The sequence below is a fragment of the Furipterus horrens genome, unplaced genomic scaffold (assembly GCF_987537825.1).
Source record: "Furipterus horrens unplaced genomic scaffold, mFurHor1.1.pri manual_scaffold_7, whole genome shotgun sequence".
Lineage (NCBI taxonomy): Eukaryota > Metazoa > Chordata > Mammalia > Chiroptera > Furipteridae > Furipterus > Furipterus horrens.
Genome location: NW_028327177.1, coordinates 107,830,848 through 107,975,026, shown reverse-complemented (window position 1 = coordinate 107,975,026; position 144,179 = coordinate 107,830,848). Strand labels below are relative to the sequence as shown.

Genomic DNA, 144,179 nt, shown 5'->3' with positions numbered 1-144,179 from the left:
CCAGCACGACCTCAGGAGATGGGAAGAAGGAGGCCTGACCCTGCCCTGGTGGAACTCACATTCTAAGGGTGAGACAGATGACATATCAACCAAGAACCAAGATGATGTCAGAGGGAAGAGATGGGAGGACTAGAGAATGGGGAGCAGAAGGATCCCATTCTTGAGAATGATCATGGAAGGCCTCAGGGGGATGCTGATCTCTGAAAAATACATGAAAGACTGTGGGTGTTGGGGGATCTCTGGGTGGGGGACCTTCCTGCTGTCTCATCCTCAGAGCAGGAGCTTTTGAGCCCAATGAGCTGAGCTGAGGTCAGGAGCCATTGCACTGCTACTCTGCCCCAAGTTCTAGTTCAGTTTGCCTGTTTAGATGCGATATGTCTTCAGGATTCCTCATGTATTAGTACCCCCTGTGCACACACACGCACACTCAGAAACTCACACACACACACACACACACACACACACACCACCGAAGGTCTTTCCCTAACAGACATCCTGGGAGCCTCATGACCACTCCCAGGGCCAGTGCCCATTATAACCTAGCCCCGGCCCTCCCGTCCTTGGCACATTTTCCGAGGTTTGTCCTCTCTTCCCATGACGTGTTTCTGACGAAGGTACTTGCTGAAACAGTCCACTAACCACTTTTTATCTGTGAACAGAACATGTGGTGGGCACGGTACCCCACAGACCTGAGCCCTGCTGAGTCCCCATTTCACACTTTATCCACATCTCCACTTTCTGGATAAAAGCCTCCCCTCTTTTCTTTGCTTTTCTCTTCTATCACTTGTGTAAGCAACTGGCTTCTTTGGGGGCCACCTTTCACTAAAAAACAAGTATTTCATCACCGCTCGATGTTACAGCCAAAGTGGCAGCAGTTAGCAAGTAAAACAGTTACATAGCAATTGATTTGTGTCGGAGCGGCTGCACTCGCTCCCTAGGGCCTCACTCCTCTTGGCTGCAGCCTCTCAACAGGAGGCACATGTGCCTACAGGAGACCATGGGCATTACTTACTCCTCAGGTCTCCGACAAAGCAGAAATCTCCACTTTCCATCCAAAACACAAAGACTTTGGTCTACTCTTCCCTCTAGTTCTGGGGGCCTGGATCCCACTTCAGTCTGCCGATGTGTTTTCTGTTCCACATAATGTGTGTGTTTTTTAATAAATTGAACCTAACTCAGAAAAATCAAGTAACTTAATAAAAATATCCAGATATCTGACTTATCCTGAAAGATAGAGATGTGGTAAGACCGGGCCCACATTTCTTCACAGCGATGTTGGCCAAGTTGAACAGGGACAGCCCCCTAAGCAGAGGCCTCTGTCCTGTGGTCCAGCCCCAGGTCCACCCCTCTCAAAGCACCCGCATCGGACATCTCAGGTCCAGGCAGTCTCGTGGGCTTTAACTGCCTGGGTCTGGGTCCAGGCTTCTGAGATGGATTCTTTGGATTATAACTATAACGCACTTGAGAGGGTAGTAATACATACGCAAAAACTCCAACCAAGGGAGGTTTCTGGGGTGGAGGGTAGTCTGCTATTTCTGGACTTGACTTCAGCCTCAGACACTGGGGAGTTCACAGTCACCCAGGATCTCTGCACAGACCCCAGAGATAATGTCTATGTCTCTGGTTGGGCAGTCAACTCTTAGGAGTCAAGGACAAGAATCCTTGGGTCCTCTTCCTAATGAGCTGGATGATACGGTTAAACAAGTCTAGTTGCACATTAAAATCCCTTAAGGGAATTTGTAAAAAGCCCCAGTGCCCAGGCCCTTCCCCAGACCAATTAAATTTGGTCCTCTGGGGGTGGGGCCCAGGCCTTGGTAGTTTTTAAAGCTCCCCTGGGGATTCTAATGTGCAGCCCCAATGAATAAGGTGCTTAATTAAGACATCAGTGAAGACGCTATTGCTGTTAGTGAGAATATACATTCTAGGCCAGAGAAAGCAACCCCAACCCATTCAGCATTACCAGGGAAAGGGGGATTCTGAGTGGCAATGTCACCAATGTGATTTAAGTCTAAAGCCAGGGAGTCCTTCCTGCCTTCAGTGAGGCTGAGCTGGTTACTCTCCAGAGCTAGGGAGGTAGGACAGGCCACTTCTGCCCTGATGCTGCACAAGTCTTGACTAATTGATTCCTGCCTTACCTACCCCCTGACCCATGAGGCCTGAGATGTGTGGAGAATTTCCCGGAGAGCACTGTCATAATCAATCAGAATAACCTAGAGTAATCACAGAGCAGACCGCAAATAGTTTGGCCTTGAATATACCGTTTCGAATAGCAGTTGAGATAGTTAGATCTTACTACAAGAATGATTGGGTTCCCAGTATTTCCAAACCTTGCTTGCTTCCTTAAGCAAGAAGACACATTTGGCCAATAAAAATGATGCTTGCCCTGCTTCTCTGGTGTGTTTTGGGAGTAGATAAGCCAGTGACACGCCAACCCTAGCTTGATGACAGTGTCCTCACCTGTTTTGTCTGCCCAACAGATGGGGATCTTGAGCACCCAGCCCAGTTAGCAAATGTGGGAGGAGCAGGGTAAGTTATTTCCTATTCTCTCAACCAGCACAGAGGCCTCAGTAACACTGTCTCAGTGCCTGGGTGTTTTTCCATCTCAGGAAGAAAATACGCTGATGATTTCCTGCACAGGGATGGCCTTTGAAGGAAAGAGTTGCCTTTCAGTTGCAAAAGACCAAAACTTTAGTATATAAATAGATAAAAGCTAATTTGCTCCAAATGTGTGTGCTGGGGGCACTTTCTTCCCCCACCCTTGTACTTCTTCCATTTGAATATCAGATGCTAAGCATCCCAAACATCTACAAGGAGCCTTAGGCTACCATCAAAATGACATTCTTCCCAAAGTATAATCCAAGCGTGTAACAAGAAGCAGCAGGGCCAGTGCCTGGAACTAGCATTTTAAATGTTGCTGCAGGAGCTATAGCAGTTGCAAATGCTCCCACCACAGCCAATTTCAACTTCCAACATGATGCCACTAAAATGCAGAGTTGGGAAAAGGTGATCAATAGCCAACCACTGCAAAGTGTTTTCGCCATATAGATACAATAAATGGAAATCACCTGAAGAGCAGAGATGACAGTGAACTAATGTAAAAGTAATGGACTTTGAGTACCACCTTTGTTTTTAATATAGCTTATTTAATTACAAGTCAATATAAGATTTAATTTTTTCAAGTTTTATTGATTGATTGATTGATTTTTACTTTCCCAACAGCCTAGCTTGTGGGTTGAAAATTTATCTTTATGACATTGTAAAATGCCTTAGGTGTTTGAGTAGTTCCTGGTCTCTATGTTCTTTTCTTTCTTTATTTTTTTTTTAATGTATTGGTGTGACATTGGTTAATAGGATCATATAGGTTTCAAGTGTACATTTCTATGATGCCTGATCTGTATATTGCAGTGTGCCCACCACCCAATGTCAAATCATCTTCCAATTTAATTTTTAATAATGCTATCATCAATAACCAGCTTGCAAAATTTCTGAAATTTTAACCATCAGCTCTTGTAAGCCAGTATGAGCCAGCTCCAGGACCCCACCATGCTGCTGGGATTGGAATGAACCCAGTGTAATTCTGACCTCGTTTAGGCACTCCACCAGGTTTGAGTACATTTCACTTGACCTAAGATTTAAGTGGTCTCTTTCCTGAAGCGCCCCTAGCAGAGGGGCGAGGAAAAGCTGGTTTACAGCAGATGGAACTGAGGAAACCACACCTGGATGAAGCCTTCACAGCAATGACCTCAGAGTCTGACCCGGGTGCATTCAGGAATGTATTCATCTGTCAATTACTGAACACCCACCATGCACACATTTCCAGAGACACTACTCAAAAAATAGAGATGCTAAAATCTTAAAATTCCCCCAGGCTGGTGTGGCTCAGTTGGGTGGGCATTATCCTGCAAACCAAAAGGTCAGTAGCCAGTTCAACTCCCAGTCAGGGCACATGCCTCGGTTGCAGGTTCAGTCTCCAGACATGGTGGGTACAAAAGGCAGCCGATCAATGTTTCTTCCTCTCTCTCTAAAATTAAAAAAATAATTTTTACTCTTAAAATGCAAACTAAATCCAGGGGTATATAAAGAGACTTATCATGACCAAGGTGAGTTTTATTTCATGAGTACAAGGTTGGTTTAACAATTAAAAAGTTATGCAATTCATCATACTGACCAAATAAAAGAGAAAAAGCATTATCATCGTAATAAATGTAGAAAAGCATTCACTAAAACTCAACACTTGTCTATGGTTTTTTTTGAAAAAAACAATTCAGAAAACTAAGAAGAGAACTTTTTAAATCTAGTAAATGTAGCTATAACACACCTACAGCTAATATACTCATATTTAATAAAATATTGACTGCTTTCCTCTTGCCATGACAAACAAGGAAGGTTGCCCACTCTCACCACCTCTCTGCAACATTATATTAGAAATCCTAGGCAGTTCAGTAAGGCAAGAATGAGAAACTAAAAGGTATAAAAATTAGGAGGAAAGAAATAAACCCATCATTATTTGTAGATGACATCATTGCATAGAAAAGAATCTATAGAAAACTATGGGAATTAGTAAGAGAATTTAGAAAAGTCACTTGAATACAAGGTCAAAAATTGTGTGTCTACATATTAGCAACAAACAGAAAATGAAATTTAAAACAATGCCCTTTTATAAGAACAATAATAGGAAAAATCTAATGAAAGATACACAGGACCTCTACACTTAAAACTACAAAGCACTGTCAAGAGACATTAAAGAAGACCTAAATAAATGGCGAGATATACCATGTCAGTTAGAAGATTTAATATTGTAATGATGTCAGTTCTCCCCCACATGATCCATAGAGTTAATGCAATCACAATAAAAATACTTGAGTTTTGTTGTGGTTATTGACAAATTCTAAATTCACTTAGAAACATGAAAGAACTAAAAACAACTGTAACAATCTTAAAAAAGGAAAACAAAGAAGAAGGACTTACATTACCAGATACTGAGACTTACTATAAAAATATAACATCTAAGATAGTTTGATGTTTTGTAAGGATAAACAAATAAACCAAGGAATAGAATAGAGTCCAGAGACAGAGCCAGGCTTACATGGTCAATGAATTGTGTTACTGTATTCAATGGGAGAAAGGTGGTCTTTCTATAAGGGGTTCTGGGTCAATTGGCTGTCCATCTGTTTATGAAGCATCAGTCCTACCTCACATCACAGGAAAAAATTAAATTGAAAGTGACCATAGGACTAAACACGAAAGGTAAAACAACAACGAAGTTCTTCTAGAACAAAACATAGGCAAAAATGTTCATGTCCTTGGGGTAAGCAAGACTTCTTAAATAGAGCACATAATGCAGAAACCTTAAAGACAAAGGTAACCATATTGAACTTCATTAAAATGTATAACTCTTCTTCAGCAAAGGATATATTAAGAGAATGAAAAGGAAAGGCACAGTCTGGGAGAAGATAGTTGCAATACACATAACTAACCAGAGACAGCATTACTATTCCTAAGAGGCCCAAACCAGAAACAACCCAAATGTTCATCAACAGAAGAAAAAAGGAAAGTGTGGCATATTCATACAATGGAATACTATATAATAAGTGTGTTTTAAAGAAACAGACTACTAAACACAACATGGCTGGAACCCATGGCAATGCTGAATGAAAGATGCAAGACATAAAAGAACACATAATTCCATTTGGGTGAGTTCAAGGACAGGCAAAAGTGCTCTCTGACTGCAAAAGTCAGAAGAAGTGTTAGTTTGTAGGTGGTGGGGGTGCCATGCCATTGATTTTGGGAATAAGCATGAGGGAACTTTCTAGGGTCACAGAAAAGTTCCACATTTTTAGTTAGGCGATGGTTACATGAATACAGACATGTGTAAAAATTCATCAGACTCTATACTTAAGATTTGTGTACTTCATTCATGTACAGTATACATAAATTAGTTTTTAAAAAAGGAGGGAAGGAAAGACAGAAGGAAGAGGAGAGCAGAATCCACAAATTTCTGTTTCAAAAAGTTACTTCTTTCTCACTAGAAATGCTTTGAATTCAATGCAGTATTTCCCTTGGCAGCAACTAATACAGTTATTGCAACTGAGAAGAGAGATGGTTCTACAGCAGAAAAAGAAGAAGAAAAAGGCAAGCTAAGAGATGTGAAGGTTTTGAAGAACAAAGAATTCCAGTGTCTCACGAAAACATCTCTAGAGAGCTGATGTCCTAGAAGCACTCACGGGAGCACAACATCTGTTCATTGATTTCCCATATCAAGTGGCCTCCTTCAGCGAGTGCAGGTGCCCTGACAGCTGAATGCACACAGGGAATAGGTCCTAGAATTTCACATTTCCATCTAAAAACACACATTCCTTTCCTGGATAATAGTCATGTTACTCAATAGCCCTGGGGACTTTCACATAGAGCCTAATGGGATATCACTGCCCACTAGCTACAGAAAAATCAACTTTTTTTTTTTTTTTTTTGTAAACAAAGAAGATAAGACTTTTCTTTTTCCTTTTCTTAAGACAAATCTCTTTGCAAGTAACTCCCTTCTCTTTTATCAATGTATGGGCAGTTCCGCATTCTTTCCAAGCCCCAATAAGATTTTTAGAAGAAGTTTCCAGGCCTGGTTCTGAGTTATTAGAAATTTAAAAGAGACTGAAAATAATCCTTTTCCTATAGAAATACAAACAAATTTTCCAGATGAAATGGCAAGATGTTGGGGCTGGACGCACAGGGGGTGGGAAGGGACAGATAGATGAAACAAGTGAGTTGAAAAGTGTTGAAGCTGAGTCACAGGAACATGAGAGGTTATTATACTGTTCATTCCACTCCTATTGTTTAAAATTATCCATAATGATAAAACAGCACTAATTCTCTTCAGGTCAATTGATTTGGAAGGATGAACCTTTATGTCTGATCACACGAGTTAATAATCAGGGAGACTCTGCCTGTTGAAATCAACTTGCCATTTCTCATCAACTTTGAAAATGAAAATAAAATCCTCTGATTTGATCTCCAGATCACTAATAATTTTTTATCATACATCTGTTCTTCAGTGATTGGGATCTAAGCTTGGAATTTAATATCTTGTTATTTTCACCTTTGATCACTAATGAACATACTTGGGTTTTAATATGCTCTTTTTACCTGGGTTCTTCCATTCAGCATAGTTATTTCAAGATGCATCCATATTTTTGTTGTGTAGCCATAATCCATTCCTTTTTACTGCTGAGTAACATTCCATTGGATGGATACACCTCAACCTGTGTATCCATTTGCCACTGATGGACATTTGGGCTGCTTCTTGATGGGGGCATTACAAATAAAGCTGCTATAAATATTCATAGGTGGGCATATGCTTTCTCTTCTCTTGAGTAAAACCCAGGAGTGGAATGATGGATTGCATGGTAGTGTATATGTAACTTTTAAAGAAACTACCAAGTTGTTTTCCAAAGTGGTTGGGTCATTTTACATTTCCCGTATGTGAGAGTTCCAGTCCCTTCATGTCCCTGACAACATTTGCTATGCCAGCCTTTTTACGTTTAGGTCGTTTAGGTGTAAAGTGGTATTTCATCGAGGCCTTTTATTTACAGATCTCAGATTACTAATGATGTTGAGCATCTTTTCATGCACTTATTTACCATCTATATATCTTCTCTGCTGAAATATCTGTTCAAATCTTTTGTTCTCTTTTAATTGGCGTATCTTCATTATTAATTTTTGAAAGTTATTTACGTATTCTTGTTGCACATTCTTTATCAAATGTATGCTTTATATTCTCCCAGTGTGTAGATTGTCTTTTTATTCTCTTAGCAATGTCTTTAACTTCAATGAAGTCCAAATCATTAATTTGTTCTCTTAGAGACTGTGCTTTTAGTGTCTTGTTAAAGAAATCTTTGCTTTACCCAATATCACAAAAATTTTATTTTATGTTTTCTTCTAGAAGTTTTATAGTTTTAGATTTTTACATTTAGTTCTTTGATCCATTTTGAGCTAATTTATGTATATTGTGTAAGGCATTGATCAAATTATGCTATTTCATATAGATATCCAAATGTTACAGCACCGCTAGTTGAAAAGACAATTCTTTCTCCACTTAATTGCCTTTACATCTTTGTAAAAGCTTAGTTGTCCATATATGTGTGGTCTTTTTCTGGGCTTTTTATTCTGTTCCATTGATCTATTTGCCTATATAGATGCTAATACTACACTGTCCTCACTACTGTAGCTTCATAGTAAGTCTTGAAATCAGTTAGTCTTCCAACTTCGTTCTTTATCAAATTCATTTTGGTTATCCTAGTTCCTTTGTATTTCCATATAATTTCACAATCAGATTGCCAGTTTCTCCTGAAAAGAAAATTTGCTTCAATTTCAATAAAAATTGTATTTAATTTGTAGATCAATTTGGGGAGAATTGACATCTTAACAATACTGAGTCTTCCAACTCATGAAAAGCATAGATTTCTCCATTTATTTAGGTCTTCTTTAATTTATTGCAAAAGTGTTTAGTAGTTTTATTGGATAAGTTCTACATATATTTTGTGAGATTCACCTCTAAGTATTTAATATTTATTGATGCTGTTATAAATTTTTTAAAGTTTTTACTTTGGATCATTGGTTAGTATATAGAAACTCAGGTGTTTTTTGTACATAGGTCTTGTATCCTGCAACATTGCTACATTCACTCCAGTGTCTTTTTGTAGATTTCATCAGGTTTCTTTATAACAGATCATGCTGTCTACAAGTAAGGACAGCTCTATGTCTTCATTATCAACTGGATGCCTTTTTTTCCCTTGACTTATTGCGTTGGCTAGGCCCTCCAGTACAATGTTGAACAGAAGCAGTAAGAGCAGACGTTCTTGTTTTGTTACTGATCTTAAGGGCATAAGTAGTCAGTCTTCCATATTTAATTAAGATGTTAATTAATTAAGATGTCAGCCCTGATGGGTGTGGCTCAGTGGGTTGGGCATCTCCTGCAGACCAAAAGGTCACTGATTCAATTCCAGGTTAAGGCACATGCCTGGGTTGTAGGGCATGTGAGAGGCAATGATCAGTGTTACTCTCTCTCTCTTTCTCCCCTTCTTCCCTTATCTCTAAAAATAAATAAATAAAATGTTTAATAAAAGAGAGAGAGATATTAGTTATAGGTTTTTCATAAATGCCCTTTAACAAGTTGAGGAAGTTTCCTTTAGAAGAGTTGCTATTTACTGTAAGTTTTTATTTGGAGTAGATGTTTGTATTTTGTCAAATGTTTTTCTGCATGTATCAAGATGAGTATGGTTTTTATTTTTAATTTATTAACATACTGAATTGCATTAATCCAGTGATTTTCAACCACTGTGCCATGTTAGGCACACTGACGTGTCGCAAGAATTTTTAGAACATGCAATACTTGACTGTTTATTCAGGGGCACTGACCCCTTTTTCCTTAGATTGTGAAATAAAAACATGACAACAGCCATCTGGCGTGAAAAAATAATAGAAAGATGAGCATAGGGTATTGCCCCCTCAGTGCTTTGCTCAGACTGATTCTCAATAAATATCCACACACTTCTTTAATAGGGAGAGGGATAAAATACTATTATTGGCCATCACACATTTGAGTTAATGTGTTCTTCCTTCCAGAGGTTTCAGCATTTTAAACCTTATTGGTTGTTAGGAGATTGTAGACTTTGTCCCCAGGAGGCGGAGGTAGTGAACAACTATCTTTCTCACTATCTAGCCCCTTTGAACTGAGTTAGCGGGGTCTCTGCCTTTGTGGGTCAGCCCCCACCCCCCTAGAGAATGTAGGGGAAGGGGAGCTCTCTTTTCCAGCTTCCCTTGCAGTGAGAGACCAGCCTGAGCCCTGCTCTGCCAGTTGAACACCCCATGCCAGACTGTGGATCTGAAGCTCATGATGTATAAAGAATCAGCCCTGGGGGACCATTCAGTAAGGGTGGAGGCAGCAGGGGGTTTGGGCAGCAGTGTGCAAGGCCCACCACCAGCGATACCAGCAGGGCCCTGCAGTGCTTATGCCAGCTTTCCAGTGTGATCTGAGCATTATTCCTGACCGTGAAGACATCTTGCCTGGTTTTCAGTCTCACATGGACAGTCTGTGAACTATTTCATGTTCTCTAGACATTGCCACTCCAGGTGTGGTCCAGGGACCAGCAGCGCAGGCGTCACCGGGGAGCTTAATAGAAACGCAGACTCTCAGGCCCCACCCCAGACCTCCTGCATCACACCTCCTTGCATTTTAACAAGATCCTCCGAAGCCTGAATTTGCATTAAAGTTATGAAGCACTAACAAATTTCTCAACCATCATTTGTGACTGGACCCACTGATGAGGGTACACCGCTCTGCCTCTGTGCCACTGCCTTCAGCCCTGCATTGAGAAGGTTGGACTCAAGGATTTCTGAGGCCTCTTCCCACCCTGGCGTTTTGCAGTTCTTTGAATTTTAGAATTTAAAGAATACTATATGGTCATCATACTTATAGGTCCCACCATGATGCGACCTTTGCTTATGCCTCCAACATGTCCTAAAGCTTCTCACTCGCACTTCCAGCTGCACAGAGCTGCCGTGCTCCCCACCCTCCCTGGGAAACTCGACTGTTCCTCTCCTCTACAGCCAAGGCCACCCTGGCTCCTGAAGGTCTCCTCCCTCGCGATCTGGTGGAAGCTTGGATGCCTTTCAGAACCCTGCTTTCATAAAGGCACCCCTAGTATCCAAGGCTTAGAATTATTATCTCAGGGCTGGCTCAGACAGACTAATAAACACGGGGCCCCTTAGGTATTTCACAGCATTTGTACCCTGTATATTGGGTGGATATACTCCATGGGTATTTTTGATTTCTCCTCCAGTGTGGGGTGGGCCTCAACGGAAGCAGAACCACTGTGCATTTTGTCAAGTGTGGACATCTGAGTTACTGGCACCATGTTTTCAGTTTATTCCACTGATATCTAAGGATTGGCCCAGACCAACTGGCCTGCCCTTCCATATGGCTCTGCTGGCTGTGGTGGTTTTGCAAAGCCCAGAGAGTCCTTCAGTCAGGCACAGCTGTCCCAAACTTTTAATTCCCCAAGTACCACACATGCTTTGGTCGACTGTGGATTCCTTCTAGTCTTTCTCGAACCTGTCTGCATTCCAGCCTGTGCTACTCTCAGCCTGCATTTGGGGAAACAGGAGGCCCCACTCCCTGTTTTAAAGTTCCCATGAGAGTCTAGGCTTTGTCATAAGATCCTACAGCTTCTCTATAACTTCATACACTTAGTGAGTTTTTAAGGATGAAGAGGCACTTTTTATTGTCACTGCTCACTTAAAAATCAGTCCCTGCTATGTTCTAGCCTCTCAATACTAACTTCACTTGCTGCATAGGAGCCCCTTCTTTCTGTGCGCCTGTGCTAGGCACACAGGATTTAAATACATGCTCATGCTTGGGGTTGTGGCCCCACATTTCAGGCTTCCCTCCCATTTAAATTCAAAACTTTATTCACTCCAACCACTGAAACAGGTTTGCATTTGCTCCACAACACTCAAGAGCAAGAAACATAGCATTGCTTCCTTTGTTCCTAATTTAGGTTCAATCTCATTCTCAGTCCCCACTGACCAGGGCCATGAGATGCTCAACATCACTCATAACTGGGGACATCCTTTCTTCCCCAGGGTCACCCAAACAGCCAGTGGGATTTGCATAGTCCTGAAAACTTAGGGAAGCATCTCTGACCTTCGGTCCATCACGGCCACCAGTGAGAGGCTCATCACCCAGGTCGTCCATTTAAAATGGGTGATGTCACCTCCTCCTGCCTACCTTGGGCATGGTGTTTGTTCACTGCTGTTGCCCAAATGTCACATCCCTTAGGACCCAGCCCCCGACATCTGTGTGCCATCCCTCAGAGACCCTGACATGAAAGCGAGGTGTCATCATCACTTTGCACCTTCTTCCTCTCTATCCCCAGAAGTCACCTGAAGCCCCAAGTTCCAGCCTCCATCTTCTGCCTCAGGGATAACTGAGCTTAACACCCTCAGAGTAGGGGGGCTGTATTCTGGGGGTCAGGTATAGCAGTCACCTAATCCCAGGACTTGCCTTTCTGGGGAAGCCCACGGCATCGTCCCGAAAGCCCCTGAGACTCTGCCTGCGGACTTCTCCAGCTGCAGAGTGAAGGCTAGATGTGCCCAAAAGCAAATGCTCTGGGAGCCACGTCAACCAATGATGAACAGCACTTGGCTGATAAACGCACCAGCTCCAGGCCCCTGTGGGGGGCAACACAGAGCTGTGTTTCCCACAATCTCCCAGCCATCCAAGCAGCATGGGGTCCGGTGCTCGGCATGTGTAACCTACTCACCAGCACAGCTGCATTGGCTCCCTTTTCCTCCTGTTCCCACTTCTCCACTTTCCTACAGTGACTCCGGGGATCACCTCCCAGACTGTCCTCAAGTCCTTGTCTCAGGATCTACTTCTGGGCACCCAATGTAATACTCCTGGGAGCTTCTGTTCTGGGCTCTGAAGCCCCAAAGCTCTTAACATGCATGTCCAAAGGCAAAGGAGTCCAGACACAGTCTGCCCTCATCTACCGCCACAGAAAAACGACCTTTTCCTCCCCTGAGAGCTTCCTACTGCCAAGAGGAGACAAGAAGCGAACGACACAGCCCATGTTGCTGCCATAGAACAACTGCTTACTGAACACCTGCTGCACATCCCGTTTGGTCCACATCCATCAGGAGATAAAGGAAAAAAATGAGACGGTGCTGACAACCAGACCTCAGAGAAGAAAATCAACATTTACAGAGTGGGAATGAATGATTGGGGATCACGTAGTCTGTGCCATGTCTTCCTTCACAGCCTCGGGTATTTATTGGGGAAACTGGGGTTCAGAGGAATGCAGTAACCTGCTCAACTTGACGGTCACTAGGTCCAAACTTGGGGTGACCAGACATTTGCCAGCAAAGTTTATTGCGTTGCTATGGGGGCTCTGGGCAGCTAGGAGGGGACTGGGACAGTAGCAGGCCCCCATTTGATAGGACTAGGGCAAAGCTTCTCCGCCTTGTCTGAGCTTTGTAAAAACATGTACTCCAGCTCCACCTAGCCCTTCTAGGGAAGATGAAATGGGTAAACAACAGTGTGGGAAACACCTGACCCATTGCTCACCTGAATGCCCTCAGAGTTACAGGGTCATACATAGCAGAGGGAATATTGGTGGAAACTTCTCTGTGTTCAAGGTCAAAGTCTGTGAGTTTGGGGACCCAAAGGCCTCCCAGAGCCATGATTGGTGGCTGTCCCCTTACTCTAACCTCCTCACCTGTAGCTTATATCAGAGGGCCTGGTGGCATTGGAGATCATTACAGAGACAAAGTATAGGCTGTGTTTGGCTGCATGGCTTCGGTGTATGGAGAACTGGGAGAACAGCTAGGACTGAGACTGAGAGGGTCAGAGCTGGTACGCTGAGCCCCTTCTCAAAGACACAGTCTGTTTGCAGCTTGGTTTCCCTGGCTTTCCCCTTCTAAAGGCCAAGAGCTTGCAAACACTGCAATGTGAACTATGCATTAAACTTTTATACACTAATATATATTTTACTGAACTTTTTAATAACCCAAAGAGAAATGGCTTTAAATAATTCAATATGGTGTTGGCCTCGAGCTGAACTAGGCTACAAGTAACCATGTATAAAATATGACACTAATATTGCATACCTTTATTTAATAAATGTTTATCTGGATAATAAGCCATTTGAATTCTAGTAATATGGGAGTTACAGTTGCCATGGTATGGTCTTGTTAAGGTTTTAAATGAGACGTCAACAGCAACAGCGTCATAAATGCGCACATTCACATACTTGCTGTTTATAAATGAACCAACTGGACAGTGAATAGCTTATTCATCAATAAAAGTTTTAAATGCTATTTATGAAGCAATTGAATGACTGGAGGAAATGTGGTGCCAGTAATGTATGTTCTTTCTCAGAGCCAGCTTTGGGATTTTGCAGAAAGTCCAGCATGAGGAGGGAGGTCCCCCTCCCCACACAACAAGAAGGCCATTGTCCGAAGAAGGTGCCACTCATACATAGTATGTGCTTAGTAAATTCCTGTTGGCCAGATCTTTAACTGGCTGCCTTAAGAAAAATAATTTAAGCATCTGAGTGGTTTCCAAACCTGGCTATGTATCAAAACCACCTGGACATTGCACAAAAAATTCAGCTTTCTAAGCCCCTCGCAGATGCAGAGTCATGATCTCGTTTTGCAGCCCAGGAATCAAGTCTATGGTAAATTTGCCTTTCACTAAATTTCTATGAGATTTTTAGGCAGAGGACCTTAGAGCTGGAAAAAACCCTGGAGGTGATCTAATCCAACCCTTAAAATCACACAGCAAGTTTGCAGGAAAGCTAGGATCCAGTCCAGTCTTCTGACTCCCATGCCAAAGCTGTGGATTTCTTTCTGATAAGCTTGGGCCTCCAAAGCAGGGCATGTGACCACCAGTTGAATTAGTGAGAACTCTTTTGGTTACAAATGAAAGAAACCTAATGCTAACTAGTTTAACCAAAAAAATTTCATGGCTTCAAATAGAGCTAGATCCAGGAACTTACACGGCCCACTAGAACTTTTCCTCTTTCCACGGTTCAGTTCTGCTTTCCTTTGTATTGCTTTCTTCCCAAGGTAGCTTTTCTGTACTTCGTGGCCTCAAAGCTTATAGGCTGTTTCCTAGCAGTTTAACTATCCTAACTGAAAGAGACCTTCGGGACAGTCGGTCTAACATAAAAGCAGCAGAAGTTCTAGGGCTGATGCTCCTCAGTTTACCCTGGGCCTCGTGTTCACTCCTGAAGCAATCACTGTGTGCTGAGGAATGTACCTACGACATAGAGTAGAGTCTGACTGTGGACAAAGAAAGAGGCAGGTTAGTTTCCCTGAAAAGAAAACTGAGCCATCAGTACCAGAAGGTGATGTAAGCAGGGCAGGAAGAACAACAGAACAGCTGTCTCCTCACCAAGACTGGCGGCAGAGTGCCAAGTTACAGGGACACTCAGGCACCTGTCCGTGGCTCTTTTGTACTCACGGCAAGTAATGTAACACACAATGTCACGTTAAGACAAGCCCAGAATTAGAGTGCAAAATTCTCATGAATTTTTAAGATAAAACCAGCGATCTCAAAGAGCCCCTGAGGTTCTAGCAGGCGATCCAGGCACACTCCAGACTCCCAGGGGCCCCAGGTGGCAGCTCATGGACACGCTCGCTGGCAGAGTCTGGGAGGCCTGAGCCACCAGGTCTGGTCCTGAAATGATCTGCAGGTTTGAATTATTCAGTATGAAGTCTCACGACAAATCTCATATCTCCCCACCCTGGTTATAACTCCCCTTAGCAGGGCCTGTCCAGTATTCCTCCTTTGCTGAGGGGAGCAGGTTTTCTCTGCATAGAAAGGCCTGGAATACCCCCACTCCCACCTCAGCCTCAGGTACTTTGCCTAGAAGGGTCCCCCTGGAAGGCAGACGTGGGAGAGTTGAGGTGCTCTGAGCCCAAGTGGGAAGAGCTGTAGAGTGAAGCAAGCGTGGCCCTGGCCCCGTCGGCAGGCCTGCAGGTCAGCCAACGGATTCTCTCTTCCTTACTTTGGCAGTTGGGCTGGAAGACATGGAGGACCCATGTAAGACATGTGAGTCCACCCATTCATGCCACTGAGTGCCAGGCCCTGTTCCTGGAACACCAGAGTGTCAGAACCAAGTATGACAGTGAGGAAAGTCATAAAGTGGGAGGCTAACAGACACCTCTGCACACCTGACACTCGGTGCACATTACTAACGACAACAGGAAGAGACCTGCATTGGTTGCATCTCCGACAGGAAGTGGTCTTACCTAACTACCACGGCAGGAGGGAAGAAAAGACTCCTCTTTGCCCAGCAACAGCTCGGCCAATGGGAGCCAGCGGTAACTCAGCCAGTGAAAATTCACTACACTTGAACTTTCAGTTTCCTTCAATGGACCCTTCCTGTACAGCAAGTCCATAGACGAGTGTCACCTCTCCTTTGTTTCTCTGGACTTGTATGTGTTTTGTCAACAGACCGCACGTCCCCAATTACGGTTTATTTTTGTCCCTGAATAAATCCATTTTGCTGGAGAAATGTCTGGCTCCCTATTTGTTTAAGGTAAACAGCAGTGTCTTTGCCCTCAAGGTGCTCCCTTTCAGAGCAGAGTGGGCAGGAGTTGCAGCATCAGGACCGCCATACGTGGCTGTGCAGGTGGAGCACTGCACAAAGGCCTCCAGCTGAGCGTGAGTGGAGCTGAAATCCAGGCAGCTTGCTTATGTGTGAACCCTGGAGCAGGGCAGGGTTTGCCCTGAGGAGGAGGCGCCAAACCATCCTGTGGGCTGGTGGCCGCCCTGAGGGTGCCATGTTCCTGAGACCAGAGTTGGATCTGAGGAGGAAGCTGGGAAGCAGAACCGTGGAGGTCCGGGGTACTAGCCCCCAAACTGGGTCTCCAAATCCACCAGCAGTAAGAGGAGAAAGCAACTGTGTGTCAGTTAAAAGGCCAAGAAGCCTTAGTCAGAAGCCAGAAAGACTCTGGAAGCCAAGAAAGGCAATGAAAGTCAGAGGAAGCAGGCGAGTGGGGAAGGGCTTGGAGTAATCTGTCCTGGAGGGGCAGGTCAACCACCCACTTGCTCTCTGACCCATGCCCTGGCCTTCCGCTGCCCTGCTCTGTGGTGCAGGGGCTGCCTCGCCCAGGTCCTCCTGACCTGGCTGCTGGGTACCATCGTGTACAAACTCCCTCACTGCCATTCCAGCCCTGGCTGTTGCCTCTCGATTCTCCACCAGCCTAACTTCATCAGAATTCAGCCACAGCCTCCACTCCTCTAGGAAGTGTTTCCTGCCGCCCAGAGCAGGGAGCGCATCTCTCATCTGATCCCCAAGGCTCTGCACCATGACCAGTCAACAGGTCAGTTTCTCCCCAGGGCTCTGAACTCTCCAAGGGCGTGGTGTCCTCTCCCATCTCTACATCTCCAGCGCCTGGTCCAGGCTGCCAAGAAGAGGAGCCCAATGGTGTCTGTTGGATGCTCACTGCTTGGAAAGGGCCTTGCCGATCTACTCATTGAACAATCAAACAACCCCTGTGAGGGAAACAGTCATTCTCATTCTCGCTCCCCAGATGAGGCTAAGTGACTTACCCAAAGTCTCCCTCTTAATAAGTGGTTCTTGAACTCAAGTCCCCGCCCCACTTGCCTTCCTGGATGGCTTCTCCTGCTTGTTTTTCTAAGACTCTTTTAGAATAAGCACTAACCCACCCAGGATAGAGAACACACTGCTCACCTCAGTCTTGAGACCTATGAGTCAGATTGCTTGACGTCAGATCCCTGCTCTTCTCTGTGTGACCTAGGGCAAGTTGCTTGACCTTTTTTAACTTCAGCTTCTTCATCTGTGAAATGGGTTCAACTGAGTTCCTACCTTGTAAAGTTGTGTGAACATTAAATATGACAAGACATTAAAAGTCTTAGCACACAGCCTGGCTCATAGAAAGGATTTTGAAATGTCACAGTGTAATTGTAACAGCATAAGGTGATTTATCAGATCACGTATTCTAACTCACTGCTTCTCAAACTTTAATGTGCATGTGAATCATATGGGTTTTTTTTTTTTTTTTGGTTTTTTTTTAATGTAGATTCTCCCCTAGCTGGTGTGGCTCAGTTGGTTGGGCATCATTCCAAAAGCGAAAGGTCACCAGTTCAATTCCCAGTCAGGGCATGTACCTGGGTTGCAGGTTTGGTCCCTGGTTGGGGCGCATACGAGAGGAAACCAATCAATGTTTCTCTCTCATATTGATGTTTCTCTCCCACTATTTCTCCCTCTCTTCCCCACTCTCTAAAAATAAATAAATAAATAAACTTTTTTTAATGCAGATTCTGATGCAGGAGGTCTGAATGGAGCCCAAGATTCTGCATTTCCACTAAGCTGCTGGGTGGCACCTATGCCACTGACCCAAAAAGCACTGTTGGAGTAGCAAGGCTCTAGGTCAGTCAGGAGCAGGACCTTGAGCATCAGGGGTTTGGTGGGGCGTGATGGTACCTTCTTTTAGAATCGGGGCCATGTCCACGGTGGGAGGAATTTGGGCAGGGCCTGGGGTGGGCAGAAGGGGAGAAGTAGGAGGGGCTGGAGGGTACACTACAGACTGGCGTCCTCGATTCTGCACATGGGGGCAGAGGGGAAGGAGAGGAAGGGAGAAGGCTCAGTACCCCCTTCCTAGGGCCTGCCCTCCTGGCTGCAGACGGACAGTCCTTGCCTCACATGTGTATGTGTCTGGCTGACAACTGCTGCCTCTGTCTGGGCTCAGGAAGGGATGCTGGGGCTTCCCTGGCTGCTTTCTAGGACCTTCTTCCCAGGAGCTAGCCATTCTAAAACCCCCTGCCCTGCCATGTGGTGGGGGAACCCCTGTGTCCTGGATTCCATGTCTTCTTTCTTGGTTTGCCCCCTTGTTTGGGTAAATATAATACCCAGTTTTGCCATTTGCTGTTCAATTCAGGGGATGATGTTAAACACATTTAACCACCAACTATTCAAAAATTTTAACTACTTGACATCTTGTTACAAAGTCACATAAATATTCTGATATTTAAAAATCTTGCTTTTCTAAAATTAACATCAATGATATAATATGACTGAGGAAGTACTGCATTTGCAATTGCTTGAAAGCCAGCAAACAAGCGAGGGGTCCTCAGTAATCCATCCACAGCTGGGGACTCCCATCCTCTTCTCAAGATGCCTCCCATACCAGCAGGGATGCAGGACTATCTACCATATCAATCTGGATATTAAACATCAGGAGATGATTAGTTATTCTATTGTTATTTAGTTAAAAATTAAATGCAAATGAAAGTTGTAAAATTGTCTTCCTGCATTCCAGTGGATCATCTAACACAAACCCTGAGGTGCCCAGCTCCCACTTTGGGCATCACTGCTCTATTCAACAGCATTTGCTGCATGTCTCTTATGCTCCAGTCTCCTGTTCTCAGGTAGCTCTCTTTTAAAGGGAATACAGGCAAGAGAACAGACCATTACAGCCAAAGTGATCAGTGATGTGACAGAGAGAAGCATAAATAACTGTGGGAGCACTAAGAAGGGACTTCACCCAGAGGAAAGAATGCCTGAGCAATTGTTTATATGGATGTACAGACAAGTGGGTGGATGGATGAATGGCTGCACGCATAGATGGGTAGATAGATGAATGGATTTTTAGATGGATAGATATATAGGTAGACAGATGAATATGTGGGTGAATAGGTGGATGAATGGATAGGCCAGTAGATGGGAGGATGGGTAAGTGGATGAATGGGTGAACTGGTAAATGGGTCAAATAAATGGATGTATGGATAAGATAACATCACAGAAGGCAGTGGGGAATGAGAGCATCATCCTGATCAGGGCACTCATTCTTCCCCTAGAACACCTGAAACGTTGAAACGTGGGGACAATAAATGAGTCACCCCTGTATTCCAGTGCTTATCACTGGCCTGATACATGGTAGGCCTTCAAAAAATGTCAAGGATGTGAATCAACAAGAATTAATGAATACCACTAGTACAGAGAGTTCAGCCAAATCTTTCCCCTTCTGTGCCTCAGTTTCTGATACAAAAACACATGCCGCTGTTACAGAATGGGGATCTCCAAAACTCCCCAGAGCCTGCGGTTTGGGGGATGGGGAAAAGGAAACAGCTTTTAAGATGCCTTCACATGCCTGTGGCTAGTGGCTAGTGTCTTTGTTACACAAATGGCTTTGATACTTCCAAGGCCCCAAGATGATGGGAGGGGTTTTTGAACCATGGAATGGTACAGAGAGCACACAGAGCCTGCGCCAGGTGCTGTGAATGGTCAGAACTGGTTATCACACCCACTGTGTCAGAGAATGCAGTCAGGGGTTTAAAAATAAGCAGCAGACATTTTAGCTAGGTTCTCCATGTGGTTTTGAGAAGGAGTTCTCCATGCAGTTTTGAGAAGGGAGAATACCATGCGGCTTTGAAAGGGCAAAGGGAGAACCATTCGTGATCCAGTGCAACATGGCACATGTTTTCCTCGACTGTTATATGGAGGCTGATGACATCGTACCCCAGATCCTGAAGGAGACAGCCAACAGATAAGGGATGGGGAACTTCTGGGCATCGTTTTGGCTTCTAGTTTTTTGGGGAACAAGGGAAGTGCTGGGTCCCATGGGAGAACAGGGCTCTGAGCTGAAGTGCTCACTGTCCTCCCCCGGTTAGAATATTGTAAATAAAGACCTGTTTTCCTCAACACTAGTTGTTGGGTTTTACACCCAGGCGCCATGTGAAAGAACCCCCTTTCGCTCTGTAACAGTTTTGGGGACCCCAGATGGGACTAATGGAACCTGTAGCCAGGTTCACTCTGTAACACCACCAGAATTTATAATGCTGTAGGTGCTGCAGCAGGGAGACTACTTGGGCACATGTTTTAGAATTTATTATGTGACTGACCTCAGGTAACTAGCACCTTTCGCTTCACCCACTTTAGCACCCACATCTGTGTCCTCTCTGAAGCACTTCATGCACAACATCTTACTCAACATTGGGATGGGTATTATTATGATTATGTGCATTTAACAGATGGGGCTATTGAGGCTCAAAGAAGTCAGATCGATTGTGAAAACTTGGGCAAATTACTTCACCTCTCTGAACCTCTCCAAGATGCAAAGATTAAATGAAATAAAGCATGTAAAGTCTCTGGCATCAGGAGGTAATTAATGGTGGTTCTCTTTGTTGCTCAAGCCAGGAAGTTACAGAGGATGTTTTTTTTTTCTATCAACCATGCTGATGCCTTTAAGTTAATTAACAAAAAAGATTAAAGTTTTCCTTAGGCTTTGGTGCTTCAGTATCTATAAGAAAGATTTCAATAACACATTTTGAAACTTACATTTACAATAACTAAAATAATCAATGAGCTGCTCTGGCCTTCCCCAGCTGGAAAAAGTAATGGACCCCTAGTAATTTAAGGCTATGCCCCTTTTGGCCCTATGTGCCATTTCTTTTCCTCGCCTGTCCTCTGGTGGTGAATATGGGTACCACAGGCTCAGCATCCCATCAACACTCGTTCCTCCAGGGGAGCCGGGCTCCTGGTAGCCTTGGGGTGTCATCTAGTGACTGTTGTAAACACTGCAGAACTGGAAGGGAGGAGTATTGCTCAAGAAATGATTGACAATGCCTTACCTGGACCTCATTCGCCTGCTTCGTCCCTCTCTGGCTGTGCAGCTTTGGGAGCATCGTTTAACTTCCCTGATTGTTAATTTCTGCATTGGTAAAATGGTTAATGCGCCTACCTTAAAATGAAAAATTAATTAGCCTGATTAAATCATTACAAACTGGCTTATCAGTTTTATAGTGTAGTAAAGGGCCACAGAGCATGTCAGTTCTGAGGGCAGGGCAAGAAGGGCAAAGGGTATTGTTAGGACAATCCAGGGCTCAGGGCACAGAGTGTAGGTATGGAGTCAAGAAGACTTTCAAGATCTGGCTGATGACCTTGAGAGATGACCTCTGCTTGTGTTGTTAGGGCTCAGACATATGAAGGTCACAGGACACAGCACAGCAGGTGTTCCAGGAAGGACTATGGGCGAGGCCAGTCAAGGCAGGCTCCCTGGAGGAGGGGACGTGTAAGCTGGGGTAGGATCTGGAGAAAGTAAGGAAGAGCTCTTGGGGGTATTGCAGATCATGGAGGGGAAGAAAGGGAAGCACAAGCAAGGGGCCCAAGGGTTTTGTGAAGGAGACCAGCTAGAGAGAAGGAAGGAGCAGAAGTCAGGCCAGACCACCGTCCTACCAGGAGCTTCACCTCTGCATGGGAAGGAGCCTGCGAAAACGCTCACAGTGGATTGACAAGGACAGATGCTGTGCACGGCAGCTTCACTTGGCATCTCTGTGCAGGGTAGATGGGAAAAATGACTAGATTTGGTCGAATACAAAATTTCAAAGCAACAATCCCTGAAACTGCTATTGTTTAGGAAGAGCAAAGGGGCACATCTATCTGCTGGCACTTTTCAGCAGATTCTGCTAGGCCTGCTGCTGGATATAATTTTCCGTATTTGGCCACGGTTGCCCTGTCAGGGCCAACAGAGCAGCCCCTCCTTCCTACTGTACCAGGGAAGCGGCAGCTTTTATCCCTGAGAGGCAGTGGGGCTGTGGATCATCAGGACTTATGGGGACACCTGGGGAATCTGTGCTAAACTCCCCAGCTCCAGCCCAAAACAGCTGAGGCAGAATCTCTGGGATTTGGCCCTAGAATTAGAATTTTTAATCCCTCTGCAGGTGATGGAGATATTTATCCAGGCTTAGGACTGTTGGTGAGCAGGGAAAGAGCAGTGACTTGGAGTCAGACAGATCCAGAGCCAATCCCAGGCCCCGTTCCTTTTGAGCTGTGCTGCTCTGAACAAGTCACCTCACCTCTCTAAATGCTGGTTTCCCACCTATAAAACAGGCATAAACAACTCTCCCCAGGGGATGTTGGAAGCTCCCAGGACATAGCAGGAGCTTAATAGACAGAAAATTAAATCCCGAGATGCTGGGGGCCCCAACTGCCCTTGACCTACGCTCCACACCCACAGCCTGTGAGTTGATAATTATGTCTCCCCAAGAAGTGCCTAGAAATGACTGTGGGGCAAAAGAGGGAGGTCCCAAGGAAGGGACTGCTGCAGCTGATCCAAAAACCAAATGCTGAGTTCTAGCCATGATCTTCCCTTGCCTGTGACACCCTCCGGCTGGCTGGCCCTGGAAGAAATGGTGGGCAGACAAGCTTGTCCCTGGGATCGCATGTCCCTTCAGGGCTCTTCCTGCCCCGCTCCACCCCAGGCACCCTCTCTTCTCCTTCTCCCTTTTCGTCTCAGGCAAGTCAGGCCTGCTGCTGGCCTTCAGCAGCAGCTTCTGAGTCCCCTGAAATCCCAAGGGCTATGAGGGGCTGTGGGGTGAGGGTTCAGAGGCAGAATGTGGATCCTGAGATGCAGTGGGGAGGCAGGGGTGACAAGATGGATCGATTGCTGGGTATAAGGAGATATGGGAAATCCCAGGTGACAGATACCCTGGTTTCTGGTCTAGACCAGGGGTGAGCCAGGAAGGAGGACTGGTGCCTCTCACTGAGGTAGGACACAGGAGGAGAAGGAGGTTTGGGTGGGAAAAGATCATCAGCTCCTGAACAGGCAGGAGGAGGAGAGATGTATCGAGATTCCTTTCAGCTCCCAGATTGAACAGACTCAACAGAGGCTTAAACACTTCCCGGTGTTCTGTTTGGTTAGTTGGTTTTTCTTATCGCATGAGAGAAGTCCAGATGGGCATCAGGACCAGCTATCCAAGGTCCAAACTGCTCCATCTTTTGTTTCCATCACATGTGACTGTCGTCCTTAAAAATCACTTCAGGACCAAGATGGCAGTAGAGTCAGGCATTCTGTCTCCTTCCAATCGGTGACTTGGAGAAAGGAGGAAAGTAGATGGGATGTGACTCCAAGTTAAGGAAGCCTCTTTCAAGTCATCTTCTCAGAAGTGCCCCATGACATGTTTACATCTCTTGGCCAGAACCACGTCACATGGCCACAACCACCTGCAAGGGAGGCTGGGAAATGTTTTTATTGTGGGCAACTATGCAGGAAGCTAAATATCGAGGATGTCACTGAGTAAACAGGGGAGAAAGAGGCAGTGAGGCAATCCTCAGTACCTGCTATAATCATCCCCCCAGAGATGCCCAGAACTTTCCAGGGAGAGGTGTGGCTTGAGAATAGGGTGGTTTTCCACATCACACTTTCTGGATGAGAGTGCAGAGTAAGAAGATGCCTGTCGGGGGCCCGAGGAGGAGACCATCAGCTTGAGATGCAGGTGGTCTTCAGAGCCAGAGGAATTGGGGCAGAGAGGAGAGCTGGCGGCGTGCTCACAGGTTTGAAGTCCAGGAGAGATGGAGGAGCTGGGGCTGCTGGATTTCACAAGGGAGAGGTCACTGGTTGTGGAGAGCAGGACCAATAAAATGGCATTTGTTTGATCAAGATAGCATAAAGTATATAAAACAAAGTAGAGTCACTCATGTCAACTAAAATGGCTGTCAGTCAGCCATGACACATTGGTTCAAGAGGAAAACTACCTAAGTCTCTCTAGACACATCTGGCAAGGGAACACTTAAGATATCTACACACATGGTCAGAACAGACACATCTGGCAGGGAGACACAGCTAAGATACCTGCCCATGTGATCAGAGCAGCCATGTCTGCAGAGTGAGAGTGAGACCACCCATAGATAGGCTCCTGGCCAAATTCCACTCTTGTCAGCAGGGGCATCAAGCAGAACAGTCATGTACCACTCACCAGAGGCATATTTAATGGCAATCACACAGGGCGCACTGGGCGGATGCCCTGGGCCCCGACTTCTGAAGGGCCCTGCAAAACCCCAACTTTACACCTTTTTCTAATGACACCAAGTTTGGTTTCATATGTGCAATTTTAATGACATACAAGTTGTAAACTTGTGGGGCCCTTCAGAAGTCGGGGCCCAGGGCACGTGCCTGGGGCGCCCACCATTAAATCTGCCTCTGCCTAGGCTCCTGGGAAAATTCCCCACTTGGCATCAGGGGTGCCAAGACAGTTATCAAGGGCCCCAGAAGGGTGGAATACACCACTTTCCTGAGGCAGGGTCCAGACCACAGCTGAGACAGCCGAGCTCCACACACAATAGGGCTGCCCCATGCCACACTCATCTCCCTTGGCATCGGCCGCCAGAGGCTCTGCACTGCTGGTCTGAGGACTTCACCTGCCTGCTGCCCACCTGGCTCTGGAGATCCTTCCTTGCAAGATGCCGACGACCCCTTTGCCCATCATGCTGTCTCCCGGACCTGTAGGCTGAGACCCTAGGACCCAGGTTCGTTATTCCCCACTGATGGCTCTGTGTGTGTTGGGGGGGGGGGTATATTTCCCTTAATTGTCGGAGTGTGAGTAGGATATTAATGCATGTTGACGTTCTACTTTGAGTGAACCTCCGTTCAATAAAAGCTGAGCGAATAGCATAGTTACCTTGGGTGACTCTTGTCTATTCCTTCGTGCCGGGCTGCACAGCACGCAGCTATCTGAGCAGTTGCTAGGCTGACTCACAAGAAGGACTATAGCACGAACATACTCTGGTGACACTGGTGCACCGGGCAGGTCTCAGTGGCTGCAGACAGAGGGAGCCAGCAGGAAGAGCTGGAGCTGGGGCTGCCCAGACCCGGAGCAGACCTCTCCAGACCTAGGCTGAGAACAAGAGGAGAGGAGCGTAGAGCAGCAGCTGGAGATGGAAGAGGGGATTTAAAGAGCGCTTGGGGTTTCCCCTCCCCCAAGAATTGAGAGAATTGTGAGTATTTAAGTGCAGATGAAAAGATGCCAGTGGAGAAAGTAATTCAAACCTAGAGAAAGAGGAGAAAAATAAAGGCGTGAGTGAGGTCCTGAGAAGGCAGGAGGGCTGAGAATTTGCTTCTAGAAAGAGAAGGTGCCTGTCCCATCAAGAACGGAGGGCAGGGGTGGGGAGAACACAGGAGATGGGTGTCACAGAGAAAAGAATGGTTTTTAAAATCAAAACCGACTCCTTCCCTAGCACTGCTCTCGGGGAGGGGGGGGTCAGTGGGAAAGGACTTTCTCCACTTCCTCCTCCTCCTGTCAGACTGGTGGAGCGACAAATGACTGGGGTGGGGACTCGGAGGGACTCACTCCAAAGAGGTGCCTATTGTTTAGCTTCATATATTGAGTCTTCGGAGATGTCAAGGGGAGCATGGGGTAATCAGGTGTAGAGATGGGACAGGGCTGCGCTGCTCAGAAAAAAGGGGACAGGAGGGTGTTGTGGTTGCCCAGCTGTGCGCAGAGGCAAAACCAAGGGCAAGGGAGAGCGGCAGGTGGGAGGCGGTGAGAGACGCTCTCGCTGAGCTGAGGGAGGTTTACCACAGGAAATTCTAGCGCTCGGTTTGACGTTGTTTACCTCGCTGTGACGTAAACTCTGGTCTCCAGAATGATCAGCAAAGTGCCAAACCCACCAGTGCTTTATGTGAGTGGTGTAGTGACTCTTGGAGTTGGAATAAAGATTATTCTCAAGTGAAAACATCTGAGCTACAGAAGATGCAGAGAATAATCTTACCTGACCCTCCTTATCTGGCTGGAGCAGAGCCTCCCCAGAAATGCAGCTGCCCTGAACCCACCTGGGAGGGGGTGTTCTGAGAATCCAGACTACCCATTCCCAAGAGCTCAGAAGCCCCACAGAACCTCCCATAATCTCCCACTGAAGCCCTAAAACCCCGCTTTGTCAGGTTGATATATATCAACCTTTACTTCAGGCTAGTCTGTGCATGAACTCCTGCTTGTATGTGTGAATGTGAACCTTGTCTTTCCTCCTGTTAGTCTGCCTTTTCTCAGTTAACTTGCAGGCCCCCGATCGCTAGACACAAGTTGGGAGGGGAAATGTTTCCTACCAACAGTGGCTTCTGTGGCATTAGAAAAGAGTGGACATGGAGGAGGGAAGAAGGGGCGACCAGCGGGGATGGGAGTGAGGCTGAGAGGCCCACCGAGGCAGGCACTCAGGCCCAGCAGGAAGGTGAGGATGAGCCCCCAGGACGGTGCAGACACTCAGGGTGAACCTGAGGATTGCTGGAAGGATGCTGAAGGAGCCCCCGTCTGAGAAGTGGGGGCAAAGTCATCTACCGAGAAGGGGAGGGGTCAGGGCTGGAGCTTGGAGAGGTTTACAAAGAGCTGCTGTGCAGTTCTTTGGGGAAGAAATTTCTGGCAGCATCGAGGACCCAGCTGAGTTGAAGTCCACGGGGCTGTATTCTGTCAGCCCTAGACCGAGGGGCTCTCCAGAGGCTCTCAGCCACACAGAGGCGGGCACAGAGGGGCAGACAATTGGATTTCTTGGGAACAGGGGGGCGGGGATTGGGGGTTTGAATCAGCTGGCTGGGCAGAGGGGCAAGGAGGTTGAAGATCCCATGAGAGGTAGAAAGCTTGGCATGAAAAGCAGTCAAGCCTGGAGGGGCTGGCAGGGAGAAACCAGTTGTATCAAAGGCTTGCAGACCTTGCTGAGGTGAGGGGCGGCGCAGGCGCAGCAAGAACGAGGAGGGGAGAGGTAGGAGGACAGGACGTGCATGTAGAGAGTGCACATGAATTTAAGGTGCTGCCGGCGGAGAGGGGCCATGGCAATGGGATGGGCTGTGCTCTGGGAATGGGTGGCTGAAGGAAAAGACAGGGCGAGACCCTGGGAAGCATGGCCACTGAGGGCCCAGCAGACTAGGGCATTGGATGGTTTGGCCCTGCAGGCACCGGAGCCCCTGGGCTGATGCCAGTACCTGGGCCGGAGGAGGAAGGCAGTGAGAGGGAGGTGCCCGGGAGGGTAGCACAGGTCGGCCCTGAGCAAGGGCAGATGAGGGTGACATGGGTATATGGCAGGAGCCCCAAAGGAGAGGGGATTTCACATCAGGGAGTTTGGGAGGGGGCTGAGGAGTAGAGAGAACTGAGGTAAAAGGCGTGAAGAGGAGGAGTCACCTGTACTGAGGAGCTGTGTCCTGGGTGCTGGGTCGTGAAGCCAAGTGGTGGAGGAAGCCTGTGGTGAGAGAGTTAAGGGCAAAGTGTTCCCTAGGGCTCCATCCGAGCCACTGGCTAACCAGGTGCTCCTCACTGCCATGTAACTGCCCGAGCGCTCTGTCCCTCCTTCAAGACAGGCATAGCTAACGGATCATTGCACTCTTCCCTGGTGAACCCTGAAGGGACCTCGCGGTTCTCACAGCTTTCCCAGGAAGTCACCGTCAGTGATTAGAGTAGGGGTCAGCCAACTACAGTCCACAGGCCAAGTCTGACCCACTGCCTTTTTTTATAAATAAAGTTTTATTGGAACACAATCATGTCCATAGACTGTGGTTGATGACTGCTTTCACGCTACAAGGGCAGACTTACATAATTGTGACAGAGATGGTATAGCCCAGAAAGCCTAAAATATTTACTGTCTGGCCCCTTGAGAAAGGTAGCTCAATTAGTCTGTATGAGAGATTAAACACCGTTGCTCTCCCCGGATTCCAGTAATACCCTGTCCAGGACTAACTGTAGTCTTTCAAATTTTCCCTTTTTGTTTTCTTTTTTGATGTTGAAGAAGCATGACTTACAGTAAACTGCAAAAAGTACACTTTTTGAATGTACAGCCAATGAATTTTTATATATGAATACACTCATGTAGCCATCACCAGGTCATGGTGAAGTATATATCCAGCCCCCAAAAGGGCTCTTTATGCCCTTTCTCAGTCAACATCCCCACCCTGAGGTCACCCCTACTCCAACCTCTATCATTGTTAGCTTTGCCTGTTCTTGAACTTCATATGAATGGAATGACAGAGTATGTAGCCTTTTGTGTCTGACTTCTTTCACTCATTGTACATCTGTGAGATTCATCCATGTTGCTGCATGTATCAGTATTTTATTCCTCTTTACTACCTTGTATGGATATCCACAGTTTTTTAACCCATTCTCCTACTGATGGACATTTGTGTTATGTTCACTTTGGGCTATAATGGAAAAGGCTGTGATGAACATTCTTAGATATGTCTTTTGCCAGATGTACGCACTCATTTCTCCTGACTCTCTACCTAGAATTGGGATTTCTGGATCATGGAGTAGGTATTTATTTTTAGTAAATACTGTCAAACAGTTTTCCAAAATTGAATCAATTTATGCCCCTTCTACAGACTTCATTTAATCTTCATCTGAGGATATTTTTCATTGATTTTAGAGAGAGAAGAAGGGAGGGAGGGAGAAAAGGAGAAAGAAAGAGAGAGAGAGAAAGAAAGAAGGAGGAAGAGGAGGAGGAAGAGAAGGGAAAGGAAGGGAAGAGAAGAGAGAAGAGAGAGAGAGAGAGAAACATGGATTGGTTCCCTCCCATACTAGCCCTGACTGGGGATCAAACCCACAACCCAGGTATGTGCCCTGACTGGGAATTGAACCAGCAACCTTTCAGTTACGAGATGACATTTCAACCAATTGAGCCATACCAGCCAGGGTCACAAACTTCATTTAAATGGCATGAAAACCTTAGTTATTGGAGTAATGGTTTCTAAAAGTGAACTCACAGGTATTATTGAGTAAATAAGAGAAATGTCAGAACCAATAGAGTTGGAAATCACAACAAGAAAGTGTGTGTGCTTACCTGATACAAATGTGGATCAGCTGGATGTCATTAATGCTACATACCATGGATAGTGCCTCTCTGAACCACCAGGACCTGGGGCATTCAGGCCAGGACCGAGCTGGGCTTCTCAGGCCACTCAGAATGATGTCTTCCGGTGTTCGGTTCATACTAGCCATCCTCACAGAAGACCAATGACACCCTACCCCAGAAGGGCATGTATTCACAGCAGTGGGATCCTGATATGGAATTGGCAAGGCTCTCAGTGTGTCAGGGTGCTGAGAAGGTAAAGTCTTAATTATTTAGCTGCTTAGGAAGCATGGACCCTGAAACAGAGAGTCCTAAAATAATCTCCCAGCCCATGACTGAGGTCATCTCAGGTGGCAGGACTGCCCAGGACCCTTCTACCTACGGTCTCTCCTCCTTGAACAACAACATTGTTTTCTCTCAGGTTCTCTCTACTGCCCAGGCTCTCTCTGCAGCACGCTTTTTGAGACGAGTTCATGTTCCTGAATTAGGTCTAGTTTCTCTGTGCGGATCTGGTTGGCCCAAAAGACTTCCCCAGTGGATTTCATCAGATCTTAGAGTTCTGGGTCTTGCTATGCTTCTTGTCCTAAGAGTCTGATTTAGGACAGACTGAATTTCAATCCCTTTTGGGACATGTGAGTCAGGCAGGAAAATAGATACACAAGTCCAGAGATTGGGTTAGGACCAGGATTTAGATTTGATAAAAGAAGTGGATGAGGTCACTCAGGGTACATAAAGCAGAAGACTTTATCTCAGGGAACACATTAAAATTTTAAGGCAGAGAGGGTAGAGAAGCAGGACCTAGAGAGAACCATGTTCTTTTGGAAAATAAAAGCATACTCATCAATCCTGCCAACGTGTGATAAGTACTCCACATATTTGAATATTTCTTTCTGAAGGCTTTGTGCTATTAGTATCGGTACCTAGAAGAGCTTCCCCATGAATTTGGCACCAGAAGCACTTTTGACCAGATTCTGAGACTCTGATTGTACACTCTGACCACATCCAAATCGGGTAATGCTTTGAGGGAATCTCTTGGATTCTGCTTCCCCAAGACTGGGGAGCAAAGTTTACCTGGACATCTCCCAGCAAGACTGAGATGTGTGATTGAGTATATGAGAGCTCAAGAGTAATGGAGAAAATAGTCCTTTGGGAAGGTATCCAACTTTGTGTGGAAAACAAGGATTAGATTGTATGAGGACAGAAGCCATGCCTTCCTCATCTCCTCTTTTCTAATACTATGTTTCCTATTACACAGCTGGCTGTGTTTGGTGCTCACTGGATATTTGTTGACTCCGTGGATGGATGAATAAATGGATGGATGGATGGATGGATGGATGGGCACTGGATGGATGGTTGAGCAGATGGATGAATTAAGTGGGTAAATGGATGGTGAGGGGATAGATGAAGAGCAGGTTGAGGTTTCAGTCACTTGTCTTCCAATATGGTTAGATTTACTCCCTCCTCCTCTCTTGTGGCCCCAACTAGCAGGACTAAGAAAACAGAGGTTCTTTATCTCTTGAACTTCAGGAATAATAAAGCAGATCTTTCTTTAAAATCTGAAGTTTATGTTGACAAAAATATTGTACATGTGGGATTCAAAACTTACAAAAAATGAGGTTAAGGAATTAATAGTATATGTGACTATATAAAACTTTAATATATTTATTTATCCTCTATAAGAACAATACAAGATTGGACAAAAGTAGGTTTACAATTGTTCATATGCAAAATAATACAATAATTAATTTTAAATGATACAGGAATAAACTTTTGCATACTCACAACTATAAACCTACTTTTGCCCCACCCTGTATAAAGAGAATCCGACTCAAAAAAAGAAAAAAAAAAAAAAACCCCTCAAAACAAATCAGCATCTTAACAACATTTGAAATACTTCAGGTTAGCAGTAATGGGCCCAAAACAATTCACAAGAAATATTTTTAAGACATCCTGTCTCTGAAATTTCAGAGATACCTAAGACTAGGCATTCTCATCAAAGTGGCAGAGTAGGTTGACACTGTACTCATCTCCTCCCATGACCACACCAAAATTACAACTAAATCATAGAACAATCAACCTGCATAACCATCTGAAGACTTGCTGAACAGAGGTCCTATATCTAAAACTGGACTGACCCCACACCCACAGGTGGCAGCTGAGTATTGGGGGCTTCTTCAGCTGCAGATGCCTCCCTGAGGAGTGAGGGGTCTCAGTCCCACAAGCCAGGAACACCAGTGCCTGGAAGAGGAGCCCACGTAACATATGGCTGTGAAAATCAGTGGGGATTCCACTCAGCTGGATGAGACAGGGCTGCTGGGAAACCAGGCGTCCTCTTACAGGGCCTTCGCGTTGGACTCCAGGGGAGGCACGATGGCTGGGGAGCGCCAGAAACATACAGGGAGAAACTGAGTTGTGTGGCTTCCAGGGAAGAGCTGGAGGGACAGCGTCGTTGTCCCTGTGTTGCGCCTTCCTCCTGCATGGCCTACGGGCGCCATCTCTCCTGTGTCACCCTCTCCCCGACCCAGCCAAATCTGAAGCTACAGTAGCCTGGCCAACCCTGCTAGCTCCGCCCTGATGACTCCCTGAGACCCCGCCCCACCCAACTTGCCCACAGCCCGAAGCTCTTTCTGCAGCAGCCGGCCCGGGCCGTGTTGCAGTCTTTCTTAAAAAATTCTTGAGAAATTCCGGTCAAGCTTGTGGGATGCTGGAGACGTTCAGGGAGAGTCTGAGGGGTGTGGCTTCAGGGCAAGGGCTAGAGCAATGGCTGTCACTGCCCCTGTGTTGATCCCTCCCCCAACAGGACCACACTTGATTCTGCAAGAGCCTGGTGAATTCCACTGACTCCACCCCGACGATTGCCTGAGACCCAGCCCCACCACAAAGGTCCACAGGCCCCAGGTGGGTGGTGACTGGCTTCGGTGTCCCTGAGACTTCCGCTGAGTGGCCTCAAGCTCAGTACCAGTGAAGAATTTGAATCTGTATTAACCTGGTGAATACCACTTACCCCATATTGCCCCCTATCTGAGACTCTGCCTCACCCAACTCCTGTACCATAGGAGGCTCTTTCAACAGCTGATCCTTACAAGCTGGCAGACGGCAGCAGATCTTGGGGTACTTGTGCCTTTTTCCAACCTGTCAGAGGCCCAGTACTGGTAGCAACCAACCTTGGTTTCCAGCACGGTCTCTCCCACATGCATCTAGGCCCAGCACAGGCAACTACCAACCACAGAGTGGATCACTTTGTAGCTCCTGACAGGTAGCCCCAAGTCAGTCACAGGCAGTGTCTGACATTGACCTGCATTGCAAAGTCCCCCAAGAGGCCCCAGAACCAATACACCAGGTGGCCAACTTTAGACCACAACAGAGAATGACCCAATTAGTTCCACAAGCAGCACACCAGAGGGAAGTCTCAGCAGGCAGCAGACTTCACGCTGTGGGGTCACCCCTACACACCAGCTTGCAAGCTATGGTCATGGTCAATCCTCACAGCCAGTCGCCCTGAGGGTCAATCCCACCCATGCACATGTCAACAGTAATCAAGGCTCTACTATAATAGGAGGGCACACACAATCTACACAAGGAACTTTCCTGGAGCATCTGGCTCAGGGGATCAGGGAGACTGCATCCCACAGGACACCTGCTACATAAGGCCACCCTGCCAAGATGGGGAAACAGCAGATTTACCTACTACATAGAAAGAAATACAGAAAGGCAACCAAAGTGGGCAACAAAGAAACATGGCCCAAATGTAAGAACAGGAGAAATCTCAAAAAAAGAGTTAAATGAAATGGAGGCAAGCAAGCTAACAGATGTGGGATTCAAAACACTGGTCATAGGGATGCTCAAGGAACTTAGGGAGGACTTTGACAAAGACATAGTAAGCATTAAAAAAGACATATAAACCATAAAAAATAACCAGTCAAAAATGAAGAATAAAATATCTCAAATGAAGAATACACTAGAAGGAATTAACAACAGATTAGATGATGCCAAGGACTGAATCAGCCATTCAGAGGACAGGGTAGCAGAAAACACCCATTCAGAACAGCAAAAAGAAAAAGGAATTTAAAAAAGAATACCTGCAAATTTAAAAAATAAAAATAAAAAGGATTTTACTCATTAAACATCCACGTGCCTGGCTGCAAATACTGTGCACGTGAGAATCACTGTTTTTCATCTGCTTTGTCTCACATGCAAGTATTCAGAGCCTTTCTGACATTATGATCAGCGTCCCCAAGTCAAGAGTTGGGTGACTCACCCCTTGTCCTGCTTGCCTGCTAATGACTCCTCAGTGTGGGCAAAGGACCCAGAAGTCCAGCCACAGAGTACAACACTTTGGACTAGAGGGATGTAACAGGAATGAATTCCTGTACCTGCCCCATTTACTCCCCAGGGTTTCTGGAAGAATCTCTGAAGAAAAATAGATGAGAAGCTCTTTGTCACTTTCTAGACCCTGTGTAGCTTCTGTACAATGCATCTTGTGGGTATTAGATGAGAATCGTTCTTCCAAAGAGACTCGTACACACAGGTCACATCACATCACTTGCCTCTGCCCTCTCCTCTCACGTGGCCTGCAGTAGGATTCAAGATTCTTGCAATTTATCTCTTGCACAATGTAGGGCTTTTGTGAGATTTCCTTGTCCTCTTCTCAGCTTCCCTCTGAAGCTTTGTGACCCACTGGATCTGCTTGCTGCAGCGTGGGTTGTCCCAGGCTTTGAGGATTCATCCAACAGAAATGACCCACACACAACCCAGGCCCTTCAAGTATCTACAACCCAAAGATTGCCATTCAGGGAGCTTATTTCTTATCCAGCAGGATCTCTGAAATTGGTGAATTGCATCCTTATTTATTCTGTGCTGGGAGTGGTGTTCTTTATGAATGGGCACTTTGCATTATGAGGTCATGCTGCTTGCCTAGTTAATAATGCACCTAATAAAAAGAAAGAAAGAAACACATTGTTCAGTCGAGTAGATCTTATTAATATGATTCAATTTTAAAAGGGCCATTACTTCAGAGTCTTAATGTCTGGGATGCTGTTAAAGAAGAATCTTTTTTTAAAGAGTCACCATGACAACAGAGAGCCCCTCACACCCCCAAATCTGATTACAGATTTCTCCATGGAGGGGAGTGCTGCAACCCATCCAGCTTATCGGGAATTCTTTTCTGCTTCCTTTGGTAAAAGACCTGGCTTGTTGTCCAGAGTGCGCAGGAGTCCCAAATTCATCAATATTCACTGATGAAGCTGTCTCTATTCATTAACAGCAACTTGATCGGCAGACATTTATTGATCGCCAGGCATGTGCAAGGCACTCTGATGGATTCAGAGAGTCATCTGAGGAGTTGACAGGCCCACTGCGGTGACAAGTTACAGCCACGTGGGCCAAGTGGGAGTTGACATCCAGGGGGTGCAGACCCTGCTCAGGGACCTGGGACCCGAACAAAGGACCCTGGTGAAGAATTGCAATGTCATGATGTGCATGCTGGATAATTCTGACCTGCAAGTGGGTTCTTGTCTTGGGGTGGGGGGTGGGCTGCACTAGTGAGAAGCCTGAGACAGGGTAGGGGCAAGCCTGCCCTGGGCCTTAATTTTATACAACTACAAAGACCAAGTTGCTGGATCACCTTGGGCAAATCATTTAACCTCTCTAACTGTTACTTTTATCCTTTACATGAAAAAAGATTGTGCATTTTTTCACTGTATCCGCATTGATCATATTGTGATTGTTGCTTATTTGAACACAAGGCTTCCCAGACAAGCCTGGGGAGCTACTCAGACAGTGACAATTCACCATTGTCTTTGAGGTACCCAGCACAGTGTTGCATATGTCATAGGCTCTTAATAACAAGGGAATGAATAGGGATTGGAGAGTTCTTTCAACCCCTCCATTCTTTGCCCTTCCCCCCACACTGCCATTATGCTGCCTCTCATTCTTCCAGAGGAACCAGGGCCGATCCCACCTTTAGTTTTCCAGGACAGCATAGAGCACCCCACTTGTCCCAGGCCTGCTTCCCATCCCACCCCAGCCTATGGTCAACTCAACTGCTCTGCTTTGGGGCATTTTGCAACCCATGGAAGGTCCAAGGGAGTGGAATTGGGTGTTGGTGCCAGGTATGAAGAGGGGAGCAGAGGATGGAGAAGTTAGGGATGTTTAGCTCCCTGCTGCCCATAAGTTGTGTGAGAACATGCCGAGTACTCTGGGCACTGAGGGAGCTGCTAGAACTACCATTAGCTAGTTAGAGCTAACATTGTTTTAGTTTCTTGGGTGGAAGGGATCCTTTGAGTCCCCAGTAAAGGCAGGGAAGCAGATTTCTGATGTCCAGGTTTACAGAGAGCTGGGAATAATTGGTGTTTACATCAACCAGAGTGGAAATACCTTATAATATATGTGGAATTGGTAGTGTACTCAGAAGATTATTACCTCAGGAGTGGGGCTAAATCAGATATAAACTCCAGGCTGCTCTGGTCCCACATAACAAAGTTTAAAAGTAAAGACTTACTTTTGTGTTTTAGAAAGAAGTTTTAAAATATTTTTTAATACAAAAATTAGAAGAAATTACAAATTGTTGCTCTTAAAAATACATTGTTATGAAAATAAAAATGCAAACCATAAGCTGGGAGAAAATATTTTTGAAATGTACATCTGACTAAGAGTTGTGTCTAAATATATAAATAACACTCACAACTCAATAATAATAATAATACAAACAACCTCATTAAATTGTTAAAAGATTTGAACAGTTACTTCACCAAGGAAGATATACAGATGACAAATAAGTACATGAAAATATGCTCAACATCATTACACAGTGGTAAATGTGAATCAAAACCACAGTGAGATACCACTACATACTCATCGGAATGACTGAAATTTAAAATACTGACATAGTAAGTGTTGGTAAGAATATGGACCAAAAGGAATTCTCATGCAATACTGAAAAGAATGTAAAATGATATGGCTCTGGAAAAGTTTGGAAGTTGCTTAAAATGTTAAACATATGCCTACCACATGACCCAGTCACGCCAATTCCTAAATATTTACCTAAAAGCCATGAAAGCATGTGGCCACTGGTATAAGTATCAATACTTGTACACAAATGCTCATAGCACCTTTATTTGTAATAGCCCAAACTGGAAAGAACCCAAATGTCAACTGACTGATAAACAACTTGTGGTATATTTTGACAGTGGAATAATATTCAGCAAAAAAAAGAACAAATTATTGCTACAACCATCAGAATGGATGAATCTTAAAATAATTATGCTAAGTAAGCAAAAAAGCCAGAAAAAAAAAGCATGCATATTTTGTGGTTTCATATATATTAAATTCTAGAAAATGCAAACTACTCTATAGTGATTGACAGTAGATTTGTGGTTTGGACTATGGTGGTGATGGAAAGAACCAAAGTGGACAAACTGGGGAAATATTTAAAGAGAATATGATTAACCAGATTTGGAAAAGGTCTAGACCTTTTGAGGGATACAAGAGAGAGGGATGTCTTTCATGTCCCTGGTTTGCAGTCTAGGAAAGGTAGTAGGGGTGGCACTTCCTAGGACAGGAAACACCAGGTCTGTCTGAATGTCAGAGGGAGAATTTAGTTTTAACATGATGGAGTTTGTGGAAGGAGGTGCAGGTGGAATCACTTAGTAAGCAGTTGAACCTTCCGGTCTGTTGCTCAACAGAGACCTGGGCTGGAGGAAAGGGATCTCAGAACCCAAGTCAGCTCAGCCAGGGCTCCCAATTTGAGTAACCTGAATACCTAATACTGAGAGAACGGCTTACCCCAACTGGCTTTGGAAGGCAAGTTTCAAAAATGTTCAAACTAACTATCGGATAAATTTGCCCAGCTCCTCTCTTGGAATACTGAGATGTTTTATTTTATTTTCATTCACACACATGCACACATACACAGTAAGAGCAATACTGCAGTTCAGTGACAAGGACCCTGTAGTCCTGGCTCTCTCACTGTCACTGTGATTGATTTTGAACAAGTAGATTACCCTTTTTCTTGTTTCCTCTGGGCATAGAATTCTTTAACAGCCATGAGTTTCTTTCAGCATTTTAAGGATGTTTTCAAGCTTCCATCTTTTCTGTTTTGGGTGCTAACTGCAAATCTGGGATGTAAGCTGGTTCCCGGCTCTCTAATGAACATGAAATTCCAGTTTTTGTCACCATGGGGCCATGGGACTGCAGAAAGCACGACCAGGTTCCCACTCTCCTCTTGTCTCCTTTCTGGTTTTCTAATTGTACAGTGATGGGGATGGACTCTCGGCTCATTCATCCAATTTTTATAAAGTATGTGCCAGGCACTGTTGTCGATGAAATAGATACCCCAAATTCTTGTTGTCCTTTTATGATTTCTCGATGAGATTTTCGTGAGTTCATCTAGTGTTTATTTGTTTCTTTTTTCCTTAGAAACATCTTTTGCCTAGGCTCAGGGTTTAGAAGACAAAAATGAATATTTAGACCTATGATTCAGCAAATTACTTCAGTTCTTCGTGGGGTTTTATTGTTGTTGTTTTGTTTTTTCCTTGAGGTCAGGTTCGAGAGCCATCTCTTATTTTTTATTTAACATGGTTATTTTGTGTTCTGTTTTTTCAATTTTGCCTTTCTAATTAAATTTCACCCAGAAAAATGGTAAAATGAGTTTTCCCTCCCTCGTTGCTCTCAGGAAAGGAAGAGGCGAATACAAGAAGCCTGCTGGGGGTGGGGACAAGGGGTTGCAGCTGGTAGCTGAGAAAATGAATCATGCATACATAAATAAGAGAACAGACCACCCCGGAGCTGGGAAGCTCAGACTGGATTGCAGTTTTTAAACATATACATGTGTTAGGGAGAGTTCAGCATTTTTGCAAGAACCAGAGAAATAACCTTTAACCCTGGGGTTGCCAGCAGTGGTGTGGAAGCGTTTATGGGACAATCTTCTCTTTTTATATGTTTGATATTCTCTACTAATCAACAGAAATATTTTATAATTTTTATTTTCACCTTTATTTTCGTGTACTTTCCCAAGTTTTTACAAGAAATGGGCACTCCTTTTATAATCAGAGAAACAAAGTCTATGGTAAATGGAATTTTAAAATGTAATATTTGTAACCTAGATACTGTAGTGGACACAAAATGCTTTGTGCAGATGTCTAATTCTGTTGTAAGGCAGGAGTGCAGGCAGCACAGACTTTGGAACTTAGAGCCTGGTCCAAATAAAGCACCCCACTCCCTCCCCAAGAGGACTCCCTAATATTGTTCTTACCTCCGTCTGTCCTAGATGCTTGTCTAACCCCAGAGTGAAGGCCCTTTAATGGTGAGGACAGAAGTCCATTGTTTCTCTATGTCTACAGCACAAATCAAAGGAGGCTGTGTAAACATCTGCTCAATTTTTGCTCCACGGATTGAAACTGAATTGAAGATGGGCCCTGTTCCTATCTGCTGTCTAGGCAGCAATGGCTGGTGTAAAATCCATATGCATGACTTGGGTCAGCCTGGGCCTATTTTTATAAGATGGGTACATTCTGCTTCCAATAAATTTTGAGAGTTTCCCTGGAGCCAAGATGTGTGTGTGGAAAGGATGACGGAGCAGGCTGGGAATAGAAAGGGGAGACCATGGTTAGGAGCCAAAGACACTGTACTTTTTCATCTCTGTTTTACAGTCATCAATGGGTGTGCCTGCTCCTCTATCAGACAAATAATGATGCAGGAACCAATGTGTCAGGCACTGAGCTATGGGCTTGGGCTACTCAGGACTGACTCTCTTGCTTGCAAGTGACAGAAAAACCGATTCTAATTTGTCTGGGGTAAAGTGGGAGATTTATTGGACATATAATTGAAAAATCCAGGTCCTGATTTTAGGCATAACAGAAAGCTGCCTATCTCTTGACTCTGCTTTCCTTGGGGTCAGCTACCATCTGACACAGCCTCTCCAAGTGCTGGCCAGATGGCCACTGACTGTGTCCCACCTCCTCAAAAACCACAAAGGGAAGAGACTTGATGGGGGTAATGGTCTTGAGATGCTTCCATATTATTTTCCCTGTAGGAACCGTCTCTTTTTCTTTTCTAATAGCTCCTTCCTCCTTTATGGCTCAGGTATGAGGTGTCATTGCCCCGAGGGGCAGGGCAGGATGAGGGTGGGTACCACTCAGAACCCAAAGTCCACAGGGAGGTGGGAGGGGACAACATTTTCCAGAATGGAAGGGAGCATAGAAGCTGTCAGGGAATAGGGATGGTGAGGAAGAGACTGGAGAAAGTGAGTCTAGGGAGAGTATGCCAGGCTCCCTGAGGAGCCTGAGGCCAGGTCTTGACCTAGGGAGAGATATGGTACAAAGACTGACATCCCAGGTAGGTTGAGGAGGAAGCTGAAAGCAGAGAGCACCTGTGCTCCACTTCCTGTTTGGAACTCTGCCCCAGAATGGCCTGGGCCAGCACAGCAAAGTAAAGTGTGATGTGGCATATTTTGTGTGGAAATGGTTCTGGATGGTGTCCCTGAGTCACCTTTAGTCCCCCTGTGACAGAGAAGGGATCCAGGAGCAACCACATGCTCCTTGTGGAGGAAGAGAAGGTAGCTGAGAGAGAGGGAACCACTCGCCATGGGATCACAGTGGCTGGGAGAACAGGATGGACAGGCGACTCAATCCTGCCCATCAGAATCAGGCCCAAGGCTTTTTGGGACGGGTTGACGAAGAGCAGCTGTTTTCCTGCTGGACTTGTTGCTGGGAGTTTGTGAACCTGTAGCTGCTGGGCGCCTCATGTGGGGCCTGAGAGTGTAGTTCACCTGGAAGGAATCAAAGCAGAGAGGTAAAGGGTCCCTGAAGTCTTCAGTCCCTGGAACTAAATCCTGGGCTCTCTATTTACACAAGACAACCCTTTTTTTTTGTTAAAGCAAGTGTGAGTTGAGTTGTCTGTCATTTACAGCAGAAGGTGCCCTGACTAAGCCCTGTAGAGAGGGAGGCAGCCCCAGCAAGGGGTGGAGCCTGGAATTAGTGGGAGGATCATCAGGAGGAGCCTGTAGAGGGAAGAAGTATTGGGTATGGAGGTCTGGACTGGGAGGGAGGTCACTGGGAGGGCTCGTGTAGGTAGTCAGGGCAGAAAGGAGCTGAGGACAGTGTAGCATCACAGGAATGTCTAACTGAGTTATAGAAATAGGTCAAATGCTCTGCCTATCTTCAGCAGCCTCCAAGGAAGCCGCGGGGCGGGGAGGGGACAGGGAGGCGGGCTTCCGGGACGGCTACCTCTCCCAGGAGCCTGCAGCCCATCCCAAAACAGAGTGGCAGCCCGGTCCCACTGGGCCGAGCCGGATGTGGTCGGCACCGGAAGAGAAGCGTGGAGTAGGTGAAGGAGGGGGTGGAGGGCTTAGTGGTAAGATTGGTGACAGATTGGGTCCACGCGGCAACAGTCACCCAGTGGAGGCGGACCCCGAACATGCGTGCCCAGCCCAGCACCATGACCAGGGCGGCGCCAGGCCACGCACACAGCCCAAACGCATCCACACTAGGGTCTCAGGCGGGTCGCGGGTTTGTGTACCAGGGCCTAGGCGAGCGTCGGCGTCATCCCTGATCCCAAGTTCTGCACTGTGAGGCGCGCAGGAGTTCTGCGTGCATGTGGCTGTGGTCCCTGCGCACTCAGACGCCCTTTACCGTATCCTTCGCCTGCCGGCAGCTCTGCAGACTGGCTCGTCTTTGGGGGCTGCGTCTGACATCCAAGAGTCGGAGCCCTCTCCACAATCCGTTCTGCGCCCTCCTCCTCAATCGGGCTGCAGCGCTTCACTGCCTCCGGGGCGGAGCTCGAGGGCGTCTGGCGTGTGGCGGGCCAAGCGCAGAGCGCGGCGAGGTCTACAGGGGGCGCTGTGGGCTGTCGCGCTGTCCCACTGTCTGAGCGCGGTCCTTACCTCCCCTTGCGCCAGGCAGAGCAGGCGGCGAGCGCCAAATCCGCGCGGAGCAGCGGAGCAGGGGGCCCTGCCGCGACCATGGGCGGTGAGCGCGGTGAGGGCTGGGGCCGGGCTGGTCGCCGTTGAAGCTGAGCGGCGGAGAGGCTCGAGGCGGGTGGGCGTCCCAGGGTCTGGGGTTCTGAGACCGAGGGGGTCCTCTGGACGCGCCGAGGCCGGGACCACCCAGCAGTGTCTCCTGTGGAAGAGTGATGGGGGTGTTGGGATGGGCTTCCGCCGGGTCTGAACCCCGCGACTAATCCCCCTCCCCCATCCCTGCACCCTTGCCAAATCCCAGCCCAACTCACTCCCTCTCCCTAAGCTATCCCCTTCCCCAAGCCACCCCGGCGCGCCCCATGTCCCAGCCCTCGCCCCCTCTCCAAGTTCCAGCGCCCTCTAACCCTGCCTGCGATTCTGCCGCCCTGTCCCCAAGCCCTCGCTCCCTACCTCCTGGCGGGCGCCTGGTCCACCTCTACCTCCCGCTTCTCCCGCTCCAGTCCTGCGCCTCTCCTGCCTCGCCAGACTCCACCCGAATCCCCGCCCTTCCACCCCTCTCCTGCTGGCCCCCACACTCCTCCCACGGGATTCTGGCCCCAACTCAAGCTCCCCGGGTGCCCCTTCCCAGGCAGTTCCGAACCCACTTGTCTCCAGGTAAGGAGGCGGCGACAAGTTCTCAGCGTCCTCTCTGGGGGTGGGGCTGGCTCCTCTTGGCAGCTACCTGCGCAGCGCGCCTTCGAGTGTCCTGAGGCCGCGTCGAGGGTTGCTCCGTGCGTGGGCTGACAGGCCTGGAAGCTCAGGTTAGGACTGCGTGGTTCCGATCCATGGCGTTGCTTTTGCTCATGAACTTGAATACATCGCGATTCTTTAAAGAAACCGGCTTTGTCACACAAAATTTCATCTGCTTAGAGCAGGTTGCTTTCTTTGTGGCTGCATAGGTCTTTCAGGTTGTACCTGTGGTTGGTTAAAGGATTAGCGGTGCAGGCGGATGTGGAGCCATATTTTCCCGCTTTGGCTCGGCGCTCAGCTGTAGCCGAGGAGCGAGGCTACACCGCCTGAGGGTCCAGTGTCTTCGTGCGAAGGCAAGGATGCTTTGTAAGCATTCACAAAGCGAAATCAGGGGAGATGTGGAATCAAATTGGCGCGCAGGGGGAAGTGTGAGGTGGATGGCCAAGGGGACCTCAAGAGGGCTTCTCAACGTGGGGACATTTGTTGCTCTTTGCAGAGGGCCCTCAGTGAACCCTAGTGTGGAGCAGACAGTGCCCAGCCCAACCCAGCCTCGCAACTCAACGTGACTGCAGACGGGGCTTGGCCGCAAGTCCTTCTCCTTAGAGAGGCTGGTGCCCAGGCGGGACTTCCGTGGGAAGAGAGTTTAAAGCAGATGCTTTGCCAAGCCTCGTGTCCCCTGGAGAGAGGTGGAGATGCATGGTTACAGCCTAAAAGCCGGTCGTGAAACCGCCCCTCCCTTTTCCTGGCTTTCATGGAGGCTTGGATTAAATAATTGCCTATTGCAGAAAAATGATATGTAGGGCGTACCTCCCTTTTAGGGACTGGCTTTGGGCCGGCCCACCCTTACCGATGCGTGGGAGGCTGCTTTGGGGCACCAGGGGCAGGATGAACCACCTGGCCTCTGGAGCCAGCTCTCTAAGCACTGATGAAACTGCAGTATGAGTAACTTTATTATTATTGTTGTTGTTGTTGATTGGCTTGAATAGTAATTAGCTCAATACACATTCACACTTGAATAGTAATTAATAAGTAATTAGCCTCAGGTCACACTGGGGCTCAGAAGACTCCCTCTGAGTGTCCACAAATTCCCGTGGGCATCTCCTCAGCACTCACCACTGCTCTCTGTGATGAGTGGTTGACTCTTGGATGCTCCCCTGGCCAGAGACGGGGTTAAACGATCTCTGTGGCTCAGCACCCAGCCTGGCACCCTCTCAGTGGTGGGTACCCAGTGTTGGTCTAAAGAAATGGACCCTCCTCTTGAATCCAGTATATCTGAGTCCATAACCCATGGTTTTTCATTGTGCTGCACTATCTTCAAAATGCTACCCTTAAATTCATCAAATTTGAAATATATATATAATCTCACTAGGGGCAAACTCATTTCTGTGTGTATTTGGGGCAGACAGCTCGACTTATAGGTTAGGCTCTGACTGCTGGGTTCTGACCTCAGTGGGCTCCCAGAATTTCCAGGAAGGATATTAGTTGCCATTATTCCAGAACTGGGGTGAGAACATGACTGGCCCTCTGGGGACCTAAGGCTGTTTGCTGAGAGGTGAGTCCTCCCCAGCTTAACTGATAGGGCCCTGAGCTGTGGCCACAGCCCCGTTCTGCGTCCCTCATCCTTGCCCACGAAAGTGGAAGCACTTGGTGACCTGTCACATTGTGGAACCCACTGGCTGCCTCAGATTGTACCATCTTAACCCCAGTGGCTGCTGCCCACCCCAGATAACTGCTTCCCCTGCAGAGTTGGGAGTGTCCCTTCTTGCACGTTTCTGGCAATATGGTTTGCAGCTCTGTTGAGGGGAGGAGGCAGGTGTTTTTGGATGGTGCTTCTGTCAGAGGTGGCTGTGAGCCACTGGCAGATGGAGCCAAGTGCAGTCTTCTGCCCTTGTCAAAGGTCAGCCCTGGAGAATACAGCTGGAGACTGAGGGGATTGGAATACCTTGTGCCCTTTTTTTCAGGAGTCCAGGAGGAGTCGGAATTCAGAACGTCACTTGGGTGCAGGAAGCTGCACTGCCCACAGGTTCATGGCTGTCATGGGCTTATCTTTTTTACCCAGACTGTCTCTGTCTCCAGGTCTGGCTCTTACCCAGAATTCCTGCAGCTGGTGAAAATCTGTTTTCTAGAAGAGGTTTAATTAATGCCTGCAGCTCGTGAGTGAGAAAGGGAGGGAGGAAGGGACTGAGACCAACTGCTATCTGGAGGTGGGTAGGCAAAAGATGGGGGAAGACCCAAAGTCCTAAAAATTTGGAGGGGAAGACTTTAGCCCTGGAGCAAGGCTGTTGGTTGGTGGATTAGGACTTGTGCCCACACATTGGCGCAGGGGTTACCTTAAGAGCAAAGCACTAAGATAGGAAAAATGGCCCTGCAGTAACCTGAAATAAGGTTTGCTGGGCCCACCCTTCTAGTTTTAGAAGGCTTTGAAAGCCAGCTGAGAGTTGAGCTTAGCAAGGTGGGAGAGCACTGAACCATTTTAAGTTTTTGAATGAGGGTTGTGCCTCCTTGGTTATGATGGTCTGAGCGCCATGGGTCTTGGGAGCCACTTTATACCTAAGATGCGGAAGGGAGAGTCCAGGGAGTTGCAAAGGGAGAGACAGCCAGAAGGGTCCATGCATCTGCATTTAGGGGTTGAAAATGAGACTCCAGCTGCCTTCTGCCAGGGTTGTGGGCATTTTGACAGAAGCAGCCTCCCAGGGCCCCTTCTTGAATCTGCTGGGTAGCCTTGCAGATGGATTAGGGCCTGGAGATACTGCAAGGCAGCTATGAGAAGGCACCTGCGAACCCAGAACGAATTGCAGGGTCTGCTCTGAATCCAAACGGTAGGTGGGCCAGGGTGGCCCCACTGATCCACAGACTGCAGCCTGCTAACCTCAACCCCCAGGACCAGCAGGCTGCTCTGAATGCCAGGGCCTTGTTTCAGGAAGCCACTGGCTTTTGGAAAGGAAAAGGTCAGTCAGCTTCCTTCCACAGCATGGAGAAAACTAATGATTAAAAAGGCACTGAGAGCCCTGGCTGGTGTGGCTCATGGGTTGAGCATTGGATTGCACACTGAAGGGTCACTGGTTCGATTCCCAGTCAGGGCACAAGCCTGGGTTGCAGGCCAGGTCCCCAGTTGGGGACATGTGAGAGGCAACCAATTCATGTTTCTCTCCCTCCCTTTCCCTCTCTCTAAAAATAAATAGAAAAAAAATTTAAAGGCATAAGAAAAGAAATTAGAGGAGCCTTGTGGAGTAGCTCCTGCAGTCCAGAAGCCACCTGCACCTGTATCCTCTTGGCTGGGTCATCTGTGCATCCCTCTGTCCCTCTCTTCCTCCTTCTCTCCCAGCCCTATGCATCTACACTTAACGCATCTGTGGAGCCACGGCTGTGCTGGTTCTCAGGGTAAGGGGGAGTTTGCACAGCTCTAACATCTACTGGTAGCAACTATAGGAACTTGAAAATTCTGTTGGTTTTCACAGTCACTTCCCCAACTTACCACATTTCTGTATTACCAGACACCCCTTTGTCATCTGCTTACCACTCTGTGGGCCTCTGTGTATAACTGACTTCCTTGGAGAGAGCTATAATCAATAGCATAGAAACCAGAGGTTTAAAAATGAGGCTGAGTTGAAAATTATCACACCTAGTTTTCACACCCCCAACCCTCCCGTCCTCTCCACTCCTGTGTGTGGTTAGAGTTCTCATTTGTATCAAATTTATGAATAGTTTGAATACTGTTTGTTCTCCCCCTCAATTATATGGGGACATGTGTCTTTCCAAACAACAGAACCACAGCTGACTTTTTTTTAAAGATTTTATTTATTTATTTTTAGAGATAGGGGAAGGGAGGGAGAAATAAAGGGAGAGAAACATCAATGTGTGAAAGAAACATCTACCACACTTCAGTTCACAGGCTGACGCTCAATCCACTGAGCCACACCAGCCAGGGTCAGCTGACTTTCTTAGACCTACTTCATTCTTGGATCCAATCCCAAACTTGATGCTTTCAGAGATACAGCAATATCATTTTGAGCTTTTTAATTATAAAATAAAATGAAGCTCTTGCTTGCTAATTTTGTCATCTACTAATATAGGAGAATCTAAAGTTAGACTAAAACAGTTACTGCCTCATTAACTCTTTATGCTTCTAAAGTGAACAAAGCAGTTGGATTAAGGTAGAGAAGAGTTATTAAAGTAATAGAAATGTATGGAAGCTCAGGGAGACAGGCTTGCAGAAATAGATTGTTAAATCTTAAACATGGTTACTAAAATGTGGAGAGGCAAATAGGAACTTTTACAGAAGTATGGACATGTATAGAATTTTGACAAGTATAGATTGATGGGTATAGAAATTTTTATCTGCTATTGCAGTAAAATATACTAATTATTATGATCATACATTATGTTTATAAAATACCATATCATATAAATAGGCAACCATGTCTGTGATCATGTTCGATCCTTCCAGCAAGTCTGGGGCTTTCTTAGAAATGGGGAAACAGAACCACAGGGTGTTTAAAAGTCTTCACCTAGAATTCATGTATTGTGAGCAGAGAATACTATGTAAACCTAGATAGTCGTGATACAGTTGCTTGATAGCCTAATGTGGTTACATTGTTATTCAAAAATTATAGGTGGGCTCCTGCTTAAGTATCAGTTTTCATTAAAAGTCAAACAAACAGAAACAGTGTATGTTTAGCACCACCGGAAACCTCCTGGGAGGATTTCTCGGGGTTTGTGGACGTCAGGTGTTCCCTGTCGATGACTTCCTAATACTACAGTACCTGGCTTTGGTTGTATATTCAGCACATTGCAGTAGTTAAGAGTGTAGATTCTGAAGTTAGAGACTGGCTTTGAATTCTAGGTTTATCATTACTAGTCTTACACCCATGGGCAAGTTACTTAACCTCTCTATGCCTCAGTTTCCTCATTTGTAAAATTGGGATGATAATAATACCTACCCCATGGTATTATTGTGAAGCTGAAATGAGATTGTATATGACAAGGACTTAGAGCAGTGCCTTGCACATGGTACATGCTGTTATTACTATTTATCCATTCCTTAAAAATACGTTCTTGGTACAACAAACTGCACTGATATAATGAATACAGGAGAATGGATAAGACACACAGTTACTGTTTCTTATGGAACAGAGTACTTTATGCTTAAGTTCATAGCAAAGAACATGAATAGTAAGTAGTACAGACATCTCCCAGGCACTCAACTGGCTCTTGGCCACCTATCATGGCCATGAGAGACTAGGTCATGGCCTATAAAGGGTTGACCATGTTGGGGTGGGGATGATGATCTTTAGCTGGTATGCATTGGTATTATGTGGTCTTGCCAGCTATTTAAGATTGAAACTCATTTGATTGGTATGGGTCTGACACATGCTGGTTATTAATATTTTAACTATCATTCTTGGCCTAAGGTTGCTAGTGGGAAGTGTGCTATGAGGCCATAAACTCAATATTTACTCACTTGGTTTGCTAGCAGTGTACTTGATCCTGGTCAACAGCATACAGCTCTGACCTGTTTTGGACTTGGCTCTTCAGCAGCCCTAGAGCCCACGAGATCATCAGAGACCCAATTCTCTGAGGAATGGTATAGCTGCTCTGGCGGGTAGGTAGAGGACCCCAGGCAGAGGGCCAGACAACCAAATTTCCAGTGTCTGCCTTAGCCAGAACCTCCTTGACAATGAAGGTCTCTGGGAAACTGTGTTGATAGGCTTGGGTTTAATAAACCAGTCCTGGAAAGGGAGATTCTTCCTCCTCAGACCTCGTCCCCATTTGCTCCGTGTGTCCTACCAAGAAACTCCCGTCTGGCAGCCTGCCCACCCAGCCCCTGTTGTCACAGCTGGCTCAGGGCCCCTGCTGCCTGTCTGGGGGCTGGAGAGACCGCCTGGGATTGCTGCCTCCAGAACCTGAGCGCAGCTCTACCTTGGGCGTGCAGCTAGCATACCGTCTGCACTGTGTTGCAGCGCTTCAGGCTAGTAAGTCGGCAGTCAGCCTGGAAACCTGGTCATCAGTTCTCTTAAGGGGGAGCCTGCTTATTTTTATTCATGTTCAAACTACTGGAGTTTGAAGTCAAGGAGACTTTGTCTTTTTTAGTTTTTTTAAAATACTTGCCCCACACTTGGAAAATAAATGGCAAATAATCCTATTCATTAAAAAAAGAAAGCATGTATTTGTTATGTAAGCAGAATTGAATTAAAAGGAGGAAACCCCTTTCTCTAGTTTCCAAATGGTTCCCCAGGTGCTCTGACTTCTCTGGGCTTGGCTGCCTCTTGATTTCCCAGATGGGTCATCTTTTGTCGCCACTTTGTCTGTCTCCTTCACTCTTCCTAATGGAAACACAGACCAGAGCAATCAAAGCTTGGACATTTATGGTCAAAGGTCATGGCAGTTGATTTTTTTTTTTTTTTTTCTTTTGCTCTGTCTTCAAAGTGAAAAATTACTGTGCCTTCTTTGAGAAAGAAATTATGTTTCAGAAGATAGTTAACATCAGCAGACGAGAAGATCTAAGCAAGGTTGCCTCACCCTCGGCTCACTTAATTTCTGGTATTTCTAAGTTAACAGTGTATGATTTTTTTATTTTCTCCTCTTGTGATCTTGCTCTAATGACTGCTGATTATCTTGAAACAGCTGCATTGATTGATGGTGTTGAACAACTCGCCACACAGTGAGTAATTGCAGTTGGCTTCGCTGAGTGTAGCACATTCCTTTGACTTGCTTTCCAGCTTGAGGAGTGTTTGCTCTGTGTGCAGAGTGCCAGAAAGGGAGTTGGGAACTCCTTGCTTCTGCCCGCCCACCACCCAATGCTCACACTCCCCCGGGGACATCATGAGTCATCACAGTATCCAGTTCCCACTGCTTTAGGACTGTCCTCTCATGGGCCCCTTCTCCCCAGCTCCTGGGAACTCCTGGAGGGCAGGGGCCACCCCAGCTCATCTCTAAACCTTCAGTCCTTGGCACAAGGACTGGCATGAAATAGGCCTTAATAAATGTTGGGTGAGTGAATGAATGAGTGGCTGCAAAGCAGTTAGGATTGTGTTTGGCTACAAGTAATAAAAACCCTACCTTAGTGGCTTAAGCAAATAACGGTTTATTTTTCTCACGTAACAAGATGTCTGAGGGTAGGTCGTTGCTGGCATTGGTTTCAATAGCTGATGTCTGTCTGGAAGGGCACTTCTGTTATTTTCTTGGCCTTTCCTTCCGGATGGCACAGTGGCTGCTACGGGAAGGAGGCTCCAGCCACATTGGTGCCTTTTATCAGGAAAGCAGACATTTTCCTCAGAATGCCTAGCAGACTTCCCCTGACATTACATGGCCAGAACTGACATGACCATTCCCAGTTACAGGTGCTATGTGAGTGTTTAGCTGGGCACAGTGCTGCACAGAATAGTTAGGTAGGTTCTCTGCTGAAAAACAAACCAAATATGTTCAATGGCTCAAATATGATACGAGATTTCTTCTTTGCTCACACAAAGTCCAACATGGCTGTTCCTGATCAGTGGATGGTCTCCTTCCAGGGGTAATTCAGGGACCTGGGCTCTTATGGCTGCCATGCTTTAATCAGCACAAGAGGAAGGAACATGGGGGTGGTGTGGGGGAGGAATTTATGGACAAGGCTTGGAGGTGTTGAATTACTTCTACTGACACTCCCTTAGCCAGGGCTCAGTCACATGGCCACACTTCCTGCAAAGGAGCCTGGGAAAGGTGGTCCAGCCCTGTGCCTAGGAGGAAGACTCCGTGGGTTTCGTGATAGCTGGCAATCCCTGTCACACTTCCCCTTCCCCAAATCAGGATCCTCTTAGCCAGGAAGAAGGAATGAACATTGACGGGCAACTGGGTGTGTCTGTCTTAGAAGGAACACTGTACTAAGGAGGCTTCAGCCAAAAATAGTCTTTATGTATTCCCAGATCATCTGTCTTCAATCCGTGCTTCTGTTCCCACGTTTGGGAACTGGGGCCAGCAGGACAATGGAAGGCCCTCATTACTCCTGTATCTTCACCAAGGGCATGTTCTTAACAGCTTTGTTTTATTTTATTTTATTTTATTTTCACTCTTTTCTTTGTTTTTTGTTGTTTTTAAAGATTGTAGTTATTTATTTTTAGAGAGAGGGGAAGGGAGGGAGAAAGAGAGAGAGAGACATGTATCTGTTGACTCTTGCATGCACTGTGACCAGAGGAGACCAGGCTGGCTATCCAGGCATGTGCCCTGACCAGGAATTGAACCAGTGACCTTTTGCTTTGCGGGATGATGCTGAACTTACTGAACCACACCTGTCAGAGCTGTTTTTAACAGCTTTGTAGGGATGGGTTCTAGTTGATCTCCTTCAGCAGTAGGAGTTTACCCCGGAAAAAAATGGCATTCACGCCCCTCCCCAAGCCAGAGGAGCCTATGAGAGCTCCTTGCTGATGAGCCTTACAAACTCCCCACTCACCCAGCCTTCCAAAGGTTCTCCTGCTGTTCAGCCCCAACCCCAGCCCACATCTGGGGGCGATGCAGAGGAGAGGATGCAGCGAAGAGTGAGCTGTGCTTCCCACTCAAGATTCATTGAGAAATATTTTCCTGATCATTTCCTGCTGTTTCTTCTCAGTAAACATGAATGAGTGATCCATTGATCTACTGGGTTTTCATGCTTTGTTCTTGTTCGGTGTGTTGTAGGTTTCTGTGCCAGCATCCTTCTTGGTGCCCTTCTTTCCTCCTTCCCTTCCTTCCCACACACACCTACTTAGCACCTGCTGCTCACTCAGTTCTGTGTCCGCTCAGCTCTGGGAGAGGCACGCAAAGAAGGTGACAGGAGTCTGTGATGTTGATGAGTGTTGTGGGAGGGCTGTGGTTGCCCAATGCTGGAGAACCTCACCCAGCCTTGGGGTCAGGGAGGGCTCCCAGAGGGAGGTGGCATTTGAGCTGAGTTTAAGGATGAGCAGGAGTTAACCAGATCAAGAAGGCCTCTGGACCAAGAGATTGAAATGGGCACAGGCACTGAGTTATGAGAAGGGGCACATGAGGTGTCAGGGAATAGCGAGTAGTCCAGTGTCCCAGAGTTTGGCTGGTGTGGTGCGGTCGTTCACTCATTTAACACCGTAGTGAACAAGGCAGCTAAGGGACCCGCCAAAAGGGAGCTCAGGGTCTGGGACTGTATGTGAGCGGGGATGTGGCTGCCGAGGAAGTTGGCCGCCCCGTGGGGAGGGCCTGGCTGCTGTCCCATACAACGGTCCGCCGGCTTTGCTGTTGGAGGCCGTAGGACATGGGCTCCCTTTCTTGTGCTATTGTTACAGGAGGAACTCCCGGAAACTCAGTTCGGTTCTTCTTGTCAATGCAGTGAAGAATTACAGATCGGCAAATCTATTAGCGTGCAAGCAGGGTTTATGGGTGACCCGTTCTCTTCCTTGTTAAGGTGGGGGTGAAAGGCATAGGCAAAGCAGGATAAGGGCGGCCAAAGGCCAGGGTGGCCTGAGGCCAGGCGGCCAGAGAGAGCCAAGAAAGAGAGTCATTTGTCTGGAGACCTTATATAGTTGGCGGGATGGGGTGAAGAAGTTACATATTGATTGACAGGTAATGATGGTGCCAGCTTTCCCAGGGGAGAGTCTTTTAGCCCAAATCCTTATGTTGCTGCAGACACCACCATTTGTTCATCTTGTAAAACAGATATGTGACTTGAGGCAGTTAATTAAAGTTGGGGCAGTTACCCAAAGTTATTTATGGGCTCTTTCCTAAGCATTAGGGACCTCCTCGTAAAACAGATAGTGACCAGAGGTAGGCATTTAACCCAGGTTAAATGTTTTATGGGCTTCTTTCTTTGGGCACTGTGGGCCCTTTCCCATCTCCCAGGCCTTGGGATGAAAGCACAGTTTCAAAGGCTTTCTTTCCCAGATAGTGGAAACAATACGTAGAATTTCCAGGACTGCCCTCCTCCCGTGTTAGCACAGTGTTTCCTGTGACTTTGGAACCCCCAGCAATCTTTATCAGATCAGGCCCAGGACCGCTGAGTCAGTGGGTGAGACATGTCTCCCCCCTCCTCCCTGCCTCGATTTGCTATCTATCCTACTTAACACTATCACGTCTCTTGCCTTGTCCTTCTGTCTTTGATTCTTATTGGTCCTTTGCCCAGGCATTACTCAGGCTACAAAAATAGAGACTGGCATCAGAACCCTAGCATGTAGTTCGTGGGGAAAGTTGAAACTGTCATTACATATGAAGACATGTGCAAGCCAGATTTTTTTGATGGTGCACTTTTTTGGAACTCCAAGGACACGGTTCTAAAGTAGCCTTACTTTTTTTTTTCTTCGTTTTAACTCATACCAGTAATTCTGACCACTCAGCTCAGAATATGCACTGCTTATGCCTATTACCCGCTCTGTGAGCACATTGAAATGAACATTTAATGCTGAAATCCACCAAGTGAGGGCTTGCCTTACCATGAGGCGACCTGGTCAGGGGGGTCGGGTCACCTCCCTGAGGCCCCCAAGGTGCTTCCAGGCGGTCCTTCAGGGGTCCCTGTCGGTGGAGGACCGCAGGCCTCACTGCCTGAGCAGGCAGGGGCTCTCACCAGCCTGCGGGTTTACTCCACCTCCCTAAGGACTTGAGGGCTGAGCCAGAGATCGGCAGAGTCCTCAGCAGCATTTATTGTGATGAACGGCCCCAAGGGTGATCTCCTTCATTCTTTGTGCCCAGCCCTGTTTATTAGGGTGGGATTGGCAGTGCTGGGGTGCCAGTGCTGATTGTAGGCACTTGTTTCCCGGTAGGGTAACTCAGACCAGTCCTGTGGTGTTTCCTGGGAACCTTCTCGGTACTAAGGGCTGTAGGGAATGCACACCAGTAAAATGAGGAGGAGTGTTGTTACTGCCTTGATGCTGCGATTTATAGTAAGAAATATGTACTTGTTCTTCACCCCTGTTTCTGGCACAGAGCTTCTAAAACCCTAGGAATTTCCTAGGAGGAGAACAATGATGGTGTCTTTTATGTTAATGAGTTGCCCTTTGGCAGAGCCTCCAGTAGCCTAAGCAGGGGGACTGGTTGCTAAGAGGTCCAATCCTGTGATTAAAGGGTTGGAACTTTCAGTCCCACCCTCAGACTTCCAGGGAGGGGAGAGGGGCTGGAGGTTGAATCACTCACCAATGGTCAGTGATTTAATCAACCACGCCTCTGTAATGAAGCCTCCATACAAACCTAAAAGGATGGGATTCAGAGAACTTCCAGGTGGGTGAGTGTGTGGAGATTTGGGGAGAGTGGTGGAGGCGGCAGTCCTGTGGGACTAAGCCCTTAACCAGTGAGGTCTGATGCTGCCTCCAGGTAGATAGTGTCAGGATTGAGTTGAATGGTAAGACATCCCACTGGTGTCAGAGAATTGCTTGGTTGGGTGGGGGTTGGGGAGACACCACACACATTGGTTTTAGGTGCAGAATCATTCTACTCTGAGTGCTTTCCAATAAATATCTCATCTAATCCCTTCCACAACCCCATGAAGTGGGTTATTCACATTCCACTAGAATGTAAGCTCCATGAGGGTAGGAGTTTTGGAATGATTTGGTCACTACGGATCCCAGTTTCTATGACTATACTTGGTATATAGCAGATGCTCAGTAAATATTTCTTGTATGAATAATTGAATCATTATTTACAGATATGGAAACTGCAGCTCAGAGGTGCCACAGCTGCCAAGTAGTGGAGTAAAAGGCCTTGGTGTCAGACCCAGGGAGGTACCATGAGCTATGACTTGGGAACCCCATAATCATTGGCCTTAGGATATGGGTTACTTCTACAGCAGAACTGTAGGGAGGTCCACAGCCTGCCTGGCCTGCCATTCTGACCAAATGCAGCACAACCTTGGTAAAACTCATGAGTTGTGTAACAGTGAGCTGCAGTCCCTTATATGTCAAGGCCTAGAAGGTTGTCTTCTTGCTGCCAGTGTTGGGCTATAACTTGAGGGCAGGCATGGATGGTGGGTAATGAGTACACAGGAGTGTATTCATCAGCAGCTCCTTCATTCTGTCATGCTCATGTTCAGGACCCTGTGACTCCCTGCTCCTAGAGGGAATCTAGTCTGGCCCTAACCATTCTCCACCCTGGTCATTGATGAGTCACTGCCTAAAACCTGCCCTCAGTCAACAGTACAGGGAGGGGTGGGCTTTGCGGCAGCCTCTGTACCAATGCGCACATTGTTCAGCTTCCTCAAATGCCTGTTCACATGGGGCATGCCCACTGACGTCCTCCTTGCCCTTTCAGCTTTAACGCTGTTTCTGCCTCTTCCCTGAAGCCCTCTTGTGACCATCCAGCACTTAGAGCTCCTGCCCCCAGCCCCTGTAGCCTCAGCCTGTCTGTAACAGTGCATTTCTTGATGGTGTTCCTGGAACCCTGGGTTCTGCAGGTGAGTGGGGCACGGGGTCCCTCCTAAAAAAACTCTGCTTTTATCTTTCTCACACATCAGGTTCCATGCTGCGTTCACTTTTGAAAGGAGGTACTCTTTTAAAACCTCTGGTCTCTTTATAATCTGCCATGTACCTGCCTGGTGACTTCTTGCTTAACTACATTGTTTAAAAATAATTTAAATGAGTTTTACAGCTTGCTTTTCTTTCTGATTGTAAAAGTGATACAGTATACAAAGTCTGTCCAGAAAAAGTCCAGCCACTGTTAATATAACAACAATGGTTTGCACAACATCGATGTAACCAGGCAGCCAAGGAGAGTAGACTGGAATGCGCATGCGTGAACAATGACATCTTCACTGTATGTACTAGTTAGTGAGCATGTGTGGCCATTACATTCAAAATGACTGAGCAAGTAGGGCAGCAAATTTGCATCAGATTTTGCATTAAGCTTGAATATTCGTCAGTAGAAACGATTTCGATGATTTAAGAAGGCTGCAGCTGTGGGTAACTGGTGATTGGCAGCTTCATCATGACAAAGCACCCACTCATGCATCACGTTTTGTGCAGATTTTTGGTGAAACATCAAATCACCCAGGCAACTCAGCCCCTCTAACAGCCCAGATTTGCCGCCCTGTGACTTCTGCCTTTTCCCAAAACTAAAATCACCTTTGAAAGGGAAGAGATTTCATACCTTCGTGAAATTAGGAAAATATGATGGCAGCCGAGGGCGACTGGGAGAACTGTGTGAGGTCCCAAGGTGCCTACTTTGAAGGGGACTGATGCATCGTTGTTCTATGTACTGTGTTTCTTGTATCTTGTATCATCTTCAATAAATGTCTTTATTTTTCATATGCATGGATGGATACTTTCTGGACAGACCTCATATATTTTTAACTTGACAGTATCTCCTGGAGGTTTGTGCACATGCACACCTCTTTCTTTTTTTAAGGCTGAATCATGTTCCATTGCATGGACGAACATTAATTTTTCAACCATTTCCCTATGGGTGAACATTATCAGTTGTTTTCAAATTTTTATAATTAGTTCTATTTCTCTTTGTACATATGAGTGAACATATTTTGAGGATACCCAGAATGTGAATTCTTGTGTGTTTGTTTTAATGAGACTATCACTTCTTCATGAATTCTATTCCAGTTAACCCTGAGGGTGAACAGTTTGCCACTCCCAAATATACCTTTTAGGGGATTTGATTTTTTTAAGTTGGTTACTTTTAAGATATCGTAGAGGTTCAGAACGAGCCTCCCCAGAATGTGTTACCTTAGTATGCAGATTCTTTCCAACTAATGACAAAGTCCAACAAACGTAAGAAGAGTTTTTATCTCCCCCTTACCTGCTTGTAGGAGTTCAGATAGAAAAATGTGCTTAAAGGAAAGGAACTACCTTTCACCTTAGCATAATATGAACTATGTGTGGCGGACAGGGAGGAACCTAGCAAAGTCTTTTTTCAGACCCTCTGTGTCCCGTTGTTTCTGGGTGGGCAACAAGAATTTGTTTACATGTTTGCTCCTCATCTACCTGTGAATTGCCTACCTTCCCTTTGAAGTACAAGCCACTACCAAGCCGCCACCCCCATTCTCCTTAGTTGAGATGGCAAATAAGCCTCAACTGCCTGATTTGTCCTGGGGTCCACTGTTCTCACAGAACCCTTGTATGTACATATGTAATTAAATTTGGTTATCTCCTCCTGTTAATCTGTCTCATATCAGTTTGAATATTAGGTCAGCCAGAAGAACTATGAGGGAAAAAGAAGGGGAATTTCCCCTTCCCCCACAACCCTCTCACCAGCAGTGAGAGAGTTAATCCCCATTGAGACTGGCATTCACTAGAGATAAGTGATCTTATTTTTTGCCAAGCTGAAGGGTGAGAAATGCCATGTCATTTTTAAATTTGTATCTCTTTCCGTTTTAGTTTTCCAAGTATATACATATATACATTTTTAAAAATTTAAGAGTTTTGCAGTACATAGTTCTGTTTTTTTGTTTGTTTGTGTCTTTTGTACATTAAGTCACCTTAAAATTTTCACACTTTCTTCTCCAGGGCATTGCATTGTCTTCAAAACCTCAGTTGTTCAGGAGTGCTGTCTTACGGAACTATTGCAATCACCTGGACTATTCTGTATCTTAGTTTATGTCTTTAATCTTCAAAGACCCTGTGAATGACCAGTAACAGAAAAGGAAGAAAAGTGGGATGAACACCCTCTGCAGAGAACTGACACAGGGTCTGTCCAGTAAATAAGAATCAAATTAAAATCTGAACTAGATGTTTGCTCAGGGGCTCATCCCTTAGGCATTTGTCAGGGAGGCACCTAAAATATTGCCGTGAGCTCTTGTTATACACAGACATTGAAAACTACATGTTAAATGAAGAAGCTTCACTTTTTCATACGCTCCATTATGAAAAGCACAGTTTTGTTTGTTGTTTGGATGGAGGGATTATACTTCCAGAGCATTTAATACCAGTGAAAATGTTCGTGGCAAAAACAGCACCAGGTGTTAGACCGGTGGAGTCAGACCAGACCTCAGGTTCACCAACCTTGATACTTGAGTTCTGGCTAAGAAAGAATTCAGCATCAAGACTCAAACTGGAGGGGACTCCTATGGGCCCTTGAGGTGGACTGGGGTCTCCTCTCCCCCTTCCTTCCCCCTTCCCCTCCCTCCTCCCTCCTTTCCCCTTCCTCCTTCCTCCTTTCCCCTTTTCCCCCTTCCCTTGCTCCTACAGGCTCTCAAGTTGGACCGGGAGATTCCCTCTTACCTCTAATCCCTGTCCCTCCCTTTCTTCAATAAACCTGGTGTGAAATCCTAAAAAAAAAAAAACAAAGACTCAACTGTAAGCAAAATATGCTTAGAAAGTTAGAGATAGTGAGCCATAGAAGAAACGGGTCAGGAAACAAGTCACAGAGCCAAAAGAAGGGCCCTTGGAACATAAGAGAGCGAAGGGTAAAGGTAATGCACCTGTGGAGGAGAGGGGGACAAGAAAGGCAGGGTAGTTCTCCAGAGAGGGAGGGGGATTGCATGGGGTCCGCCATCCTATGGGCTTTTAATGTTAGGGATTTTAGGGGAGGTCCCAGGGAGGCTCTCAATAGAATATTCATAAGCTTTCCAGGTGTGGCCATGGTCTCCACTGATTGGTCAGCACAGGGCAGGGGTCATTAGTCAATGTACCTGGTCCTCATGTCAGCCATGGCATCATTTGTCCAGTTTTGCTGCTTTTCTGCGCCTGGAGCTGAAACACAACTGAGGTCCAGACGTCCTCGCTGGAACTTAATGCTTATGGGAGGGGCTGTGCAAGGGCTAGTATAGGGGTCATATGAGGCTATTCTCCTGCCCCTTGTTCCTCCTCTAAGGGGTCTACCACATGACTACCAACATGCCAGGGGAGGAAGGGTTAGGGGAGGGTTCGGACTGCATGACCAGCGATATGTAAGGGCAGGGGGACTAAACCACACGACCAGTAATATGCTAGGGGAGGGAAGGCCACCCTGGGGGCAAGGTCCTTGCTTTCCTAGTTTTGCCCATTGCTGGACACCTGGGGCTTTCCACCCTGGTGACCTTCTGTTCCTGGCCTGTCGCCCTTGCTCTGCTCATGTCTGTCTGTCTCTCTACCACAAAATATCCAGGAGGCAGTGTGATGTAATGGAAATAGTGTTGAACTGGCAAGTCAGAAGAGCTGGATTCAGGTTTGAGCTCTTGCCCTGACTGTTGTGTAAACCTAAAGAAGACACTCACCCTCCTGGGCTCCCTGGGGTCTGTGTGGTGACAGTGACCAGGATGTGAGTGGTCTGGAAAGCCTGGTAGAGGATAGACTAGTAGTTAAGAGACCGATTCTAGCTCAGTATTAATGAGAATTCTAAGAATTAGCCCCTTCCGATCATGGAATTTGTTGCTGTGGCATCATATAAAACAAATATCAGGTTTTTGTCTGGGGTTCCTGGCACACAACTCCTAAAACCTTGGCATCTCCAGAGTGCAGAGCGTGTCTTTTATATGCTAATGAGATGACCGTTGGCTGGGGGCCCCCAAACAGCTTTAGAATGCAGGCTGGTTGCCAGAAAGACCTAGGCGTGATTAAAGGTTTGGAACTTTCAGCCGCACCCCCTGACCTCCAGGGAGGCAGAGAGGCTTGAAGTTGAATCCAGGCACCAATGACCAGTGATTTATCAATCATGCCTCTGTGATGAAACCTCTATAAAAAGCTCTAAACAGCAGGGTTTAGAGAGCTTCCAGGTCTGTGAGCACATTGAGGTGCCAGGAGGGTGGTATGCCCAAGAGAGCTGGGATGACCTGCCCTTGCCCCATAACTTCCCCTATGCACTTCTTTCCTTTGGCAGTCCCTGAGTTGTATGTATCCTTTGTAATAAATCTACAGCAACAGTAAGTAAAGCTCCTTACAGAGTTTTGTGAGCTGTTCTAGCAAATGACTGAACCTGAAAGGGGTGGGGGTGGTTGGAAACTCCCTCCCCACCCCTGGACTTTGTAGCCAAGCTGACAGAAGTGGGTAACCTGAGGGCCGCATACTTGCCAGTGGCGTCTGATGTAGGGGCAGTCTTTGGAACTGAGCTGTTATACCTGTGGCATCTGAAGCTAACTTGGGATAGTCAGTGTCAGAACTGAATTGAATTGAATTGTAAGACACCCAGCTGGTGTCCAGAGAGTTGGAAAATTGGTTGGTGTGAGTAAAAAGAAACATACACATTTACTGTCAGAATTGTTGTGAGTGAAAAAGCTGAACCGTATGTTGCTGGTCTTCAGAAAACTTCTGCGATGGTCAGCCAGCTCAGTGCCAGGCTTTGTCTAGCACCAGGGACACACTTGTGAACAGATCAACCCATCACCACTGTCAGGTGGCTTATGATAATGGCAGGAGACAACCAGCCAGGAATTTCAACATGGTTTTTCGTCTGTGTAGTGATAGTACTGGGAAGTGTCATGGAGAAATACAGGGTGACCTGAGAGTGTCCGACAGGATGCTGATCCAGACGGGGGAGTTCAAGGGCAGTTTCCCTGAGAAAATGATCTTTGAACTGAGATCGAGGGCTGATCAGGAGTTAGCAAGGTGGGAAAGGGAGACAGTCAGAGGAGAGGTAGCATGCTAGCTGCTGAAAGGCAGAGAAAACGGGTTGCTGGTGGCTGCAGTGAGCCTCTCCTCAGGTCATTCATCCGTCCAGTCATTCATCCAACAGATATTCATTGAGCACCTGCCCTGGGCCAGGCACTGGGGATACAAGAGTAGGAGCAAGACTGACAAAGTTCCTAGCATCATGGAACTCATTATTGCTGCATAACAAATTATCCCCAGCTTGGCGGCATAAAACAACCATCATTTTACTGTTAACTTTATGGTCTGGAGGTGGAGTGGGCCCAGCTGGTGTTGCTTGCTCAGATCTCAGTTATGTGAGCAGTGGCTGGTCTAAAATTGCCCGAATGTTCCCTTGCTCAGTGTCTGATGCCCAGGCTGAGAAGACTCGGACAGCTGGGACTGCTTGGGCATCCCTGTCTCGGGTGGCCTCTGACCTGGTTTCTCCAGCATGGTAGCAGCTTCAGGGCTCTGAAGCAAGCAGCCCAAGCCCGGTGAATCTGCATGGAAATTTTTGACTGGCCTCAGAGGTCACACAGCGTCATTTCTGTCCCATTCTACTCATCAAGGTAGTCCCGAAGTCTGCTCAGGAGACCGAGAGCCCCCTCTTGATGGGGAGGTGACAGAGAATTTGCGAGTGTGCTTTAAAACTACCAAACACTGCCCTTCTGAGCATTTCAGCCTTCGCTTCAAACCTACCTGCCTGCCTTGGCCACCAGAGGCCTCCTAAGAAGGCTGTTAGGGTCTGTGTCCTGGCTCCAGCCTGCTCCTGCTTCCCCCACCCGCCCCGGTTCCCCATCTTAAGCAAACTCAGGAGCAGCAGTTTCCTTCATCTCAGGGTCTTTCTTGTGGGAGTTGGTGCCCCTCATGGACTGGCACCCCAGGCACCTGCCCCCCTGCCCCACTTCCTAATCGGGTTGTCAGAGGACATGCATGACACAGTCCCCAAGTCCCCAGGGAGCAAAGCTCTGTCGTGGGTCCGAGAGATGGCCAAGATTGGGAGGTGGGGGGTGGAGGCAGGTTATAGTATGGGAACTGGAGGTGAGGCTGGGCTAACAGTGGGGCCTTGCAGGCCATGGACAGGGTTTCATGATCATCCCAACAACATTATGGGAAACCATGAAAGGGCCAGACCTCTGATGTCACCTTCCAGGAAGATTATAGAAAACAGTCCGATTGGCTCACTTATATGTGGAGTCTAAACAAATGAACAAACCAACAAAACTAAGTTTATAGATACAGAGAACAGATTGGTGGTTGCCAGAAGCAGGGGGATGGGTGAAGGGGGTCAAAAGGTACAAACTTCCACTTATAAAATAATTAAGTCATGGGGATGTAATGTACAACATGGTGACATTGTTATAATATTGTATTATACATATGTGAAATCTGCTAAGAGAATAGATGTTAAAAGTTCTCATCACAAGAAAAATACATATTATAACCATGTATGGTGACAGATGTTAACCAGATTTATTGTGGTGATCATTCTGAAATATATACAAGTAACCAATCATTATGTTGTGCATCTGGAACTAATAATACTATATGTCAGTTATACCTCAATGGGGGAAAAAATTCATTCTTTGGAAAGAACAAGATTTTGCATTGTTTTAAAATGAATCTGTTAGAATGATTTTTTTTTCTTACCAAAGAAGACTTTCAGGTATGTTCCTAAGTTATGAAAAGGAAACACAGCCCTGGCTGAGTAGCTCAGTTGATTAGAGCATTGTCCCAATATGCCAAGGTTGCAGGTTCGTTCCCCAGTCAGGGCACATAAAAAAATCAATCGATGAATGCATTAAAAAGTGCAACAGTAAATTAATGTTTCTTTTTCTCTCTCTTCATTTCTCTCTCTCCCTTTCTCTCTTTTTCCTTCCCTTCTCTCTCTAAAATCAATTTTAAAATATTTAAAAGAAGAAGAGGAAGCACAGGTCTCCATCCTGACGGAATTGGTGATGAGGCAGTCTGTGGCTCATTATCACTGGTTGGTGGGCAGAGCCAATCTTCCATAACCAACAGAACTCACAACACTGTTACTGGACATAATCTACAACAAATTTTCCTACCATTGTGATGTCCTGTAATGCCCAGCTATAATGCAACCACTGGCAACAAATAGTGCCCAACTAATTACAACAGACCTTGGAAGATGACTTAAGACAACATCTAAATATTGCATGATAGCACTTTACCCTATTTAGTAGACACCCTCAGAAACACAATTAGAAATTCAGTTTTATGGTGGTAATCGTCGGCAGCCGTCCGTCTCGAGAGACGATGGTGTAGCTTCTTAAGTGTCCATCTGCACCGCCGAGAATGGCTGTGCAGTCCGACTCGGGAGTGACACGGCATCTGTCTCCTCCCGTGTTGAATTGACATCTTGCGATGACGCTGGAGTGTCCTCTCCAGTGGAGCTGAAGCTACAGAGCCTGGGCAGGGTGATATGGAGGGTCTGCTGTTGCCCATGCAGCAGACCCCCCCTCTCTTCGCAGCTGAAGGGTCCAAGGGAAAGACGGAGTCAATACAGCTTGGCTTCAGGTGCGCCGCAGGAGTTGCCGGTGTTGACTACAACGTCAAACCGCCTTAGGGACTCCGGCTCCGGATTTTCTGTCGGGGTTTACTCCCTTAGCCTTTCCCCAGAAGAGGTATGCCGCAAGGCAGCGGAGGTTTTTTGGAGTCAGAGTTTTCCTTCTCTGATGTACCCTGACTGGAAGATCGAACCAGCGACACTTAGCTCGCAGGCCGACGCTCAATCCACTGAGCTACGAATTTGCTCATTTAGCTTAGGTTTGTGGAAACGATCATGACCACTACAGTGTTTTGCATTCTCAGAATCACTTCTGTCAACAACTTCTTCCCCCACATGTACTATTTGACTTTTATTTTTTTAATCCCTAGTAATTTATAGGTAAGTATGACCCACACTGGAAAACTCGGAAGGGCCCACCATCCACTAAGATAGGGTCTCTGCCTATCTTAGTTTCAAGTTAGGTCAATGTAAGTATCATAACCCAGATCACAGTGGTTTAAAGATGTAAACGATCACAAGCTCCTGGCTGAGTAACTCAGTTGGTTAGCGCATCATCCCTATATGGCAAGGTTGCAGATTCGATCCCCTGTCAGGGCAGGTTATAAGAAACAACCAATGAATGTATGAATAAGTGGAACAACAACCCTCCCCCCTTTATTCCTCTCTCCAAAATCAATAAATAACTTAGAGGAAAAAGAAACATTAAGTAAATTAGTAATTAGTTGGAATAGGGATTAAGAATGGGGATGACCTGTAAAAGTTCACAAGGGATCTTATTGGGATAATGAATATGCTCTAAAACTGCATTATGGTGATGGCCTCTCAACTCTGTAAATCTACTAAAAACCATTATACACTTGAAGCTGGTGAATTTTATAGTATGTACATTATACCACAGTAAAGTTGTTTAAAATAAAAAATAAAAAAATGAAGATGTAAACGATCAGAGCTCTCCCCAGAATGTTGTCTGATAATATGCTTGAAGGGTTAGCCTCAATCTACATTTAAATCCATGCTGGAAAACTATTGCTCCAGAGCAACAAAATTGATGTTATTGGTGTATTTTCACATGGGTCGAACACCATGAGTGGAAAGGAATTAACCATTATTGAGTTATTATGATTTGGGCATTTTAAATATATTATTTTGTTAAATCTTTATCAAAAGCCTACATATGGACAAGTATTAGTTAGTACTAATGTTAAACTACTATAATATACAAATCCTCAAATTTCATTGGCTTATCACAATAGGTTATTTTTCCTTCATAAAAATAGTCCGGTTTGGTTCCAAGACAATGGTGTCAGTAATGGGAGTGAGGAAAGGGGTGTGATTATTACTGCAAATAATGCTGCAGTGAACATGGGTGCAGATATCTCTTCAAGATAGTGATGATATTCCCTTCAGATATGTACCCAGAAATGGAATTGCTGGACCATATGATAGTTCTATTTTTAAATTTTTTAGAAACCTCCATACTGTTTATCATAGTGGCTGCACCAATTTACATTTCCACCAAGAACTGCACAAGTGTTCCCTTTTCTCCATATCTTCACCTGCACTTGTTATCTCTTGGGCTGGGTTTTTGTTTTTTTATTTAATTAATTGATTTATTTTTAAGTATATTTTATTGATTATGTTGTTACAGTTGTCCCAATTTCTTTTCCCTTTGCTCCCCTCCACCCAGTACCCCCCTTCCCTCCAGCAATCCCACACCCCTTAGTTCATGTCCATGGGTCATGCATGTAAGTTCTTTAGCTTTACCCTTTCCTATATTATTCTTAACTTCCCCGTCTATTTTGTACCAACTGATTATGCTTTTTAATCCCTGCACCATTTCCCCATTTCTCCCCCTTCCACCCCTCCATCCAATAACCCTCCAAATGATCCCCATACCTATGATTCTGTTCCTATTCTGGTTTGCTTAGTTGGATTTTGTTCTTATTTTTTAGATTCAGTTGTTGATAGTTGTGAGTTTGTTGTTATTTTAATGTTCATAACTTTGATCTTTTACTTAAGTAAGTCCCTATAACATTTCATATAATAATGGCTTGGTGATGATGAACTCCTTTAGCTTTACCTTGTCTGGGAAGCACTTGATCTGCCCTTCATTCTAAATGATAGCTTTGTTGGATAGAGTAGTCTTGATTGTACGTCCTTGCTTTTCATCACCTTGAATACTTCTTGCCAGTCCCTTCTTGCCTGCAAAGTTTCTTTAGAGAAATCAGCTGGTAGTCTTATAGGGACCCATTTGTAGGTAATGCTCTGCTCTTCTCTTGCTGCTTTTAAGATCCTCTCTTTATCTTGAAACTTTGGCATTTTAATTATGATGTGTCTTGGTGTGGTCCTCTTTGGGTTCAGCTTGTTTGGGACTCTCTGTGCATCCTGGACTTGTATGTCTATTTCCTTTGTCAAATTTGGGAAGTTTTCTTTCATTATTTTTTTCACATAAGCTTTCAATTTCTTGCTCTTCCTTTTCTCTTTCTGGCACCCCTAGGATTCAGATGTTGGCACGTTTAAAGTTGTCCCAGAGGTTCCTAAGCCTCTCATCAGTTTTTTCAATTCTTGTTTCTTCATTCTGTACTGGTTGACTGTTTTTTTCTTCCTTATGTTCCAAATCATTTATTTGAACCCTGGTTTCCTTCCCTTCACCATTGGTTTTGTGTGGATTTTCCTTCGTTTCATTTAGCATAGCCTTCACTTCTTTCCTTAGGCGTCTGCCATAATTAAGTATATCTGTCAAGTCTGTGAGCATCTTTATCACCAGTGTTTTGAACTTATGTATGTTAGGTTGGCTATCTCCTTGTTAGGTTGGCTATCTCCTTGTCGCTTAGTTCTCCCACTGGAACTTAGATCCGTTCCCTCTTTTGGGCCATACCTCTATGTCTCCTCAGGCTCCTGTGTTTGTTTGCCTCTGTGTCTTAGATAGAGCTGTCACTCCTGTTACGTTGTAAGGGGAAGGGCCTTAGGTATTCACCAGTACAGGGTGACCTGTTTCACCATGTTGTGGCACTGTATGTAGGGGAGGGGTCTGAGAGGGAACGATGCCACTTGCTCAACACTCTCCCCTTTTCCAGGCACTTCTCCTACTCTCTGTATGGGACTGGTGCCTCTCTAGCTGTTGTCATGGCTGTGGTTCCCAGAGTGGGTGGGTTTGCAGATGTTCTAGCATCCTGGGGGCCTCTAAACAAGCAGAGTCTGCTGAGAGACTGGCAGGTTCTTCCTCCACCCCAATCAACACTGGTTTTCACAGTCAGAAGCAAGGAGGCTTTATTTCCCCTGGCACTGGAACCATGAGCTGTGTGGTCTGGTCTGGTCTGGTGCTAGGAGCACTCCCCAGGTGTCCCTCTCTACTTTTTAAAATGTGTGACTGCGCTTTCCACAGGCCTGCCACTGCCGTCACTGCTGCCACCACCACACTGCTTCCTCTCCACCCCAGCTCCGTCCTACCTGTCTGGATGAGTATTTCTTTATATCTTTGTTTGTTGGACTTCCATGTAGCTCGATTTTCTGGAACTTATGGTTGTCTCTAGTTTTGAGATAGTTGTATTCCTTCTTAGTTGTGGAGGGAGATGCAGCATGTCTGTCTAGGCCTTCATCTTGGGTGGAAGTCTATTTTTTATGACAACCATTCTAACAGGTATACGGTGATTTCTCGTTGTGGTTTAAATTTTTTTTTTTTTAATCCTCACCTGAGTATATGCTTTTGTTGATTTGAGAGAGAGAGAGAAAGAGAGAGAGAGAAACATTGATCGGTTGCCTCGTGAATGCACCTTGACTGGGGATAAAACCCTCAACTTAGGTTTATGCCCTGACCAGGGATCAAACCCACAACCTTTTGGTGTATGGGACAATGCTCCAATCAACTGAGCCACCTGGCCAGGGCTCTCACTGTGGTTTTGATTTGAACTTCCCTGATGATTACTGATGTTGAGTATCTTTTCATCTCTCTGTTGGCTATGTTTATGTCTTCTTTGAAAAAATGTCTATTTAGTTCTGCGCATTTTTAATCAGTGTGTTTGAGGATTTTTTTTTTCTTTTGCTATTTAGTGGTCTAAGTTCTTTATATACTTTGGATATTGACCCGTATCCGATAAATGTTTCCTTCCATTTTGTAGGTTGTCTTTTCATTTTGTTGATTATTTCTTCTGCTGTGCAGAAGCTTTTTAATTTGATGTAGTTCCACTTATTTATTTTCACTTTTGGTGTCAAATCCAAAAAATCATTGCCAAGACCAATGTCAAGGAATTTACTTCCCATGTTTTTTTCCAGGAGTTTAAGGTTTGAGGTCTTACTTTCAAGTCTTTAATTTATTTTCAGTTAATTTTTATGTATAGTGTAAGATAGGGGTCCAGTTTCATTCTTTTGCATGTGGCAATCTGGTTTTCCCAATACTGTTTATTGAAGCAACTGTCATTTATCTGTTGTATATTACTGGCTCCTTTGTCATAAGTTAATTGACCACCTATGCATGGTTTTTTTCCTGGATTCTCTATTCTTCTCCATTCATCTATGTGTCTGTTTTTATGCCAATACCATGTTGTGTTTTGATTACTATAGCTTTGTAATACAGCTTGAAATCAGGATGCATGATGCTACTTCTTTCTCAAGATTGCTTTGGCTATTCAGGGTCTTTTGTGGTTCCATACAAATTTTAGGATAGGTTTTTTCTATTACTATGAAAAATGCTGCCCTGGCTGCTGTGGCTCAGTGGATTGAGCATCGGCCTGCGAGTCAAGTGTCGCTGGTTCGATTCCCAGTCAGGGCACATGACTAGGTTGCATGTCAGGTTCCCAGTTGGGGGCGTGAGTGAGAGGCAACCACACAGTGATGTTTCTCTCCCTCTCTTTCTCCTTTCCTCGCTCTCTAATAAAATAAAGAAAGAAACAAACAAATAAATTATTTAAAAAAAAAAAGAAAGAAAAATGCCATTGGAATTTTGATAGATTCCATAGATTGCTTTGGGTAGTATAGACATTTAATCAATATTAATTTTTCCAAACCATAAGCACAGAGCATCTTTCCATTTGTTTGTGTCTTCTTTTATTTCTTTCATAAATCTCATATATTTTTCAGTGTATATATCTTTCAACAATAGCTAAAATTATTCCTACATATTTTATTCTTTTTGATGCTATTATAAATGGAATTATTTTCTCTTTTGATAGTTCGTTGTTAGAAATGTGTATAGAAATGTAATTGACTTTTGTGTATTGATTTTGTGTCTTGCACCTTTACTGAATTTGTTTACTCTAATAGATTTTTTGGTGACATCTTTAAGGTTTTCTGTATATAATAAGTCATCTGAAAATACAGACCCTTTTACTTCTTCCATTCTGATCTAGATGCCTTTTATTTCTTTATCTTGCCTAATTGCTCTGGCTGGCACTTTTAGGACTATGCTGAAAAGAAGTGGTGAGAGCAGGTTTCCTTGTCTTGTTCCTGATCTTAGAGGAAAAGCTTTCAGTTTTTCACCACTGTGTATGATAAGAACTACTGACTGCGGGGGGGTGGAGTGGGGGCTTGTGTTTCATTACAGCTTTAACCCAAGCCGTATCAAAGTTTTGGAGCTTATAACAGTGTTATTCCCCACTTTATTGTAAGGGAGTGATTCACATTCCTTCCCAAGTTAAATGTCTGCGATTCCTATGTCACACCACTCTTAGCTGCTCTTTGTTCTACCTGTCTTTTCATAAGGGCAAAGGCAGGAAAAGAGCTTTTTAAGCTTGTTTTGGTTTCCAAATCAGAGAATCCTTGGATCTTAACACATGGAGGTCTCCTAGAGGTCAGCTCTCCACAGCAGCCCCAGCCAGTGGCTGTCCACACATGAACTACCTACCTCCTTGGGCAGGAGGGCTCATTCTGTACTGACCCTCATGCTGCCAGCCTCCCACCAAACCAGCCAGCAGTTTTATAGAAGATATTTTAAGGGCATGTAGTCCCTGCCTGCAGGCACCAGCATTAGTTACTATCCATAGACAGCCTGGTGCCCCTTGCTTTGTCATGATCCAGTCATGGGATGGGCTGGCAGTGAGCACAGGCTTTTGTCAAAGCTCTGTAGGTGAGTGTGCTCATGGCCTGAAAAAGATCGGGCGAAATGCCTTGATCTGTGGCATGTATGAGTGCTCTTGGTCATGATTCCATCCAGAGCAAAATTCCATTTCTGTGTGGTATTGTTAACATAGAAAATGCAGCTTTCAGAAAGAGTAAGTGGCCTTGGCAACCTGTAGTTCCAGGTGTGCCTGATGCACATTGCACAGCTGTGATTCTCAGGCCCTGGTAAGCGCTTTGTTTCTGCCTCTAAAAGGTGGCTTTTACCATGTGAACCTTCATTGTACACCACTCGTATTTGTAGCTTTACAACCCTGCCTATTTAATCCTCTTACGTTTTCCTTGACATTTTGATACAGTTTGCTGGCCAAATAAAAAAGTATCAGACATATTTTTAAATCCTGCCAACAGTGTTTCTTCTTTTTTGCTCTTAAGGTATTAGAGTTGCTCTCAATATTCTAAAATAAGAATGCCAGTTTTATACATAGCTGCTTCTAAAACTAAAGAAAGAACAAAGCAGTGAAGTTGGGTGGAGCACATACTTGTCCCAAAATGTCAGGAGTACATAAAAGTGAAAATCCTGGTTTGATGAATTAGTGATTTCAGTCTGGTGTGTGCTGAGAAATGCCCAGGCACCTTGAGCTGGAAAAAAACCTCAAAGGAGAGAGTGGCAGGAGCATACACTTCACAAATGAAGGGAAAAAACATTCATGTTTCAGGGACTTCTAAAAATCTAAACCTGCAGAGGAGCTGCCTCAAATCCTTTTTGGAGAAAAACAGTTGGTAAATAATTCATGATGCCTGTTTAAACACATAAAATAGGAATCAAAGGTCTCGTTGGCAGACGTGTACAGCCAGTAGGCCGACGGATGCGGCGCTGCCTTTTGTCACCACTGAATTCTACCTGAGCAAACCAGCACTGATGTTTCTCAAACATATAATTATGACTGTGTGCGCTTTGATTGCTAGATCTGAAAAGTCCTGCTACTGTCATCAGATGGCTGGGTTTGAGAATAACTTTTTAAAATAATAGTGTGTGTTGTCAAGTCTTCTCCAGGTGTGGGTTGTTGCAGACATCCCCTTTTTCCCTTGTTCCTAATAGAGCTCCGATTCTGCTCAGGTCTCCACCCTCTCCCTCCTCGTGTGGGCCTCTGCAGGGAGGTGAATCTCGATTGGTTTCACCCGATCACTGTGGCCTGTTCCCAGCGCCAGCGATTGGTTTGGGCATGGGCCTATGACACAGCTCTAGCCATTGGGTGTTTGGGGACATCCGCTAGAGGGTTTCTGGAAAGGCTTCCTTGCTTCCAGTAGAAATGTGCAGCTTGCAAGTGTGACTGTGTGGCTATGGTCTTATGACTCTTGAGGGTAGCCATCCTTGGGATAAGACAAATAAGGAGATGACAGAGAGCCCAGGGATGGAAATGTTCCAGTTCCCGATGGTGCCATTGAGTTGCTCAATTAACTGATCCTAGAGCTGCTCTTCCTGAGACTATGGCTTGTTATGTGAAAATGTTGATGCGTCCTGTTGCATTGGCAAGTGTTCCCTGTTCCTGTAGCCAAGTCATTGCCAAAGATGCAGGAATTAAGGTAAAACAAAAAATAAAACAAAAAGAACAAAGGTTACCACAACCATGTCCCATTCACACCATATTCAGCTCAGTGATTAGAGCTCTCTGCTCAGTGCAATTCATCATAAATGTGTATGTGCTTGTTTATCACTCCCTAGAAGGGGCCTTAGGAAGAGGACCAATGTCTTTTAGTGTTAGTGGCCAGTTCTATTGAGGATATTGGTTTGGCTGCTTTAACAGAAGTTGAAATAACAATGAGTTTAAAAGGGTTTGTGGGATTGATTTTTTTTTTTCTCCTGAAAACAATATGATAGACAGTCAAGGAAATGGGTATCCTGCACCATGGGGTCACCCAGGGTTTTTATCTGTCACCCATTAGGATGTCTTCCCTGTGCATCAGGAAGGCTGGCCCATCACCGCACCAGTGATTCAGAGATGGAAAAGGGGGAAGAAGCAAGGTCAGAGTGGGATTACACATGTTACTTCCAGTCACTACTCACTGGCTGGAACTTGATTATACAAGTATAAGACAACTAGTTGCAAGGGAGTCTAGGGAATATTACCTCTAGAGGGGTGGTCATGTATTCAGCTAAAACCTAGAGGATTTTGTTAGGTAGAAGAAAATAGATATCGGTGGATACTAAGAAGTGTCTAGAATGAAGAGAAATAACATGACAGAGTGCTGGGTGCCACCCTATGGTGGTGCAGCAAGGGTTTGAGCCATGAGAGCCAGGCTCTCTGGACACCTGGAACTTCGTGCTACTTCTGACCTGTCCTGGCCGCTCTTCTGGTTAACCAAGGGACTTGAACCAAGTGGTGTTTAAGACCTCTTCAAAATCTGATTTTGTCTGGCATGATCCTATGGGCATTCTATTTCTAGTGTGGAAGAAGAGACAGGGGCTAGCAGGGTGGCTATTTCATACATGGTGGTGGGTATTAAAACCATAAGAGAAGTCATTGTTAACTTTTATTGAGCGGTTATTAGGAGCCAGGTACTGTGATATGTCCTTTACATATGTTAACTTCAGGAACCCTTCTGCAACCTATGCGATGAACTTTATAATTGTCCCCATTTTATAGATGGGAAAACTGTGACTGAGTAAGGGTAGGAGAAGGGCTCTAGACATTGCTAGCTGGCCCCTGAGCCCATGCACTTCACTGTGCGGTATGGGAAGAACTGGGACATGGAAGGGGACTTGTGGAATGTAGCCAGATTATAGCGAATCCTAAAAAGCAGGGGAAAGAGCACTGGGCTGATGCTCCCTTTATCCAGGGCCAGCTTTGGGACTGACATGCAGCACTGACTGTCTCCCTCCAGTCCAGTGGTCACCTCATAGCCAGGAGATGGTTGTTGCCATTGCTGTGAGGGATTGCATCACCCGTCACTGTTCCAGGGTAGAAGACAGGCTGCTGTACAGGAGCAGAGGACCCCTGTGAGAGAGGAGCCCTGGGAGTGTCAGCTGTGGGGTAAAGTACAGGATGTTCAGGAGGCCCTATTAGGTATTCTTTAAGGTGCTGCCCCTGCTGAGAAGAGCGGGAGGCCTCTGGGCCTGCTCCTGGTCTATATTTCCCAAGGGGGCTTGGCCTCAGAAGAGATAAAACCCTGGCCTAGAAAATAAGGGTCAATCCACAAAGTTGTTATGTCCCTCAAGCTGACACTGCTTGGTAGCATGCATCCTGGAGTTAACCCCCACCCTCGCTCTGGCCTGGAGGTCAGTGACTTTGTGCCCAGTGGGAACTCCAAGGGGTGTGTTTATAGTCTCCTTGGCGGTGAGACTCCTTGGGGTCAGTGTGTATGCTGGCCTGAGCAGGGGGAGTGAGACTCTGTGTGTGTGTGTGTGTGTGTGTGTGTTTAATAATTGCCAGTTGTATTCCTCTGGCTAAGTGATCCAGAGGTGAGTTGAGGTTTACATTTTAATAGTTATCTCATCACAAGTTTAGGCACCCCCAGTGCCCTTCTAAGCTGGTTGCAAATTATTTGATTCTCTTACTTATTAAAGTTTTTAAAATTCTGTCTGTGACACGTATTCATTAAAAAATAAAACTCACACTACACAGAAATAAGCACAGTTCAGTTTTTGATGTATGTGTGGATACACACACATGCGCGCACACACAATTTGGCATTTTTACCCTACACATGTGAGCTGATACTAAATATGCTACCTTGTAACTTGTTATGTTTCACTTTACAATATGGGATGAACATATTCTCATGCATTTGTGTGAAACTTCCCAATTGAATAGAGTGGAGAATAGGTCAAGATACAAAATCCAGTAAGATGCATGTAACAAGGAAACTACCTAAAACAAAATTCCACCAGATTTAAAAGTAAAACAGAGGTGAAACATACATCAGAAAATGCTAACAGAAATAAAGCAGGGAATAGATTTTACTATCAGATTAAAAATTAATAATAATTCAAGGCCCAAAACACACAGGGTGAGGATGTCTGTGTGACTGTCTTTGCTTCCAGTGCATCATCACAAACGTGTGTTTTCTTTCTTCGCTAGGCCTCCCAACTCATCTGCTCCTCTTAGCATTTCTTCAGGGCTCAAATGCTGATGGGAGCGTCCTCTTTAAATCCCTGGACAGGCTGAGTCAGCCCATTTCTAAGGTTTCCTTCTGCTTCCTAGCTTACACCTTCACCAGAAGGTTGAGGGTTTCCTTCTTCCTCCCACGGTACCTCTTCTGAAGGGTGGTCTTACGCAGCCTTTGGCTTGTTCTGTGGTTTTCCTTCATTTTCTTCACAAGACTCTTGCATGTTGAGTATTTTTCTATTATTTCCTTTTTGAATAAATTAATCCTGCAGGGACCCAGGGGATTTTTCTCCTTCCCTCACTGGATTTGTGTCGCATCCCAAAGACCAAGAGTCCCGGAAGGACCTGGGGCTCTTTTCTCCTCCAGCAACAGGGAGCTGCTGCAGGGAAACAGGCCTGGGACTGGAAGCACTTTTGTAGCTCAGCTGCCTGTGGGTGCCAGACCACAGACAAACCCTTCCCTTGGGTGGGGGCTCCCCTGCCCAGCTCCTCTGGCACCTCTGGGCAGCCATCTTTCCCCAGACACAGCAGACTCAATGCACGTGCAGCTGCCTCCTTTCTTGGGCTCCTCTCATTCACAAACAATGCAAACTCTCCTCCTACCCCCAAAAGGCAGTACATCAGTACATTCTTAGTGCATTCTGTTTTCCTAAAATGCAATTACAAACACAGCAGCTCCAATCTGCTCTTCAAGATTGAGCTCTGGCTGAGCCTCCTCGAGGAAACCTACCCACCCACTCTGGGCCAGGGAAGACCTCCTCCCCTCCCCATCCTGCTTCCCCATTGGCACTGGTTTCATATAGCCTAATGGTCTATCTATACTGGACTGGCCAAAAAGTCCATTTGTTTTTTTCCATAAAATAAAAGACACCTTTTTCATTTTCACCAGTATCTGGATTGATTTGGATATTATGAGTATGTCAGCTATCTCCCTCTATTGGCTTCTAGTGGGTAGAGGCCAGGGATGCTGCTAAACATCTTCCAATGCGTAAGACAGCCCCACAGCAAAGAATTATTTGGCCAAAATGTCAATAGTACTAAGAAACTTTACAAACCATTTTGACACGTCCGATTAGTCACAGCATGTTCCCCATACACTGCACAAATCTATTTTTGCATTCAGTAACATTTTTACCTTTTTTGAAATAATAAAGCATAATATGCCAAAATGTTGCATGTTTCCTTCCATCTTCAGTATCAAAATGGCTGCACAAAAATTCACTAATTTTGATAAATTTTTTAAATGTATGCTAATATGACAGTTGTCACAGTACAAAGTAACACGATTGTCTCAAATGAAGTTCAAGACAACTAAGCACCTAGTGAGCCATCATACAGAAAAAATTAAACAAACTTTTTGGCCAACCTAATATTTACTCATTGTTCCACTGATCAGACTGTGAGCCGCCTTTCTTTTTACACTTAAAATTTTTTTTTTTTTAATTTCCGATGTACACAAAAGCAGAGAGGATCATATAACAACCCTCCCTCCCGCCCCTGCCAAGGATCCGTCACCCAGCTTCAACAGTTGTCAACATTTTGCCAGTTTTGTTTCATTAATTCCTCCTCAAAAGCCCTCCCAGTATTTTAAAGCAGTTCCTAGATCTCATATCATTTTTACCATAAATGCTTTTGCACATGTCAGCTGTGAACTTTAAGATGGCAGAAACGGTTCTGCGTCTCATGTCTTCAGCACTTCAGAGGGTGCGCAACACAGATCAGTTCTTGGAAAATATGTTGTTTTGAAATGACGGGGTGACTGAATTGGTTTCAACCTTTAGAACTGAGCCTGAAGATGAGTTCAAATGTGAATAACTGCTGGGAACCCACAGCGTCCTTGGTGCCTCTCCTACTGCCTGGGTTTTTCAGGAGGTTCTGAAATCTGTCATTCATCAGACTTTAAAGTTGGTTTATTCTTAGCCAAGCATCTCTGATTTTGCAATTAAAATCTACTTTGAGGTAACCTTGGACAGGGAGGACTATTAAGATAAAGCTTTTATCTTTGCTTGGTTCATATTTAGTTCACAATTATAGACCTGAGGGTTTTGGTTTTTTTTAAATTATATCACTGTATTTACTTGGGCCAAAGTGATTATGACCAAGAAAAAAATCAAAGTATATAATACATCTGAAGCATTTTCTTTAATACCATCTTTCTGTCTTAGAAATGGCATTTTAACTACACAAATGAGAGATAATTGGATGCACTTTTTTTTTCAAGCAGTTATGGTCATATTTAAAACCCTAAATTCTGCATACATTGAAGAGGACCCCAAGACCTGAGTCACTAGCTGTGACATTTCTAGCTCTTACAAGGTAAAGTCAGACCAGGGCTTGATCTTTGAAACTCTTTGATGGTAGAATGCTGTGTTCCTTCTTTCTCTTCATTCAGAAATGGTATATACCATAATATAATGGGAAGTGCCTATTAACTAATACTCTTTTTTTCCAAATTATATTTTAAAATATTTTTCTTTTACTGTTCAAATCTGCCATAAAGTTGAGTTACAGTTGGCTGGGTTTTGTTTGTTTTATTGTTTGCTGTTTCATTGGGAATTCAGAATAACCATTTTATTTCTGGATTTAAGATATTTTTACCATGTGGGTTTAGCACAGGGGACTAAGGCTGTGCCCAGTAGACATCCGATGACTGGCCACTGTTATATGTTCAGCCACGGACACAGAACAGTTGTTTCCACTGGAATATTTATAGGAATTGGATTTGGTCATGATGCCACATTGAGCCTGGAGCATCTTTTGCATAAAAGGCAATGGGACCTGAGAGTTTGGGGATTAGGAGCTGGGAACCATACTGAAGTAGGTCGTAATCCCACAGCATCTCAGCCTGCTGAAGTAGCAGTGAATCTTCCTAGGAACTTTATTTTCTGGGCTGGGAGTGAGCAGGCTGTGTGGTTTCTGCTGTGGGCCCAGAGACCTAGCTGTCATTTCGCATGACTCAGACAAGTCTGATAAGTGTCTGAGGGTGCTGCAGCTGACCCCAGGGGCATGCATACAGACTCTTGGGGAAGAAATGTGCCGGAAGATGGCCAGAAGGGACCCAGGGATTGTGTGACTTTTAAGTGGCTGCAGGAGCCTCCTTGCTAGGAATGGAAAAAGAGAAGGGGGTCTATGGAGAGCGGGGCTGGAGCTTGGGCCACAGTGATGGACAGCGCCCATTGGCTGGTAGTCTCATCTTCCTGGGATGTGGCCCAACAGAAGCTGATACAAATCTTCTAGGCGGAAAACCTGTGGCGAGGTGGGGGTACCACAGCTGAGTCAGCACCAGGGAAGGCCGGCCAGGAGTGGGCTGTACACATGGCTGTCTGCCCTGTGGCTGCCTGCCTAGACAGTTGGGACTGAGCTGGCGAGTAGGGAAGTAGCCAGTGGCCAGGATTTTGAAGGGGAACCACAGGATGGGGCAGAGGCAGCAGCTCAGGGAAAAGGGCAGATCTTTGTCTTTCAATGATGGTGCAGGGTCTCTGCCATTCCTGCAAGTCCGGGGAGTCCAACACAGCACGGTGACTCTGTGCCACTCCCCTGCAGATGACAATTGTTGTTCCTCACCACCCTCCTGCTTTGTGCTCTTAGCCCCCTTCTCATTTAAACATTGGATCCTGGACTCGGAGAAGTTACGTCAGTTCATTGTGAGGAGGGCATACAGAAAACACATGACAGCACAGGGAACTAGCACACATCTGCTAGTTTCCTTTCCACTATGTCAGGCTCCTCTCAGTCTCTTTCACCAAGGAAGAGTCCCCAGTGAAGATACACCCCAGGGAAGAAGCGTGTGCCCTGGTCCCCACGTTGGACATGAACGTGGGTGCGCACACACACACACACATTGGTTTGAGTACCTAGCTCCAGCTGTAAACACAGGTATCTTCCAATCCATGTGAATTTTGGGTTATGTCATCACCATAGTCATTTTTTAAAAATTAAGAACAAAGCATGACCTTCGTCTCCAAGTTTTCTAAGGAAATCGGCTCCAGAAGAAGACATGTGTATTGCAGTGCTCAGTGTCATTGTCCTCCCCCGCTGCACCTCCTAGGCTGTGTGCACACTCCCAGGTCTGTCATCACAACAAGCTGGTCCCTAGCAAAGGAGAGTCAGAAGGGAGAGGTTACAGAAACCCAGACAGTTTCAAGGGGAAAGAGTGGGTGCTCCCAGATTGAGGCCTGCGTCATCAAATGAACAGCATCACATACGCAGAAATGTCAGTATCCTGAAAACTAAAAGCAGTTAGGCAGTCACATGAGCCCAGCCATCTGGTTAACCAACATATCCTCAGTGTTTTAAATTTAGAACTAAATATAGCCCCTTTCCCAAACAGGACTCAGCATAGTGAAGAATGTAGACAACTTGGTGAATGTGGTGCCCAAAATGAAGATATGGAGATCTACTTAGAAAGTCCTAGTAAACATGCAAGGCACTTCCTCTTTATTGTATCAGTTCTCTTTTGGTTTGTATCAAGCTTCCAAAACGTAGTGGCTTCAAACAGCAGCCATCATGTTTTCTTGTGATATGCTGGTTGGCCATGTGCTTCTTTTTTTTTTTTTTATCTTCTTTATTGAATTAAAATTGTACTATGTATAAAATAGCAATGTATATACAGAGCGATTAAATGCCATTATATATATACAACTATCTTAAAGTCAGGATGCAAGTTACAATGATTATGAATATGAAATTTACATTAAAACATTCTCCGTAGTGAATTCCTTGGCTGTTTTAGTTTGAAGTCGTCGTTTGAGAATTTGGTGATCACTTTCCTTCACCTTATGGTCCATCGAAATCACTTGGCTGGATATATCAATAGGAGATGAAATTTCATTTGTGTATAATTTCTGTTTGGCCCATTTGGGTCAACATACATTTTCTTTACTTCTACATTTGAGAGCTTTGAAGAGCTCATTGTTTCAATTATCTTCTTTGCTTTTGATTGAAAAATTGTTGGAGAATGTTGTAAGAAGTCTCCGAATTTCTGTAGTGTTCCTTCTTTTTTCTTAGTGGCCAAGTTTACCCATGCGGTTCTTTTAGTTTGGACTGACCCTCCTGCTCTCCATCTGCTGGTGGCGTGACTAGGTGGGATGATCTGGGACGACCTTGCTCACATGTGTGGTGGTTGCCAGGCTGGTTGTTTGCAGCCTTGACTGCACATGGTCTTTCATCCACCAGCCACTAGCCAGGCATCTTCACAGGGTGGTCTTAGAGTTCCAAAAGCAGCAAAGGAGGACAAGACCCAATACAAAAGGGCTTTTCAAGCTTCTGCTTGCAGCTCACTTGCTGTTGTCCCATTGGTCAAAGCCAATACCTATTCCAAGCTTAGAGTCAATGTGAGAGGAGATTTTACAAGGCCACTGATCCAGAAAGGCATGAATAGATTGGGGGTCATCACTGCAACAACTCTGCTGTGCTATAAACCTGAGATTTAACTCAGCAATAGCAATTGTTTCCACCCAATGCCCACGTGAAGACAACTCAGAACCATCTTGTGGTTCATCCTCCCGGGTAAACCAAAGGGCAGAGACATTGCAGTTCTAATAGCCACACCTGCCAGTAAGTGATGGAAAGTCTCCTGAGTGGCTGGAGACAGGAAGTGGTTGAGGGGCCAAACATGGCCCAGCACTAGAAGGCTCTGGATGCAACTAAAATAGCTCAACGGTCAGAATGGGGGAAGGTCTGTCATTAGCAGAGGGGGCTACTTAGTGTAGGAACAAGTCCTCTGGCACACCCCAGCTGTCCCTAAAGGCATTACTCTGGGACATGCTGCAGTGATTGACATTCAGGTTAATGTTAGAAATAAAGAAGACCAGAGTCATCTTTGCAAAACGTTCATCCAAAAAAGTTGGAGACTTAGAAGTTAGGGGTCAGAATGGAGTGAGCGTGAGCCGGTCCTGGGAAACACTCCGTTGTCTGGTACACTGTAAGTGCTCAATAAATGTCCTTCACCTTTTTCTTTGGAAAGGTCACACTGTAAAGTATCTCATCCCCTATTGATATCAGATAAATGGACCATTCACGAGCTGCCTTCCTCTCGCTAATTTGACGGACGCATTCTTGGCAGGCCTCATGGGGGCAAAGACGTAACTGCTTGCTATCACTCTCCCACTAGAATTCACCTTTGCGTGCCCGAGGCCTGAGCTAATTGGATTATTTTCAGTTGACAAACTTGCTTTTCCACCTCGGAACACAAGTTTACTGCCTCTGCTTTATTCACAGGGCATGTTCCTGATTTGAGGTGAAACCATGAAGAGGAGATAGAACAACTAATAATGCTTTTCCGCAATCGCTTCTTGCTGCTGCTGGCCCTCGCTGCGCTGCTGGCCTTCCTGAGCCTCAGCCTGCAGTTCTGTGAGTATCGGGGAGGGGAGGGGGCTTCACTCTGACATAGAGAGCCCTCCAGACAAACAAATAGGCCCAAAGCCTTTGTTGTCCAGATGGACAGCGGGGTTTAAAACAATAAGTCTTTTTATTATTGGTGCTAACGATGGAAGGCTGGGTGCAGGAATCTTAAACCTCTGAGCAGTTGTTCTGGGTGTCTTTCTTGGCCATGAGGAACAAGAGTGCTCACTAGGCCCTGTGACCCAGTTTTGGCTTCTACACGCATTCCTAAACTGCCTGGTTTTTCCTGGATTGTTAAATCCCAAGGCAAGACACTGAGTGGCCCTGCTTGTTTCTCTCAGTGCTGAGCTGCACAGGGCAGAGGTATTTGGCTCTCTGGCTGGTTCTTTGAGGGTTGGGTGTTTATCTTATGTTCAGTCAGCAGTGGGGCTGGAGTTGTTGGGGAGTGTGGGGGCAGGAGGTATAAAACTCAGCCCACTGGGCAGCAGGGACCATGCATGGGGAATTACACGTGGCAAGGCAGGAGTGTGGCTGATGAAGCCAGGCCACAGATCTCACTGTCCAACACTTTGACCTTCGCTGGGAGCCTGTGCGCAGACTGGGCCCAAGTCTGTGCACTGCGCTGCTCCCTGCCCCCAGAGTAGCCATCCTCGAACACAGTTCTGGCCCTACAGCCACCTTGCTTGTAACCCGTGTGGTGTCAGAGGCCTTCACCATCCTATGACCTCTCTCACCATGGGTCTGATGGTGCAGCATTGCGCAGTTGCTTGGCATTCTCTCCATATCCAGCATGTTGTCTGTGCCTGGATCCTCCCGGCTCCTCTGCCTGAAATGCTTTTCTCCTCACCTGCCTTCCTGCCTCTCCTCTACCTGGTTCACTCAGTCTGGTTGGGTTTTTTTTGTTTGTTTCTTTGTTTTTTAAGATTTTATTTATTTATTTTTAGGGGGGGGTGGATAAAGAGAGGGAGAGAAACATCAGTGTGTGGCTGCCTCTCACATACCCCCAACTGGGGACCCTGGCCCTCAATCCAGATATGTACCCAGACTGGGAATCAAATCAGTGACCCTTTGGTTCACAGGCCAGCACTCAATCCACTGAGCCACACCAGCCAGGGCACTCAGTCCTCTACTCCCGCAGCAACCTCCCATGACCCCCAGCTGAGTCTGGTGCTTCTTTGACATACAACCATAATGTCCTGAACCTGTTTCCCTCCTTGCACTAACCATAATTTTCAGTTCTTATATCTTTTTCTCCTCTCTGAGAGCAGGAACCATGTCCTATTTCCTCCCTTTGTACCTGAGGAACTGCTCTGCCCAACACACAGTAGGGGTTTCATGAATGCTTGTTAGATGAGTGAATGAATCTCCTCTTGCTCTAAGAAGTAGGCTGAGCCTGGTTTCCTTTCCTTCTGGTGCCGATACTTGAAGTCAACAAAATGTTCGTGCCGTGGGAATGGTGCTTTTGTTGACGCCCGCCTTCCCTCCATTTGCCTCCGCACCGTGATAGGCAGGAGACAAGTGGTTGGTCCCCAGCACCACTGAGGACGGCTCTGTGAGGAGGTGGCGTTTCTGCCACAGTTTGAATGATGGAAAGGAGAGCAGGTGGCTCTGCGAGTGGGATGCTCCCAGTGTGCCGAGGAACGTGGGAAACACTTGGCATTTGCAATAAGTAGTCTGAAGAGAGGAGGCTTTGAGCAAGTTTCCCTGATTCACCTCCGGTGTGTGACAGACTGCATGCACGCCTCTGGTGCTTTTGACAGCCTATTTCTAACAGCGAAGAGAATTTAAAACACTCATTTTATCCTTCCATAGTAGGCAAAGTGGTCAAGAGAAGGTGGACATAGGGAATTTAAAGATACTCCAGGTGGTTCAACAACCATAAAATATGAATTCTCTCCACAAAGTGTGTTAGGACTCTCCATCATTTAATTGTTTGTAACTTTTCATTAAAAATTTTCTGTCCTGTGGTTGGAGAGGTAGGAGGTTACAATCAGCCCTGATTTTTATCCTGAGAAGCTGACAGGCTCTGAGATGTGAATGGGGGCTACTTGTGTTTACTGCATTTCTTCTGCATGAGGTGGTTTCCACGTCACTGAATTGGCCTGTGTGTTTTGCTTATATAACTCTTGTGAAAGTCCCTTCTGTTTTAGGAGAGCCAATTTTCAGCCATACTTTTTGAAAGGAAAATTTTGCAGGGTAAATTAGCCTGCTTAAGCCTGAGCTCTTTTCTTCTTGGATACGTTGGAGTTCGGAAAGAAATTAAGACATGGATGCTCTTACTGCTCTTCTACTTCTAGGTAAAATGTAATTTTGGGATTTGCCCATCTCTGTGATCAATTGCTTTAATTGCTTTATTTCTTTCATTGCTTTGTTGGTTGCTAATTTTTATGGTGTCAGAAACTTCATTAATTCACGATACAAAGGTATATGCTTGAGTAATACTTATGTGTTCATTCCCACCCTGAAATATTTGGACATTTTCTTCACCATTTCTTTTGACTAGTTTTTGAACACTAAATTAGCACATATAATTATTTTAGGGAATATATTTGAGGCAATCAGATATAACTTGATTTTCTCATGCTTCAAGTAAACACTACAGTTTTATGTATTTGCTTTCTGCAATGATTATATATTTTATTTTGTCCTGTTGGTAATCTTATTTTTCTGATGTTTTTAACATGAAACAGTTATGACCCAGGTTATAATTTTTAAAATCATATTGTAAGCATTTTCTTTCTCTTGATACAGAAAGAATGTTCATGAGCCCACATGTATTTATTAAGTGCTTATGTGTATTGGGCAGAGAAAGGGTAAAAAATGTTAAGATACAATTCATAGTTTCTCAAAATATGTTTATTTTAAGTGGTACTAATAACTTGCTATTTGCTAATAGCCTTTAATGAAAATCATTCATTTTGTATTTTTAAGCCCTTGATGTTTTTGAGTTTTGACACAGGCACATTCTGAAATTCCTGATATTTAATGTGCAGAAAGGGAACAAGTAGGAGTAAGTAAGTATCTTTAGTTAGTCCAGTTAAAATGAGCACAAGGGGAAGAATAACATCTCAAATTGAGGAACTTTTTTAGTGCAACAGGGAAAGACCATCGGGATGTGAAGACTCATAAATGACTGGTTGTTTTTCCTTTTTCTGCTCATTTGTAATCATCCATTTTTCTGCTCAATGCAGCCTTTCCTTAACGCTTACTTCATGCTCATTTCGCTCCGTTCCAACCGGCATTCCCAAAATGGCAGCAGGACAGGAGCAGGCAGCCTCTGAAATCACAGCCCTGGTGTCCTGGCACTTAGCAGTTGTGTACCCTTGAGCAAGTTTGACCTCGAGCCTATATTTCTTCTTCCGTAAAATGGTGTTAACTGTTGTAATTATGGCCGTTGTTTTGCAATGCTGGTGTGAGAATGGAAACCTTGTGGGAAACTCTTGGCTCTGGAAGCATAATCAGCATAAAATTTTTTTTTCTTAAATCCTCACCTGAGGACATGCTCCTAGATCTCAGAGAAAGGGAGAAAGAGAGGGGAACATAGATGTGAGAGAGAAATATTGATTGGTTATCTTTCATATGCACCCCAACTGGGGACCAAATCTGCAACCTAGGCAGGTGCCCTGACTGGGAATCGAACCTGTGACTTTTTGGTTTACAGAACGATGCTCCAACCAAGCCACACTGACAGGACAGCATAGAACTTTTAAGCAACAGTACAGAGTCCCGTGACAATGCACCATCCTCAGAAACCAGGGCTTTTGGTGTTCCAAAGGCTGCCAAGGCTTATGTTACTGTAGCTGTTGGGGTGGGGGGTGGGAGGGAGCTTTTGAAATACATCATACATTTATTTATTTATTTTTTATCAGAGTTCATTGCCATGATAGGGCTTGATCTAAACTGGGAACATGGCACCTATGTCTGGAGGTCAGCTTCCTGAGCAGTACTCCAGCTGACCAGAGCGGGTTCGAAGGGAGACATTGAAGGTGGAATGGAGATTCAGATCCCCAGGCGGAAGAGGGCAGGGTTGCCCTGCAGCAGCGAAAGCCACTTCCTCAGTATCTGAAGGGCCCTTGCTGCAGGAGGAGTCAGGTCTGTTCTGGGAGACCACGGAGACACGCTTCAGTCCAGCGTCAGTGTCACGCAGAGGTGGAATGGGTGGTGTGCCATCGTTCTGTGAAGAGGAGACTATTAGGCAGGTCATTGCACCTGATCCCATTTGAAGTCTCTTCAGACTCTGAGGTTTTATGATTTTTATGTTCCTTGTTGATGCAGTGGCCTGCGCATGCCCAACTTTGTCCTTCCACTGCCTGCTAGGCCCCGGGCTGGGAGGTTTGTCTCTCCATGGCTGCAGGAGCTCCAGACCGACAGCCTGTGAATTTGTTTTGTTTGGCCCAACCAGTGTTTTCACATTTTAAAATGTATTTACCAATGTTTTAAAACTGGGCAATTTCACATAAACTTCCAACCCCTCTTTAAAAAACCAGGATCTCCGGCAGCTGAGGCCCACAGTCCCTGAGCAGCTGGGAGGGGCCGCCCTTTGCAGGGGGGGGGGGGGTGAGCTCTCTCTTTCTCCTCAGTCCTCAACCTCCGAGCCAGTCAGCTCCAGATTTTGTGTCCTGTGGTGCAGAGAGAGGGAAAAGATGAAATATGGGCAGAAAGAGGGAGAGAGGCCGTGAAGCAGACAGAACAACAGAGAGGTGGGTCCCTGAGCCAAGGGAGACAGGTAACTGCCCTAAGTTCTCAGGTGGGCAGCTGAGAAGCCCAGATTCCCCAGGTGTGTGTGGGTGCATGAGTGCTGTGTGAGTATGTATGTGGTACATGAGGGGTGTGTGAGTGTTGTATGTGTGGTATGTGTATGGGGACGGTGTGTGTATGTGTGTGTGTATGTATGTGGCATTGAGAGGGTGAGTGGCACATGAGAATGTGTGAGTACTGTTTATGAGTGGTGTGTGTGTGTGTAGGGCTATGTGTGTTGAATGTGTGAGTGGTATGTGTATGTGGTATGTGAGTGTGGTGAGTGTTGTGTGTACATATGTGTGGGGGTGTATATGTATGGTGGCATGAATATATGTGATGTGTGTGTATGTGGAGCTGTGTGTGGTGAGTGTGTGAGTGTTGTATGTGCATATGTGTGGGGGTGTGCACATGGTGGGTGTGAGTGTGTGTGGTGTGTGTGTATATATGTGTCCAGGTGTGGCACCTGTCTTCCCTGCAGAGCTATCATTTTCCCATATCACCCGGCCCCCACACCCCCTCCCTTATGCTGCTTTGCATCTGTCATCTGCTAGGAAGGGGAATAGCCATGCCTGGTAGAACAGTGTAGAAAGTAAAGGAAAATTGCCTCTGAGTGGGGCCGCGAAGAGCCCCTGCAAGATGCCCAAGTGTTGTGGCACTTGCCTTGCCTTGGTCCTTCAGACCCTGGCTTCTTCCCCCTCAGCTGCTCTTTGAGTCGCTCTCATTGGCATTTGCAGCTCCAACTCCTCCCGTGTATCAGGCTCCTCTACAGGAAAGCAGTGAAACAGACAGAATTTGGCCTCAAGAAGTGCAGCTAAACCTCACCAAGGCTTCTGGCTCACGGTAACCAGCTGAGCTCACAAGTCCCAGATCTGCACCCATCTTCCCCATCTCCGTAGACGTGAACGAAGGAACATCCAGGCGGAGACGCGCGCAGCTGCACACAGTGGCTGCGGGAATGGGGATCTGACGTTTGTCAGTTTGCCTGCAAAATTCCCTTTGGCATCCCTGGTGGTCCCAGGGCTGTGGTGGGTGGGATTTTGCTGAGGCACAAATTCGGATAAGAGTAGTGGGAAGTGAGTCCTCAGTGGCTGAGCAGGCCTGATCTCATCGTCCGGCCAGGGACTCTGTCCTTTCCCCTCTGTTGGGTGTATATTTTATGGAGAAAAACATGTGCCCAGGGGTATGTGTGACCCTGGAGATTCATGAACATCTCAATGTGCTTTGTTGACAATGGTTTGGGAATGACACCCTTAAAATGCCAAGGGTTTGCTGTACTGTCTGCTCTGTTTTAAAAGCTATAATAAGGTGCCAGGTTTTTGTTTTGGTGAATTGGAGTCAAATAGAATGATGAATTAAAAATGAAGGCTTGCATATTTAACCTGAGAGCTCTGTCATAATATCCCCATGTCATCATTATTGCTAACATTTTTTATTTAGTATTTGTAAAATTAATTTTGGTCCTTTTCATGGAGATTTCTTTTCTGTCTGATATTTGAGTTTTCTCTGAATACTTCATGTCCAGCTACCACATAGAGTTAAAAATCTGCAGGTGAAGGAAATTCTGTAGATAAATGACAAAATTAAGTCTGACAAATCAGCTTTCATCTCAACATTTTAAGCTCATCTGGTTAAACTGGAGGGAGTGAGAACATCATGTGGCAGGGCCTTCACATGTCCATGGGTCATTTCCTGTTTTCTTTCAGGGTGGGGACATTATTTCCTTCCTTCCTTCCTTCCTTCCTTTCTTCCTTCCTTCCTTCCTTCCTAGTTTCTGATCTTAGAAAATGTCTCCTAAGAATACATGTTTATTGCAGCCTTGCTTATAATAGGAAAAAGGGGGAAAGTAACCACCAAAGTTTCTGACAGTAAATACTTCTACATCCATTATACCATGATTACAGAGCCCTGTCTGAATTGACTTGGAAAGTTGTCATAATATATTAACTTTACATGGGAATACATGTATGTGTGTACGCACGTAGTCAGCAGTATTGACAAGAAGAGGAATCCCCCATTTAGAGGAGAGGAAACTAGCCAGCTAGTTAGTAAAACTAGAAAGTGTTAGTAAAAGTTGTCAGTGAATCAAGGGAGCATGTCTGCACATCGCCAGGACTGTATGAAGAGAGACAAATGAGGAGGGAAAGCTTCAGGATGTGTTTATATGACAGTAACCCCTGCATGGGTGAGCCAAGGACAAGTGGGAGTCTGCCCAGGTGGAGTGACATCACTGTGCTAACCAGCTTGAGACCCTACTCCTTGTTGTCTTGGCAACAGAGCTCCTGTTCCAAGCTGATGGCATTTAGAGAGAAAGAGAGAGAATCTGCCTTGGAGTGAAGTGAGTGGTAATCGGAGGTGGAGCTCTGTGGTGGGGCAGCAGCCCCGCCTTCGGGAACGGTCTGGATGGGGCCGTTTCTGAAGCTGATCAGTAATGAGGGTTTGAGGGCAGAATATTTTCTTTTTTCTTAATTTTGTTTTGTATTGGTTTCGGGTGTACAGCTCAATGGTTGGGCAATCATACTTTACAAAGTGTTCCCCTCAATATTTCCAGTACCCTAACTGGCCCCATACATAGTTATCACAATATTATTAACTGTATTTTCTATGCTTTACTTACTTCCCCATGACTATTTTGTAGAAACCAATTTGTGTTTCTTAGTCTCTTCACCTCTTTATTTTTAAAAGATTTTATGTATTTATTTTTAGAGAGAGGGGAAGGGAGGGAGAAAGAGAGGGAGAGAAACATCAATTGGTTGCCTCTTGTATGCACCCCATCTGGGGACTGAACCCACAACACAGGCATGTGCCCTGACCAGGAAATGAACTAGTGACCTTTGGCTCCATGGGACAGTGCCCAACCAGCTGAGCCACACGAGTCAGGGCCCTTCACCTCCTTCACTCATTTCTCTCTCTGTTACTCTGAATCTGTTTTAATTTAGTTAATTTATTTTGTTCTTTAGATTGCACAGGTAATTGGAATCATGTGTAATTGCCTTTCTCTGACTGACTTATTTCACAGAGCATAATACCCTCTAGGTCCAGCCCATCCTCAGATGTACCTGCTTCAGGCTCCAGCATCACCTGTCACCTTCCCTGCCTCCCTTGCTTGTTTTCCTATGTCATCTGAGGGGCTGGACCCCTATGGCCAGAGCTCTGTCTCTCTGCAGCCCCAGGTAGCAACCAGAGAGCAGGACATCTGGTCATCACAACATCTGATACCAGCAGGTGCAGGCCCCTCCCTCAGCCTCATTGTCTCTTTCACCGAAGTGGCCTTCCCAAGATCTCCCACACACCTGGCCACCTCTTCCTTTTGATCCTTTTCACAGAAGGCACACACCTGGCCAGGCTTCCTGGGCATTTTGTTTGGTGGCTTCAGTGGGGTGCAGACCTTTGAGACACAAGAAACTTATTTGTTTCTCTTTAGCAGGGGAGACAATATCCTTGGACCATAATGACTTATCACCATTCTCACCAGAGGAAGGACAGAAGCACAGGTTTAACATCTGGCAGGAAATCCAGCCAACATATACACTAAAATGTTTACTGTGGATTTCTCTGGGTGGTAAGATTAGGGGTGATTTTCACTTCTTTTTATACAGGGGTATTGAATGGCTATTTTAGGATAAACATGTTTATATGAATTGTATAGATCTCTTTTCATTTTGAAAAATGAAAAATCTCTTCTTGAGGGTATTAAAATCGGACACCTTTTTCCAGGTACATTGGGTCCTTAGCCTGAGTCCAGAAATGTCTGTATTGTCTCATGTGGTTTCAAGGGTCCCGTGAACCCCCAGAAATCAAATTCAAAAGCTTGCATATGCAGTACTTTTTCAAGGGTGAGAAGCAGTAGCTTTTATGAGATTCTCAAAGGTGAGGTGGAGGGGATCTAGGCCCTGAGATGGTTATTGAAATTCTTTTCACAGTTCTTTTTGGAGGTCTGTCCTGGAGTGTCTGTGATGTCTAGTTTCTGCCATGGTTGGAGCCCTTGGTGCTTGGTGATCTTCTAACCTGAGGGCCCCCATGAGGTCCAGGCCAGTTGTCAGTGGCCCCATAGGAATGCGAGGCTTCCTGGCCTCCTGGGGGCTGCATGTGGGCCAGGCTCAGGCCACAGTGGGACCTCTGCCCCTGCACTCTGGCAGTCCTGTGGACATAGGTCTCAGTGGCGGGTGTCAGAGGGAGGGGTCGGGCAGGGAGGCAATAAGAGATTGGGAACAGCCTAGGGCAGGAGCTGAGCCCCCAGCCCCGCAAGTCACCCCTGTTGTGGTTTGCTGGCTCTCTGGGACCAAGGCTCGTCACTGGCGCCAAAAGCACTTACCAGATTCTTACCTAACAGTGGTTCACCATGAGGCCACAAGAATGAAGAGGGAAGAATGTTTAAGAATGAGGATAACAAGAAAGGCTGGTGTTGTGTTGTGGCCTAAAGTGGGTGGATCAAAAAGGGAACTGTGGATTCATCTGGTCAATCTTGTCTGTGTAAAATCACGTCTCTCAGGGTGTACAGATGTGGGCTTGATTTTTCACATTTTACCTGTAAACATGATTTCTACCCCTGCCTTCAGAGACAGATGGCAGAAGGCAGATAACAAAACTGTGGGCTCTGGTGTTGTGGTTCTGGTTTATATTGGAGAGTTACGCACAGGCATTTTTCTATTCAGTGCATGGTCGAGGCAGATTGGGCTTTTGAGACAAGTTAGTAGATTGAGGAGCACTGAGGGAATTGTGGGAATTGCCTGTTAGAACAAATCATTATTTCTTGGCAGGCCAGTGAAGGAGAAAGCATGCAGGATCCTCCTGGATTACTGGGAGGAAGAAATCAGAGAAATCAGGTGATGGCATTGGGGCTTATTGTACAGAGGGAGGAAATGATACATAGCGAGACAAGAATACTTGCCCCAGGTCACGCAGCTAGGAAGTAACAGAGCAGCACTTGAACGCAGGTCTTTGTGACTGTGAGCTCCCCCACCGCCACCCCCAGCCCACACTACCTCTCTGCATTCAGAACCATGGACAGCTGTGGCAGCAGGGGTGACCGAGGACTGACTTTAAAAGCACTGGAAAAGAGGAGTCCCAAGGGAAGAGGTGACCACAGACCCCTAGGGAGGTGACCTGCCCAGGACTGAGGTCCCACTGAGGGTGAGGTAAGCCCTGGAGCTAGGAAGGTCAAAAGCAGATGGTGAGGCCACACTTTGGTCCCATGAGGGTCTTTGCTGGTCCAGTCAGTGGTGTGACTTATGGGGCAGCTAAACCCAAAGCAATGGGGACAGAAATGAACCAACACTTTCCCCCTTATGCTTGCCTCCCCTAGATACCTGTGGATCCCTAACACCTAATCTTACTCTGCCAGGGTGTCTGTGTAATCAGACAGAGAGCTGACTGACTGAACAACACACCAGCAGGTACAGCAGGCGGCAGGGGTTGGAGGCCACCTAACTCCCCGTAAAACTGACTCTTTCACATGGGAAGCCTCTCTTTCCTGGAAGGGGCCTTTATTGGCACAGTTGGGTAGTGTCAAGTAGTCATCCCTGGAGCAGCATGAGACCCCACCATACCATGCGATTGGCATGGGGGAAGAGCCACCACCTGACCCAGGGGTGGGACCCCCGAAGTACTATAATCAAAGTTAGTTTTTTAAAAATCCTCACTTGAGGATATGTTTATTGATTTGAGAGAGAGAGAGAGAGAGAGAGAGAGAGAGAGAGAGAGAGAGAGAGAGAGAAAGAGAGGAATATCAATGTGAGAGAGAAACATCCATTGGTTACCTCCCATACATACCCTAACCTAGGATTGAACTCACTACCTAGGTATGTGCCCTGACCGGGAATTGAACCCACAGCCTTTTGGGGCACGGGACAATGCTTCAACCAGCTGAGCCACCCAGCAAGGGCTCAAAGTCAATTTTAAGGCACCTGTAAAGGGCTGGCATACAGCAGGTTCTTAAGGCAAGAGCTGGTGGGAGAAGGCCTGGTGTGCTGCTAGATTTCTGTCCTCTGCCCTGGGCCAGACCCCAACACGGGCAGATGAGCTAGAGACCATGGGCATTGGCTTGGTGCCCTGGAGGAAAGGCGCTTGGCCTGTCATTGTGTAAGTCTAACTGACTCCCAACTAATGAGCTGGCTGCAGACGCCTAGTTTTAACATTACCTCCTGGCCCTGTGGATCATTGAGTTTGGGGAAGTAACTAAGGTGGCGTGAGTCCCAAGGCCAGACAGGGCCTTGTGGGCTAGGGGCCTGTGCTGATAAGTTATGATCTGATCCTGACTCTGGGTCCTTTCTCTCCTTTTCTCTATTCCATGGTGACCAGCAATAGAATAAACAAAAATTCAAAGAAACGAATCATTAAGTGAAATCTTCCAGACACATTCTTAGTGCTGGACCCAGAGCCAAAACTTGTTGATAGGTCAGATTTTGCCCAAGGCTGTTAACTGACTATTCTCTCGGGCTGACTTCCCCTTATCTCCTTTATATCCTAGTCTTTCCTGCCCCATCCCTGCACCTGTGCCCCCAAACCAGCAACCAGGGTGTGCAGAGGCACCATGACCAAGAATGCCATTTCCCCTGCAAGGGCCATATGAAACCTGCTACCCTTTTTTCTTATTTAATATCTTACCACCCTCCCAATTAAATTGTAAGCCCCAGGAGGGCAGAGATTCTCTAAAGAGTCCCCAGAAGATGCTCAATAAGTTTGGATGGATGGATGAAAGATGCATAAATAAATACCAGGCCCGGGAGGTTAGCTGGCCTGGGCTTACAGGCTGCAGGACCCCAGGCCCATCCTTTGACCTGCGTCTGTCTGAGGTTCATTACCTAGTTGATGGTTACTCTTCCTACAAAGAGGCCTGAAGCTGGACAAAGCAGTGTGGGCCAGTCTGTGTGCTACTCAGAAGCAGCAGGAGTGTTTGCTATGATACACAAGGATTTATCCTTGTGCACTGGGGGTGGGTAGAGATGGGAGGGGGCCTGTGGGGAGCAGTGCCTGATTGTTCTATTCATGATTCTAGGTGTACTAGTTGCTTTTACAAGTGAGGGAACCCAAGGCACTGCTCTCGAGGCAACACTCTCTGCCATTTCTTTGACATTGAGACTCCATTGGCACCTTTATACAAGAAGGTCATAGGTATGTTGATGGGATGAAAGTGACTGTAGGTGAGATGAGCAGGTAAAACAGCTGTAAATGAGAGACTCATGCATACAGGTGGCTCACGGAAACCTTCTCTTCTGCTTGGAAGTCACACCATGGAGAAATTGATGCCCATACATCCCAAGTTAATTTTCAATAAAGATGCTTTCTATTCTGTTATTCATGGTGGTCACAGTGGTTCAGTGGCCCCAGGGCCTCATCTAGATTCATGGGTTTTTTTACACCTATACTCATTAGTCATTGATTTGCCTGTCTATAGTCTCTTCTGATGTCCCCACCGTCCGGTTTGCTAGCCTGATGGCATCTGGGCTGCTGATATCTGCTTGGGTGCAGCAGAGTTCCTCGGTGTCCCAAAGGGCAGCTGGAGGAGCTTGGGGACCTGGGCAAGGCCGGCTAGGAGAAGCAGTGTCCTGGAGCCCCAGCCCGGCAGAGCTGACACAGCAGGTCTCACAGTAGCCAGTGCTCGGGCAGCCCTCGGCTCGGGCTCTGCTCCTTTGGGCTCCTTTGCAGCCAGCCTCTCCTAGGGCTCCCTGCCCCTCAGCCCTGGTGGGGCCAGCTGGGCCTGGCCTCCAAGGGCATCATGAGCCAGCTTGCTGCCTCTCTCTGCTGTGTTCGCCCATGGTGCACAGACCTCCTCTCCTCTTCCCCGTGCAGCAGCTTCATTTCTGCCTTACAGGCCCAGCTTGGGTGTCTCCTCGAGGAAACTACTTGATAATCCCCACCCCCAGGCTGCGCAAGTAACCCCTCTCCCTCAGTGCTCTCATGTGAGGATTCAAGTATTTCACCAAAAGCATGGAGCACAGTGCCTGGCTCCGAGCATCAGTTCAACGAGCGTATGTGAAGGGCCTGCCTTGTGCTGGTTGGCAGGGGATTATAAACATGGAAGAACCATAGCCCTGGCCCTCTGGATGTTTGGGGTGGCATCTTACAAGCTGAACATTCCTGCTTACATGTACTGTGGTGTGAGCCGGGATGGCAGCAAGAACTGGGTGGGCTCATAGAAGAGGGATGTCAAAACTACTTGGGCATTTGGAGTGGGCTTCCTGGAGGAGGTGACCACTGGGATCAGTCATGGAGTTGGCCAGATTTGGAGAACAGAGGTGGGGTGAGGGTAGAGTTGCAAGCATGGGTGAGAAACATCCTGTGGGAGCAGGAGTGGCTCTGAGCAGTTCAGGACAATGAGAACTGAGTTGGGAGACAGGGGAGGACAGACAGATGGAGCTAGAGAAATGTGTGACCCCATGGCTTCTATGTATCAGAACCTCCCCTGAATGTCTAATATCCGGAAGAGCCCTCAAAGGGCCCCACATGGATGAACTGTCCTGGTGACTCAGGAAGGCACAAACAGCACGGGGTAATCTCTGCTGCTGGTGGGCAAGGCTGACAGGTCCAGGTGTCAGAGGAAGCAGCAGATAAAATCTTTCTAGATGGATTCTCTGAGTATCACCCAATTGTTATCTATGGTTTTCAAATCACTGCTTCCTTGGGTCATGGGGAGGTCATTTGCACCCAACTACCACAGTTCCTGTCTTAGTCTGTTGAGCTGCTTAATAAAATACTATAAACTGTCTGGCTTATAAACATTAGAAATTTATTTCTCTCAGCTCTAGAGTCTGAGAAGTTCAAGATCAAAGCACCAGCAGATTCAGTGTCTGGTGAGAAGGCACCTTTTTTGTAACCTCACACGGTGAAAGAGCTCTCTAAGGTCTCTTATATAAGGGCACTAATCCGGTTCATGAGCGTGCCACCCTCATGGCCTAAGCACTTCCTAAGGGCCCCATTTCCAGATACCATCATATTTGGGGTTAGAATCTTAACATGTGAATTTGGGGGGACACATTCAGTCTATAGCAGTTCCCAAGTGGTAACCCCAAGAGTCTCACCCTGTGTGCTTACAAATAAACCAGCAAACCCAGGAACCCATGCTCCTCTGCCCTGTGTCACTCATATTTTGTCATGTCTCCTTAGCTTTACTTCTCCCTGGCCCAGACTCAAAGGGAATGTGCCCACGGGCGTGGCCCAGGGGCCAGACTCTGCTACCATGTCATGAGAGAGGAGAGTGAAGGACCGAGGGGTGCCACACAGCTAAAAGAGCTGAGTCATTAAGGCACTGCCTTAGGACATCCACTTTTCTTCTTTTCCTTGCTCTGGACCAAATCCCCCTGTAGTACATGAACACACCTGAGCTGTGTGTTGGCAATTTTGGCTTCTTCCAGCTGCCGGGAGGAAAATGGCTCTAGGATGAAGCAAAGGGCTAATTTTGAGTTGGTGAATGAATGGCCAACTCCATAGCTCTGTGATTGTTTTCTTAACACAAGTATATGTAGACATTATAGAGATAACATATATTTCTATGTGTATAAAACACACGTAACATATGCTTACTATAAATATATATACACATGTATATGTGTGGATATACACAACAATATAGACACTATAGAAAAACCAGTGAGATACTTCACACCTCATTTCCCCCCTTCCCCAGAGGAATCCACTGCTGTGCTGTGATGGTTGTCCTTGGAGACATTTTTCTGTGCCTTTGCATAGTAAATGCCTGTGCACTCATACATTTATAGTCCATTTTTTCTCTACACAAAGAAGATTGTGTAAATACCACGTGACTTGGTTTATCTGCTTCATTTATCTTTGATCCTTTTCCATTCTTTTTCATTGTGGCAGAATATTCCACATTGTCCATGTAACTTTCTGTTCTTCTGATGAGAGATATTTAGGTCATTTCCCTTTTTTTATTATAAACAGCACTGCAGGGAATCTCTTCAGCCATACATCTTTGTGATGGGAATTCATAGCTTTGTGCAACAGATTCTGAGATGTAGGATAATGGGACCAGGAATAAAGCACATAGAATATTTTGGTGGCTACAGCCGAACACTCCTTCCAAAAGGTCGTTCCAGTTGCCGCTCACCCTCAGTACACAGGAGTGCAGGTTTCATACACTTGCCAGTACCAATGTTATTATCAATACATGATTTTCTAGTCTGGTGGGGAGGGTCATATTTTATTGTTGTTTTATTTTGTATTTCTTTAATTATAAATAATGTTGAAGATCTTCTCATATATGTATTGACCTTGGTATTTATTTTCCTATAATTAGCCTGTTCATATCCTTTACTGATTCTTCAGTGCTAGGAGCTTATATGCACGTTGGATAGCAATCATTTGTCTGTTATATGTTGTAAATACTTTCCTCTCAATGGACCACTTGTCTTTTACTTTTGTTGATAACATTTGGTTGCCAAAGGGAAGCTTTAAATATTTAGAAGAATTTGTAGAAGAAATGAGGGAATATAAATAGATTTAGACTGGTGATTGGGCTGTGTTTTAGCTATTGTTCAAATGTGTGCATCTATAATATATTATGGTGATTAATAAACTTTCTAGAAGGTAGATGATTGATGGGCATACTTATTTCTGTGTATTTCCTCAGTTGGTGGATGCTAAAAATACAATGATTACTGTGTAGGGAGTTCCAGAAAGTCTGTGATGCTGCACAGAAGTTCCCCATACATGGAAAGATTGGGGGCCACGACCCAGAGGATGGACTTACGTCTGCTTATAAATAATCAATAAAGTGTATTAATCAGGGTGCATTTGGTTGAAAGTAACTGAAACCCAACTTAAATTAGCATAAGCAAAAAGAGGACTTTCTCAACTTACATTTAAGAAAGGTTTGGCTTCAGCCACATCTGGACCAGGGGCACAGAGGATGGATGTCCTCAGGTCTGCTTTCTGTCTCTCTCTCTGATTAACTCCTGATTCATTGGTCTGGCTTGTCTCTGCTCAGCATCATTATCTTCTACTGCAGACAAAGGTTTGCCACAAAGGGACAGATGGCTGAGGCAACCCCAAGTTTCCACCCTTAGAGATGAGTATTAGAAAAAAAGGAGACCCTTTTCCAGTGTCTGTACAGCACTTCTCTCAAGGAAAAGGAGTCCAGTGGCCCCGTCACTATCCTCATTGACTCCAATCACATGTCCACTCCCAGGGGCCAGGTACATGTGATTGACAGTTCAACCAGAACCACCTGGGGTGGGTGGGAGAAGCGGGGTGCTAGATGGGCAAACATGACAGACTGCAGAGCCTCTGAATGACATGCAGAAGACTATGGAGGGGCACCTGGCCTAGAGGTAGAAGAGTGAGCTTAAAATGGGGTTCCGTCCACCACGTACACCTTGGGCAGCTGCCTCAGCCTCCCCCTGGGTCTGTGGCTCTCTTCTTCTGAAGTGGTTTCATGAGGATTAATGGGTGGATGCCGGTGATTGACTCTGGGGGCCACAAAGTGCCCAGCAGATGGTACTAAAAGAGAACTGTCACACACCTGTGTCTAGCTCTCCGCAGGTACTCTGAAGGGGATGGTTTTCTTCCTTAGTATTTACTTGAATTCAAAGGGTGTTAGGAAGGAGGTAATCCATTTGAATGAAGTGAGCAGGTGAGTCCTTCCCCCACTACGGTGAGCATGAGTGAGGCCACTCTCTGTGGGGCAGCCCTCTGGTGTTGCATCGTTGTCAGTGAGGAGAGGATTGTGGCATCAAGAAAGAGGCAAGGCACTATGGGGGCTCAAGGAGCAGTTCCCGGAGGGTAGCTGACTTCTTGCTACAGTAAAGTCTATGCTGAGGGAAAGAATAGTTACTCAGGGTGCAAATCCCGCACTGCCTGTGCCCCTCGGGTTGGCCCAGTGCCCCCTGTGACTCCGTGTACCGTGACCTGCCTGGCTTTCCTTGCAGTCCATCTGATCCCGGTGTCGGCAGCTAATAAGAATGGAGCGAGTAGCAAGAGCCGAAAGAGAATCATGCCCGACCCCGTGACAGAGCCACCTAGGACGGACCCGGTGTACGAGGCTCTCTTGTATTGCAACATTCCCAGCGTGGCTGAACGCAGCATGGAAGGTAGGCCCGCCTGCATTGCCGAGCTTGGCAGCTGGGGAGACACCCCTCTGGGGACTGGGTCTTCTTCAAGCAGCACAGCCTGGTGGTGAGGAGCTCGCAGGCCTGGGCACCTGTCCTGCCACAAGGCTGTACCCCTGAATGAGGTCCCCTGTCTTAGCTACCTCACCTCTATAGAGCATCAGCCCCAGCTTTTCCAAGTAGGCTCTCTGGGGGACTTAGGACATCTTCCTGGTGTCTTGCAGCAAAGGTATGGGAAAATATAGTTTCTACATTGAATTTTGCTTTTTTGAGAGTGAATCAGTGAATGATGTTGCATCTCTTTGCACCCTGTCTTGTTCATGAGAGATTTAAAGCAGAAGTCGCATGGCCAGTGCTTTTGTAGGCCTCCCCCTAGTCTGTGGGTGTGAATGAGGCCACAGGAATATTCTTGCCCACATTCCACTGGCCTCTATCCCCAGCCACACTCCCAGAGTCTCCGGGTGACTTCTGGGGATCGGAGACATGACCAACCCCCTCGTGTTCCTCTGCCCTCCCTGTGAGTCTGTTCAGAGGCACCCCACCCCCACCGCAGCACAGCACCCTTCCACCACAGTTACCCCTCCTCACTTCTGTGAAGTGAAAAGTGAAATGGGCTGACACTTCCTGAGTGATAACAAAACAGTGTGTCTGCCTGTCTCTCTGTCTGTCTCTCACAGGTCATGCGCCGCATCATTTTAAGCTGGTCTCAGTACATGTGTTCATTCGACATGGGGACAGATATCCACTGTACGTCATTCCTAAAACGAAGCGACCAGAAATTGACTGCACTCTAGTGGCTAACAGGTGAATTGCACTTTTTCTAAAAGTTCTCTTCTAGAAATCTGTTCTTTCTGTCCCAATCAAAATGCTGACAGGAGAATGACAGGATGGGGCAGGGCCTGTCAGGGAGTGAGCACTGTTTTCCAGAAGTCTGATCTTCAGAACAGTCCTGCATGTTAATGACGTCACACAGTTGAGAAGACAGAGGCCCAGAGAGGTGAGGCCACCTGTGTGAGGCCACACGACAGAGAGAGCCCTGGCCAGCCTGAGGCCCACTCTCCCACCCTGCTGTTTTCCGTTTGAGAAATGGCTGGGACGTGGTGCAGTGAGCACTGGGTTAGGAGTCCTTAGACCCTGGCTCAGCTGTTCCATTCAGGGCAGCAGGCAAGTCCCTTCATCTCCTGAGCCTCAGCCTTCTATCTGAAATGGGGGAGACAATGCTGACCATGGAGGGGGGGCGCTGAGGAGTAAGTGAGATTACAGAGGGGAATGCACACCCTCCTTTATTTGCAAAGCCATAGAAATGAAAGATATTACTTCAAATATCTACAGGAGTAGAGAAGCCTACTCTTGGCTGAAAGCCCTCAGGATGAAAAATAATTGAAAATAGTGGAAATGATGTGTATGAAAATGGCATGGCTCTAAAACTGGAGGCACAGTTAGAAATAAAATGATGGGCCAGGCCTCCACAAACGTGTCTGGGGACACATAACATCCCAAGTGGAATTTGCTGAATGCAGAGAGGAGATGGAGGTAAGTGCTCAGAGGAGAAGACATTATTTGGATGGAATGCTTCTGGGTACCAGCCTTCCCTGGACAGGGCCAGCCTGGTGGAGCCATGGACTGCCTCACAGTAGCCAGGGCTGTTCTTTCAAAGTGGGCTGCAGTGGTAACGAGGAGTTTCAGGTTAGCTCTTTGAATCTCAAGCCTTCTCATTATCCAATATTCTGGAGAAGATTAAGTGAACCATCTTTGGTAAAAACATCATGAAATACTATGTAACTGCAGGCTTTCAAATGTTTTTCATTTCCTGCTAGAGGTCGCGATGCTTGCAATCTGGGTATTTGTGTTTTCTTTTCTATGTTGAACAAGTGCAGGGGGGGTGGGGCATGCCCTGGTGTTCCCTGGGTTGGAAAACATTCTGGCAGAGACCAGCCCATGTCAGAGTGCTATGCAGACCCTGGCTTTCTTCTTCCAGTCTCTAGCCTTCTGTGCCAGCCTTCCCGCTGGACCCTCTGCCCTGCCATACCCACTTCCTGCTAGCCCCCCTCACCCCTTCAGGCCTGGGCACTGCCATTTGGCTTGCTTGTCCCCATGCGTGCTTGGCCCACTCCCACAACTCCCTCAAGGCCCCCAGAGATGCTGGCTCCTCTAGCAAATCTCTCCCTGGGTATGAGGATGTGTTCTCTCTTCATATGAAGCTCAGCTACGGCCTCACTTCCAACTGGAGAGCAGGGCCTACAGGAAGGGTCTCAGAACAAAATATTTAGCGATCAGACCTTAAGTGGTCTGAGGACTAGGGCAAGGGTGGAGGTCACTTGCTGTGCTGGGTATTAACCCTTTAGTTTCTGGATCATGGGGCTGGGCTGGAGCATCCAGGGTAGCAGGGTGGGGTACAGGGAGGGCAGCTTAGGGAAGTGGCTTTGTTCCATCAGGCACAGCAGACTTTCTATGTGTTAGCAATTGGCACAGTTCCACCTTTGCATGCTGGCTGGATATCCACCCTTTGAAGAGCCCAGGCACAGGTAGGCTAGTGGGCCTCTGAGCCGACTGGACCCAGGACAGCCTCAAAGACTTCGTGGGCAGGACCATGCTTCATTTCTGGCTATTTACAGCTTCTGGTCCTCTTTCTCAATCTGGGCTTCAAATTCTCAGAAGTGAGAATTTGAGAGGCTCAGCTCAGACCAGGGATCTGCTCTCAGACCAGTCAGCTGTTGTTAGAATGTCCTTGGGTATGCAGAGCATCTGGGGGCCTCCCTGGCTATCCCTAGAAGAAGGACCCATGCACCATGGTACCTTTCAGCTTGCCCTCCCAGCACGGTTGCCTCTGCCCTCCCCACACTACCAGCTTCTCCAGGGTCTTACCCCTTCCTATGCCACCCATGCCCAGCACAAGCCTGAAATATAATAGTTGTTGGATGGGGTTGATTGCAGAATGAATTGAGGACCTAAATGAAAATCACAAGTCATAATTGCCTATCTGTCATGTGTTTCTGCCATGTGTCCCTGTCAGATTTAAGTCTTGGCATGGAATCCTCTGAGGCCATCGTAGCCTGTTAGATATAGGGAAGATCAGTTCACCTCTCTGAGCCTCAGTGCGCTGTTCTGGAATGTGGGGATAGTGATACTTTCCTTCCTACATCCTTTTGAAATCTGACTACGATGAGGGAGTAAAGCACTAGGCCTGGTCCATACCAAGAGCTTGGTAAGGGGGTGACGTTTCATTTACCACAGAGGTTTTCGGGGGCTCAGCCTCTTTTCTCCCCTGAGTGGTCATGGTCATGAAGCCAGGACAGGTCCCAGGACCCCTCATTCTGTCAGAGCGATGGCAGGCCCTCTGATGGGGCCGTTTCTGGAGCTCCCATTTGAGAGGCATAGTTCCTAGGGATCAGCTGCCCTAGCTGCCTCTGCCCTCATTTTCCCTGACCTTGTTCTTGTGGCCTCATTTTATTTTATCAAACATTCTGTATTCTTAGGATCTACTTCAAATTCTTAGTAGAAAGTGGGTGGGGTATGCATGTTTAATTAATTAATGTCATTTAATTAATTCCATTTTTAAAAACAGTAAGTGTTGATCTGTCATTTACAAGAGCAGGCAGGACACCCAGCGATTTGAATACACTTTGGGCCTCTGAATCCCTGGGACTATGGGATCGGGGTCACCAGCAGTGCCTGCTCCCTTCCCAGGTGCTAGTTCAGCTTCACAAATTATTAACTTCTGTGACCTCCAGTGAGTCCTGGAGTGTGCCTGTTACTCTAGTCTAGTGAAAGAGAATGTCTGGTCTGTGCAGTGAGTAGAATAAGAGGAGCTGGAAGTCTGTACAAGTCAGTTGCCCAGTGTTTCCGTTCACAATGACACATTGCATGGCTCCCAGTGTATTTGGGGTGGAAGCTGTGTCTTCGAGAACGCCATGTGCCTCATGACAAAGGTGCTCTTTTTACCCTCCAAGGACTCTGGTTAGCCATTAGTAAGGTTATTTAGCCATTGATGTGCTATGTTTAGTAAATGCCATTAGTTTACATTCATGAATATGAATTTGATACTTTTGTCTATATCCAAAGAAGAAAAGAATATTAATAAATCAGAATTTAGTCAATAAATTTTATTTTTAAATGCATGTCGTGTGCCAAGTACTATCACATGTACCTGGCTCATGTACCAGAAATGGCTGTGAGCAGGCTCCTAAATGAAGTGAAGGAGCTGGTCCTGTGAGGATCTGGGAGAAGAGTGTTCCAGATGGAGGGAACAGCAAGTGCAAAGGTCCTGAGGCTGGAAGAGCTGGGCATGTATGAGTAAAAATGAAATAGTAGGAATATGTGGCTGGACTGGAGGATTGAGGGGAATTTATAGAAGAAAGACTATTCCTGCTCTCAGAGGGCGCAGTCACCTCTGGAGAGACTGATCTGGTGCCTGGCACATGGTAAGCCCCTAATAAATGGTAGCCAGTACAGGTGGTAGCAGAAGCAGCAGTATCCAAGAAAGAAGTAAAAAAAAAAAATCAGAAGTAGTTTTGTTACATTTGGTGGCATGAGCCAGAAGAGGGGCAACCTGACTCAGCTTGGGGCAGGGAGGAGAGGTGGGATGGTAGATCAGGGAGGTCACCAAGAGAAAGGGACCTAACAGGTGGGCAGGAATAAGTCAGGTAGCAGCTGCTGAGAAACAATACCTGGGGCAATGAGACCTACCTGTGCAAATGTGTGGGGAGGTGGACAGGTCAACCCACAGGCTTGAGCATGGAGTGGAGAGGTGGGTAGGGACAAGATCACCTGATGCTTCGAATGTCTAGCCAAGGAGCATGGACTCTAAGCATGAAGGCGGCAAGGGAGTTGGGGGTGAAGGGATGAGATTAGAAAGACCTCTGGCCACCGTGATGTGGAGGACAGAGTGGAAGCTGCTGGTAGTGGTTTTTATAGTATTATGGGGATAGTGATCCAGAAAAAGACTTCACACAGTCAGAGCCCACGACCTTAAACTGACCTCCGAGGCCTCCTGCGCTTTTCTTCCCCTTACCCGCCAGGCCTCACCTGCTGCCCTCCTTGCCCTCAGCCACACTGTTCCTGCCTCTTCTTTCCCTGCGAAGGCATGCTGCCACCTTGGGGCTTTTGCACTGACTGTGCCCTCTCTCCAGATGGTCATGCCCTAGGTAGCTTTACGGTGGCCAGTTCACTCACCTCCTTCATGTCTTTGCTCCAATGTCATCTCTATAAGACTAACTGGAGCATTTCAGTTAAAATTACAATGCATTTCTCCTTTCACCCAAGTCTCCCAGGGCCCTCTTAGCCTGCTCTTCTTTCTGATAAAGCCATTAACATTTCTAGCATCTTTTACCTTCTCACACACACACTCACACACACACTTATACTGTTCATTGTAGTTGTCTGTTTCCTCAGGCTAGAATGTAAGCTCCCAAGGGCAGGGATTTTGTTTTTGTTCAGTGCTGCTATATCCCAAGTGCCTAGGACAATGCCTGGCACATGAAAGAAGCACGAGTAAATATTTGTTGAGTGAATAAATGATGGAGACTGGAACGCAGGGAGTGGTGGCAGGGTTGGAGAGTGGGGGTGAATCTCAGAGTTACAAGGTCAGACCAGTAGGACTTGGTGACGGTGGGGGTAAGAGATAGAGATGGGATGGTGCCCCAGCTTCTGACAGGGCGGTACCCCTCCGCAGAATACACAGAAGAAGGGAACTATGGGAGGGAAGTTACAAGGAGAGTTCTCAGCACTAAGTTTGAACTGTTATCAAACATCCAAGTGATAATTCTAGAAGTTACTATAGGCCATGTAGTTATGGGACCCAGGAGCTTTATCTTGCTGGGAGAAAGAGGTTGATTTGAGAGTTCACCACGTAGATTGCAGCTGAAGCTATGTGCTTAAGTGGAATCACAGACAGCCTATGGAGTGAGGAGAGGGCCAAAAACAGAGTTCTGGGAAACACCAGCCTGTAATAGCACACAGAGAAAGGAGGATCCCAGGAGGAGATGGTGAACTTGCAAACAAGGAGGAAGGCAGGAGGGCAATGTTATGAGAACTACGGAAGGAGAGTTTCAGGAAGCTGGGAGAAGGCAGTCAATCACATCAAATAAAGCAAAAAGGTCCAGAAAGCTAAAAACTGAGAAAAGCATACTGAGTTTATCTTTTTAGAATTTCATTTTATTAGTAATATAAAATAATAAATTCTTTATTTAGCACAAACTCTAAAAATCTGTGGTATGAACTCCTTCAAGTTCCCAGCCATGTAAATTTTTTTGAGTTGTTTTCTGATAACAGTGTCACTGGTCTTACACTGCTTCTCCAGTCTTAATGTCCTGTGCAAAAGTCAGCAATTGCTCACTTTATTGCTGGAGCAAAATAAAGCTGTTTGTGGTATGTGGATTAGCCTTAGGGTTCTGTCTCAAGCTTTGCAGCATATGTAGGTATGAACAATGCATATAAAAATGTAAGTAAGAACTTTGAAGTAAGTGGTTTGAAGGCTTAAAATAGTAGCACTATTGATTCTTTGAATTTTCAATATGAAAGCAGATTTTCAATGAGGCTACAATAACATGAATTTTTCCTGGAGAAAAATTCATTGTCACAGCTACAATCATTTCGGTGTTAGGGAAAGGAGACCCAAGAATGCTTTGCCTTGAATAACAAAGAAATCTCTCTTCTTTGTGTGAAGACCCGAGTCCAATGTTCCAGGTTGTAGGACTAGGCTTCTCCTGGTCATTCAGGGCTCTGGGTTCCTTCCACGTGTTGTTGCCACCACACCCTAGCCATGTCTACATGACTAAAGCTGGGTTGCTGCTTGAATAGTGGCCACAGGGAAGGAAGAAAGTGTGAGGGGACACACCCATGATCTGAAAGCCTGAAACCAGAAGTAGCATACATCCTTCTGTTCTCAGAGGAAACAGGGCTCTTTCACAGAGTTGCAAGGAAAGCATTTCGGGAGACCCACCGCATGGGAAGTTGAGGTTCTGTGGTAAAATTCATTGTAGAAGCAAAATCAAAAGACTGCTCTTGGGTTCCCAGTGTCCCATCTCTGTCCGTCCCATCATGGAAAAAGTCCAACCTTGTCTTCATCAAGCCCAGTACAAAGGCCAAGGTCCAAAAGTTCTGTGCCATTGGCCCAGTCCAGTCCAGTCCTTGTCACCATCCAGCTGGCTTAGTCTGTGTTCCTGGCTGCACTCCGGCTGGCTGTGCCCAGGCCCACACTTGGAGTCCGCACAGCTGCTAGACCTGCGTGGCTGCTTGGAAAAAGAACGCGCTAATGAACAGGGTGAGCACATGTTACCAAGCGAGAGAGTGAGCTTCTTCATTAAGTTGGGATTATATTATATCCGGCTTGGGAAGGACCAGGCACTTCTTCAAACTAACCGGTCAACTTACCAAGTTTCCACAGGCTGGTGCTAGGTCCTTCTTCCTAAACCAGTCCATTTCCTATACCTTCCATGGTTCTGTGTCCCTTATCCAATCAGATCCTTTTCCCAGCCCAGACAGACAGGCCTTTATGTTGCCCTTAGCTCCTACTGCACATGCCTCATAGTGGAAGCACCTCCCCTTCACCATTTTGGCCTCTACTAGACGTGCGCCCAGCAGAGGAATTTCCCCTTTATTGTCCTCTTCCTTTCCTGGTAATCTGCAGGGAATGAACGGGTGGTTCCGTTGGGAATCTGTAAAGCTGTAACCTGCTGGTGAAATAACCAGACTTAATGTCGGATTCAGCTCCAAGTTTATTAGATTTAATAACACCGGATTCCCTTTGCTCCCTTCCTTTATTAACATCGAACTACCTACACTAACAGTTCCATTCTGCTGGCCAACACTGAGTCACGTGGCTCTCCCTAACCACTAGGACTTCAGAAATTGGATCTAACCAAGTTCTCAAGAAGAGGAGAATAGATTTGGGCATACAACTAAAAGAAAAGCCAGAGCCAGACAGTAGTTAAAGCAGTGAAAACAGATTCTAGTCAGGAACTAATGCAGTAGGGGACAAGAGACCTCTATATAGAACTGGGTTCAATTCCAAATACAACATGGACAAGTGAGGATTTATAGCCAAGGAGTAAGATGGGGGTTAGTTAGCAGAAAATTCCTAGGAGGTGACATCAGGGGCAGTGGCGAATAATTCAGGCTAAATCAGCCTGACAGGATTCTTGCTAAAGGCAGATACCACCTGGGAATGAGAAATTTGATCGATATCAAGAATGGGAGATTCTGGCTGGCTAGACCAGTTTAGGCAGATTCTTGCTAAAACTGGGCGATGCAAAGACAGATGTAAGTCCAAAAGCCGAGGCTTCGTTGGGAAGAGGGTTCAGAGGAGACTCACTGAACTTTGGTCAGAGAAGCTTCGTCACAATTAGCAGTCTGACCCACAATGGTCTTTATTTTGAATGTTTCCATCAAAATCTGAACATCTGAACATTTTAATAGGCATGTGGAACTTGCCACATTCATTGCTTTGGATTATGGCAAGCCTGGACTTTTCATGAAGCATCTAAGGAGGGTCACTTTCCAGGTGAATTCATTCACATTCCCCTCTGGGGTATCTACCATGTGCTAGGTACCCTCTCAGCTCCCAGGATGGAGGTGTGGCCTAGGTAGGCAGGAACTGGTCATTTAGATCCAGGACAGGCCCGGGGACTTGGGTTACTTGGTTCTCCTCCTGTTAAAAAGATCCAGCCATTTGTTTTCTTTCATAAGTGAAGTTTTGCTTCAATGAATCTTCATCTTGCCCTACCAAAAACAGGTTTTCATGAATACAGTTAGAAAAAAACACATCATTAAGCAGTCAGATTTCCCTGAGAACCTGAGACATCTCAGCAAACACATACAGTAGTGAAATTTTGTTTTTAAAACTGGCCACAAAACTTTCCTAGGTCCTCAAAAGTCACTAAGATGAAATAGTGGCCGGGAGCAGAACATTTGACTCCTGTTGACACATAGCCTTTGTTTATGTGCATTCATATTGGCAGCCTCATTATCAGTTGGAAATTTCATTTCCCATTTTGCAAATATTTGTGTTTCAGGAAAAATGGCACACCCTCTGGTTGTATGCAGAGACACATGCCCTGCAAGCAGTCCAGGGTAATTTATCAAACTATACTGCACTATGGGATTAGCGTTCTCTAATTTCAAAACCTTTTTTTTTTTTAAGATGGATTTTTTTTTGCCCTACCTGGTGTGGCTCAGTGGATTGAGTGCTGGCCTATGAACCGAAAGATGGCCGGTTTGATTCCCAGTCAGGGCACATGCCTGGGTTATGGGCCAGGTTCCCAGTTGCAGGTGTGTGAGAGGCAACCACACATTGATATTTCTCTCCCTCCCTTCCCCTCTAAAAATAAATAAAAAACTCTTTAAAAAAGATGGGTTTTTTTTAGCTTTATGTTTTTGAATAATATTAAACCTATTTGGAAGCCATTTTTAAAGCATTGCCAATGTTAATTGGGCTTTCAGACAACAGGAGCCTGCCATTTAATTTACCTTTGCTTTTTGCATGCTGATTTGGTTTAGTTGGGAACTATTCTATTTGTCCACTTCTGTTCTGCTGGAAAATGTACATACATACATAGACCATTTCATTATTCAAAGAAAAGGTGTAAATATTCATAAGTCATTTCATTCAGAGAAAGTGTGTATATTGTCATAGGTCATTTCATTATTCAGAGAAAATATGTATATGTGGATCATTTTATTATTCAGGGAAATTGTATATTAGTGACTGGAAAGATAAATCTTGTTTTACTACATGTACTCTATGGCAGGAAAAAAAATGTCAGATCTCATAAACATACTGGGTTTGTTTGTTTATTTGTTTGTTTGTTTTTTGCTATTTGTTAACCACTCCACATGAAATCAGATATTGCATGTGCAAAATACATAGTGGAGCTGTGGAGCACACTGACCGCTAAATCTCTGTGTTGTCTCTTTAGGAAACCGTATCACCCTAAACTGGAAGCTTTCGTTAGTCACATGTCAAAAGGATCCGGAGCCTCTTTCGAAAGCCCCTTACACTCCCTGCCTCTTTTCCCCAATCACCCGCTATGTGAGATGGGAGAACTCACACAGACAGGTATGTGTGACAGCCATTCACCTATGTATTCTCCCCCTTTTCCATTTGGCACACATTTGTAGCAAATACTCCCAGGCAAGGTGCAGCGGGCTCATGGGGTAAGTAGGGACTGTCACCTCAAGCAGCTCTGAGTCCACCAACATAGCTAATTGAACATCTGATTTCTAAAAATTAAAAAGAAAACTTTTCTGTTATTACAAAAGTAACATGTTTATAGAAGAGAAATTAAGAAAGTGAAATGAAGAAAAATAGCCCCTGTAATCTCACCAAAGAAATTAGTTATCTTTCTTTCTGTGTTCATGCATATGCACACACACAGTGGTATGTCACTAAACACTGCTGTGTGAGCCACTTTTTCACTTAGTATAGTGTGATCGTCTTTTCCTGTTCATCAACAACACTATTTCTGATGGTCACAAATTATTCCACTATGGATGGACCACAAATTATACAACTAATCCCATGTTCTTCGCTACTTCAAGCAAAACATCCGGTAAATTTCAATGCACCAGATCTCAGGGAGAAACACATGGCAGGTCCCCACTGAGCAAGGAGTTTGTTTGGTCAAGTGAGCCCCTCACAGAAGGCCACCTTTTTCTCTGCAGCCCTATTTGTACCACTCTGCAGGCAGTTCACTGTCAGGGTAGGTTGGTGAGTTAATTGTGGGGTCACCTTTGTTGGGAAGAGAAGGAATTGGCAGTCCCCCAAGAGGCTCCCATTTCTAACTTCTTCATTCTGGGACCTCAGATGACCTGTGCTTGGTTCACCAGCCTCTTTGGAAGAATCGGGAGGACCTATCAGCCATGCTGCGTCTCCTTGTTCCACCAGCATCATAGGACCTCAGCTTTGATGGAAGCATGGGCTCTGTTCTGTAGTAGGCCCTGTTGGGTTTCACCGTGTTCTGAAAGCCATTATTATTGGGGAGAAGGACAGTGAGTGACAGAGAGGGGCAAGGTAAAGGCTCTGGAGGGCCAGCGTTGAATAAAGAGTTTGTCAAAAGCTTTTGATAATTAGTTCCACATGCACAAATTCTACATTAGTTTAAAACAGTTCTCATCCTACCAGATCCAGCACCCCTTTTATTAACAAGGTAAGGCACTCCCTTGACTATCCTGAAGTGAGTTCAAATATAATATAATCTTTTTACATATATAACTTAAAAATATATCACATACCCTAACTATAATATAAAAGAGGGAAACAAGGAAACTAATTTATTATAGAATTCTGCATACCTCAATATAAATGCTTGAGCACACCTACAGTAGAAAATGGAATGATGTAATCAGTTGCTTACATGTAAATGCAGATTGCTGACTGACAGCTATCAATACAGACTGATTGAAGGATGTTGTATTGGTGACTTTAATACCAAGTGTCAGGGCATGCTGCTTTTTTTTTTTTTTTTAACAAGTTCTGATCAAAACACACTACAGATGTCCTTCAATATCATATTTCTGGACAATTCACTGGATGTTACTGTTTTGCAAAAATAACTTTGTGTTTATAGATTTAAAAAAACAGATTCTAAGCTGTTTAAACAGAATTTTTCCATGTGTGGGCACGTCTTACGGTACATTCAGAAGTTATATGGAACAGAGAACAGTTTCTTGTGAAGACTGTCCAGCCCCCTGGCCACCACCCACTGGGTATCAGGAACATTATTTCCCTTATTATTGTGACAGCCCAACCTCCACACCCTCCCCGAGGGTAAAACCATGCTTGCTGAGAACCATTGCTTAGACTCTGGTTGCAAGTAATAGAAACCAACTCAAGCAAAAAAATAAAAGGACATTTATTGTAAGGATTCAGGGTGACTCACAGACTCTAAGGGCAAGAATATGACCATGCCTCCTGAGACTGGAACCAGGAATAAAAAAGCTGCCCGTCTGCCTCTGTGGTTTTGCTGTATGTCTGTAACAGAGTGACAGCCCCAGCCACACCCAGAAATGCACTGGCAAGTCCAGATTCTTGAGGGAGAGAATCTGATGGGGTCCTTGAGGGTCAGTGTCCATTAGCTGGAAGAGGTCAGGGTGACTATGCATTGAGAGTGGGGCCCAGCCTCTGGACACAGGGGCTGTTCCCTGGGGTGAGTGGGGTCTGTGTATGTGTGTGTGGGGGTGGCCCTCATACACTTAGACACACTCATTCTGACCTTTCTTCTCAATTGATTTATTATGATCATCATATTCTAAATTAGTATTACTCTAGAAATTATTTTTGGAGTACTGTTTGCTCCCGTTCCCTTATTCTCTTTTAATGGCCAATTTTATCTTCTATTTGCAATTTCATTTTATAATAAAAGCAGAGCTGTTATAACAATCATTTTTAACTGGCACACTTTTGGCACCCCACAGTAACTACATGAGAACAGATTGCCTACTCTGTTCAAGATGCTTTGGCAGCTGTTGAGAGCAGGGGAGGGGAGGGCAGGCGGGTAAGCAGGATTATCCCCTGCCTGTGCCAATGGATCCCTCAGCTGTAGTGGGTCAGCGTGCATGGAGATCACTAACTGTACTGCTGCAGGCTGCGAGGTCTTAGAGAACAAACGTAGACTTTGGAGTAGACAGACCTGTAAAATGGAGCTCATGTCTTCCCAACAGAGCTGGTGATGAGTTAAATTCGATAACATGTGGAAAGTGCCTAGCACAGAGCTAGCATATGCTGGGCTCAGTGAATGCAGCTAATGTCCCAGAGGTCCAGCGGCATATGGGAACAGGAAGGACTTGTTCATTGAACCAGGGGGAGGAAGAAGGAAGACGCCACAGAGAAGGCGGTATTGGAGCCAGGTGCTGGATGAGGATTTCTCTGGGCAGAGGAAGGTGAAGGGCAGGAACAAAGCCAGGAATGTGCACCCTGTGGTTGAAGACTGTAAGAAGTCCTATATGGCTGGAACTTAGTATTTCTGTGTGGAAACGCAGGAAGAAGTTGCTGTGAGAAGGGACTAAGAGCACAAGGTGGGAACCAGAACAGGGCTCAAGTTCTGCTACTTCTCAGTCAAGAATGGCTCAGAGCCTCAGTTTCCTCATGTGGAAAATGAGGAAAATGGGGAGAATAATATGCTTTCTTTACTGGGTTTTTGTGAGGCTTAAAGGAGAAAGCTCTGGCCTACAGGAAGCACTTCAACTTTAATAAATGTACCTTAAGAATATAAGATAGGCCTAGAGGTGAACTAGGGCCAGAGACAGATTTCCAGTGTTCATCATTCATAGTTTGCCTCATTTTACAAATCAGTTTGGAAATGCTAAGGCTTGTCCCAGCCTAGGTCTCTGAGGGAATTGTGCTCTCAGCCAATACTCTTCATTCAGAATACGATATCCTTTGTGGTTTTTCTCTGAGCAGTTCCCCTACCTGGGTCAACGGGGCCCTCAGTGTCATGCACTTCAGCCTTAGGTTGTCTCATCTTTGTGGTAGAGCCATTCAAACATTTGGGCATGTGAATAAATGATATTACTGGTCATAGAGTCTTCATCTGGCTTCCATTCTCAGAGAATTCATATCTGTTACTGAAATTGCATCCCACTGGCTAGAAGGTGAGCTTGCTTTTATCTTGCATTGCCTTCTCTTGCTTGAAGATAAGGCTTTCTTATTTTTTTCAAGACAATTTATTACTGTGCTGTGGTTCAGCACTAAGGCAACTAAAAGGTAAACTTGAAATTCTTGGTCCTGTCCATGTTCCATCCAGCCCATTTCTGTGCCCCCATCGTTCCCAATGGTTAGTCATCTCTAACCATTGGGATTACTTTCCTATGCATCCTTCCAAGTTTTTTATGCAAAACACAGACAACTGCAAATACACATTCTTATTTTTCCCCCATTTTTATTTAAAAGGAGCATAAAAACATAGTGTTCTGCACTTTGGGTTATTGGTGTGTTTGTTTTTTTCATATGTTCTATCTGGGTGTCTGGGAGATCATTCTATATTTATGCAGAGAGAGGGTCCTTATGGGTGAGCTGGTGAAGCCCCGGCAGGATTAGGCAGACTGTACCTAGAAGCCTAGCAGAGAGCCTTTGGCTGGGAAAGTTGGGAGCATGGGGGGAGAGAGGAAACTTCCCAGCACTGAGATGACTGAGCAGCCAGCAAGCAGCTTTGTCTGTTCATCTGTTACCTGAGCTCCCTGCACACTCAGGAATGTCATGTCCCTGGGCAAAGGGACAAAGCTCTCCTTAGGCCCTTGACAGTTACAGCCTGAGCACCCACCCGCAGAGTGATTCCTACCCTCAGTCCCACCAGTCACAGGGCCTCCCCCAGGTCAGGGGCTGGTCAAGAGGGAGAACCTAGGGCAGAATGGTCATTGTGCTCCCCAGAAAGGCTGAGGTCCTGAAGACATGACCCATTTTGCTCATCCATTTATGAATAACCTTGAGGTGCTCCCTAGTTAAGTTGACTTGAACCCATTCTTGTAGCTTCTGCACAGTGGGCAACAGGCTTGATTACATTCTCTTACTCTGATCTAAGACACTCCAGAGCTGGGCACGGACTCACTCAGCTTCCCCTTGCTGTGCCTTTGGCAGAACTGGTGGTCAGGGAAGTTTGTCGCTCTATTTCAGGAGTCGTGCAGCACTTGCAGAATGGCCAGCTGCTGAGGGACATCTATCTAAAGAAACACAAACTCCTGCCCAGTGACTGGGCCACAGACCAGCTTTACTTAGAGACTACAGGGAAAAGCCGGACGCTGCAAAGCGGGCTGGCCCTGCTTTATGGCTTTCTCCCAGATTTTGACTGGAAGAAGATTTATTTCAGGCACCAGCCCAGTGCTCTCTTCTGCTCCGGAAACTGCTATTGCCCAGTGAGAAACCAGTATCTGGAAAAGGAGCAGCGTCGGCAGTACCTCTTACGCTTGAAGAACAGCCAGCTAGAGAGGACGTATGGGGACATGGCCAAGATTGTGGACATCCCCACCAAGCAACTCCGAGCTGCCAACCCCATAGACTCCATGCTCTGCCACTTCTGCCACAACGTCAGCTTCCCTTGCACCAGAAATGGCTGTATTGACATGGAGCACTTCAAGGTGATCAAGACGCATCAGATAGAGGACGAGAGAGACAGGCAGGAGAAGAAACTGTATCTGGGGTATTCACTCCTGGGCGCCCACCCCATCCTGAATCAGACCATCAGCCGCATGCAGCGTGCCGCCGAGGGCAGGAAAGAAGAGATCTTTGCCCTGTATTCTGCTCACGATGTCACTCTGTCACCAGTTCTCAGTGCCTTGGGCCTGACAGAAGCCAGGTTTCCAAGGTTTGCAGCCAGGTTGATCTTTGAGCTCTGGCAAGACAGAGAAAAGCCCAGGGAGCACTCTGTCCGGATCCTTTACAATGGTGTTGATGTCACCTTCCATACCTCATTTTGCCAGGACCACCACAAACGTTCTCCCAAGCCCATGTGCCCCCTCGAAAACTTAGTCCACTTTGTCAGAAGGGACATGTTTGTGGCCCTGGGTAGTGGCAGTACTAATTATTACGATGCATGTCACTGGGAAGGTTTCTAAAAGGTACACAACCCAGCACTTATAGAATCTGTGCCAACTCAGAGGGATGGGAAAGGTACGCTTCTAGTTCTGTCCTTTGCTAAGGGTACAAGATGATTGATTTTCAAAGGCTAGAAATTGTGCTTGGGAGCCCCACAGATGGTTTGGGTTGAACAGTGAGTACATTGTTGAATTCAAGTACACCAATTGCTTGATACACAATGGCCAGTCCACAGAAAAAGGAAGGTACTTTATCATAGCCAGACTTTGCTTATAATGCCAGAATATTTTAATACTCAAAGTTGCCAACCCAAATATGTATTCTGTTAATCTGCCATGGTACTGTTAAATGGAACCAGTAAACCTCAGCCCAAACCTTCTTAATCTGGGACCATCTTACCTTGTCCTTGTTTAGTGAAAAATTTCCCGAAATTGAGTTACGTAAAATAGGGCTTGGCAAACTTTTTCTGGAAAGGGCCAGGCAGTAAATATGTTAGACTGTGTGCCCCAAAAGGCCACATATCCGGATAGCTGTCAACAGCTATCCGGTTCTGCTTTTATCATGTGAAAGCAACCACAGACAATATGTAAAATGTGCACAGGTCCCATAAAACAGGCCATGGGTCAGGGATGGCCCCTGGGCTGTAGTTTGCTACCCCTGATCTAAAATACAGGCTCTGCTAAAATTGCACTCTGAGCACTTTGAGAACCAGTTGGATACCAAGAATTACTCAATGGTGCCTCCAGTAACTTCTTCCAGAAACACAGAATTTGGTCTGCATCTGACATTATAACAAAACAAGGGGAAACATATTGAATCAGAAGGGATCACAGAAAAATTGTTAGAATAATACTTGATGTTCATGATGATTGTGGTACAAGATAATCTTAAGGATGTTTAAATATTTGTCTGCTGTAGTCTATTTGCTGTATATGCTGAAATTTTTGTATTCCATTTAGTATTTTTATAGTCTAGGAAAATATTTTCTGAGACCAGTTTTAGATGTGCTCTTATTCCTTGTAATATTCAATTTATTGTACCTGGTTGATATTTAGAAGGGAGCCAGAAGCTGAATTCAGTCACTTTCTTCCAATAAAATGAATTATGGCTCATTCCCTTTGACAAGCTGTAGAATTGGATCAGCTTTTAAATCATTTCCACAAGTTTCAAAAGGTAAATTCTAATTGATTTTTAAATTAAGTTTTTGGAAGAACTTTGTTACTAGATAGTTAAATGATCTTTATAGGGTATTTTATATATTAGAAGCAATTGTCATTAAATCTGTGGTTTCTGAACTAATGGTGCTAGTTCTGTGCGAAGAGATATAGTGTGCAAGTGAGAGTCTTCAGTGTCATCGGTATTCTGATCTTTTCGTTTTTATCCATTGTATTTAAATACAACTGTTTCTATTAATAAATTTTTGATGAATATTTGTATGTAACACTAATGGTTTGTACCTGTAAGCCACTCTAATTCTTTTTAAGCGAGTGCCAATATTTTAAAACTTTATCCTTTTTTTTTTTTTTTTTTGTATAATAAAAATGTTTCCAATTAGAAAACTCTATAGTACATGTGGGGAAGGGAGGGCCACGACCCATGTGACCAGCCGCAGGCTGCACTGGGCCCAGTGGGGACAACGGAAAGGAACCAAAGTCCTGCTTCCTTCCCTGACAGCAGCATCAGAGCTCGCAGGGCCAGGACCACATGTCACAGCAGGTGGCCTTGGACAGGTTAAAATTTATCTTAACTGCTTCTGTTATTGCTTACAATCTTGTGTTGTCTCTCGACTACTGAAAGCCTAAACAGGTTTTCTTTTACCCTCTTACGATATCTGAATTAGAACTGCTAAATGCAACTTAAAGAAAATAAGTGAATCAGAAAATGTATTAAAAATTAATTTGCAACATCTGTTGGTAAAGGTAAATATTTTGGATAAGAGCCCACATTAAAAGTATAGATACAGGTTTTGCCTCTCTGATGAGAAAAACAACTTTTGAGGAAAACAGCTTTGTTTTTCTGAATTGCTGCCTAGGCATTTGACAATATAAGAATCCTGCTCAGCCCCGGAGTCTCGACGTTGAGTTTAGGATGTCCATTGTAAGATCCCGCTTTATTTTTCCAGGGCACCTTTAAAATCACTGCTTAGAGTAAAGCCTGCAAAAAGTCAGTGACCTCTGCCCCCACCACCTTATAAGGAATAGGCACTTGCTAGTCTGCTCTCAGTCTCCTGCTCGCTCATGACCTGGGACAAAGAACTGCCATTCCCCCAGCTCAATGCCTCCCCCTAACTGGGATCTGTAAGTAATAAATCTTGTGACTATTTCCTTTGTGTGGATGTGTTGAAACTGCGCCTTCAATCAAAATGACCCATGAGTGGGTTATACTTCCCCAAAGTGGGAGCTCAGATGCTGAGGGAGCTACCTGCCACCTCCACATGGGTGGCTTGTGCTTCCTCATTCAACAGGTCATAATCTGCATGTTCTTTTTTTCCACTAGGTTTTTTAAATTTTATTTTTTAATTAATAGTTGACATACAATATTATACTGGTTCCAGGTGTACAACATAGTGATTAGAAATTTACATACTATTCTTAATATACCAGCTCCAGCTTCTCAACACAGCTTCCCAAGACATTGGGTATGCACAGCATTAAAATATTTTCCTTAATATCAAGTTCTAAGACACTTCATTCCATAAACAAACACTTAGCACTGAGCTAAGATGAGCATCTGGGTAATGGTCTTAATGGCTTATTAGTTCATGGCAAGTGTGGGTATATACATGGGCATATTCAGCTTTTTTGTTTTTATTATTAACATTAATACATGCACACTGGAAAGCAATCAAATAAGACTGAAAATTTCAAAGTGAAGTTCTCTAATTCCTCCTCGAAAGAGAGCACTGTGAGAGCTTTGACAGATACTCTTGCAGAAATTTTCCATGCAGAGGCAGAAATATGAGTAATTTTTAAATAGGAATCATTTTACATATTTTTTCTATGACTTGCTTTCCTTAAAAATATTTTTATCCCTTGGTTTTCTTTAATAATATGTCTTAGACATGTTTCTCATTAATTTGCTTCCCTCAATTTGTCTGGGAGATATTTCCATATTGAGTCAGACAGACAGACAGACACAGAGAGGGAGAGCTCTTTATAGTCACTGCATAATATTTCATGATATAGATGAAACATTTTTAAATCATTAAAATGTATGACATTGAAACTTAAAACCAAGGCACTAAAACAGGACTACAAGGCTTTTGATCAGTTACACAGAACAAAGCAGAGGCCAGCAAATGTATGTGTTGATTTTCTAGGTTAAATGAGCAGTTAACCCTTTTTCCATGTAGCTACAAGTATTAAATAATATGAGTGTTGTATTCTTTCTCTAATTTCACTTTTAAGAATTGAAGACCTTAATCTAATATTGCTATTAAGCCTTTTTGAGTGTCTTCTCAGCTCGAGCAGAATTCGACTTTTGAAAGATTTGAGTGATTCCTTTTTCTAGAGCTCATAGACACTATGCAGTAGAGGCAGGGAGGCAGGCTTCCATTTCTCTGTATCTTGAGGAAGGCTTAAGAACAGATTTAGCAACCCAGGCCATGGCAGTTGTACCCTAGTGTGTTTAAACACAGCCACGGTAGAAAGCAGAGAACAGATGGGGTTTACATTGCAGTTCTGACTTTGATGGCGGCTGGCACAGCGTTCTGGCCTGGGCATCAGTTAGCTCCCGTTGCTCAAGGCCATTGACCTGAGTGTTGGGGTCATCCCCCGGCATGGCACCTGTCCAGTGGCCAGCTCAGATGAGTAATAATAGCTTCTGATTAAAAGGAAGCAGCTGAATTCATCAGAGTGTCTGGTCAGGCCTTCCTAGTCTCTGAAGCCACCTGCTAGCTGAGCGTGGCCTTGTTGAGGAGGAGAAGGTACATCTGAGGGGCCTGTGCCGCAACCCCCAGAGCTGCGGAGCCCCTCGGGGGAGGGATGGCCTGAGGCCTGGCTTCTGGAACTGTCAGTAGTAAAGACACCATTTGGGGGTCATGCTTCCTCCCAGGGGCCCCACAAGCATTTATCAATCTAAACAACTTTCTGAGGAAAGTCCTATTATCCCTGATACAAACGAGGAAACAGGCTCAGGGGAGTGAAGCCACTTTTAAAAGTCAAAGCCCAGAGTAACCCAAGCTTATGTGACACCAGTGAAGGCTTTACCTACACTAATGTAATCCTCCCAATAACCCTGCAAGATACTATATCTGATGGTGAATAGCAATGAAAAGTAAAACACAGTGGGAGTTACAGAAGTTACAAATTTTAAAGTAAATGGTTAGGGCAATATCCTTACTCTGCTCCTTACCTACTTTTGCAGTCATGTTATACTATACTCAGCCACTAAGGGGCAGCATCAAACACAAGTTTTAGCCTTCAGGACCCAGTCTTCCATCTGTAAAGGAGGTATGGTAGTTTTGTGATGTTTTAATAGGGTGACCAGTCGTCCCAGTTTGCCTGGAACTGAGGAATGAGGGACTTCCAGTGCTAAAAGTAGGAGAGTCCCAGGCAGACTGGGAAAAGTCGGTGACTCTAATGTTGTATGTTGAGACATATATTAGATGCTACTGTCATACTTCATAGAAAAGGGGAAGTGTGACAGAGTGACTTATCTGAGGTCTCATATAGCCAGCTAATATGCATCAGAGCTGGGACTCAAAGCTGTTGTCCATTAACTCAAAGGACCACGTTCTTAAGCAAGATAGGAAAAGGCCTCTCTGAACCATTTGGGACTGTTTGGTGGTGACATTTAACACAAACCTGGTTACAGTGGTTAAGCAAATAAAGTCACTTTCTCCAATGGCTCCCCCATGTCACCAGGAGCCCAGATTGCTATTTAAATCTCACTGGCCACAATGGGGTCCCTTGGCCCCCTCTATTCTCACCCACAAGTTTAATGCCTTTTCCATCTTAACTAAGACTTTTGAGTCTGAGGTATGAAAGCAAAACTAGCACGAATTTCTTTTTCCTTTTCACAGTCCCACAGATAGATCTGTTCTTACTAGATCTTAGCGACCTCAGCATACACTTTTTTTCTTTCCTTATTAAGTCGAGAACTTCCACCTTTTCACTGAAAGAAAGCACTTTCCAGCTTCTTTTTTGGCATATCCAAATTGCCAGCATCACTACTCTTGCACTTTTGGGCCATTGTTAAATAAAGTAAGGGTGGTTTTGACACAGGCATTGTAATAGGGCAACAGTCAATCTGATAATCAAGATGGCTCCTGAGTGACTAACGGACAAGTAGTGAATACGCTGGACAAAGGGATGAATAATGTCCCTGGTGGGACAGAGCAGGACAGTGTGAAATTTCACCATACTACTCAAAACAGTGCAAAATTTAAAACTTATGAATTACTTATTTCTGGAATTTTTTCTTTAATATTTTTGGACCATGGCTGACCAAGGTAACTGAAACCGTGGAAAATAAAACCACAGATAAGGGAGGGACTACTATAGCATTAGAGTAAACATTTCTCATGGGGCCAAACTGAAGTATGTGTGATGGCTTATTAGTATATACTAAGTGCATACTCACCATTTCCCTTTAATATATATAGGTTGTCCATTTGTGCCAGCACAAATCAAATCTCACCACTCCTTGATAAAAACCCTTGTCCCTCTACAGCCTTCTAGAAAATATCCATGTTCCCTAAGGTGACTCACAAGTCACTTCATGACCTGGCTCCCGCTTACCTCTCCAGCTTTATTACCTGCAATAGTACAAAGCTGAAGGGGTTGTACACAGACTGCAGTTGTTGTATTTCTTGCATGGCTGGGAGAGAAAAAAGGGGACATTAGTGTCATGACATGCCCCGTTTGCAGAATCTCCAAAGGAGACAGCCCTGTCCAGAGCCTCCAGCAAATCTTCCTAAGGACCTAGAAACCTCCCAGTCCTTCACCCTCCTCCCTTTCTAGAGAGTGATATCCTGGAAAAGGAAAGAACTTTGGAACCATGCAGACTAAGTTCAAATCTGGTTCTGTACCACTTTGCAGCTATGGGACCAGGCATCATATTGAGCCTCTTTAGGTCTCAGGTTCCTCATCTGTAATCCAGGAATGATACCAATCACAAGAGACTATACCTAATGTGCCAGGCACATGGGGTACCTCTACCATGGCAGCACTCATTATTTTCCCGAGTTATTCTTTTTTTTTTAATTGTCCTAAGTCACAAAAACCAGCTGGAACCAGAGTGTGTTCCTGCCCATATTTGTAAGCCAGGAAGCCCACCTGGAGGCCTGGCATGACCTAGGCATAACTGGGAGACACAACTCTCTGGGCTGATGCACTTCCCTTTGGGGGAGAAAACTCAAATTTTCTGTCTCGTTTTTGTGCCCACTGGCCTGTTTGACACCTTATAGAAACATCTCAATGATTCCCCAGGCACACTGAACTCACTGTTTGTCCTTTCCCCATGTTTCCTTCATTATCTGTATCTAACCTGCACTCTCCTGCTTTAGTTAGAGTTGTTATCCATTTCAGAAGTGGCAGCTGACCACGGAGTTCAGCAAAGGAATGGAGTCTGGAGATTTTAGGCCATTGGTCTGGCTCCTCCTTGGCCCCTAGAGATGCTGAAAGAGAAGCAGCCCGGGAGGGGCCATGCTCCTCAAGAGAAAACAGATCCTGCCCTCTGGCCTCAGCTTTAGGGGGCTGCTCCACTTCGTGCTCCTGGGGCAGACCCAGAAGGCCCTCCTCCCGTTTCACTCTCCCTTCCCCCTAGGGCAGGCGTGACCCTGGCAGCAGTCATGCCCAGGAAAGGCAAGCCCTCCACTTGGCGGGCAGCTGGCCTGCTTCCTCCCAGCTCAGAGCCAAGCGCGTCTTGGTTCCACACTCTTCAGATGAGAATCCTTTCAGGAGGCTTTCTTCAGAAGCTAACCAGAGACAGCGTTCCAGAAGCCTGACACTGACCTCCAGCAGGCCAAGAGTGGAAATGAAGGGATACCACACTGCCCTCTAGTGACAATTTGGCCTGGCCCTTGCTCTGCAGTGTTCCCCACTGTTCCCCATACCAGATGAGGCCTATTTCCCAGCAAACTGGAGCCCCCTCTGATGCCTAGGAGTCAACTCTTCTCTTCACTTTCCTACCTTGCCTTCAGGACATAGTTGAAACACTAGCCAGATGGTATCACCCCAACTACCCTTTGTCTCACTGCTGAACCAGCTGTTTGGCATTCTCAACAACTGGCTCCACAATGGGCAGACCAACCATTAAATTGACCTTCTGACTGATGGATCCTGGTGGACGACTGTCCATCTGAAACATTAATCCTGAGGACTGATCAGCGGGTTGGCTGATTAAGTTTCTAAACCACAAGTGGTTTGATTGACCCGCTGGCTCGCTAACAGATCTACTTACCCTAAATAACGAAACATGATAAGTTTGAACTGCTTGCCTGGCTGACTCTTCCACTAGCCAGCTAAAGGCGGACAGCCTGGCTCATAACAAAGGGTAACATAGACAGGAGGAGAGGGTGCCTCTTTCTCACATCCTGACTCCTCAGGACACTGACGCTCGAGAGAGATTCTTAACCAGAACCCCACAGATGTGTGTTTATTTGGGAAGAGGGTTCACAGCTCCCCATGGATTCTAAAGAGATCAGCCCATACAATTACTGTACGTCCAGACCTCCTGCTCTGGGAAGACCCTCAGCAAATACATTCAGATATGCAAAACTCTTGCCTGAATTCAAGCCCCATTTCTCCTTCCCATCAGGCCAGGGTGGCAGGAAGGTACCTAGGCAAAGTTATAGTAGATATGGATGTCATAGGAAGGACAAAGGCTGGGCTGTATGTGAAGTTTCCAGAAAGAGGCTCAAAGAAATCAACATGTGTTCTTTTGGGAGGCCACACTTACCCCAGGAGGGCAGGGCCTTCTCAGCTTCTCAGTGAGCGACCTTCTCTGAGCTGAGATGATGGCTACCTTTCAGCAGTGAGTATGTGCATGTGGCTGTATGTGTTTACTTATCAGTGTGCTCACAAAGGGTGGGTATAAATGAGAGTTGTGTATAGCTCTGGGCATGAATGTCCTTTGGGTCAAAGTGTGCATCTCAGTAGTTTTGTCAATGGATTTGTACATGTGTGCTCAGTCATTGACCCCGGCAAGTCTTTCGGGGGGTTGAGATAGATTATGAGTAAGAATTTCACTAAGTGCAAATATCTGCAGACATCAACGGGACCACACCAATCTTTAAATCCTCAACATCTCCCTCTCCCTGAGCCCACATCATCCCACTGCCACTGCCACCATTGGCTCTCATCATACTCCTGGACTAGTGCTCGGTCCCCAGTGCCCTCACCTCACGACCCTTTCAAAAACAGCCACGGTGACCTCAGTAAAATGAAGGCACGGCCACAGCGCACCCCAACCTAAACCAACAACAGCTTTACACTGTCAGGGGATAGCGCCCATTTCTTCAGTCTGTCTCAAGGGCCCTTTCAAGATCATAGCCCTGCTCACTGGGACTCCGCACACTCGAGTTCCCAGAATTCGGCTGTGTTCCTCCTCAACCTGGTCCTAAAATTTCGCCTGATGCCTCTCCAGATGTTAACACACTCCCAATAGGTCCTGCCTCTCGGAGACATCACGTGCCCTGTAATTGCCCGGGTACAATCGACAACTGTAACTGACAGGAACCCAAGTCCGCTTATCACATCCCACCCTGGGTCCCCTCCCCACTGGACAAGGAGCCTGCAAGGCCACTACGTACAGTTCTCTTTTCCCGCGCCACGGAGCAATACAAACCCTGCTGTGAAACGCCAATGCGCGTGCGCAGAGTGAACAGTAGAAACTACGATTCCCAGACTCCTTTTGACAGAGACTCCATTTCCCAGAAAGCTCCTTGGGTTCCCACCCCGGAACTTCGCTCTTTTTTCGAAACCGGAAAATGAGGCAACGGTGACAGTGGAGACAGTTTCTAAAGGGGTAAAATGGTGCGAGGAGCCGCGGAATGTTTACCTCCAGGGGTCGTTCTTGAGACCGAGAAACCCGCGCTCTGGAGGAAAAGGACCCGGCCACCTCCTTTAGGCGCTGCGCTGTGCGGTGTTCGGGTTCCCTCTGCCCGCGCAGGAGCCGGCTCGTCTCAGCCTTAGACTCCTGCTGCGGGCTCCGCCTTTGTCAGCCTGCAGCCGCCGCAAACTGCCCATCTCCGGGCGTCTCTGGAGACAGAGCCCAATAGCTGCTGGTTCCTGGGACCCTTTGTTCCCAACCCTGCATTACCTGTTTTCCAATGGGAAGTGAAGACCTTGGCCGTAAGGGCATGGCCCACAGGCCTCCACGTGTGCGTCTCACAGCTTTTCTGCTACTTCCAGCAATGGCTGCAGTAGTTGAAGCTACCTACGGGTAATGGGGACAGGTGTGGAAAATCTATGGTTCCCGACTTGCTGCCTCTGTTCTCAAGGTGATAATTTCCCTGGGACACAGGCACTATGGCTTCATACAGCCCGTCCACCACATATTTCAAATGCCTGGATTCCGGAGAAAGCCTCCTTCCTCAGACCCCAGCAACACCTGTTGGCCCTACTGCCTATTTTCATTTCTCCCCTCAGAGGCCCCTTAGGTCACCCGCCTAGAAATGGGAGCAACTGGTGGGATTGGGATTGAGATAGAGAGTCTGGAACATTTGGGAGGAAGGAGTGGACTAAGAAGGAACAACTGCAGGACATTTGAAGGAGTGAAAGCTACTGGGTCAAAATAGGAGGGTTAGGGTACGCGTGGGAGGGAGGGAGGGAATGAGACCTACCGTCACTGTATAACTCAAAAGGAAGAAACAATGTATCACTAAGGGGCAAAATGACGAACACATTTTTTGGAGCCCTGTTTCCTTATGAGAGGCAGAACTCATAGTAATTTAGTCTTGTTCCAAACATTTTAAGTGAGGTAAGCACTTGTCCACGGGCCTGCGGAGCTAGAACCACTTCCCCCACCCACTACTAATTCTGTGTTGCTCAATGTTGCTACATTCCTCCAAGCTAGCTGTGGAGGTACCCGAGACCCTTTTGGGGAATCCGCAAGGTTCAGACTGTTTCCCAGTAATACTAAGATTTATTTGCATTGTTAACTGAATTGACATGTACATTTTAAATGGTGTGTAAAACTGCTAGCACCTTGGCATGAATCAAGGCAGTGGCCTTGAACTATATTTGCAGTTATTGTGTTTTTCACCAATGCTCTTAGAGAGGGAGGGTGAGCCAATTGCACGGAAGAATGTCCTTAATAAAGCTGTTAAAAGTATTCATTGTACTGAATTTCGAACCTTGAGTATGTGTCCTTTGATGTGTGACAGAATGGGAAGTATGCATAAAGCAAGTCTGCCGCATACCTGGGTATTATGCTTGTCCTGAGGAAAAGTGCTGGGAAAGGCAGTCACATGCATGGTCTTTCAACCCCTCTACAGATGCATAATATGCTTTGTGCCCAGAACATTTCCTTACAAAGAGATAAAGAGCTCTCATAACCTGTGCCAGGCATCTCTCTTTGTTTGGGAATATCTTTCCCTTTTCTGGACTTGATGTGTACTTCTTCCTTCTGCTAAAGCATGTGTATCATATGGCACCTGACTAGCCCTGCTGCTTTATCAGTTCCTAGTGGGGAGGGATTGGGGTCTTTCGATTGCAGCACAAGAGGAGTGCATGCAGATCATGCCCACTGGCCATGGTGGATACTCACTACTCAAGCTAATCTTGCTCTTTCTCTTCTCTAGGTGAGTACAGCATCGCTCCATCCACTGCCTTTGTGAGTCTTGTCTTCCTTGGCAACCCCAACACCTGCAAACCATGGAGTTGGTTGACATCCTGGGACTGCTGGTCCTGATGGCAGGTATTGTTATGCTGCTATTTGCAGTGGGGACTCTTCCTCCCAACGAGGTAGTAATAGGTGTCACTTGGTTGACAAAAAGCAATTCTATGCTTATTTGATTTGTTAGCTCAACTAGACTCTTTCCCAAAAAGCACATCTTTTACTTGAATGACTGACATTGTGATTATTTGGACTTGGGTAGACATTTTCTACAAAATGAACAAAGTGAGATTGTCACTTCTAGGGAATCAACCGACATTATTTGTTGCTAATGGTAACATTTGTTCTTCCAAGCAAAAATAAGACTTTTGAAAACTGTATCTATCATAACTTGATAGTTTCCCAATGTTTAAAAGAGTTTCCTGGTGAGCGTGGTAGTGATATCAGCAAGTGTGTTTTTTGTTGTTGTTGTTGTTACATTGAATAAAATGTCAACGTTTGGAAGATCTGCATGACTCAAGTATCTGTTGCTTCGGAACAAATTAATCCAAAATATAGTGATTTAAAACAACAAACATTTATTATCTCTTAGTTTCTGTGAGTCAAGAATTTGGTTTATGAAGGTGGTCTGACTTAGGGTTTCTCCTGCAGCTGCAGTCAAGATGTCTGTTGAGGCTGCAGTCATCTGAAGGCTTGGCTGCATGCAGCTAGAGCATCTTCTTCCAAGAGGCGCACTCAGCGACTGTTGGCAGGTGGCCTCAGTTCCTCCCCACACGGACTTCTCCACAGGCTTTGGGTATCCTCACAACATGGCAGCTAGCTTCCCCCAGAGCAAGTGATCCAAGAGAGGGAAGAAAATAGAAGCCTTATGATCCACCCTCAAAAGACAGTATGAAATTCCTTCTACATTCTATTCATTACAAGGGAAATCATATGTACAGTCTAAACTCAGGGAAAGGGAAAATAAGTTCTGCTTCTTAACAGGAGGAGTAACAAAGAATATAGGGGCGGGCAAATGTAGGTTCACAGCTGTGAGTATGCAAAACAGTTCTTTTTTTTTTTAATCCTCACTGGAAGATATATTTATCAATTTTAGAGAGAGCGGAAGGGAGAGAGAAACATCAATGTGAGAGAGAAATATCAATGGGTTGCCTCCTGCACACACCCTGTCCGGGGATCGAACCTGAAACCTTGGCATATGCCCTGACCGGGGATCAAACTCACAACCTTTTTGTGTATAGGATGATGCTCCAACCAACTGAGCTACCTGACCATGGCCACAGTTTATTCTTGTATTGTTATTTATTAATTATTGTATTCTATACAAATAACTATAAACCTACTTTTGCCCACCCCTGTATGTGAACATGTTTTAATAACACTTCACTTAGTGATCCAATATTTTCCAAATAACCTACATGAAATTACAAAACCATGATGCATGGATAAAAATCTACTCCAATTGCAAAATGGCCCAGTGACTTTTTATTATAACCAGGTTGAAGAAGTTCATTGATGTACTTTGCTACTAACCTGTAAGAAGCTATCATTTGTTGTGTGTTGGTATAGTATCGAAAAAGAGTATCCGTACCTTGGCTGGGTGGTTCAGCTGGTTGGAGCATCATCCCGTATCCCAAAAGATCGCAGGTTTGATCCCTGATCGGGCACATGCCTGAGTTTCAGATTAGATCCCCAGTTGGAGTGCATTTGGGGGTTTGGGGGGCAACCAATTGATGTTTCTCTCTCACATTGGTGTTTCTCCCTCTCTCTCTCTTCCTCCCCCTCTCTAAAGTCAGTGAGCATATATCCTTGGGTGAGGATGTGAAAAAAAAAAAAGAATACCCATAGTTATCTGCAAGGCTATTAAAATACTCCCTCGTTTCCAACTACAGATCCCTGTGAGGTCAACTGTTTTTCATGTACTTCAACCAAAACAACATTAGAACAGACTGGAATGCAGAAACAGATATGAGAATCCAGCTGTCTTATATTGAACCAGATAGAAACTTGCAAAAATGTAGAACAGAGCGGCTCTTCTCACTAATTATCTTTGTTTTGGAAAATATGTTTTTCTTTAGAAGTGTGTATATTAACATGTATTGTCTTTATTATTGTGATTTTTAAATGAATTAAATATTTTAGCATTTTCTCAATTTTAATTTCTAATATGGTAATTATTGCTAGGTATAACCCATAAAAACAGAAGCTCTTTGGGGTCCTCAGTAATTTTTAAAAGTGTAAAGGGGTCCTGAAACTAAAATATTTCAAAACCTCTTGTCTAAGCAATTTTGATGATCTTGTCACCATTGAAATAGTATGTTTAGGTATGGGCATGTGGTGCCGTCCTGGCCGATGACATACGAAGTGAAGGAGTGGTGTTCAGTTCTCAGTTTAAGGTATTAAATAGAAACACACTGTGTCTTCAAAGAGATTCATAATGTTCTGTTTCTTAAGCCAGATGATTGATATGTTAATTAGCCTTCTCTATCTCTTACATATTAAATTATTTGAGGCGTGAAATATTTTATAACAAAAAAAATTAAAAGAACTCGTGGAAGAGGAGAATCCACTTCCTCTATGTCTGTTTTGCAGCGTAGTCACCTGTACATTGGGCCTGAGTGTGCCTTCTTTGCCTCTCAAGAATTTTGTGCATGTATCATGGCTCCCTGAGTCTGTGTCTGCAACATGTTTTTGACATTTGACTTGTAACCTGAGAGTCCCCAGACCTCTAGCCACACAGGCAATCTTACTACATTCCTACCAGTTCAAGTCATACAAAGTGCCTCATAAAAAGACCTTCTCTGCTTCTGGCTTAGTCCCTGTCCCCTAGGGTCAGGCAGCACACCAGTGTCTGTCATATATCACATCATCTTCCAAGTTCTCTCAGCTAACACCCTCATCAGAGCAGACGTCTACTGGGGTTGCCAGTCCACTAGTTCTGAAAACTGCCACTCTCTGAATGCATTTTAGACCCCTTTAGGAACATATATGAGCAGCTTCTAAATGGAACCCACAACAAATATTGTACACAGGCAGGCTCACTATACTATTAAATGTAAACCTCTCCCTGTATGGTTGTCCTATAGTTCCAGGGTCTCTCAGTCTCACTGAAAGACATGAAGTTAGGTTTCTGGGTTTCTCCTATCCCTCCTCCTAAAGTAAGTTTCTCAGAAATTCATAAATCAAGTAGTAAAATTAGAGAATTAAATAAGCCAATTAACAAGTTTGAGAGGCTGCCCCAACAAGACTAGGCTTTGCCACCACGGATGAAGGGGGAATGACAATTAGGTAGGCAGAAAAAAAAGTCTGCTGCAATTGTCTATACATATGTATATTTTGAATTGTTCCACTATAAAACATATTGCTTGTGTGATGAAAAAAGAAAAGAAAGACAATGAGTATGAGGGAAAAATGCACATATAAAACTAAGAAATGTGTCCCACTTTGAGCTTTGGAGACATGCTGTTAAAGGAAGCAGACCCATCTGCTGAAATCCAATACACTGATCAATGTACCATATTTACTTGCTTCTTTTACCTGCTTATAATACTTACAGCAATTCTTAATGATGGAATTCTTTTAACCACTGTTGAACATTTATGTAAAATTTTAGTTAGCCAGTCTTCCATTATATTCGATGAATAGCATTTTAAGGACTATTCAGTCTTTCAGCCCAGTTAGTTAGAAGACATGGGACATCAAAGAGAAAATATTTGTGAGCTATATAAAAAATAAAAGTTTAATAACCCAAATATGTAAATCAGTAAGAAAAAGGCAACCCAATTGAAAAATGAACAAAAAATATGAACAAGCAACTCACAGAATCAGAAATACAGTTAACCAAAAAACATATAAGATTTTCAACATTACTAGTAATCAAGAAAAATACAAGATAAAACAGTAAGATGTTTATTTTCACAAAATATTATCAGCTAGTTAAAACTGTCAGAGGGGAGAGGGTTTGGGGGCTGGGTGAAAGAAGATGAAGTATTGATATATAGACACAGACAAGAGGGAAAGGGGGACAGGAGGTGGGCGGAGGTGGGCCAAAGTGGGGAAAATGGAGGTGGAAACAGATTTTGCTTGGAATGATAAGCACACGGTGCAGTGTGCAGATGATGTTTCGTTGAGTTGTACACTTGAAACCTGTATGGTTTTCTGAACCAATGTCACCTCAATAAATTCAATTAAAAAAAAAGAAAAAAGAGTAATAGTGTTGGTGAAGGTGGTTTTGAGATCAAGCCCTTCCATAAAATTCAATGTTGATGTGAGCATAAAACTGGCACAACATTTTTGATAGGCAATTAGGTTTTTTTATCACCACTAAGATGGCTGTGTTCTCTTTGAGGTAGTGGGAGAGTCAAGGATTAGTGGGAGGGGCTAGGAAAATAGGCATAAGGGGAGGAGCTAAAGGACGGGAGTGTAAAAGGAGGGCTCTGTGGGACTGGGAGTGATTTAAGACTAGGCTTGATAAAGAAAGGGGGAAAGTGACCAAGGCCTGGAGGAAGCAAGAGGTACTCACAAGGACTGGGGGGAGTGAAAACAAAAGGCGGGTGGGAGGAATAAGAGGGATTAGAAACAATGAAGAAACTGGTTGAGAAGGACTAGAAGGGAAGGGGCTGGGGGGGGGGGGGGATTTGCCCGGACTACAAAGGTAAATGGAAACAACTGGCTTTCAGTGAACTGACCCAGAGCCACTGGCAAATAGGACCTATTAACACTGAGCAAGGCCCCTGGGGAAGAATGAGGTTTGTCAGCAAACAGTAAACAGTAACTTTCATAGTGCTGTAACTGTGCCTTGCAGAATTCTTTTACTTCCTCTCCTCTTGGCTCTGTTTTTACACTGTAGTTTGCTTATAAAAGCAACCTGAGATCTTAGAAGACTCCTTAGTCTGAAGCCTCTGATGGTCACTGATCTGTATCTTTCCCATATGATCCTAAGGTGTAGAATATGGAGACATTTCAGCTGCCTCTAGTAGAAACCTTCACCCCTAAAACTCAGGGAGATGCCCCAAATCCTGGAAGGCCATGATTGCGTAAAGGGGTGCCGACCCCAAGACTCTTCCACTTCTCTCTTGGTATGAGGTAGACATTCTTTTAGGAAGTAGAGGGCCCTATGGTCACTGTCTTTCTCTATGATTCATGCTGCTTCCCACACAGTGAATCACAGGGCAACCAGACAGCAAGAATCTGCATGGGGCATAGGGGATGGGAGGCAGATATTATGGGCTGAATTGTGTCCCCCCAAATCCATATACTGAAACCCTAATACCCGGTATTTTAGAATGTGACTGTACTTGGAAATAAGACCTTTAAAGAAGTGATTAACCCCTGGCTGCTGTGGCTCAGTGGATTGAGCATCATCAGCCTGCGAACCCAGTGTCGCTGGTTCAATTCCCAGTCAGGGCACATGACTAGGTTGCACATCAGGTCCCCAGTTGGGAGCGTGAGTGAGAGCAACCATACAGTGATGTTTCTCTCCCTCTCTTTCTCCTTTCCCCTCTCTCTAAAAAATAAATAAATAAACAAGCAAATTATTTTAAAAATTAAAAAAAAAAAAGAAGTGATTAAGTTAAAATGAGGCCATTGGAGTGGGCCCCAATCCAATCTGACCAGTTATTTTTTTTTTTTAATCTTCACTCAAGGACATGCTTATTGATTTTGGAGAGAGGGGTGAAGTGAGAAAGAGAGAGAAGGAGAGAAACATTGACGTGAGAGGGAAACATCAATTGATTGCCTGTACGCACCCCAACCAGAAACCAAACCTGCAACCCAGGCATGTGCCCTGACCAGGGCTCGAACCTGCAACCTTTCAGTTTACAGGATGAGGCTCCAACCAACTCAGCCACATTGGCCAGGGCCAATCTTACTAGTTTCTTTATAAAAAGAGTAATTTGGGGCACACAAAAGATACCCTAGGGATGTGTACACACAGAGAAAAGGCCATATTAGGACACAGTAAGAGCGCAGCTATCTGCCAGCCAAGGAGAGAGGCCTCAGAGGACACCAACCCTTCTGACACCTTGATCACGGACTTCCAGCCTCCAGAATGTGAGGAAGTTAATTTCTGTTGTTAAAATCATTCAGCCTATGGTATTTTGTTATTCTAGCCCAGCAAACTAATACAGGGCCTTCAGGTGTGAAGGCTGAAAGGATCTGGGAAAATTAAAATCAATTTCAAGTCCTCCCACTATTAATGAGAACTATTTGGAAGTGTGGAAGAAGCCTCTGATACACAGTTTTACTTTTTTTCAGGGAGTGTGGAGCTTGCTCTTCACTGCCCTAAAAGTTCCCAAGTTAAGCCAGTTACCAATCATAAGTTTGTAAAGAGAAATAAGAATGTCTGACCAATTAGGCTGGGTCTCTCAGTTACTATGCCTTCTAATGCTGTTCAAGAATTTAGTTCTTGACTTTGTAGATTGACGCATTTTTTTTTCAGTTCAGGCCTAAATGAATGATTTCCATACTGGTTCTAAAAATCAACTGGAGTTTTAGTTTAACGATGAGAACTGTATTTGCCAGGAAAACTGAACTATTCATGAAGACTAGTTCTAGACCATCTTTTCCCATTAAGAAGAGTTAAGTAGAGACAAAAATTCCATCATGAAAAAAACCCTTGTTCTGTGGAATTTTACGGAGTCTCTTTCTTGGGAATACTTTCCTTGACCTTCCTGGGAAGTTTGGGATTGCCCATCTTCCTAAGATCCCAAAGAACCTGGTATCAGAAACCCTGATTTATAGTATTTTAATTAGTTTTTATAAGCCTACATTTCCCATTAGACTGTGAGCTCCAAGAGGGAAGACATTATCTTGTCTATTGACTTATCTTCAATGGTATCTGGACCACAGTATGTGCTAAAAAAACAAAAACAACAGAAAACAACACCCTAGGAGAATGAATAAATGAATTAAATTGTGATATCACATGTTTCTTATATGGGATCTGCCTTCCAAATGGACCAGAAGACCGGTATTGGAGACACAATGATAAAAGCCTCCTCCTCAGCTTCTCCTTCTCCAGCCTCTTCAGTGACGATCACCCTACCACAAGTAGTTGTTCATCCTCTATCTTTTGTTTTGTTTGAATTTACAAGTGGTCTTTTTCCTGATTTTATTTACAGAGAGACCCCCTTCCTCTTACTACTAAACTATCTCCAAATCATAGCACAGGATGAATTATCTCTGGGAATGTCTTCTAGAAGCAGTGTGTCCCCTACATGTCCCTATGACTAGACCTTCTGACCTGGCCTCCTGACCTTTAACCCATCTTACGCTTGGGTTTGCTCACTTCCTCCCCTGACCATGCTCCCTAGGAGCTCTGCCCAGGCTGTCACACTCCATGCTCCACTTCTTCAGGGCTAGGGTGAGGGATTTGAACAGGAACACGTAGATTGATGGGTATCAGTTAAACAGAGGATGTTGGGTAAATATTGAGTATGGGATGTCCAGGAACTTGAACTCAATTTGTAGAGGTCAAAAAGAATGAAGAAATTAGAAATTCAAGCTGATGATTCTTAGCAAAGTACACAACAGCCAGAGTCTCAGGTTTCCTGTTAAGGCAGGACTGAAAACCTGAGTATAGAAGGGCCTGAGCCTAAAGATGTGACATAGTCTTGCTACGCTGAGAGAATAAAAAAAGAGGGAGACAACCTCAGACTTGGGAAAAGATTGGGGAGTAAGTGCCAGCTTTTTCCACTGGAAGATTTTTTGGGCCCTAGTATTAAAAAAAAAAAAAAAAAAACTAGCTGAACTCAGCAAACTCAAGTTTGAACATTGCTATTTTCTTTGTAGAATCCTGACCTAAATTCTAGTTGGACTATTGAGTGGGTCCTCTACGTATTGCTGAATTTTAAGGTTTATGATGGTATTCTCACTGCTGTATCTTCAACACCATCTTTTAAAACAGTGGAACTCAACAAGTATTTGCTGAAACTCTCAACAGATGTATGCACAGGTATATAGAGAGGGATAGGTGTCAGATCTATGCTTGTCCAGTGTATAGCGCCTCCTCCTACTTACCATAGCAATTTGTGATTGTCTCTGTGATGGGTTCATTTCTCCATCCACCTGCCCCCTGATAGTTCTGAAAGCCCTTAGTCATTTGGTTCACATGCCCTAGCTTTGGAAACTAGCTATTTATTAACTAAACCGTTGCACCACTTGCTGTTATAGTCTTAAATGAATTTGTGTTAATTCTTAACTGTTTCCTTTTTCTACATGTGTCATTTAATGGTTTGCCTTTATCTGATTTTCTCCAATTTCCTGTGCATTTGTGGTTTACTAAAGGAGCCCTCTACCAGAGGCCTCAGGCAGCCACACCAAACGAGTATGGGCACCTACGTCTTCTAGGAGGGCTCTCCTGCTGCTCTGGGTTTCATCAAATTGGTGTCCATCCAAATGTTCCAGCCCAAGCTTATTTATGCTAGAGGAGGGAGAGTGCCCCCTCCAGGGCCAGTTCTTGAAGAAAAGAAGAATTGTTGACGTAGTCAGAGCCCCAACAGAAGACCAATTACTCTGCAACAGCTAAAGGTTGGTGACATACTTTTCAGTGAAAGCTGTCCATGTTTGCTTTATTTCCCATGAATTTCATTAGTGTATTTGCTCCAAATGACCTTTGGAATAAACAGGAAGGAAAGATTTTAAATCAATAGCATAGCTTCATGGGGGACTGAGAGTTTATGCATCATCGATCCCACATCTATCAAAGTGCCTGACATGTGGATTCTCACTAAATGTTTGATGAAGGAAGGAAAGCAAAGTAGGAGGGAAAGAGAGAGGAAGAGATTAGAAAATGGACATGAATGGAAAGAATGTGAATGTATTCAGAAATAATATGATGGTAACAGTTGTGTTTTCAAAGTTCATTAGGTATTTTATCACTGACACCTAGAATCAATGAAACAAATTAAGTCACTTTGTAAAATGATGTAATTATAAAGATAAAAGAATAGTAGAAAATCAGAATAACAACAAACAGTACTCTTTGGAATTTAAGCATAAAGAAAAATAGCAGTTTTTATATTTTAGGATAAATTCAAAACTGTGATGTGATAGTCATTTGTTCTGTGTGTGCTCAATTCTCAAAAGCAAACAAGGAAGAACTTAACGTATGGATAAATGCAAGGTGATCAGGAAGGTGACAGAATTGATGGTAATTGCTCAGTTTGATATTTAGAAAGGTCAACAAATTATAAATGGTGCACCGAGGAAATTTACAAATATCTACAATTCTGCAGTTGAGATGGATTAACCATGTGGTAAGTCAGCAAATGCTCAAAAGTATGTAATTATGTGTCAAGGAAAAATATCGCAGTGCAGAAAAAAAAGTTAAGGATATTAGCGTTTTCTTAGCATTAGTCTTTCAGTTGTTTGATATCAAGCTGGCTACACTATTCAGGTCCAGCAAGCCAGCTCTAAATGACACACCCATCACAAAAGAGAGCACCGCTGTGATGGCAGTAGAGAGGAGTAAGTAAGACAGATCAATATGTCAAAACCGAGGAATGGTTTCTTCAGCAACTCAGCAACATATATTAAAGTTCTCAATGTTGGGAAAAGTCACTATAATTTTTATTATTTTAATTTGGGGCAAATAAAATGTAACCTAGAAGAAAATGTGAAAACCAATCCAAAGCAAATTCAGAGAAACCTCCCTTTTTGATACCAGCCTTACGAAGATTGTGTTAATGAGGCACGTGATTTGTTTTCAAGATTTTGCCAGAGTGATTTAGACTGTAGTGATCAAGAAAATTGTATTATAAAGGAAAACTGTTGCTAATGTAGCAAAACGATGACTAGTAACCAGCAAAAATATATAAATGTATCCTCTTAACTGCTGTGGGTTGTTCCCAAAGTGCAGTAAATAGCACCTGTGAAACTGGTCCATGCAAGAGTTCAGTGGGTTCCAAACCTCAACCGGTGATCATTTTTGCCCTACCTTTTACCATTTGTGCTGCTTTTTAACATGTTTTATCTTTCAATCAAATTATTATTTTTTGTTTGTTTGTTTGTTTTTTGTTTTTTGTTTTTTTTCCCCCTGGCTCGTGTAGCTTAGTGGATTGAACGCCAGCCTGCGAACCAAAGCGTTGCCAGTTCCATTCCCAGTCAGGATACATGCCTGGGTTGTGGGCCAGGTCCCCAGCTGGGGGCACGTGAGAGGCAACCAGTCGATGTATCTCTCACATGTTGATGTTCCTCTCTCTCTTCATCCCTCCCTTCCCATCTCTCTAAAAATAAATTTAAAAAATCTTTTTAAAATTTATTTTTTACCTTAAATATATTTTAAAAGCAACTTAGTAGATATTTTCACCTGAAATTCATCTCCAATAGGCATTCTTTGGGAAACAAAAAAAATATACATATCAATAATAATGATGATGAGTCAAGACTATTTCAAAACTAATTCTATGAGATAGAGACATACTGGTAGAGAGAAAATTAGAATCCTTGGAGCTCATGAGAAAGTATTTGGCTAAATCATATGCTCAGGTCACAGTTTACTCTTTGTGGCTTTATTTAAGAAGTTAGTTAATGTGTATATGACATTGAACTTCAAAGTCCAGGTAATAAGGAGGAAAACAGTGAAAGAGAAAAACAGGGTATGTTTGTTGCTGCCTTGCTTTTCCTTACCCTGTAGAGAGGCCCCAGAGGGAGCAGAACACAGACACTTAGAGGGGACCAATGTAGGGGAATAGGGTCTTATCTTACCAGAGTATAATAATTTTTTTATTAAATTGTAAAACTGTATTATTCTAAGTTTTCTTACATGGCAATTCTTCTTGTTGGAGTTTCATTATGCTTTTAAATAATAGTCTTCTTTCCTACAATCTTGGTGTGAAATTCTTTACCTTTCTTTTTTGGTAGTGATGCAATCTCTGATCATGTGTGTACCTTTATTGTGATGCCCTTGATTTATAGAAGTGCATGCTGTTAATGTCACAAAGTAGAACATTATTTATCTGCATATACAAGGAAACATCATTATTCTTTTCAAGTACTTCCTTTCCTATTCCTCCTTTCGTGGGGATTTTTCATTTATTCCTGACTTTTAAGTTAGGCCTGCCTCATGCAGGCACCAGCAGAGTAGACAAGGGGAGAGGGCTTGCCAGGTGGGCCCCTGCACAAGAAGTTCTTCCTCCTTCCAGGCTCGCTTTGCAGGGAAGTTCCATTCCGGTGGCAGCAATAAACCAGTGCCTCCCTGAGGGAAGTCACTACCTGCATTTTAAAGTCTCCTGTGGTGCTTTGAGATGCATGCTTTTAGAAATGCTAAGCCTCATAAAAGGTTCCATAGTTGACAGGTCTCTGTGTTCTTAAAAGAGTATCTGAAAGACAGGAACAGAAGTAGTAGAGAAGTTCATTTCAAAAGAAGAGGCAGAAGGAGATGTAAAAAGCCATTTGCCTCCTCCCTCAAGAGTTTTCTTAAAACTCTTCACTCCTCAAGTGTGGGCTGTACAAAGTGACTTCCTTCTAAAGAGCATGGTATGGAAGGGGGCGGGGGAGTAACTTGACAGTGGAGAAACCTGACAAACAGGACCTCAGCCAGGTGACCAACCGTCAACTGAACTGAGATAACTCATGTTGACAATACAGGGTATGGCAAAAGTAGGTTTACAGTTGTTTGTATGGAAAATAATACAATAAATAATAATACAAGAATAAAAATTGTGTTTTGCATACAAACTACTGTAAACCTGCTTTTGCTTCACTCTGTACTCATTCATTCATTTGCACACACCCCTGCCCTGACACAGTAACACCCTCTCCCAGTTCAATTCTCCAGTCGGCTTCATGGACTTCTCTTTGTCTGTTCATCCTTAAAGGTTGTGTTTCTCATCCACTTTCTTGTACCTACTACCCTTTAGCTTTCTGCCTGCGGCTTTATCTACCACCTATTTGCCAGTAATTCTTTGACCTGTAAATAGATGCACCTGTCTAAAGACGTCCCCAGTTGGATGTCCCCCATACACAACGTACAGTGGTACTTAGCGCTCCTCAAACCTTGCTGAACCCACTGCTCTTCCTTTAATCCCTCTCTTTGTTAATGATGCCACCACCCCCTCGGATCAGGAGCTCACCCACAAGGCCCCTCAGCCACCAAATTGTCCAGATTCTACCATCGACATGTTTCTCGGGACTGATTCCTCCTGTCCAACCTCAGGCCTTAGTTCAGCTTCTGACCAAGTCCCATTCCTGAGACAGCTTCGTGCCCTAGCTGGACTACCCCCTTCAGCCCCATCGCCCCCAACCCTGCCCACACAGGGGCATCTCTGAAACACAGACGTGCCCATGCTGCCCCCTGGCTGACAGCCCTCCAAGGTTCCCTCTCACCCCTGGAATAAAGGCCCGTCTTGTCAGCCTGGCACACGAGTTACTTCATGAATTGCTTCCTCTCATCATTCTCACCTCATTTCCTCCCACGTTCCTATAGTCCCCTTCTGCTTCTACCCCTCTACTGGGAATTCCCTTTCCCAGTTTCCTCCCATGTTCACCTCCTACTTGGTCTTCAGTATTCCCCCAAACTTTCTTGGGGAACTTTCTCTGAACATTTAAGCCTGAAGCAGGGGCCTTCGGCCTCCTCCTTACTGCTGTCACAGGTGTCCCCCTCCCTCCTTCTGTCCCCCTTCCCCACTCCCTAGTTCCCCTCCACAATTAACTTTGGCATTCATTCATTCATTCACTCATTAATTAATTCATTCACTTATTCAGCAATTGACTAGTCTAAGTAGCAAAAATACAGCAATGAACAAAACAGAAAAAAAAATTCCTGCCTTCTTGGAGCTTTTAGTCTTTGTATGCTTTGATTTTCCTGTCTCTTCCTTAGGAGCTCTTTGCAGGTGAGAAATGTTCTCCTCTGCATCTTAAGCACTTTGCATTGTACCTAGTACATAGTTGGTACTCAAAAAGCACAGAAGAATAAGTAAATGAAGGTCCCTGGTTTCGTTTCTTTAATTCTTCATGATCAGAGTTAGAGAAACACTTCTGAGGAAAAATAAGTTGAATACACTCTCCATCCACTCCCCAAGTCCTCCTCCCAACTCAGTCGATTTTATTGCCCTTTGGGCAGCACGACTTGAGTGACTTGTCTGCATGTTTTTCTCTGAGATTCTCCACTTGTCTCTGGAGGGAGCAACTGACTCAATCAAAATGCTATGAACGCTGGTCATTCTTAATTTAAAAATTCAAGCTCTAGATGAAGCACCAACAATGATATTTCTAGAACAGAACCTAAAGGTTATAAACATTGGTGCCATGTAGCAGTGATGGTAAAGGGGCCGCGGTTAGGGCCAGGACATGGCGGAGGAGAGTAGAAATGGAAGAATGCACAAAGTGAGTTAATTTCTTTGTCTACAAAAATTAAGTCACATGATGCTGCCTTACACAGATGTACCAAGAACTCTAAAATTATACTTAAACCTTATTGCTTTTCTTTTCATTAAACAGACTTTGATACTGTTTGAATTTTTTAAACTCAGGTACATGACTTATAAACTTTAGAATACTAGTTGGCACAGAAAACCAGTGAAGGGGAGATGGCATGTTCAGCATGGAAGTGGGCCTCAGTCACCAGGAAGCTGGTTTAGGATTTTCCTCCTGAGTGTGGGGATGAGCGCCTGGAGGTGGATGAGTCTGGTGTTGACGGCAGCTGGTGACATCAGGGAGGGCTTACGTTCCCAACAGTGCTGAGTCACTGGCTCAACTGTGGCTGACACACTGTCCTGACCGTAAGGCGACCACGGGTACTCACTCCTCCCGGCCCCCAGAGCCTCCTGAACAGGCTCCTGCAGATTCAGAGAGAGGTGCTGGGAAGTCGGGGGCTACCTCCTAGAAGCCTTCCTCTGCTGATAGATGGCAGGAGGTCAGCTGTCACTCTCTCGCTTTGTCCCCTTTTCTGATGATGTCGGTCTCATCCCCCTGGCGGAGCTGTTAGACAGAACACAGCCTCTGGAACTGGAGGACCAAGGCGAGAGGGTGGCTGCACACTGCCTTGTCCACGAGCCTTGGGTAGGACATTTGGACTTTTTATGACTTATCTCCTTCCACCGAATGTACCTTCTTCATGTTTCTGGGTTCTTGATTATGTAGGGGACAGAGAGAGTGAAAAACAGGAACACAGAGAGAGAGAGAGACAAAGAGAGCTGGCCAGCCCAAATGTGTCACCATCAGATTATGTCTGGTGAGGGAACATTTTACACTGTGTTCCCCTGGAAGTTTGTAGCGGGGGGTCCTTCCTTCAGGGCAGGCCAGAGGGAGGGCAGCCCCCGCCCCCACCTTTACCCAATTCAGCAACGACGCTCATGCCTGCTTCAGGAATGACTATGTATGCACATGCATATATGTGTGCTTCATAGTGATGATTTTGAAGAGCTTTCAATATAAGGCCATTTTTCTTTGAGTTTCTTTGGCTCTAAGTGTGTTATAGTTGGCTCAGGCTGAGGCTGGGAGAGAGTTTGGGTGTTTCCCTGTCCTGGATTTGAACGGAAGGAGAAAGGTCTGAGAAGCACCGACCTGGTCACAGATTTCTCTCACTGGTTGCTGAACACATGTCTGGTAATCACATGTTCTTGCTGGAGAGGAGTCTTCTGGGAAGACTTGTGAGTCAGGACCTCTAGAGTCCTCTAATGGATGACTTCAAATGAGTCACCTGCTCGATGATGCCTGGTAAATAAGTAGAAGATAATGCGGCTTGCCTTCACCAATCCCAAAGGCCCATGACTCTTTGAGGGGAGGGTCAGCAGTGGGGAAATGTGTCCCCACTTTGCTACTTTCAAACACCACATTGGAGCAGCTTGATGTCTGATTTTTCCTCTTACCTTGTTTTTCCTTTTCCTAGTGTTTTTTCCTCCTAAGTTGAATCATTCAGGGCTCTTGCAGATTTCCCAGATGAGTTGAATTTTCCTAGCCTGCCATTCAAAACCTGGCCCCTTTTCATTCTTGCAGTTGGAATGCCCTGTTATCTAACCAGGGCTGACTGTTAGCCCTGAGCACACCAGCATTCCCACTCTTAATCCCGCTTCTCCTCCTGTCTGGATGCACCCACCACCCCTACCCCTCAGTTTTACTTTGTCTTCTTCTCTAAATCTGTTGAAATCTTACTGAAGCCCCACTTGCTCTGTGGAACTGTCCCCATCTGCTCCAGCACAGGCCACTTATTCCATCTCTGAGCCCATCGCTCTAACTGTGCTTGTAACACCCTTGTGACGGGGCCCAGGCTGCACTCATGGGCTGTGGGCATCACATCTGCCCCTCCTCTCCTTTGTGTTGGGAACGTGCCTTTCACTTCGCTGTATTTCCAGAGCACTTTTAGAGCTTGGGTGGGCTACAGTGTGTCTACAGCATGTAACACTGGCCCCAGATATCTGTGAGATGAGGATGAAAGGGTCTGATACCCTGAGCAGGGCACCGAAAGTTTCTTCCCAGAGCCCTGGGGTTCTAGAGGAACCTGCAGCTGAGAGTGGGGGAGGGGTGCAGAAAGAAGAAACCAGGCATAGCTCAGCTTTCTATTGCTTCTGTACTGAAGTTTCAATTAACATTAACTTAAAAAAGAAAAGATTCTGTGATGAAATTTGAAAACCATCGGATTCACTGCTACTATAATATTTCCATGCCTAATGTGATAAACGGGAGGAGAAATTCTTGCTTGCCATTGAAAAGCATGCGTGTAACATTGAGAAACAATCAGAAAAGGGAGTGTTTGGCCCAAAGAGTGGGCATTCTGCATAGTACCACGAAAAATATGTGTCCTGTATAAAAGGATTTCTGATGCACTTGCCAAGACCATCTAAATTTTAGAAGTTTGCATTTTTGGTCTCAAGAGTCTACACGTGATTGAAGCTTCACAGTGAATCTTCCAAGCAGTTAGAAGAGCTGTCTCTTCTGTACAGGCCTTTATAGGCCTCCGAGGCCCTCAGAGAATGTGTAATGCCCGGGCCTCACACTGTTTGTTCCAGTAAAACCTTGTTTGGATGCAGGAGTCAGAATCCAAGGCCAGCCAACTCCATGACAAGGTGAGGAAGTGGCATCAGGATGTAGGTATAGGAGACCTAGGACAGTGAGGCACACCAGGCACAGAACACTGGACAGAAAAGCTGCTCAGCTGCTTCTCTCTGCCTGTGTGTGGAGAGCAGGACCAATAAAATGGCATTGATCTGGTCAATATAGCACAAAGTACATAAAACTAAGTGGAGTCATTCGTGTCAACCAAAATGGCTGCCAGTCAGCCATGACACTTTGGTTCAAGAGGGAAACTATCTAAATCAGAGCAGACACACCCAAGATATCTGTACACATACATGATCAGAAGGGCCATGTCTGCAGAGTGGGACCACCCATAGGTAGGGTCCTGGGCAAATTCCTCACTTGGCATCAGGGGTGCCAAGACAGTTATCAAGAGACCCAGAAGGGTGGAATACACCACTTTCCAGGTATAACTGAGGCAGGATCCAGACCACAGCTGAGACAGCCGAGCTCCACACACAATAGGGCTGCCCCATGCCACACTCATCGCCCTTGGCATCAGCTGCCAAAGGCTCTGCACTGCTGGTCTGAGGACTTCACCTGCCTGCTGCCCACCTGGCTCTGGAGGTCCTTCCTTGCAAGATGCTGACGACCCCTTTGCCCATCATACTGTCTCCTGGACCTGTAGGCTGAGACCCTAGGGCTCAGGTTCGTTATTCCCCACTGATGGCTCTGTGTGTGTGTTTGTATGTTATATTTCTCTTAATTGTCGGAATGTGAGTAGGATATTAATACATGTTGATGTTCTACTTCGAGTGAACCTTCAACAATAAAATCTGAGCAAATAGCATAGTTATCGTGGATGACTCTTGTCTATTCCTTGGTGCCGGGCTGTGCAGTAGGCAGCTAGCTGAGCAGTTGCCAGGCTGACTCACAGGAAAAGCTATATCGTGAACATACACTCATGACCCTGTCTGCTTGTCATTCGTCTGGCTGGCTGGCCCCCCGGGCTGAGAGCCTGCTGCCATCTGATGACCTCTCAGATCACATTTGTAGAGGGCAATTCTGGGTTGACTGCGTCCAGCCGCGTGCTGAGTGCTCCACTTCCTGCCTCATTGGTGGAGGGGGAGGGGTTGTCACTGGGTGAAGAAGCGGGAATTGGTCAGGCTGGAGGCGGAAGGTGAAAGGTGGGAGCCCTGGCTGTCCAGGGCAGGACAAGTGTGGGTGGGAAAACAGTGCCTGGAGTGGCAGTGGCCCTGGCCTGGCATCCTCGTGGATGCAGACACCCAGTCCTGCAGCTCCCTTGGGATTTGAGCACATGCCTACCATGCAAGCACAGTGATGCTGCAGCCAATGCTTTCACTGCCTGATTCCATCAGTGACTGTAAGACTCTTGCTTCCACTAAGGCTGCAGTCTCTTCTCCTCATAGTATGGACTTTGCAGCATGGGATGGGGTCTGCTTGGCCAGTATATCAGCTTTGGCAACAGGAAAAGAAAATATGAGGTCTTCAGCCACAGTGCAGCTGCATCTTTATATAGAGGGTAGTGACTCTGGACCATAATTGGACAAACAGTCCCACATCCTCATGTAAAAACTGAGAATAATAATACTCCTTAGTATGTAGGTTTGTTGTGACAACAAAATGATTTAACATTTGCGAAGCGTTAGAGCAGTGCCTGACACAAAACAAGTGCCATACAAGTGGTTTTTTGTTTGTTTGTTTTTTGAAGTTTGGGTAATGTCAGGTAAGGGTTAAATGTTTTAAAGTAACAATGATTTTTAAAATCCCATGCCAGCTACCTTCCAGTACATTCTATTCCGACACCTTGCATACAGATGAAATCAGCTTCCTCACATGTGTGTGAAACTCTGGGTGGAGACAGCTGGAAAACAAAATAAGAAGCAGCACAAGTGTTCCTGTGATGATTTTACAATTAACTGCCTAGGAGCGGAGACTACCCACAAGGATACAGACCACGTCTGCAGCCCCAGATGGCAGGGTGCCCTTGCTGGGCTGGAAGAGATAGGAACAGCCACCACAGGCACAAGCCTTCCACAGTGGCCACTCCCTGCACACTTATCATTGTCCCCAGAGCCCAGCTCATGGCCTCAGCTCTATCATACGTTGCCCCTCCCGGCTTCTATCAATCACATTTCTCACGTCATTTCATCATAGCAGTGATCACTATTTAAAATCTCTGACTCCCATGTATCTGTTTATGATGTCTGTGTTGCTAGAGTATAAGAGTATCTGTCTCATTCTCTGTATCCCCAACACCCAGCACAATGCTTGAACCATAGCAGATGCTCTGTAAATATTTGTTTAATGCATGCACCACCATAGTGTCAGAGAGTATGGAATTGGAAGGGAACATAGAACACAGTCTTCTGTTCTGCCTGTTATCACCTTTCTGTCTCTGCTACTGGGAATTGGGAGCTGCTTCTCAAGGGCCGGGGTATCTGAAGGCAGACAGTTCTGTGTGAGAGCCGTGAACCACCGGAGATGGGTCCTCCCAACTTTCTCTTCAAGGCTTTCAGCTCTTGCATTTGTCTTAAAAGTCTTATCTAAGTACAGAGGTCCTGGCTGGTGCCTGGACTTCCCTTACCTCAAAGTTTTTTCCCACTCCTGAAAGGACTTCCTGGCTGGAGCCCCAGACATGTTTTTTCACTCACTTCTCTAGAACATTGGTTATAAAATTTACCATTTTCTATGTCCAGATAGAACATGGGCTGGGCAACTCAAATCAAAGAGAGAAAATTCTTAGTTAGGGGTCACAGATTCATTTATAAATACAACCAAACCAAGCGCTTGGGTGGTATTTCTTAGCAGGACCACTGTTGGCATTTGTCTGGGATGCTATGCTGTGGTCTGGGACTTTCTCACATGCTCATCCTGGGGAACTAAATGCCAGTAGCCCAGGAGTCAAATAATGCCACCGAGCATTTCCAAACACCCACGGCAGGGTGGGGGTGGGTGGGGGTGGGGCGACTGCCCCATCTGAGAACTGCTACTGGGGGAAAGTAAATTACTTAATTTTACCTTAAATGCGGTGTTTCAGTATACAGTTTTAAAAATTAGTTTTTAATTACAGAAGAAATGCATTCTCTTTGTAAAATTATGTTTCCAATAAAGCTGAAGTGTCCTTTGACATCTACTTCCAGTTTTAGTCACCTCACTTCTCTGAGGAAATGAATGTCACTGATATAGTTTCAATCCTTCCAGACCCTTCTGTGTATATTTACATACATACATAGAAACCTGTATACAAAACAAGCACAGGGGAGTGGTGTTGGTGTGTGTCTGTACTGTATATTTCAGCTGCAACTTGAGACTTTCCCTCAGCAGTATGTGTTGAAGACCTTTGCCTGTCAGAACACATAGAAACACCCCATCCTTTGTAGCGTCGCACATAGAAACACCCCATCCTTTGTAGCGTCGGCACCGTATTTTACTGTGTCGTTGGGTCTCCTGGTGAGAGCTCAAAGGAAATTACTACCCTTTGAGGTGTCGCCTGTGGTCTGGTCACAGGACCGCGTCAGACAAAAGCTGAGGTCATTTTGAATCATCACATCCAGCCCCACTGCTGTCCACAGAACAAAGCGGTGTCTTGACTTGAATTTGGAAGTAGTATCTCTAAGCGCGGATGTTCTGACTGGTGTATAAACCCAGCTCTCTGCATCTCCTGCTCCAAAATGGATTAATTTCCTGCCTTAGCCTCTCACATGCCATTTTCCGTCAATAAATTCTGGTTCTAAGGGAGCAGGTTTGATGATTGCCTTTGCCCCTTAACCAAATAATGCATTAAGAGGGATGTTTACTTCTATGGGTAATTATGGGTCTATGAAGTGAGCGCCTAATATCAGGCACTTTTATCTGTTATCTCTAAGCCTCACAGCAATCTTTCATAGTAGGTATTACTAACTCATTTTTATAGATGAGGAAAAAGACCTAGGGAGATTAAGTGATTTGCTCAAGTCTGTTTAGTTAGTAAATGGAGAGCCAGAGCACAAACAAATCCAGGGCTTAATCTCAGATGATAAATTATGATCCATCAATTTATTTATTTATTCAACTGTATTGAATGTGTACAATGTGCTGGAAATGGCACTTAGCCCTAGGACTAGAGCAGTAAAGAAAGTAATAAACAAACATGAGACCTCTGTCCTCATATTTACATTCTAGGGGGGTAGATAATTAAGAAGTAAAAACACACATACTGTAATTTAGAGAATGCCCAGTACCATGAATGAACATGGAGCAAAATAAGAGAACAGTGAGTTGCAGAGGGGTTCTTTAAAAAGAGTACTGAAAAGTCCTCCCTGAGGGAATGATATTCAAGTGGAGACCTGGACAAAATTAGAGAGTGAGCATGCTGCAGTCTCAGGCGAAGCAGTGTTGCAGTCAGAAAGTAGTAGGTGCAAAAGCCCTGAGGTAGGTCCTGCTGAGCATGTGGAGCTCGTAAGGCCACACTGGATTCAGTGAGGCAGAGAGATGAAGGGGAGTCAGAGAGGAAACTGGGCCCTGATCACTTGAGCTTTCTAGACCATGATTAGAACTTTAGATCGATCCTGACTGTGCTGGGAAACCTTTGGAGAGTTCTGAGCAGGGGAGCGGTATGATCTGGCTTAAGATGTTAGAGAATCATTCTCATTCCTGTGTGAAAAAAAGACTGTAGGTAGGGTAGAGTAGATTCAAGGACATCGATTAGGAGGCCACTGTTGGAATCCAGGGAAGAGAAGATAGTGTCATGGGCCAGAGTGATAAACTATAGAGAGGGTAAGTCATGGTTGGATTTGAGGTATGTTTTGAAGGTAGAATTGGTAAGGGTTTTTGACAAATTATAACCTTTAAGGAGGAAGAAGAGCAGGTAAGAATAACTACTGAGTTTTTTGCCTGAGCATCTCATTGGAGATGGTACCATCTATTGAAATTGAAAGCTTGGTCAGGGGTGGGGAGTGGAAGAGCAAGTTTGTGAAGGTGGAGAAGCAAGAGCTCTATTTTTGACACATTAAGATTAAACCTGCACGTGGAAGTGCTAAATCAGCAAATGGGTCCATCAAGAAAAGAGTCCAGGCTAGAGATATAAGTTCGGGAGTCATCAATATATTTATAGGTGTGGGCTTAATGAATTTGATTGAGGCTGACTAAACTATTCATTAGTTTATTGCCTGCTATGTGTAGGTCACAGTATTTTGTGCTAGGAATATCCCAGGAAGCAAGACAGACATCCTGATTATTCTTAGTGGCTTGCTCCTTAGCCCAGTATGCCACCAGAAGTGGTCTTGGCTTTTGTGATTATTAAATGTATTAGATGTTAAAGTAAAAACAAGCTTAGAGATGATCAAGTAGAAACTCCAAAATCTTTCTTCAGTTTACAGCTGAGGAAACTGGGACCTGAAGAGGTCAAATGATTTATTATTAAGTAATAAGAAATCTATTTAAAATCTACTGTTAAAAAACCACTTACATGGCTCTAACAGTATGTCCAAAGCACAAAATCCATTTTACATGTCCCATTTACCTTAGGAACCCAAGTGTACTTGTATTCTAGTAAGAGCAATACAGGAGACCTCAAACTGGTTGTCTTTGGCCATATTTTAATCATCTCTGTATTAGTTTTCCATTGCTGCTATAATAAATCACCATAAACTTGGTGGCTTAAAATACGCATTTATTTTCTTACATTCTCTAGGTCGTAAGTCTGTCATGAGTCCCTGCGCTAAAGTCAAGGAGTCTGCAGGGCCGCGCATAATTTTCTGGAGGCTCTAGGGGAGAATCCATTTCCCTGCCCTACCCAAATTCTAGAAGTTGTCCCCATTCCTTGGCTCGTGGTTTTCTTCCTCCATCTTCAAAGCTAGCAATGTTGTGTCCCTGTGGCCCTTAATGATGACCTTAATGATGTCCGCAAAGCTCCTTTTGCAAGGTAAAGTGACATATTCACAGTTTCTTGGGAAGCCATTATTCTGCCTCCCACAGCTGCTTTTGTCATATCCTAGGGAAGAAATAAAGGTAATTCCCCATCTTCTCAAGAGGATAGGCAGCCCTGATGTATTTCTAGGCACTTCTTGTCCTCAGGGATCTAGAATTTACTATATATTGCCAAGAGTTAGCTACCTCCTCTAGGTGTGCTCCCAAGAGCTTTAGCCAAAGAAAGAAGCTGGATTAGTGGATTGAAAAGACAAGGCACCACTTTGGATAGGTAGCTATCCCTGAAAAAAAGCGCTGGTGGTTTCTGAGGGAAAGGAAGATGTAGTGTTCCTGTGATAGAAGAACATACGAAAAAGGTTTTGAGAAGGTTGGTCATGGTCAGTCCTAGGAACACAGGTACGGAGTGATCATAGGGCTGCCTTTGTGGATGAATGTACAGGCCTAGACCGATGATATTGGACTACCTGCGGTGGGAAATGGTAAATTCTGGCACATGAGAGATGCAGAGATGTGGGCGTTAAAGAATGATGGAGCCCTGACTGGGGTGAGTCAGTTGATGGGATATCATCCTGCAAAGCTAAAGGTTGCCAGTTTGATTCCCAGTCAGGGCACATGCCTGCTTCGTGGGCTGCTCGCCAGTTGGGGCATGTGTGAAAGGCAACCAATCGAAGTTTCTCTCTGTCTCTTTCTCCTTCCCTTTCCTTCTTTGTAAAAATAAATAAATAAGTCAATAAATAAATAATCTTTAAAACAAAAACAAACAACAACGAAAGACTGATGGCATACTGCTCGGGCTGCTGCTCATTCTGTCCTGTATGTATCTAAAGTCAAGCAGACCTCATGTTGCAGGACAGAGTTTCTCTCCCCGACCCCATCTGCCTGCATTTGAGATTCATAGTGCTTAGTGCTTCTGTTAATTCAACTTTGACTCTATTTTGTGTG

The 144,179-nt window shown here is 45.3% G+C and overlaps 1 protein-coding gene, 2 long non-coding RNA genes and 1 pseudogene across 4 annotated transcripts; 1 reads left to right on the top strand and 3 right to left on the bottom strand.

The window, feature by feature from the left end:
* Nucleotides 1-38,901: 38,901 nt before the first annotated feature.
* On the bottom strand, nucleotides 38,902-40,991 carry LOC150005016 (uncharacterized). The gene is made up of 2 exons (XR_016512415.1): nucleotides 40,635-40,991; nucleotides 38,902-39,885 (listed from the first exon to the last, which is right to left on the bottom strand). It is a non-coding gene; the product is annotated as an uncharacterized LOC150005016 (long non-coding RNA).
* On the top strand, nucleotides 40,959-112,892 carry PXYLP1 (2-phosphoxylose phosphatase 1). Its single transcript, XM_090284253.1, has 6 exons — nucleotides 40,959-41,083; nucleotides 78,123-78,254; nucleotides 94,868-95,029; nucleotides 95,725-95,851; nucleotides 104,962-105,101; nucleotides 109,653-112,892. The coding sequence occupies exons 2-6, from the start codon at nucleotides 78,176-78,178 to the stop codon at nucleotides 110,588-110,590; spliced, it is 1,446 nt and encodes a 481-aa protein (XP_090140379.1). The 5' UTR covers nucleotides 40,959-41,083; nucleotides 78,123-78,175; the 3' UTR covers nucleotides 110,591-112,892.
* Nucleotides 71,785-72,127, bottom strand: LOC150005015 (transcription elongation factor A protein-like 8; annotated as a pseudogene).
* A 9,015-nt stretch (nucleotides 112,893-121,907) lies between the features above and the next one.
* On the bottom strand, nucleotides 121,908-129,431 carry LOC150005013 (uncharacterized). Of its 2 annotated transcripts, XR_016512413.1 has the most exons (3): nucleotides 129,372-129,425; nucleotides 124,907-125,072; nucleotides 121,908-122,168 (listed from the first exon to the last, which is right to left on the bottom strand). It is a non-coding gene; the product is annotated as an uncharacterized LOC150005013 (long non-coding RNA). The 2 variants fall into 2 exon arrangements; XR_016512414.1 differs by lacking the exon at nucleotides 124,907-125,072 and having other exon boundaries at nucleotides 129,372-129,431.
* Nucleotides 129,432-144,179: the final 14,748 nt, after the last annotated feature.

Excerpts from the sequence above, each read along its gene's own strand:
- PXYLP1 (XM_090284253.1), top strand. The coding sequence starts at position 78,176 with ATGCTTTTCCGCAATCGCTTCTTGCTGCTGCTGGCCCTCGCTGCGCTG. Across the intron at positions 95,030-95,724 it reads GGCTGAACGCAGCATGGAAG|GTCATGCGCCGCATCATTTT; the intron begins GTAGGCCCGCCT and ends TGTCTCTCACAG. Across the intron at positions 95,852-104,961 it reads TGCACTCTAGTGGCTAACAG|GAAACCGTATCACCCTAAAC; the intron begins GTGAATTGCACT and ends TTGTCTCTTTAG.